The 144,179-nt window shown below is 42.2% G+C and overlaps 7 protein-coding genes across 8 annotated transcripts; 3 read left to right on the top strand and 4 right to left on the bottom strand.

Annotated features, from left to right (window-relative positions):
- Window positions 1–812: 812 nt before the first annotated feature.
- On the bottom strand, window positions 813–17,051 carry unc119a1 (unc-119 lipid binding chaperone a1). 2 transcript variants are annotated; one of them, XM_030108995.1, is made up of 5 exons: window positions 16,886–17,051; window positions 3,249–3,362; window positions 2,941–3,031; window positions 1,312–1,484; window positions 813–1,152 (listed from the first exon to the last, which is right to left on the bottom strand). In XM_030108995.1, the coding sequence occupies exons 1-5, from the start codon at window positions 17,007–17,009 to the stop codon at window positions 1,040–1,042; spliced, it is 615 nt and encodes a 204-aa protein (XP_029964855.1). In that variant the 5' UTR covers window positions 17,010–17,051; the 3' UTR covers window positions 813–1,039. The 2 variants fall into 2 exon arrangements, with proteins under 2 accessions (XP_029964855.1, XP_029964854.1); XM_030108994.1 differs by having other exon boundaries at window positions 2,941–3,034.
- Window positions 17,052–19,889: 2,838 nt separating this feature from the next.
- Window positions 19,890–21,691, bottom strand: crybb1l3 (crystallin, beta B1, like 3). The gene is made up of 5 exons (XM_030108594.1): window positions 21,618–21,691; window positions 21,401–21,519; window positions 21,186–21,318; window positions 20,744–20,886; window positions 19,890–20,112 (listed from the first exon to the last, which is right to left on the bottom strand). The coding sequence occupies exons 1-5, from the start codon at window positions 21,681–21,683 to the stop codon at window positions 19,944–19,946; spliced, it is 630 nt and encodes a 209-aa protein (XP_029964454.1). The 5' UTR covers window positions 21,684–21,691; the 3' UTR covers window positions 19,890–19,943.
- A 3,590-nt stretch (window positions 21,692–25,281) lies between these two features.
- On the top strand, window positions 25,282–27,827 carry cryba1a (crystallin, beta A1a). Its single transcript, XM_030108651.1, has 6 exons — window positions 25,282–25,351; window positions 25,926–25,992; window positions 26,138–26,256; window positions 26,524–26,665; window positions 27,027–27,169; window positions 27,627–27,827. Exons 2-6 carry the CDS (start codon window positions 25,954–25,956, stop codon window positions 27,772–27,774), a joined length of 591 nt encoding a protein of 196 aa, XP_029964511.1. The 5' UTR covers window positions 25,282–25,351; window positions 25,926–25,953; the 3' UTR covers window positions 27,775–27,827.
- A 1,657-nt stretch (window positions 27,828–29,484) lies between these two features.
- cpda (carboxypeptidase D, a) lies at window positions 29,485–51,461 on the top strand. The gene is made up of 21 exons (XM_030108322.1): window positions 29,485–30,243; window positions 32,013–32,254; window positions 38,143–38,285; window positions 38,388–38,557; window positions 38,849–39,234; window positions 39,345–39,536; window positions 40,277–40,444; window positions 40,718–40,827; window positions 41,040–41,142; window positions 41,556–41,698; window positions 41,833–42,002; window positions 42,099–42,401; window positions 42,503–42,698; window positions 43,273–43,408; window positions 43,537–43,683; window positions 45,508–45,615; window positions 45,721–45,785; window positions 45,959–46,090; window positions 46,233–46,418; window positions 48,328–48,430; window positions 48,986–51,461. The coding sequence occupies exons 1-21, from the start codon at window positions 29,621–29,623 to the stop codon at window positions 49,210–49,212; spliced, it is 4,053 nt and encodes a 1,350-aa protein (XP_029964182.1). The 5' UTR covers window positions 29,485–29,620; the 3' UTR covers window positions 49,213–51,461.
- Window positions 51,462–53,448: 1,987 nt separating this feature from the next.
- On the top strand, window positions 53,449–74,563 carry gosr1 (golgi SNAP receptor complex member 1). Its single transcript, XM_030108603.1, has 9 exons — window positions 53,449–53,499; window positions 54,654–54,765; window positions 56,645–56,732; window positions 57,095–57,202; window positions 57,392–57,483; window positions 62,579–62,653; window positions 70,400–70,429; window positions 73,636–73,718; window positions 73,950–74,563. Exons 1-9 carry the CDS (start codon window positions 53,466–53,468, stop codon window positions 74,072–74,074), a joined length of 747 nt encoding a protein of 248 aa, XP_029964463.1. The 5' UTR covers window positions 53,449–53,465; the 3' UTR covers window positions 74,075–74,563.
- Window positions 74,564–78,512: 3,949 nt separating this feature from the next.
- trarg1a (trafficking regulator of GLUT4 (SLC2A4) 1a) lies at window positions 78,513–96,811 on the bottom strand. Its single transcript, XM_030108604.1, has 3 exons — window positions 96,133–96,811; window positions 80,830–80,956; window positions 78,513–79,212 (listed from the first exon to the last, which is right to left on the bottom strand). Exons 1-3 carry the CDS (start codon window positions 96,541–96,543, stop codon window positions 79,199–79,201), a joined length of 552 nt encoding a protein of 183 aa, XP_029964464.1. The 5' UTR covers window positions 96,544–96,811; the 3' UTR covers window positions 78,513–79,198.
- A 2,640-nt stretch (window positions 96,812–99,451) lies between these two features.
- On the bottom strand, window positions 99,452–106,677 carry aipl1 (aryl hydrocarbon receptor interacting protein-like 1). The gene is given in 11 exon segments (XM_030108605.1): window positions 99,452–99,577; window positions 99,580–99,649; window positions 100,107–100,194; window positions 100,197–100,251; window positions 100,452–100,628; window positions 100,944–101,132; window positions 103,302–103,317; window positions 104,949–105,019; window positions 105,021–105,116; window positions 106,580–106,638; window positions 106,641–106,677. Coding segments are annotated over 11 exon segments (981 nt in total). The 5' UTR covers window positions 106,675–106,677.
- Window positions 106,678–144,179: the final 37,502 nt, after the last annotated feature.

Raw genomic sequence — 144,179 nt, forward strand, 5'->3', positions numbered from 1 at the left:
CACAAAATGAGGACTTTATGCAAACTGCATAAAGAGCTCCATGTAAAAAAACTTCCCAAACCTGGAATCAAACCTTCAGTCAAGCTTTTTCACAAAAAAATTATATTTATTGCAGTGATGGAACTTCAGCTGTCAAAACTTTACATACATTTTCATTTTATAGTGAAACCAGCGATCATAATTAAAGTATACACAGTGCTTCATTTCTACAGAGAACATACCGGATATCAAAATTGGTTTCTGACTAATGTATTTTTTTTTTCTTATTTTTGACACTTAGAAATTGCTATTTATTCAAAAAATACTTCCGATGTAGTAGAACTACGAATATGGAAACATTGAACGAATGACACTTTCACGTCGACGGGGTACACACAGCTGTCGATGGACGGGACACTGACAGATCACAGGAGGAGGAGGACCGACTCGTTCATGTGTGCTACTACAAAGTTAAGAAACTGTAAAATGTCATGAAATTCCTATACAAACTATATACTGTAAATATACAATTTCCTCAATTTATGATTTATTTCAGGTTGATTTCTTTCACCGCGCCCTCGGATTTGCGAGGGCAAACGAGAGGCCTGCTTCCCTTCACATTTGTGTGTTTTTTCTTCTTCTTCTCTTTTTCAGGACTAGAAAAACAGTTTTCCTGATGATCAAGTTGAGACTGAATCTGACAGTATGTACAGACTCTGCATGTGCCTCCTTCCCACACGCTCACTCACACAAGCCGATGCGGTCTGTTGATAAATCTGTCAGAATTCAACGTTCCTGAAAAAAAAAAAAAAAAAAAAAAAGGAGGCAAGAGGAGAGATCTGATGGGCCAGGCAGCTGAGTACCTGAGCGGAAACGCGTTGAGCTAACAGGAGTGAGTAAACCAGAGGTTTTAATGCCGGTAATTCGTCCATCAGTTTGTCTCTTTCTGGACCTGAAGTGGCAGCTAGATTATGGAAAATGCCTCTAACGGGGAGGAGGGGTGGTAGGGGCGGGGGGGGGGAGGGGGGGGAGGGGGGGAGCCTGGAGGGTGCCCGTCTTCCTATGGTCCCCCGCTATAGGAATAGTCTGCCTTGTTGTGCATCACCAGCTTGTTGTCCACAAAGTAGAAGCTGTCGGACTGCGTTTCGTACGGGTGCAGGATCATCTCGCGCACTGAGAGGGGAGAAACAGACAACACTCAGGATTCTGCAACATCAAATCCTCTCTGTGTGTGTGTTGGAGCCTTTTGTGTGTGCATGTGCATGTGCATGTGCATGTGCATGTGCATGCGTGTGTGTGTGTGTGTGTGTGCATGTATGCGTGCACACTCACTGATTTCCTCAGACAATGCGGGGAACTCGTAGATGTGCTCGCATGTGTTCTTGCTGCTGGGCATGCAGAAGCCGAACTCGAAATCAAAGCTCTTTAGCAGCTGATCGCGGAAGTAGTGTCTCTCAATCATGCGGAAGTTGTTGATGGGGGTGTCTCCCACTGTGAACTCCACTCTGCACGACCCACGGGGAGAAAATGGAACGCAATCAGAGGAGAGACGGAAACACTCACAGGTCTATTTTATGCAAGGGTGCGATTCGGTTTATTTCACTTCCATTAGCTGTGATTACTCTGTGATAAACCGAAATAACTGCAGTCCGCATTACAGGAACACAACAACAACAACAACAACAACAACAAAGTCCATTTGCCTGAGTAGAACAGTCAGGAGATCAAACTGGTTGTAAACAAGCCCACATTTGATCCAGATTATCTGGAACTCTTAGATAAGTTATTTGTGTGATGCTGACTTTGTATGGAAGGATCTTCGCTTGACGCAAACCTCTTATTTATGTGAAAGGGTTCATATTTTTGGACACACTGATGAAAACTTCAGGTCAACGTGACGGGAACAACTATGAAAAAGCAATGATCCGGCTTGAGCAAAATTTAAAATACACTGATCTTCCAAAGGAAGGTCAGACTCTCAGTCTGTCGGCAGTTGGACATCAGGCGGTCTCAGAATAGGAGCCCGGTGATGAATAGCACTCAGAAACACTGACAGCTAGTTGGTGTCTGAGTCAGCAGGCGGACTGGACTGTTCTGTATGTTCACACTAATCATCGGCAGCCTGTCGCCCCCCCCGCACTGAAACCCACACACCTCCTACATCCGGCTTCTGTCAGAGCAGCAGGCTGGACCAGACATTGCTGCATCATTACATGTTCCTCCGTCCCTCACGGTGCATCGCTGCAGCTGGGAGTCTGTTATGTTTCTATTCTTTATCCATAGGTTCGTTAGAACAACGCTTCGCTAACGTCAAACATCGACTCGCCAGAGAATTCTTTAATCGAGCTTCTCTTCGACATGTCCATACGACCATCTTCTAGACCGTTTTATCCAATCTCAGCTGATTCTTCGTGAACGCAGGACACATCCATAGAATCCCCACATCCACACAGGGAGAACATGCAAACGCCATGCAGAAAGGTCCAACATGAACCAAGAAACTTGAACCCATGGGGAAAAAAAAGCCAACCTACAACTATCTGTAAATGCTATTTCATTGAGGCTTTGATCCAATTCAGCAAACATACTTTGAAGTTACTGTATGACGCCAATTCATTCAAAATATTAAATATAAAAAGACATCAAAACAACAATTATGATGCCGTGCAATTTATTTTGATGCGCTGTAGTTGAGCACATCCCAGTCTGTCCAGTCTAGTAAACACAGAATGCCGTCTGTCTTCTGTCTAGTTAAAATAAAAGGGCTGCAGCTCTTGGTAATTACTGACTGAATAAAACACCAACAAACACAAACACAAGCAGTGACTCACCGCTGACACCTCATGCAAAAAAATGGGCTCTAGTTTTGTTTTTTTTCCCTCTTTTTCAATGGAGCAGTGTTATAATTAACATCCTGACCTCCAGTTTGGAGGAAGAAACACGTGCGACGTGCTGACTTACGTGGCTCCAACCTGCCGCAACTGCAGGAAGGCCGGGGTGAACTGGTATCTGACAAAACGACCGGCGTTGGGGTCACACTGTTTCCTTCCTCCTGCTGCAAGGGTGAGGGAGAAAAAGAGAGAGAGAGAGAGAGAGAGACAAAGGTTTTAATTAAAAACTTCAATTAAAACGTTAGTTGAGTCGAAATTCGTCCAAACACTTACAATAAGTATCTTTATCTGCTCATTCTTTGCAGAGTAATACATGTATAATATGCATTTTACAGGTGTCTTTCGTGACATTTTGAAACCACGTGTTTTATTTCTGACCTGGTGTGGGGGGTTTAGTGATCTCAAACAGGACCGTCCCTGTTTCCATGTCACGGATTTTAAACCTGGTGAAGTCGATCATATGAACGTTTTCTTCTGGTGAACAGAGGTAATCTGAAAAATAAGAACAAACAGAATCAGCATTAAGATGATGGTGTGAGTAAACAAAATGTTCATACTGGATAAATTTTAAAGCAGCGTGACTCAGGGCTGAGGTACAGTGATCGCTGCTGGTTTCGGCAGGTCTAAACTGGTTCATTAAAGTCTCCGCTGAGCCGAATACACTCTTTTGACCTTTTCAGGATGTTTACCTCTGTAACCTCATTTCACTGTCAGAAATCCGCGTTGTATTCAAGACAAAACCAAACCAAACACGCCGCAGCTTTCTAGGCACTGAACGAAAGAGCTGACGACACAATAGAAAACAGCGTGACTACTTCTGCTGCTCCTCTGAGAAACCAGACAGCTGTTCATGTCACACACTGTCGACCGTCAGACCCACTCAGAGGATCACTTACAGAAGAGAAATGAGCAGCAATCTGTGGAGGGGCGGCAGGCCACGCTTATGTGAGTTCTGCCTCTGCACCCTGGATGGAAACAGACTTATGAAGCAGATTTTATCACTCGAGAAACCACATCAGCTGAACGTGCTCGTTCAGCCACAGTCACACCAAAAGTGAGTTTTCCCAACAACAAGAACATCATCAACACCAATAAACGCTTTTGTCATCATACAAAAAGTCTCATTAGCTAATTAATGATTGTTGAGCTCTTTTGATACTTTCTGACGCCTCACACGATTTCTGGATTAAGGCACAAATGAGAAGAAACCTTAAACACAAGATCCACCCACTCATTCATCCATCATCCATCCATCCATCCATCAGGGGCCAACACAGGCAGAAGTACAGTCTACCACCTGGACAGGTCACAGGGGTCACATGGGGCAAACACAAAAACACAATCACCTCCACACACATTCAGACAAACTAAAGCAGGGGTGTTCATGCTTTGCCAACAACAGACAGATCTGTTCATGAGAAATGCTGGAAGGAGACCATCACTTGATTACATTATCTCAAGCAATTAAATAACAAGACTTGGTAACACTTTACTTGAAGCACCCGGTATAACACATTATACTGTTAGTTCTTACCCACATTAATAACAGACATTCAATTCAGATTACCTGTATGAAATGTAACTTCAAAGCACATTTCACAGACATAAATCAAAATGTATAAAAATCACAAGATTGAAAATGTATAGCAAGAAATTCTTGTTTTGTCACTTATGATCTTAAAGAAACAGATTACTTTGTCTAAATTGTACTCAAGCATGCATAATTGTCATTTTTGAGAAAAAAAAAGTTGTATGAAAATCATCTGAGTTTTCCTTTGCATTGTTTTACAGCAGTGCTCACATTACTGTGACGTGTCGATTAAATTAGGTGAGAAGCAGCCAATAGTCATCTTCAGACAAGGTGTCGGCCATTGTGTGCCGCTGCATTTATGAAAAGGTCTATAAATATCTTAGAGCAGGTGGCTAAAGCCTGTGTGGTCCATCTGCTCCTTAACCCTCACAAATAGTACAGCGTGTGTGTGTGTGCGTGTGTGTGCGTGTGTGTGCGTGTGTGTGCGTGTGCATAACTTTGCTCCAGTATTTGTTTGCAGTACAAACGGTGAATCTTCTGGTTCTCTGGTGTTTGACGGAATCAATGAAGAGAAACAGTTTGACCCTTATGCAACTAACACCGCTAATAATACCTGTCCTCAGCATAACCCTAATGAGATAGTAAGTGTGTGTGTGTGTGTGTGTGTGTGTGTGTGTGTGTGTGTGTGTGTGTGTGTGTGTGTGTGTGTGTGCGCGCGCACGCTCACGTGTGTATGCTTGCACAATAAGCCTCTTAGGTTTAATCCCCCGTTGGGAAGGGAGTGTCTCACACATGGCTGCACAGGCATGCTCAAATTCACACACACACGCACGGGTTTAATGTGCACATAGGCAAAGTAAACATGCACACGTCAGGATGTACACAAATACACACACAGCTGATACCGTCAAAGCTGTCATTAAAATAATAAATGTACAAAGGTCTATTGCGTGTGAAACAACTTATAAATGTCAGTGTGGTACAATTCTATGGATATGATGAATGTTTTTTTTTTTCTTTTTCAAATCAACACTTTAAATAACTATGAGATGTAACTTCTTAAAGTGAGCAGTTGTTCCACTGGTTCATTCTGCTGGTTTCAGTTCTAGGTTCAGACTAACGTGTCATTCTGTGCTATCATCTACAAATCTACACTCTAAAGACATGCTTAAAGAACTTGGTCCAGTCACAACTAAGTGCACAAAATAAATGATAACACTTTACTTGAAGCATAACACATAGTATAACACACATAGTATAACACATTCTAAGTAGTTATAAACACTGATAAATGACCACAATGCTTGATAACGCACTCTACAGCATAGGGTGAGGGTTGGGTTAGGGTTAGGTCCTGGCATTGTGATCACTTATGAGTGTTTATAACTACAGCTGCACGTGCTATAATGGCATCATAATGCTTTATAAATACTTTTAATGTGTCATACCGGGTGCTTAAAGTAAAGTGTCACCAAACTAACACTATTTAGTTTTCAGGAAGAATGCAATAATTTGGAAAGCTGTGGCTGAAGTCATGTGGTAGTAGCTTTAATTTTCTGTCCTCCTTCTGCCTCTGGTGACCCAACAACAACAACAACAACAACAACATTTTTTATTTACTAATGAAATCAGTGTGTATCATCTTTCATATTTCTGAGATAAAAATATCTCCAAAACTCACAATGATATAGTTGCAGGTATAATACAATAGATTACAGCATATATGTTGTTTCAGACATTATTTTTACCCATTTTATCCAATTTGAGGTTTGCAGAGGGATGTAGCTGTTTCTGGGAGCAAATAGTGGGATACAGCCAGAAACACACACACACACACACACACACACACACACACACACACACACACACACACACACACACACACACACACACACACACACACACACACAGCAATTTTAATGCTGCAATAAAGGTGGATTTCTTGCAGTGTGTTTGTATTGATTGTGCACAGTTTCCCTCATCAAGTCACCATTAAATCAACCTGCAGACTTCATTAGAATCCTCAGACCTGCGATAGGCATGCATCTGAATATCTCCCCTTCGTCTGGACGTGAAGCTGCCTCGTTCTGCTCATGCACAGTGTGATGATCTTTGCTCATCTGTGCTGGTGATTCATGTTTGCGCACCGTCACCGTGTTTCCATGTTGAGTGTTTCCATGGTGAATGTCACAAGCTCGGCATGAGAGGTTCCCATGCGAAGCTGCTCCCACTCCGAAATGCAAACTCTCTTTATGTTGTGCTTTTTACACTGGTAAGAGGGTTACAGAGCCGCTGCTCGACGGAGTGCCCTCTAGTGTCATTTCAGTTTCTGTGAGGCGCTTATGAGCTCTGAGAACATTACTTTAAGCCCACTGCCGGCCTGGGACTGCTTCTCTTCTCGTGAAGCAGCAAGGTAAAGCATTTTAACGCCGGATTTGTATGAACGTCTCGCTCCCATAAGGGCTGGATGCAATTACTGCGGAGAGTCAGTTTATGGTGACCCCGAGAGGTCAAAGCATCATCTTAACTGGAAGTCAATCAAAAGCAGGATTACATACTTATATTACATAACACTGTGCAAAACTCCCATCAGTTCCCAGAAATCATCACTGCATGCGAGAGCTTCTTCTACTAGAAATACAAGCATTCACAACATGATTTATACACACCAACAGTCCTCACTAATCCTGTTTAATCAGACGGAGTTATGTCCCAGTGACTCGGGGGGGGGGGGGGGGGGGGGGGGGGGGGTGGGGGGGGGGGTGGTTAAGTGCTCCCATCCACTCTGTACCAGAAGCTTAAAGTAGCTGTATGTAATTGCAGCCTCGATGTTATTTTTAATAAAGAGGATGTTTTTGATACGTGACAACACAGCAATCCTGCTCATCCTGTGAAGTGAAGCCTCGAGTCCGTCTGCACGAGAAACACATCGCTACAGCAAACGGAAAATCATTCTCATGTTCTTACAGTACATATCTGTATGGAGCTTTATTGACATGATCAGAGTTTTAGAGGAAAAACATTAGGAAGAAAAGAATAAGTGAACAAGGATGGACAATGGATGGAAAATCTCAGTTCTTACTCAAAAAGGTCCTTTTAAGACTTGATAAAGAGAACAGCAGCTAATTTAATGGAAAGAAATGAAAACTTAGTCTCTAATTTTAATCAGCAGGAGTGCATTTGAAAATTTCTACCTTGAAATGAACTCAGTAATGGTAATTTGAGTGATTTTAACTCATATTTCCATTCAGACCTCGATCCACTTGAGGACCACTGCCAGCTGCTCATGTATGAAGGTACAACTACTAGATTATAACAAAAACCGAAACACATCTGAATGCAAATTCAAGTGTGTTTCTCAGTGAGACGAGGCAAACATGGTTTGATTTCCAAGCAAGAGGAAAACTGATCCGGCCTTGAGACGCTTCATCAATTTGAATATATTTAAAACCTGTATGGACACAAAAATTACCTTCAAATCATGCACCATCATGTTGACTTCCAAAGGTTCCTGTTTAAATGTCATGACAGTATCTAATCAGCGAATACATAAAGGAAATAATAAAATGGGTAAAATTAACAACATGAAGAAAATACAATCCGTAAAACAAAAGTCAAAACTCATTCAATAAAAGATTTAGCCTATGAAGAAGGACAACATATCTGTCATGCAATGAAGCGATCATCGCTGATATATAACAGAAATTACATTTCAGAGGATGAAAAGCACTTTCAATCCATCTTGTGTGGCTGTCAGTCAGCTCCGTCTCTCTGTGGGCAGATGACCGATAGATGTATTTCATTTCATGAATCAGAGATGGCTACTCGCCAAACTCGGTGAAACAAGACAGATGGAGCGCTCCGTCTGATAACACAGCCAATGAAGTCACTTTCACCCGGCGCGGCGCAATTTTCACTCCTCCAGTCACAAGAAGCTCCGGCGATGCTGCGAAATGCACTTTGATTTCACAGCCTCTGCGCACGGAGCAGCTTGACTGAAGACGGTGGACGGCGCTGCCTTTCAGAGGTTTGTAGTAGTAATAAAAATCTGCCCTTTTCACACGATCACTGTTTAGTGACAACAGAGCGAGGCGTTAGAGGAGGAGGAGCCGCGGCACAAACTGAAAACTGAGGCTCGGTTTGGAAGGAATGAACACAAAGGGAATGACAGAGACAGAGGACACAGAAAATGAGCGTAGTGTGTGTGTGTGTGTGTGGCAGAGGAACTGTGAAACATCTTGAATATGTTGATGAAGGCAGCCTGTTTTATTGTGCGCAGTTTGTCACAGTTGTTTTAAAGGCGAGCCAGCGTGCCAGCTTCACAGCAATAGCAGATGCCTTGGCTTCCACTTGGGGATAATTGAGGATTATTACAGGCAGCATTTCCTATTTCGGCCAAAATGTTCTCATTTGTCAAAGTGTGGAAGGATCTCAAACAGATTTCTGGAAACAAACGGCCGGGAAGACCAAGTGATCAGTTTATTTACACACCGGCTCAGTTCAGGTTTATACTGCAGGGTGAGTGTTTCAGGTTGAAGCAGTGTTTACTTAGACTACTTCATCTTTTATATACAGCTTGACGGACAATCCATAATTGAACTTAAATTCAGTAATTCTGTCTATAGTTTGCTTTGTGTGAATTCTCTGATACATTTCTGTCAATGAAAGTAAAAATCGAACTAAAACAAAAGCAATTCAGCTGCAGCAAAAACATCCATCTCTGGGGAAACTGAATCATTTGAAGGTTTAAAGATGATCTTCCATAACTTTGATCATTCCTGAATGAGAACTTTTTGCCTGGTTTTCAACCAGCAGTCTGGGCAAAGGTCAGGTATTAAAAACCAGAGGACAATGTAATTTAATTTTTTTGTGTCATTTATAACATAAAGAATGGTAACCTTCCAGGATCAGGAGTGTTTTCCTCTGATCCATGCATCCATCCAACCTTCTCTACCATTTTACCTGGCTTTAGGGTCCTGCGGGGAAAGTCCTGGTCAGGTTGCCAGAGTCATTGTCCACGTTTTATGTCCCGAGTTATTTCAAAGTCCTCATGCTGTCTTTCATTTTCAGGCTTCTAGACTTCCTCTCCTCATACCTGATTGCTGCTCGCTGTCCTGATGTGTTTCACCTGTGCCTGAGTGTGTGATTCCCTTCATCTGGTGTATATGGAGCTTTGGTTGTGTGTCTTGTTTGCCAGTTGTTCGTATCCATCATCTCCAAAGTTTTGTGTGTTTCAGGTGTCTTGTGTAAGTTGAGATATTTGGAATTTTCTGGTCCAAAGTCTACAGCCCACTCTTAGTGCTTTAAAAAAAAAAGGAAAAGCTAAATCCTATCCAAACAAGACAAGTAATCTTTCACATTTACACCAATGGGCAAGTCAGAGACACCAAACTCAGACGTGTTGAGTAGAAAAAAAAACACACAGGTAGAAGATGCATACTCCACACATGGAGTCCACCCAAACCAGTGACCTCCTTGCAAAGACGCCAACATACAAACCGTTGCGCCACCATACGGCCCTACCTCCGACTGCCTCTGTTAAAATAACTCCCAAGATTGTCGCGGCAATCATTGTCGAGCAATAAACAATTTGTTCAAAGTGACTGTTCTTGCTCGCCGTCTCACAAAACACCATAATACCAGTGTTCTCACACACACACACACACACACACACACACACACACACACACACACACACACACACACACACACACACACACACACGCTCCAAGTGCTCCACTTCACTTCCTTCAACACCGTCACCTAGCAACGCTCCTTCTGATAGCGTGCCAGCTCGATTAACTCGTCTTTTTCCTTCCCCTCATCCACCTGCCTGCTCCACAACAACAAGGTGCAGCAGCAAATCAAAAGAAAGTGTCTCGGGGTTTGGCATCAGTGGTATGCAAATGAAACGCGCCTCGTCTGGGGTCTGCCGACGGTATGCCTCCGCTCATGGAGGGCCGCCTTTTTTTTTTTTTTTTGTTCCCTCTTTAAATCCTGTTTTTACAGCCCTGGAGCACAGGGCAGGACGCTGGTGTGAAACGTGAAGATGTTAAGTGTCATGAATGACTCCAATTACAATGTGACATGATGGGTTACATGACCTTTTCATGTCTCTGTGGAGAAGCATGACATTACCTGTCAACAGAGGTGGTTTTAACACTTTTGCTGCGACTGTACACCGAAACAAATCTAACGCCTGCTTACACCGGTTTTGTTTTTCAGTGAGGCTTCTTTCACCTGCGTCCAGACTTTTCAGTCATCAACCTGTCAGACTTTTGCTCAACATGATTATTTTCACTCGATAGGAATAGACGGTGCAGTCCTGAAAAGCTCCTGCTGGCAGGAGCCCCGTTAAACAGAGTAAAATTAGCAGCGAGTCTTGAGTCATGATGTCTTCCCGTGTTCAGGAGCCAGTCTCACACCAAAGTCGCATTCATGAAGAGCGAGCGGGCTGCCACTTTTAGCTCCGTAATCCCCGAGATTAGCCCGGAGTTACAGACTTTCAGCCACAGGGATTGACTTCACAAGCCTTATTCTTTCCATCTGACTGTGTGCTTGTTCATCAGCGCTGAAACCTCGTGTTGGAATAATGGAAGAACAAGCCTGTTTATTTGTCTGCTCTTTATGATAAACCACAGCTGAAGGCAGACAGTGACATTAATGCTGCTCGTCAACGTTCACACCGTGATGTACAGCGCGGGCTGTTTCATGTCTCTCCGTTAACAGCACCTGTAGGCAAAATGGAAAATGGCGAGGTTCACCGAGAGGTTGCAATCTGCAGCTGAATGCAGATGAGATTCTCCGCTCTTATCTTTTTCCAACCAGCTATCACTGAAGGGGTAAAAAAAAAAAAAAAAAAAAAACATTCTGAGAGTGTGAACATATAATGTGATCTAAACATTTTGACTGAGAATGAAATTAAACCATGAAGCCTTTTGGATCAGCTACTATTTCACTGATTTGGAAAAATGTAGGCTAGAATTGAAGATTTGAAAATTTCTTCTTTCAAGAATTTCCACCATAATAAAGTATTTCTATTCTATTCTATTCTATTCTATTCTATTCTATTCTATTCTATTCTATTCTATATCAGCTTTTAGCATGTGGAGAAAGTGTTGCTCAAAGTTTTCAAAGTGTTTTTGTTTTTTTGTTTTTAAATCAGGACATTTGAAAATGGATAATAGTGTGAAACACGTTCAGGTATCATGCATGACATTGGAAAGTAATTACTATATAAAAACCAACATGGTGATCTATGATAGGAATCACCTGACCAACTGCAGCTCTCTGTAGATTGCCAAGACTGTGAGTTTGAGAAGAAGAGACATATTATCACCAAATTGTGGAGTATGATCTAACTGGCATGCAGATGTTTTGTATTCAACCATTTTCTTGACTAACTTTCTCTAACTTAGGGTAATAGGTGAACACATGTTCACTCTGTAGGGCCGTCCTAACATGCTTCAGCATCAAAGACCCGAATAAGCTCAAAGAAGCACTGATAACAGCGGCTGCATATTTTCTTCCTGTGTGTGTTTCTCCTTCAATTCGACCAAAATGCACCCAGTCCGGACTGACTGCGGCACAAACGCAGCACCAGAGCTGTCAGCAGCAGAGAATCGCCACAGAGTCTGAACTGATCAATCGCCCTGTCCGACTACGGCGCAGGGCTTTGCACCTTCACTGTGACGAAACAGCTTAACATCAACCTGGTTCAAAAATACACAATAAACTGGAGCGAGTGTGACAAAACGTGGAGGTAACACATCGCCTCCCTCGCTGTCAGATCGCGGTGAAAGAATAACCTTGTGACAGCTGTGCTTGAGAGATTAAGAACCGGCTGCACCAATCAATTTTAATTAAAGCTGTATCCATTGTGTTGGCAGACATCAGAGTGGCAATCCCACCCGGCGGAGAAAAAGCAGCGCTCGTTGTCCCTGACTTATTAATGCCATATAATTGATCACCCATTAGCATAAAAGGAACAAGACGGATTTGAGTAAATTATCTAGATGAGAAAAAATTATACACTATTGATCCTTTGACTCAAAAATCCCCCCAGTCCAGCTAGAGAGAATGTCTGAGCATCTTCTTCCAGCACACTGGACAACCATTTCATTCAATGAATGTTTGATATATAAAAAAATAAGATTCTATTTTGTCGTTGTGTTGCTTGTGTTGCAGCAACATGTTGACTCAGGGTGACACTGAGAAACTGATCCATGTGTTTGTTACTTCAACACTAGATCATTTTAAATCCCAATTACCACAGTGTCCCAATAACTGCTGAAGAAGTCTTGCACTGATTCAAAACTCTGCAGCTAGAGTACAGACAATAATGAGCAGGAGAAATCTTGTCACTCCAATATCTACTTCTCCTCATCGGCTTCCTGTTTCAGTCCATCTTGGACCGTCTTCTGGAGAAGGTGCCACAGGTTTACTCTCAGGGTCTTTCCTTTTTCACTCTCTATACACTGATGTTTTGCTACAACATTTCTTAACACTCCCTCTCCTGTAGCCTGAGCTCTCCACTCTCTCTGTTGAGCATGGGTCTGAAAGGGTTTCTTCATGTTAAAACAGAGTTTTTCCTCCATTGCCTGAGTTACCAATCGAATTGAATTGAATTGAATTGAATTGCTAATAACTACTTCTACAGTGGAGGTTGTGAAGACCTCTGACCTTTAGCCAGTACTTAATGCCCTAATGGGATAAAACAAGGTGATATGTTCAACTGAGGAGATGGGCTGTAGCACCAGAGGTGATCAGCATAATCATGACAGACATGCAGCATCAGGACAGAAATGATCACTTTAAAAAGTAAAATAAATAAAATGGGCTTTGTCCATTTGAAGGTGCAGATACGAAACTGAAAATAAAGTCTTTACTTTTAGTAAAGACTCCTCCCATGGGTCCTCCGTTCCACCCCAACTGCCCCCAATGCAAATTATTTTCTACTAAAGCTTCAGTATGTGTTTAAATCATGCCACTGTTGTGCCCTGGGTGACAGCAGTGAGTTTCAGTATGTTTCACAGTTCTCCTCAGAATAGTATTTTGAACCAATCTCCAGCTATTCACAGTGCAGCTGGAATAAAATTTAAAAAGGAACCAATACACTGAGGAATGCATGAAAAAAACTATTTTAGTTACACATACTTGCTTGAGTACGACAATAATAGTTTTGTTGTGACTGAATGAAAACAATGTAAAAGATGCACTAGAGTAGAAATCGGTATGACTCTTTCCTCCTCTGTTGGATGGAGAGGATTTGTGGAGAAAAACTAAAATGGCGATGACTGAAGAAATCTGCTTTGGAATGATGCTTCATTGTGTAAAGTGTAATAATTGAGCAGCATTCAGAAATAATTTCAATGGTCAAAAACAACCTGACCGATCAGCATAGGTTCCCATATCTCATACATTTATGGCTCAGGACTTAAAAATGGAAATTCTATTCAAAAATAGGTTCAATTTATCTATTCATCAAGAGAAAATGTTCACTCTCCGGCCGCTGAGCTCCAATGCACTTACATCCAAAACACAATTAGACATGGTGGCTGATAGAAAAGTGGAAATAAGTGGTTTACAATTTCACACAATCTGGTGTCTGAAATGTACTGCACAGAGAAAATAAATGCACACAGTAGATGTGTTGCACTGTGCTCCTTCCTTTAATGTGTAAATGTCTTTACAACCGTCTAAAATTCGATCCCCACTCCTCTGTTGCTGATCAGTAATTATTGTCAGTCTCGATTTGGGGATGCAAAATGACAGAGCTGTAACACTGAACTGGTATCAGTGGTGTGCTGGTCTGTTTGTCTGGGGGCATGCCGTACATCATCCATCATGCAAACAATAAAGCGATAATCTACCATTTTTCATGCCACGGCAGAGCGTCTCGTCCACCCGGATTATATTTCTTCTCCCGCGCTGCCTGTGTGACAATGAAGCGCCGCGCCTCACTTATCAGCCCCGAACCGCCGTGACAGACTGGAGCCCCAAAATGGTGGCATTTACTTCCCAAAAGCACAAGTGGAGAAGTCATTTTACACTGCGGGATGAGGCATTTTCTGCACCCTTCTTCACCAGATGTGATTTTCTTTCACACAGCGGCGCTTATCTTTGTATTTTGTATGCTCTGTCTCAGACGTCCCTGTGCTTTCATGCCTTTGTGTAAAAAATGGAAATAGATTCAGGAGCAGTTGCATGAATCCAAACACAATCCAGTCATGACTCAAAGGAAAAGAAACAGGTTGGAAAATGTAGGTTTGCTATTTAATCACCATATTGGTGACAGGTTCTACAAAAAAAATCCAAATCCAGTTAATGAGTGAGTATGAATGGTATTTTAATCTCCACTGATTACCTGGCGTGTGTGCCCTTCACTTCAGACTGCTGTGTTACGGCCATCCTGACATAATCCAGATTACAAATCAGTGGAGAGCAGAGATTAATGCAGCATCATGAGTGATGTAAGAATTATCTCGCCGACACAGCCCAAGTATTGCTTTTTCTCTGAGGGAGCACAACATGTGAAGAGACAAATGGAAAATGAAAATATAAACGACATAATTTGAAACTATAATAAAGTTTTGCACTAATTTCATTGCACTCCCTTGCCTGTCTGTTAGATAATCATCAACGGACTTCCACAGAATCCCTTTATTACACATATGTTTATATTTGAATCCATATATTTTATGTAATATCTATTCTTTTCAAGGGTATAAAGGACAATTCCTCCTTTCGTCCTGTTCATTTCAGATGTTTTGAAGTCTTTTTTTTTCACAGCACGTATCCACCAGTGAGTGAAATGAGTTTCAATACTACAAAAAAGTACGTTTAGAAAAAAAACATTTTAAATTTTTTACACGATTTCTTGTGATGAAATCATTGAAGAATTTTGATGACTTATTTTTCACAAATTACAGGATTTAACACAAGTGATTTCACAACAGAAAGTCACCTCTCACCCTTAAACTACACGAGTATTTCATTGTAATATTTTACCCAATTCTATCCAATTTTTCACCCTTGTTTACAACATAAGAGCAGTTGGTCATTGCTGTTTTCAAAGTGTGGAGCTGGCCTTTCCTGAGGGGAACCAGAAAGCGTGATATTAGGAAAAAAAAGCACCATTTCTCCTAATGAGAAACTACCGTTTCCTCATTTTCCTTGCAGGACTTTTAGTTTTTGAGAAGAAATCACGATAAAAACAAAAAACTGGAATAAAATTCAAAGTAACGAGGAGCATAGAGCACAGAAAAGAGTTGTGTTTTGTAAATATCCCATTGAAAATGAACTAACTCTGCTCAGGATTTGTTTCTGTTGTTTTTTAACGAACTGCTTTACTTTTCTGAATCTTAATTGGAAAAAGTTTATAATCAACAAACCTTTGCATCAGCCACAAGGTCAGTACATTGTGTGATACAACACACACTAAAGATAGAGGATGTGTGCTCTTTGTTGAGGTTTTCTGGATAACTCTCTGTCAGCCAAAAAACTAAAAGTATCCTGATACACATACACACCTCATGAAGACTTTCAATGTTCACTACTTGTGAAATAGTGAAGTCTGCCTGTAACCAACCTGTTTAATCATATAACAAGGAAACAGCTTCTATCACTTCTGCTTAAAACACAAGTCCTTACTGAGTTCTCCCACAATGTGGAATATTACTGAAAATACTATATCACATTTTTCTAGCCTACAACTTTATTCACCCACACTTCATAAACTTTTGTTTGTGTTTCAATGAACTGAGATTAATTAAAAGGAACAATACATCAAAAAATACTCTGAGCTGTTTTTCAGGAGTGTGTTTCATTTGTAACAGCAGTACTTTGAATTGTAATTTAAGACATTTGAGCAGACAGTAGATGTAGAAATGTTCAGGGTGCTCTTCTCAGCCTGGCTTACAGCCCTCCTTCCTTGTTTGAGCCCCATGTGACCAGTATCTATAATCAGCAGATGACATCTTTAACCAGCCTCAGAGCCACAGGTAGTGAGGTCAGTCAGTACCAAAAGTATTTTTACTTCCTTTCTTTTTTTTTTTTTTTTTTTGGGGGGGGGGGGGATTTTAATTACACACCAGAAAGTACTCTCACACTCTCAACTTCTCTCTCTCTCTTCCCCCCTCTCTCTCTCTCTACAAGTGACTCAATGAATTTTAACCCAGAACGTAAACAGTTCCACGGATGAACTTCGCAGAGCAACGTGAGGCAGACAGTCACTGACCCTGGTCACGCTTTGCCACCGGCTGGACCAGCGTGGTCTGTCTGACATCAAGTCACCCAGACAGTCGCTGTCCATGGTACCATGTCACGCTCCCGCACGCAGACAATAACAGCAGCATTTCCAATGCATGTGCGCGGACAGAAAGGCACTTTGAAGGAGGAAGCAGCTGCACATGGCCGCAGAAGCTCTAATCTCCTCTTACTGGGAGGCTTGAACTCATCGTGCCAATTACAGCAGGTTACTTACTCTTGGTGATCTTCTGCAGCCCGAGCACGTCCTCGGGCGTTATGACGGTGTTTCTGCGCAGCTCCTCTTCGGTCGTCACCGGGATCCCCATGTCTGATGAGTTGCAGCCCTGCTGCACTTTCATGTCCAACAGCGGAGGGTTGATCGACCTGGTGTGTGTGAGGACCTTCAGATGCTCTCGGCGTCTTCGCAGCAGGAGCCGCTTGACGTGCGTCGGAGCCTTCGGTTAATACACGGCGCTCCTACAAGAATAACTCATTCCCCGTGCCTCCTCCCCTTCTCGATCCGGTAAAAGATAAAAATCAGCTCCCTCCCTCCCTCCCTCCCTCCCGCACCCGAGGCTCATCGGCTCTCTCACAAGCTATTTAATCCAAATCCTGTGGCTTTAAACCGAGCGGTGGTGCGCGGCCGACCGTCTGCCTGAGCGCGCCTCCAGAGACACACCAGCAGCGCGTGCTCGGCTCTCACCTCCAATATGAGCTCTGCTGCCTCCCGCGTGGAGGCTGTTTGGAGCCAGATATCACCTCCCAAACCTAATTGTTGATGCAACCACGTCTGCCTAAAGAGAAAGGCTGCTGGACGATTAAAAACAAAACAAAAACCCAGCATGTTACTTCTATGTTTGTTATCCTGGCTTTTAGGATTCCTTATAAGTCTACATGCATGACATGTGCAGTGTTGGGCAAGTTACTTTTAAAAAGTAATTACTTATAGTTACCTCTTCGAAAAAGTAACCTAGTTGGTAACTGAGTCACAATATTTCAAAGTTAGTAATTACTATTTAAAGTAACCATTGCATTGCTTAAAAAAACGTGTTCAAACATGTCAAAGAATTTGGACTTTAAAATGTATGTTCAATTATTTATCATAAAACTGAATATGTGTTTAATGAAATAAGTGGACCGAATAAATTACAAATATGAAATGCTACATTCATTTAAAATTTTCAAAGATTTCTGTGTGATAACATGAGACAAGACATAAATCAAAACTGATTTGTAGCTGTATAGAATAGATATATGTCAACAGATGCTTGTACTTCTGTTTAAAAGCTGTTTTTGCACGAGGAGGGCTCTATGGCTGTATCTCTGTCATGCCACGTGACACACTTTGCACCAATACAGTAACTTCCTTATGTAAAATGACGTCATTTAGAACTTACCTCACTGAGGAGTTGGCAACAGTGTATTGCTTTTTAAATGACATCATCATCGAATCTGCCCTACAAATGAGCAGCTATGCAAATCAGATGATGATGTCATTTAGAACTTTCCTGACTGAAGAGTTGGCAATGTATCAGTTTTAAAGCAATGAAAGATATCTGTACTTCCATTTAAAAGCTGCTGTTGAATGACCAGAGCTCTCTGGCTGCATCTCAGTCACGTCACCTGACACGTAACGCTCTGTCGACTCAGCTGGACTCCAGCAGAGCAAAAACCAAGCTGAAAGCTGTGAATTATTGTAACGGAACTGCGCCTCATGTTATTGTGAATAAAGGTAATGACATTGAAAGCTGGGAAAATGTATTAGTTACATTGCGCATTTATATTAACGTAGTTATTCAGATCACTGAAAATGACTTATTTCAAAATAAGTGCTAAGTTAATATTAACACAAATAATGACACTAAACAACTCCCTCCTCCTTTCATTTGTTTTTTTCAAGGAATCATAATTTCTTAAAATAGCTCTTCTTAAACTCATTTCTCCGGACTCTCTTTTGAAATCATTTCACCTCACAACACATTTGTTGACATATGGAACACACAGATTTTTCAAGTGGCAGTAGTGTATTCCCATTTTGACAATATAGTATGCTCCATGTTTATATCAAATGTCACTGTAAGACTTTGGAACATTTACAGACATTTTGACGCTAAAAGATATGAATGATGTGCATTTGGTGTTATTATTGCACATGCACAGTAAATGTCGGAGTTCATTTTTATTGACTTGATAAAGTCAAAATTGAAAGTGGAATATAATTGTTTCCAAGTAAATTAACCTCTTTATAAAGATTAAATAGAAGGTTTGACTTGTCAAGTTTTTACTTTACAATATTGCAGTTTGTAATATTTTGTGGTTTTTGTGGATTTTTAGTGAAACATAGAAACAAATCTTGTTTGAGTTGTCAAAAAAAAGGTGGAAGAATACATCTGGTTCATGACTGAAATTTCAAAAACTTGATTAAATTACTTATTTTTACAACCACAATGCAAGTAAGAATGAGATGTTACAGAAAAAGGGATACAAAGATGGATGAGACTGTGTTTCATGTACAAGTTTTATTTGATTTTCCATTGGAAAGTTTTTTTTTTCTTTCAGATGCCAGCTTCCCTGAGAAAGTGTAAAATGCTAATCGTCTGGACAGCCCCGTCAACGAGCTGAAACAGGCCAACTAAAAGATGTTGACATCAGCAGTACAGCCATCCTCTGGTTTAATCGTGGGCTGAGCAACATCCTCCTCGAGTCACTGAGGTTTTTTTTTTGTTTTGCTTTGCAGTGAGGAGATAGCGCCTCCCTCTGCCCAGATAACACACTGCAGGCCATGTGCAGAGCTGAGAGCTGTCCATGGTAGCAAATGATAAGCATCATGGGTTTTACTCTCTAAAAAACGGTGGATCTCAGGAGAAGGAGGGGGCTTTGATGAGCAGGCTTATTAGCATTATTTCAGCTTGGAACACATAAGCAAGTAAATAAAAATAGAGTTGATTGATTGCAGGTATGGTTGCAAATAGCACTGAAACAAACTAATCAACACAAACTATCAAATCTACTAATCCTCCATCATCATCCCGTGATCTCAAGTACAGTATATCTTAGCTTTTTATTGAGGTCTGTAGACAGAGAGCATTGCTACTGTTTTTACTGGCGTGACAGTTACAACAGGAGCTTTCTCATCCCATCTCTAAAATCTAACCAATAAAAACAATAACAATATTCAGAAGCCAATAGCTCGTGAACCGACTTGGCTGTAGAAATACTTCCAAGGGGTGTTTAGCAGCATGACAAGCCTGAACCCTTGCTGTTCCCTCCTGTTGGCGCTCTGCCGGGCTCCTCTATGCAGTCATCTCGAAGCAGCCTCTGCGGTGTGTCTGCATGTCTCTCACTCTGCGGATGGACTGGATCTGGGGGTGCTGGGCTCCCCACTCATTCCAGTGCTTGTAAGGACCCATTTCAAACACATACTGGTAACCACGGTAGCCAGGGTACTGGTAGCCCACCCAGCTGTGAGAAGAATTAGAAAAGAGTACAGATTTATTCATTGTTGCTGTGAAATTGTGCTGTTCTTATTAAGTTTGAGTTACATTGTGAATAGTTTTTTTTTTTTAATTTCATCAAGGTGCACTGTGGACACGACCCTAAAGTAGTAGTGGTGTCAATTTAATTTGAATATCTTAAATGTCTATTTAAATTGTTTAACTGTTTGGCACATTTTCATATCAAACAGTAGGAAGCAAAAACTGTAAACCAGTCTTTCTGCTCTGATGAAATATGTCTCAATATGAATAATTAACAAGGGACTTGAATGAAGTCCAACATATGTATCCATATATTTTGAAAGATCCATTCTATCTTTGTTAGACCTTTTTATTAGTTTTTGGAATTTTTTGGGAAAAACTATAGTTCTCCATATCGATACTGTTTTATGTCTTCAGCAATGTAAGTCTCAGCCCAGATTTCTTTCAATTTCCTTTTTCACATATTTCCAGGTAGATGATTTCACCATTTTACACTATATATTTAGAATAAAACTACCCTTCAATAATACATTTTGCATTTTGTACTACTGTGTGTAAAGATGTTGTTTCGTCACTGGTCAGGAATGATTTTCCATGAAGTAAAAAGAAACACTCACGTTCCGCCGGTGACCTGAATGCTGGCAACACGATCCTGGAAGCCGTAAGACCACAGGCTGGGAATGTCCTCGTCGCACACTTCCATCTTGCGACCCTCAAAGTTTGGGCACTCAAACAAACAAATCTTGTGGTCCTGAGGGTCCTGAAACACAAATACATCACTTTATGAGCTGTAACTTTTCATATGCACACAGTGGAAATCAGTGTTGAAGTTCTGTGATTTACATTTGGTCGATGAAGATAGTCTGGAATATTTGTGATTGTCTCGATTTGACCGTGATACAATTCAACAATTCTCCTTTCACACATTCAAATTTCATTTGTATAATGTGTGTGTGTGTGTTTGTGTGTGAGAGATTTGATGATGGATTTTTCATTTTTAGATGTTTTTTTTTTTGTTTTATTTGATAATTTCCGGGTGAAACCCGAAGCACCACCTACCATTCGGACGGGCCTGACAGACATGATGCGGTCACACCTGTAGCTGTTGGACCAGGTGTCCCAGCGGGGGTACTCTCCCTTCTCCAGCATGAACATCTCACCCGTCAGGTTCTGCTGCTCATATCCCACCCATCTGAGGCAACAGATGCATAAATACTTTAACTTGTGTCATTTTGGGGAGAAGTCAGAGTGCTGTGGGTTGCTGGGTGACTCACGGTCCACACTCCACTCTGATGGAGCCAATCCTCTCAAAACCCTTCTCCATCAGGTTACGGGATTCGGCGGAGAGCTCCATCCTACGGCCCTGGAAGTTCTCGCACTCATAGAGGTATATCTGAAAAAAAACAAGAGTTATTTTTATTTGAATTTCAATAAGCACAGAAGGAAGACCAACTGGTTACCAAGGATAAAAAAAAAAGAAAGTAGAAATACCTTGTGATTGCGCAGCCCGATGGCAGAATGGCTGCCAATGCTGCCCTGAGCACCTGAGTGAGACATGATCAGATCTAGAGAAAAGGAAACAAATGATCAGTCAGCCTCATCCTGAAGGAGGAACGTTCTCAAGCTTTACAGCTGGAATAAAACCTGTATGTCAGAGCGTTTTGTAATATGGCATTTTAGTACAAGGGCTTCTCTTGTTATTAAGAGGATACTTCAGCCTTCATTCATATTAATTCATTCATCTAAATTTCAGAGGCGTCACAGCTGCCCAGAAGCCCTCAGCAAATGTCACGAGCTGCTGCACTGCCCCTTGATATTTGAAAGTAATAAAAGTTGATTAAAAAAATTAGTGTACATTTTTCTTCACAGGTCTATTGTGACATGTCTTTTTAGATGCTACAGATCACTTTAAATTTTAGATGTGTTGAGTGGACAATTAAAATGAATGTAATTTGTCTAGGTCCTGAAAAGGAGTTAACAATCACAGTAAAACGATCACTTGATCTAAAATTATTTTAAATCAGTGGTGAAAGGGCATCACAGAATTCAAATAGCTTTGTACTAATATTGTTGCAAACCATTTTTGAACAACACCGTCCAATAATCTGAATTCAATGTTCTCTGTGAAGAAAGATCACTTTTGAAAATTTCAAACGCTGAAGTCCATATCAGTAACTTTACAGGAACAACTTAAAGTCCTCTTTTTCATTTCCTGCATGTCTCTTTAATGTGCATTATTTCATTGGAAAAAGACATTATGAGCGACGAAAGAAGATCATCATAAGACTGCCTGAATAAATTATCTTTTCTATCTCAGTTATTTCACCACAGGTGAACCAGTCCACACAAAAACATAGAATCATACGCAGCTCAGTCTGATGCTAATTTACCACTTGCTATAACAAACATTAAAGCTTTCTGTCCACATGAGTGAGTGACACTATTCCTAATTTCCTCCCACTTATTGACCCATCAGTCCTGAAATAGTTAGAACGCCTTTAGAGAGAAACTTACAGTTACAACTGAAGGCAGAAACAGGCCGACCCCCGCAGAAAGTGATGGACGGAGGCCTTCTGAGCGGGGATATATATATACATTCACATCCCCAGTTAGTGTACAGAGGCCGAATGCTGACTTCTCATTGGCTGGGGGCTGTTTGGAGCGTGGCGTGGGGTCAGAGGTCACAGAGCTTATCCGCGGACGACTGGTGCTGATTCAGCTGCCTGTTTTGTTGTCCCACTCCATTGTGGGGGATCCAGGGACAGTCACTGTCATCAGCAGAAAGTTTGCTTGCCTCTACAAACACGCACTCAAGCACGTCATTAGTTTTTAGGTGATGCCCACACAATCGGTTCTTCTCTTCTTTCTAATTTCATACCATAACCTTTCATCTTTGACTTTCTTCATTTTCTTGACTTTCACAGAGCTTTGTTTCAGCCTTCATCCCTGTATTCTCTCTCTTTCTTTGATCCTTGGTTCGGGCGGACTCAGCCTTTGAGCCCTGCATGTGTAATGTGCTGACTGCAGGAGCTGTGCAGCTATTGTTTGGAGAAGTGATTATTGGATGTTCTTTGGTGTATTATACTGCCAGATAGGCTGCATGCACATTGTAATGAGGCCCACATGCATATTATAAGCACACTCAGTCACACTCCTTGCCATGCATATCTCAATTATCTTCTTCTTGAGTGATATGAGAAGAGAGAAACTGAATAATCATTAGAAGCAACATTTTCTATGTATCTAAAGCTCCGACAATGTCCTATTTCATGCTTTGTTTCCCTGCTTTCTGGTAAATCTGATGTATAACATCAAGCAAATCTGTTGCTCTGTGTCAGGAATCAGCCACCTTTATTAAGGTAAACAGACAGTTTTAAACTCTCTTGTCAGTATGTTTACCACGATCACACACATAAAATCAGATTATTGACACAAAACGCACAAATTTAAAATCTCCCAGGAATTTTATTCCACACATATTCCTGGTATTGATCATTTTGCAAAGTAAGCGTGCATCCCCTTTCAAAATATGGCTTCTGATTCCTCATTTGAAAAACAGTAAACTATTAAGTCTAGGAATTTTGGACTGAATTAAATAAATCTGCATTTGTGTTGTTTTGTGATTGTCAGTTGTGACCGTATATGAGAAGACAGAAATGATTTTACATTTTACAGCTATAGTGTATTATAGTGCTCACTCACTCAGTCGTTCACTGTACAAACCACTCATGCACACAAACAATGAACATTTTTAGAATTTCAGATGGCAAAAAGCTTTACTATCAGGTAAAGCTTTGATTCCAATAGTTACTATTTCTCTTACCACCACTATTTCACTTATCACCAACATCCAAATAATAGATCCTTCAACTAAGAAAACGGGAGGGATGGGAATGGCAAACTCACACTGCTCAGTGTATTTGATGCATTTGTACACTTTAGGGGGTGGATGTCTTAACTGAAGTGATGCATATTTGGTCTGTATGTTTTCATCACTGTGAAATAATCCCATAAAACTAATAAAACATATTTACAAATAAATAAATAGATAAAGTGATCCCTTTTATAATAATTTCATTTCAGTTTGACTGCAGGCACTTCATTCTTCACACAGAAAATTAGGATTTTATTTAAAATATTTTGCCAAAAATGAATTGATAATTAACATATTAATATAACTTATAATAACTTAAATCCATGTTACTCCTTTGCTTTATATAGTACCAAAACAGCATGGAGATGTTTGATGGTTTGAAAACAGAAACCAGTGAAAGAAGCACTTATGAATATTTTGAAATGATTCCAGCAAAAACCTTAAATCTGAAGTATTTTGGGAACTTTAAGATGTTGGTTTTCGTTATTGTTTAAACAAAGTCAAAGTCAGTTATGAAGAGAGATGTAAAGTTTTACAATACTGAAGAGGAAGTCATTGTACACCATCACGTCAGCTGTCACTGGCCTTTGTGTGTGTGTGTGTGTGTGTGGTGTGTGTATGAGAGAGAGACAGAGAGAGAGAGAGAGAGAGAGAGAGAGAGAGAGAGAGAGAGAGAGAGAGAGAGAGAGAGAGAGAGAATTCCTCTATATGCTCTGAATGTATGTGTGAATGCATGGATGAGCCTGTGGGTGTGTGTCTCATCCATGACTTTGTGACTGCATGAATGAGCGTGTGTGTGTGTGTGTGTGTGCTGTGTGTATAGGAGTGCGTGGAATGCTGAAAGGACCAGAGACATGCGGTCCACGGAGGTGGACAGGATGAAGCTCAGCGAGGAGAGACCACTGTGAGCCAAAGCCAGCCCTGCCGTTCAACATCTTCTGATGTTTAGTTAGAAGTTAAGAGAGAATTAAAGACTTGCCCAACATTTCGATTTCCTTTATTTGCTCTCATTCTGAACTCTGAGATGTTAGCAAGACTGTCATGATCCTGGACTCGGTGATGGCAGACAGGCCCTGGTTTGTCCAGCCCACCGGTCCTGGAGCGTTTTGGGTTTATGGTGTTTATCTGCAGTGGGCACGGTGCCCTCCGTCCAGTCCAGCTCACTAAAACCCAGCAGCTCAGTGCTGAACAATGACTGCAGCAGCAATGTGCTGACTCCTGCCCCGACCCACAGGCCCAGATGCTTTCCAGCACCAGCATGTATAAATAGGTCGGTTTCCTCCGGGGTCAGGACATGGTTTCTGTGGAGTCCCCTGTGAGCACTGAGCAGCTTTTCATTTTGACCGGTCAGGTAAGCCCCCCGCCCCCCTCTCCCTCTCTCCATCCATTCAGCCTGCAGCCTTGTGCATTGTCACTTTACATTTTTGTGTCCTTTTCTTCTGTGTTTATCCTGCCGAGCCACATAAACATATAGACTGAGAGGGGACATGCATGTGTGCACACACACTGACCGTGCACAGGAACGACAGACATGCGTTGTAGCTGTGGCTCGCTCAAGTGTGAGGATGGAGTTCACTTCAAAGCTTTCACACTCAAATATGATGAAGTCATTTGTTTTGCTATGTATTGTGGGTCAAGGTTCAATCTATTGAGACAAATTAAGTTGAGGAAAAAAATAAACAAAACAAAACATACAAAAATATTGAGCAAGATGGACCGGAGAGCTTAATGAACCTTCACATAATGACAAGTAGTTCCCTTAAGATAAGTCCTGTCCTGACACATCCTGCACTGACATTAGCAGCTGAAAAACGCACGTCAACCACATGGAAGTGGAAAGTTGCGACTCTACCATGTGGTTGTCCCTCATGCTTGTCTGTTTTTGTTTGAGCGCTCACGTTAATATGAGTCTGTCTGCTCTGAAGGTAAATCAACACTGATCTGCACAGGAGCATGGCTCTGAATAATCCCAACCCACTGGGGCCATGGAAGGTAAGTCTGAGATCTTGGAATGGGTGATTAACAAAAGCTGATTAAGATTTTTTAATTTCACGCCTGGGCTGATGGTGTCAATACACACATCAGTGTGTGCGTGCCACATGTGCATTCTACATGCATGCGTTCGTGTCCTCTGCAGATCACAGTTTATGACCAGGAGAACTTCCAGGGCAAACGTCTAGAGTTTACCTCAGCCTGCCAAAACATCATGGAGTGCGGCATGGATAACATTCGCTCCCTGAAGGTGGAGTGCGGAGCGTAAGTCAACCAAACGGCGTCAACTGTCATGAAAGGAAGAAACAAACTGTTGCTGTTGATGCAATTGCATTCGTGTGGTAGACATAATTGTTTCAAGCAATGTTTGTCTTCAGGAGAATTTCTAAGGTTTCTGCAGAGATTTCATCTTATGCAGTATGCCTGTTAAAGATATAGAGATATAAGGCTCATATCCCCAACTGTGATTATTTCACTGATGTCCGTGTGTTTGAGGGATGCAGACGACATGTTTGTGCTGCTTGCTGACAGATGGGCAGGATATGAGCACTCCAGCTTCTGTGGACAGCAGTTTGTGTTGGAGAGAGGAGAGTATCCTTACTGGGAGTCGTGGAGCGGCAGCAACGCCTACCACATCGAGAGGATGATGTCCTTCTGCCCCATCTGCTCCGCTGTGCGTTCCCGTCCTGAACTGTCTCTCTCTATCAGATTTATCGTTTGGTTTTAGAAAACAGTCCCAGACAAGCACAGGCACGCAATTTTTTTTTTTTTTTTTTTTTTTATAAAAATGACATTTGACTGATGATTGCACAGTGACTTATGCTGGCTGCTGGCTGCAGTTAAAATTAGACCACACTGCAACATGGTCTTGCTTATTATTTGAATTTAGAAATCCCCACACAGTCTAGGTCAAATGAATAGGCACTCTTTAGGGCATAGTCTTTCCTGACTCACTCCTGTTTCTTTTTCTCTTTCTCTGCAAAGCCAAAAGAGTATGTCTGCCATATGAATGTTGTTTTTTTTCTTGTTCCCAGAATCATAAGGAGTCCAAGATGGTTTTGTTTGAGAAGGAGAACTTCATGGGGCGCCAGTGGGAGATAAATGATGACTACCCCTCTCTGCAGGCCATGGGGTGGGGCAACAATGAGATCGGATCCATGCAGATTCAGAGTGGAGCGTAAGTTTTATCACACAGTCACAGGTTTAATAGCAAATATAACCAACACAGGAAGTCATCATACGGTAACATTTTTTGAAATTAATGAATGAAATGTGAGCCACAGAAGTGAGATAATAAACCAGCTAATAGTGTAAGGCCCTGTCCCATAAACTTCTAATCTGCAGTACTAATTGTTTTGTGCTTTGTAGCACAGATTCTATGGAAGAAGGACAGAATCCTTAATCCAGTTTTATTGACATAACTGAAGGAAAAGAAATGCTTCCACAAAGTGGGCAACAGTTTATTATGGAGTCAAAGTGAGATGTGAAGCAGGAATCTCCTCTGTTAAAAGAATACATCCGTTTCTTACAAAAAAGAGGAATATAAGCTTCAAACATTTTTTTTAAAAATTATTATTCAAATAGGAACTTGCCTTCCACGCATTCATCACTTCATTCCTCTCCTCCTCCTCCAGCTGGGTGTGCTACCAGTTTCCAGGTTACCGTGGTTACCAGTACATCATGGAAAGTGACCGGCATGGTGGCAAATACAAACACTACAGAGAGTGGGGCTCCCATGCACAGTCCTTCCAGGTGCAGTCGCTGCGCCGCATCCAGCAATGAGAGCTGCAGCCTCCTCTCCCGCCCTTTACCTCCTGCACATCCACCTCCTCCTCCTTTCACCCAGTCATTCCAGCACCTCCTCCTGCTTCACCGTGTTTAAAGCACTTTTGTTGTGTTCTGTTCCCAAAAGAAAGCAAAAAGTAGTCATTAGAATAACTGAGGAGTCACAGAAAAGATGCTCTCCCGCTGAAGAAGGGAAGAGTTAGTTAAAGCAAGGCTCAAGGTGCAGCAGTGTGGTGGTGTCTTTCAGAGTTTTCGCTCCTCGTATTCCCGGGTAAATACGATGTTACCAGTAATCTATGAAAACAATGATGAGCAACTGAAAATAAACAGAAATACAAGAGTATGCTGCTTAAAGCTGTGGTGCTCAATGGTGATTTATTGCTATTCAAAAGCTGTTGAATGTTGACTTCAGCTTCATATGTTAACTCTAATACCTCATTCTTGATTGTCAATAGTGTACTGTGAAATAACACAGAGTAGAAACTTTCTGGATGAATCTGCTGTACAGTTTCAAGGCCTAGTAACCTGGAGTCACCCCATAAATGCACCATGCCTATCATGATAGCATAGATGATAGATGATTCTTTATGATAGCCTAGTATACCAGCACTGACAAGAAAGCCGCACGATTGAATAAATAACTTCTTAAAACCTATAATGTTAAATCTGGTTAAACAAAGAGTGGTCGGCTTCTTCACAAACTAAAACTGAATAGACAGTGTAGTTTGAGGCTGTTTGCTCTTTATTTGTACACTAAGTGACAAAAATAACAAGTCAGTTTAGCCTGTGGATATCTGTCGGGTAAGTTCATATCCAATGGATAGGTTTTAAAGTGTAGAAATATAGCATTTTGGACAGTTTAAATCAATTCAAGCTGAGAAGAAATGTTGGAAAGGTTATATTCATGACCACCAAAAAGTTCAATAATTACATTTGGTCGATGCTGTCATCTATCACCATACATTCTTTTGAGAATGTAAATGGCACCAACTCACTTTATGCCAAAGACAACATCTTGAGGATTTCATGATCAATCAATCTGTTTACAATCCATCTGTGTATAATTGGTGATAATAAAAGCTTTCAGGATCAAATTACCTCAAATTGTAAAAGTGAAAAGGAGAATCGCTGCTCATTTGTGCACATAAAGCATTGTTGAATACAAAAATAGAGATAAGGTGCTGTAGCTATTGTATCAAGACATTAATTAAGTGAAATCACAACTTTCATAATAACAAATAAAGACAAAAGTTGTTTCTTCATGAATAGAATCATCATTCACTTCATATCGGGGAACAGCAAATAACTGAATATGATTTGATGTTGGAAATATGTCACACATATTGAAATAGCTCAGATAATTCTTTTAAACATTACATTACAGATGTTTTCTAGGATGGATAGTTTGACATCTTGGATATTTTCTGTGAAAATTTACCACCAACAATTTTAAAAAATTTTTTTAACTTAAAAGTTTTATTAACTTTTACTAAAAATTAAGAGAAAAACTAAACACAAGGAAAGAAATTATTCAATGAATCAGAATAGAAAACAGAAACACAAAGTAAAACAACTGTATACAGTCTAGATTGGAAGTTATGTCTCATGTTGTCTTTCCAAGGCTTTAAATTTAAGGTGGAACTCCACCGACCCGCCTTTAATCGTGACGTCATCACGTAGCCCCGGCCCCCTGAGGTTAGCGGAAGTAGATGGAAACAGTGAGGCAGGCCAGACTGGCCCCGACAGACAAAATACTCGGCTGTCAGAGGCACAAAACAAACCACAGAGCTGTACGTTTTCTACTCAGAAGTCCGGATGCTGTAGCCGTAGACCATAACCAAAAATGGTACGTATTTCGGAAAAGCCGTGTGCGACGCTGTCACTTTTCGCCTTTCTCCTCGTTGTTGTGTCCCGGTGTGACGCCAGGCTTCATCGGACACGCAGCGCCGGACCCTCGGAGGAAAGTTATGACAGATACTACAATTATGTCGATCTGACTGAACGTTTACAGTCCTTAGCCCAGAGATACCCCCACATAGCCAACCTTTCCAGCATCGGGCGGTCTGTGGAGAACCGGGAGCTCTGGGTGATGCGGATCACCAAGGACCCGACCGGAGACACACCGGGGAGACCCAAATTTAAATATGTAGGGAACATGCACGGAGACGAAACCGTGTCCAGGCAGGTGCTGGTTTACCTTGTGGAGTACCTGCTGGCTAAGTATGGGGAGGACCCTCGCATCACCGAGCTGGTGGACCACACAGATATTTACATCATGCCCAGTATGAATCCTGACGGCTTTGAGAAGTCCATCGAGGGGGACTGCGCTGGCACCCCCCTCGGTCGCTCCAACGCCAACAGCTTGGACTTGAACAGGAGTTTTCCTGACCAGTACGACGGGACCACTGTGGATGAGGGCAAAGTACCTGAAGTCGTGGCTGTAATGAAGTGGATCCAGGAGGAAAAGTGAGTTTTAGATTGATCTATCCGAGCACACTTTGCCTATAAAACACATTCAATTCAATTCAGCTTTATTTATAAAGTGCTAGACAGTTTTACAGAGAAAACCTAACAGGTCCACATGAGTGACTGTGGAAAGGAAAAACTTCCTTTTAACAGGAAGAAACCTTTCAGAACCGGGGTCAGAGGTGGTTTCTTTCTGCTATTCCAGTTGGGGTGAGACTACAGAGACTACATAGATTACAAGAGATACAATAGTCAATGACACCTAGTTATGAAACATTACATGAAAGACTTGAGAGAAGTGAAGGAGAACTTGGAGCCGGTTCCACATGGTAGGAGCCCAGGGTTAAGTAAAGTACTTGCAGCCACTGGTTTTGGGCTGTCTCATTCAATCAATGGATCAGCTGTTTTGATTGATGCCCACATTGAGCTGAGTTGATAATGTGTGGGTCATTTCAAGCTCATTGCTTTACAATAATTCATTAATGTAATGTTTTCCTGTCTTATGATAAACTGACAAAACGGTGTGACATATATACAGTCCAACATGAAAAGGGTGGCTGTGGGGTGATGTGTTGGGTATAAAAGAAAAACAAATGATCCCTCGCAAATCTGATCCTGCAGCCTTCTGGTGGAGACACAACATGTGCCTTGTATTATTCAAGAGCCAGGATTGAACGCTGTCTATACTATGACTGACCTGTAACAGGTTTCTACCCTGCTGGTTCATGTTGCGATGGTGATCGTTGTAATTCATTTTGATGTAAGGAGGTCATTTGCTGTCTCCCTCTTTTATTGGGATTTCAGTGGTTAACAGGTATGACTCATTTTACAAGAACAGCATGTGCTGGGACACTATAATTTGGTGATGTGCAAGCCTGAGGATCACTTGCAAGATCAGGCCTAAAATGCACAAATATTCATCAACGCACTTGCAAAGGCAGCTGCAGGACTACTGAGCCAGAAAGAGTCTTTATATCTGCATCATAGCGTTTTCTACAGCATACTCCAGATTGTTGTTGTTGTTTTTTTAATTAAGATTGTAAAAAGGAAAGGTTCCAAGGTTCACAGCATGAGATCACCCGTGTGCTCTAATAGTACTTGCAGTTTACACTTCTCGCTCAACCAAACAAATATTGTTTCTAAAGCACTTCTGATGCAAGTTGATCCACATCTTAACTCTTGGCTCTTTGTCAATGGAAAAGCAGGTGGCTCTTTGTAGGTTACAGATTATCACCAAGCACTGGAACCCGCCCCGGCACCCAGCGATCACCTGGTTGTTCTTGGTGGAAAAGCAGTAAAAGAGACGAGACAAAAACACAAGCGACAACAGAATAAATACCAAATAAACAATAAGGAAAGCAGTTGCAATAAAACATTGTTAATATGAAGTGAAATAAAAGTGAAGATCCAAAAATTGCATTTAAGAGTTCAAATGAAAATATGAAAAGCCAGAAAAACAATTTGAAACTATTTTAATGAAAATCTTGAAAATGATTAAAGTGTAGCAAGAAAAAAAAAATCTAATAAAACTTAAAACCATGGAATAGCCAATCAGATGAATTACTCCTTTATTTCAAAATCGATGGAGTGATAATGTGTGGTATCTGCTGTCAGAATTCAGTAAGTCATAGCTTAATGTCACTGATTTCCTGTTGTTGTTTTTGTACTTCCTGTTATCTATTTGCTTTGTCTGTTTTGCTTGTACAGTCACTCCAGTAAAAACTTAAACATGTCCTTTAAAGCTGCTGCCTGAATCTGCTGTTGCTTAGGTTCGTGCTGTCTGGGAACCTGCACGGCGGCACTGTGGTGGCCAGTTACCCGTTTGACGACTCCGTTTCCCACAAGGACCAATACAGCCAGTCAGCGGACGACGCTCTGTTTCGCCACTTGGCGCTGGTTTACTCCCAGAACCACCCTGTGATGAAGACTGGCCAGCCCTACTGTCCAGATAATGCTGCAGAGAGTTTTAAAGATGGCATTACCAACGGGGCACAGTGGTATGATGTTCCTGGTAAGATCAGCACATTTATTTATTCAAAATGATGAATTTCTGTTTTTGAGTTGACATGCCGCAGTGAAAAACTGCAAGCTGCGTTTATCTGCCCTCTCTCCCTGTGTGTGTGTGTGTGTGTGTGTGTGTGTGTGTGTGTGTGTGTGTGTGTGTGTGTGTGTGTGTGTGTGTGTGTGTGTGTGTGTGTGTGTGTGTGTGTGTGTGTGTGTGTGTGTGTGTGTGTGTGTGTGTGTGTGTGTGTGTGTGTGTGTGTGTGTGTGTGTGTGTGTGTGTGTGTGTGTGTGTGTGTGTGTGTGTGTGTGTGTGTGTGTTCTTGTATTTCTATCCTTGTCGGGGCCAAATGTCCCCACAAGGATAGCAAAACGTGGAACGACGTGCCTTGTGGGGACCTTTTTCCGGTCCTAAGTAGGAGAAACAGTGTTTTCTTGACCATGTTGTTGTTACTGAAAAAAGTAAAAGTGCAAAAACATTTCTTTAGGGTTAGGCTGTGTTGTGGTGTGGGTTAGGGTTAGGGTCAGGGTTAGGGGCTAGACATGAATGGGAGTCAATGGACGGTCCCCACAAGGATAGAAATACAAGACTGAGCGTGTGTGTGTGTGTGTGTGTGTGTTTATCTGAAAAGGAAAACCGAAAAGCAACATAATTTATGTTATTTTACTTCATTTTAATTTGAAAATTGACCGGATTCTCTCGTATTTTCCGTTCCCGACTTCCTGTGTGGTGCGATCTGCTCTGTCCAGCTTTACAACTGGCGGTGCACGGCGCGCACGGCTCGCGAAGAAGATAGAGAGGAGCGGAGCGGCCGCGGTCCACGGCGCGAGCCGCTACGCACGCGGCGCTGTCCCGCACCTCCTGTATGAACAGGGGCGCCGATCTGACAGTCGGTGCGCAGCGCTTCCCACTTCTGCGTCGGAGGCTTGTGTAAACCAGGCGTCTGTCCCCCCCCTGTCGGCAGGCCTGCCCAACCATGTGAAAGACTCCCTATCTGTCAATGATAAAGAATTCTTAGAAAAATTCCTGGATCTAGACAGTGATCCGGATCATCACCAAAATGTAATCAATTCTAAGTTAGCCCAAGACCCACCTTTCCACAAAGTTCCATTGCAATCCGTCAAGTACTTTTTCCGGAGTCTTGCTAACAAACCAACCAACAAACCAACAAACCGACATGATTACATAACCCCCTGGCGGAGGTAATAAGGAGTTCAAAGACTGAGAAGATTCCCCTCTATGGCTCACATTTCATGTGTTTCTAATCAGTCTCTAATCAGTGCGTCGTCTTATCTTTTGTCCCTGAACAAAGACCTAGATTATATGTGTCCATGGTTTTGTATGTTGGTTTGTAGGAAAATCTCATTTTGTGCAAGAGCTTTCGTCCTTGCTCACTAAACATTTTTATTTGTCACAAACGGCAGGCGAGGAAAGTTTCTCTAAACTATCTTTTGGAAGGTTTAACTAACGAATGTACTAAATACCACATTATCTAAAAGTCGATAGTGGTCAGTGTCTTTATCAGATTACTCACAGCAAATCTAGGTTTTGTACAAGTGACGTTACAACCAGTTTAATCAGCTCTTTTTTCTGTACTTGGGGTCACTCCAATAGATCCAATAAATCATTTTAGATATTGTCTGCATTTTGAAAGCAGGTATGGCTGGTTGTGTTCCAGTGTTTCACATACCAAAGCTGCTTAAAGCGAGCCACGCACTTCAGAAGCTAGCTTGAGAAGTTAATTAAAGAACGTTTGACTCGTTGTTCAGCATTGTGGTGCAGTCACCTGGTCTTGGCCAAAGCTGGAAAAAGAGAAAAGTTGTTTCTGAAGTTTAATTTGCTTCACAATTCCCAAATTCCCACAAGAGTCCCTGTGATGAGCAAATCAGTTATGAGCTGCAGGGAAGATACAGAGCTTCATCAATACATTATTTCCTCTGGTTGCAACTCGTTGTATGATGGAGGTTCAATTAAACAGATCTTTTGACTGTCTGAGAACACACACTGACATAAGTGTAGATTTGGTCAATCTTTTACATGATTTTCCATCATTATGAAATATACTTAAAGGGTATTTGATAGAGATCACTGTAGTGTGTATTTTTTTTTTTATCCTGCATCAGCATTATCGGTCTAAAAGTAATTTTAAGACAACATAGTGTGACCTGCTTTTGAGTCTACTCAATGTCAAAATACTGCAAAAGTTTGAGCACATAAGCTTGAATTGCACTCCTCATTGCATGTTTTCACCTAGGTCTGCTCTTACTTAAGTGCGAGAGCAGCAGACAGCTGATTGGGACCATTTCAAATCCCACAGACTGAGTCTTTTGACGACTCTTCCCCAGAGTGCATAAACCCTGTCAGATGACGCCTCTCTCTTTTTTCAGTTTGCAGTAAGACAGCTTGTGGTATTTGTCCGTCTTACTTCGGCTGAAAAACCACTGCTCTCCACCGACAAACCAATTCATGACTTTTACTTTACTTGCTCATCTGACCGGTTGGAGTTTGTGACGTGTCTGTAGTATCTGATTATTTCATGACTTTTCCTGGTGGCTTTTACTGCATTATGGTTGATCTGAAGCTTTCAGCAGTTTGTCTTTAAATTGACAAACCCTCTGTCTACTTACTTTGATCAAATCATAGCTTTAAAGATGTAACACGTCTCTTGTGCTGTAGTTATTTATGTTTGTGAATACTCTATGAATAGGTGGCCTCTTTTCTGATCAAAAATTCAAATATATTGGCAAATAAACCTCAGAATAGTTTTTTGTTCACATAGTAACTCCATTATGATAATTTTTTACTTTTTTTTTTTTTAGGATTAGGAGTTTTCATGTGTGAAATCACAATACTTTAGCTCACGTTGTCTAATGGAATACTTTAAAAACAGGGTCTACTTCTGTTGCGGATCATGTTGACCTTGACTCTACAGTATTACATGTGACACCGTTTGTTTCAAAAGCTGCAGTAACCGGAGCTGTAGATTATTACCTCAGGCCTGAGCACACGGCCGTCACTGGACTTATCAATGTTTCTCTCATGAGGAACTAGAAGCACAAGAAGACTGTAAGAATATTGCACAATTTATTTTTGTGGTTTCTCAACTGAAACAGGTCGACGTTTATGCAGAAGAAGTGAATACGACCTGTTAATGATGCCAGAAAGTCACTAAAAGGCTTGAAAGAGCTGAATAGATAGTACTGGAATCTGTTGACCTGGCTTGTTCCACTGGACCGAATGTGACTGCTGGAAGTGGAGTCATGGCAGACGATGAAAACATTTCGGACTTTGTGTGGCATGATGAGTGATCCGGGCGACGTGCCAGCTCGAGAGGAGTCAGGGACAGTAGATTTTCTTGTTTGACTGCCAGAGCTTGAAATAATGATCAGGTGTAACCTGGAAGTCTGGGTCATGTTTTTTTTTTTTTAACTTTGACCCAAAGCTTTATTTGTGTTACTTGAGCATGCCGCATCTTTTTTTGGGAAATGATATGTTCTTACTTGTGATTGTGTGTGTGTTTTTCAGATCTCCACTTTTGAGTTCACATTTATGATTTCAGATTGTCATCTGCAAAATATACCTATACAAGACTTAGTTCCCACAGAACAGTCTAACAACGCGGGAACAGTTGTCCATTGTTGTGTGAGCACTCACATGCTCAAATGTCTTGAACGACACTGATCCTTGCTAACATTAGCTCAACAACACAACGCTCACGACACGGGTATTTCTGTCTCTGCTTTGGTTACAGATGAATTAGGAACTGATAAATAAAGATACACAATTCAAAGGAGTGACATCTTTGGCAGTGAGTTAGAGCAACAAGGAAACGTGCAGAAAAAATGTTTGCGCTGCGTAGGAACAAAAAGAGAACACATTGTTCTGTGTCAGAATGTGTGCATAGATCTTTATTGGAACGTAGCGTTTGCAAGGCTGTTCATTAAATGTAATAATTTGCTATAGGAAAATAAAGTGTGTTCAAGCAGCAGTGCCTGCAAAGAGATACTTGTGTAAAACGTGTGTGGCATTTCCTAAGAAAGTGTCTGTAGTCAATCCCCTCTGTTCATCCTTAAGTAAATGAAATAGAGATCTGTTGCTGTATTACCTGACGGCTGATGAGGTCTGTTGGTGTGTTTAAGAGCAAACGTCATGGTGTTTCTTCACTGCATGACTGAAGAGCTGACGGTCACATGAGGCTTACACTGTGTCAACTCATTAGTTATAATTTGAAGGTTTTGGCCGCCAGAAGAGTACATCTCTGCTATTGAATCACCCCCGAAGCCCTCCAGCGCTGTAAACACCACTGTGTGGTGCAGCACACACTCATTTACCAGCTGTGACTTCTGCTGTGCTGCCTCACCAGTGGTTTCCTGCTAACTTAGGGTGTGCCACTGGATCCGGCACTTAAACAGGATATTTAAGTTTGAGGTTCCTGTCGTCTGCCTGTTTGTTTGGCAACCCTCTTTGTACATGACGGATGTTCATTTTAAGAAGGTTGCTTCAAAGACAATGGCACTTGATTTCATTTAAACTTATTAAAGCCACTCAAGGCTCAAAGCTAAGCTTGGCACCTTTGAAACTGGATGTAAATTTCCACACACTTTGCACAGTTCAATGTAAATCTCATACTGTTTGCTCGTGGTGAACAGGTGAGTTATTTCAAATGTAATGTTTGGGTTGGCATGGCAGCCAGCTGTCTCTGTTGTCACCTCAGAGGTTAATTACCCCGACTCGGCTGTGTGTTTACTCATCCAGCTGTGAAAGGCTTAGAGTCTCCAATCCTCTTGCTCAGGAGCACAACCACGAGTTTAGGATTGATGCATGTTGGAAATTGTTATAAGAAAAGGCGGAAAAACTTTAGTTTGCTTTCGAGACAGAATGAGGAAGAAAAATATTATCTTGTTAAATCGGCATATAAACTGAGAAGTTTATAGCTCGTCTGACGGTTACAAAAAAGTTAATCAGTTCTGCCGTCGTGGCCGTTTCCTGCTCCGACCCAGTGACCAACCAGCCAGTCACTGGCCGAGCTTCAGGCTGCCAGGCAGCTGCTGCTTGACCGGGACTGACTTAGAACTGCTGTCTGTGGTGTGTATTTCAGTATGTCTGCTCTCCAAGTTGAAGCCTTTGCCAAAAACCCCGTTTGCAGTGTTTTTTTTTTTTTTAAGCTTTAGTGAGATGGATTGTAAAGTTTTCTAGCTGTCCTCGAGCTGAGAAATAACTCGGTGCCATGACCTTCTGGTTAATGCATTTATCAGTTTTTATCAGTCGGTTCACTGCTGTGTGGAGTTGTCATGTCTGACATGGTGTGCAAGCTGAAGATGTGTGTGTGTGTGTGTGTGTACGTGCTAAGATGATGTTTTCTGTTGTATTGTGGTTTCTGCCTTCCTCATTGAGGGTGATGTGAGATGGTTGCTCTGCTGAAGCTATTTTCAGCGTTGTTTGAACTCTTTTACATGCTTTGGGAAAAAAAAGCGCAGCAAGCGGTTCCAGCGGGCGCTCAGCAGGCAGTCATGGCAACCCTCCATCCAGGGAGCCTGTGGCTGCCTGCTGCTGTTCAGCGGGGACGGCCAGCCGAGCGGCCTGCCTCCCCCCTGTGTGCCGCTGTTTGCCTTGCTGGTGGGTTCGGCGGCTGGCAAACTGCAGATGTCATGGCTTATTGCCACACCAAACACTCTGTTTAAACTACGGCCCTGAGAGGACAAAGACAGGCTCAAGTCTTTACACATAGTTTGTTTCTCTGCTAATAAACTGGTCAGGCACCGCAAGGGTCTAAGTGAAACGCTTACTTATCGAATATATTACTTATTAAACCAAATCAAGAGGAAGTTTGTAACTTGAAAATCCAAATGTTTTGGCAGTTCTGTCCTGTGTTTCTCACACTGTTGGACTGTGTCCAGGTGGGATGCAGGACTATAACTACCTCCATGGAAACTGCCTGGAAATCACCATGGAGCTGAGCTGCTGCAAGTATCCTCTGGCTTCTGAGCTCCATCAGGAATGGGATCTGAACAGGGAGTCCCTGCTGGCCTACATGGAGCAGGTAGGCAACTGAAATGATGTTGGACATCTTGCCGTGATTAAAACCCGCCCCAGAACTCTGTGGTGAGACGATCTTCAGGCTTACATTTCTACACTCCTTCAGGTGCACATAGGTGTTTGGGGCTTTGTGAAAGATGGAGCCAGCGGCGCCGCCCTCAGTGACGCCAGTATTGAGGTGGAGGGGATTCAGCACAACCTGACCACAGGAAAATATGGTGACTACTACCGCCTTCTGCTCCCAGGAACCTACAACATCACAGCTGTGGCCCCAGGGTGAGAAATATGATTAACCATACTTCAAATATCTGGTTTTAACTGCTGGAGGGTATTCATTAAAGGATAACTCATAAGTCAACAAATAGACCTCGAATTCCACTGCAGTGACCCATGATGAATGGCTGCTGCATTTGTTGCTGTTGGTTGTGGTGGAAAGTTATGAGGTGCGACTCAAAATTTTAGACTATGGCAAAATTTTAAATCAATTTTCCAGACTAATATATAAAGTTTACTGTTTGTGTTTAATTCAGAGTAGCATGTTGGAGCGTGTTTCCTTTGTGTCTGCAGGTACGCTCCGGTGACGGCCTACAGCGTGCAGGTCACGGACGGCAAAGCCAGTAAACTCAACTTCACTCTGTCGCCTGCTGTTGGAGGGACTGCAGGCGGCACCACTGTTACAACCACAACTTCAGAAAGTCCCACCAGCGTCACGCAGACTCCGTCGCCTCTCACCGAGGAGAGCGGCGGCAGCCCCTCGGTGCCGCCAACCGTCCGTCCACCCATCCAGCCACAGGAATTCCGTCACCACAACTTCGCGGACATGGAGTTATTCCTGCGCAAGTACAACAGCGAATTCCCGGCTATTACCCATCTGTACCAGATCGGCCGCTCCGTGAAAGACCATGATCTCTATGTGATGGTCATCTCCGACAACCCCGAGGTTCATGAGCACGGTATGTTTTAGTGGGCAGCGTCATGAATGGCATGCGCCCAGCTCCCGCTCTTTATTCTGGGTTTGTTGCCGTCATATTAATGTCTTGTAATTTCTCTCTCTCCCTGCCAGGTGAGCCTGAGTTCAAGTATGTGGCCAACATGCACGGCAACGAAGTGGTGGGCCGAGAGCTGCTGCTCAACCTCATAGAGTACCTGTGCCGTAACTACGGCACCGATCCGGAGGTCACTCATCTCGTCAACAACACCCGCATCCACATCATGCCCTCCATGAACCCTGACGGTTACGAGGTCGCCGCGGAAGGTGAGATCAACAAACACAAGCAGTGAGGTAAAAACAGATGGTTGACACACGGGACCAGGATTAGACACTCCCATTCTAGGATGTCGAACAAGTGTCACGTTTATGAGTTTAAGCAGAATTTTATCTTTCCAGGGAGTGTTTAAATACACACTGCTATGAAATTTGCTGCCATTGTGAATAAAAGCAGGCTGGAAGCCAGTTCGACTGCATTCCTGTGTTGGAGGAAACTTGAAAGATTGTAAAAAAAAAAAAAAACATTCAAGTTGACAAAGTATGCTTTCAAATGCAGCAGCTCAATTCGAAGTTTTTTCTTTTGTGAAACAGTTTTAGTGTGTAATATAATCTGTTCAGAGACATTAGATATAATGTTGAGTATTATATTTTCGTTGGTGTAACTTTCACAATTCAGAAAATATTCTTCATGGTGAACTTTAAAATGTTGGATTGACAAGTCAAGTTTAAGTCACTGACGGAGAATTTTAAGTTGATGTATTGGGAGATACATTTTATGTAAGGTAAATGTCATTTCATGTTAAAAAAAAAAAAGCTTGTGTCCTCTTTTTTGTTCTGTGTGATGGTCTTCATGCACTGTCATTAACATGCAGCTGGTAATTATCATATGATATTCAATTCGCTGAAAGACACTTGGAAACGTATTGTTCTGTCGTGTGGGAGAGGTGCAGCTGATTCTCCAGTATGTTCACATGAGTGTAAACTCACAATCTTATCTCTCTCCACAGGTGACATAAGTAGCTATGTCGGACGCAACAACAGCAACAACTTTGACCTGAACCGTAACTTCCCAGACCAGTTTGTCACCATCACGGACCCCAGACAGCCGGAGACTCTCGCCGTCATGAACTGGCTGAAAAGCATTCCCTTTGTCCTGTCAGCCAATCTGCATGGAGGCATGCCTTTCTACTTTTACTCAATCTCAGTTGTCTAATGTTTGCTACAGTTTCCAATGTTATATGGTTTTAGACTAAAGTTGAATTTTCCTCTTGAGAGAAAAAGAAAAAGCATATTTGAATATAGCAGTCAGCTCACACAAGCATGAGAAATGATTTTAAATTCTGGCTTCATATTCAGGCTTAATCAGCAGTGTAATATTAATAAAATGTGACAAATACAGGAATTTTATAGACTTTGTTTCGTCTTATCTGTGTGTTTTTGTTATTCAGGTTCCATGGTGGTCAACTACCCCTATGATGACGACAAAGACGGTATAAGTCAGTATAGTGAGTGTCCTGATGACATGGTGTTTCAGCAGCTGGCCAGAGCCTACTCAGAGGTAAGAAGACACTGTGACATCCATTTCAGGTAGAAATGATGTCTGCTTGTTGAATTTTGTATTTTCCTTCAAATGAAAAAGTGCTTATGGAATGTACAGGCTTTTTTTTTTCGTGTGTGTAAATTTGATTTCCGACTTCTGAAAAATCACTAATACAACAGCACTCGTTTGATTCTACCTTGTGTGCGGTGTGTATCTGTTTGTGTGTGCAGGAGAACAGTATGATGCATGAAGGACACCCCTGTGCAGATTTGTACCCTAGAGAATATTTTAAGGATGGCATCACCAATGGAGCCGAGTGGTACACTGTTCCTGGTATGCTTTACCACTCATTTTTACTTCATCCAGAACATCCTGTTCTGTTGAGATTTTCGCCTCACATCCACATCATCATTTTCTGTATCCATATTATGTATTACTCACACCTCTTTTGTCCATCCATGTTTAAACGGTTTTGCCCAATTCAGGCTTGCTGGAGCAGTTATCTTAATGTTTAAAAAAATGAGCAGATAATTCTTTGTAGAATTTCAGCCAGTGGTCACAATGCTGTGGAGTGGCCACATTTCCAAACATAATGCATCACTATTCCTGTTAGTGTTACCACAGCCCCGGCTACTGAACAGTCGTGGTTTGACAGCCATATTTTACAGTCATCAAGTCTCTATGCTCAGTGGCTTTCGTTGCATTCCTTCAGCTCTCTGATGTCTAAAGGAGGCATTTTTCTCCAGGTGGCATGCAGGACTGGAACTACTTGAACACCAACTGCTTTGAAGTGACCATTGAGTTGGGCTGTGTCAAGTTCCCCAGAGCTGCTGAACTGCCGCAGTACTGGGAGCAAAACCGCCGGTCGTTGCTTCGGTTCATACGCCAGGTAATAAACACAAGTCTAAGCGTCATTCACTTCCCATTTGATCAGTTTTGCATGTTTTTTTGAAGGCACTTCACAAAAATATATCATCCGTGCAACGCTCTGTTTCTTCTTTACGGTGTTGTTTTGCTCTTTAGGTTCACACGGGAGTAAAAGGCACCGTGTCCGACATCAGGGATGGTAAAGGAATTCCCAATGCCACCATCAGTGTGGCTGGAATCGATCACAACGTCACCACGGCTTCTAGTGGAGACTATTGGAGACTGTTGGTTAACGGGACTTACTCCATCACTGCCTCAGCCGACGGGTAACAGTTTTGCTTCAGAAGAGCTGAGAAGGGTCTTGACGTGTCTTTGTATTTGTGTCCCGCCAGTGCTCATCATTTCCTCGCGCTGTCTTCCAGGTACATCCCGGTGACGATCTACGCCACAGTTTCCAACGATCGAGCCGAGGTGGTGGACTTCAGACTGACTCGTTTACACTCGGACAGTAGTCACCAGTCTCCCAGCGGACCTCAAGCCACGCAGAATCCATCCGAGAGAGAGTTTGAAAGCTTGATCAAGGAGCTGTCGCTGGGTCAGGGTTTGGAGGAGTTGGCCAGGAGCACAGCCACAGAGGGCAGCTTCCATTACAGACGCTCCAATGACCTCTCTGCTTTTCTTCGAGGCCTCACACTCAACTTCCCGAAAATTACATTTTTACACATGTAGGTAACTTTAGGACATATTGTCCTTTGAAGAACACGTTGAAATATTCCCTGTTGCAAAAATTACAGAACTTTATTTTGTTTTCTTTTTCTTTTTTTAGTTTAGGCCAAAGTGTGGAGTTCCGAAACATTTGGGCTTTGGAAATCTCCAACAACCCAGGAGAGGTTGAACCATCGAAGCCAAAGATCCGTTTTGTAGCTGGGGTCCATGGGAACGCCCCGGTGGGAACGGCGCTGCTGCTGGAGTTTGCAGCCTTGTTGTGTATCAACTATGGCAAGAACCCAGCGATCACCAGGGTGAGCTTCAAAGCTCTTGTTGTATGTTCTACTGCAAAAATCTAGGTTCGATTGTATCACACAATCTCCCAACTGACAGAAACACTGGGTATGAGCACCCAAGTATAAACACAATCTTATTCTTATTGTCCTTTATTATTATCTCTTTAAAGTGCAGTAAGCATTTGTGAAACAAACGTCACAAAAGAAGGATTAAAATACAGACGGATCAGTATTTCCTCCTTGTCATCCAAACAGCAGAATTGTATTTTAAATTTGCTGGATCTCAGGTTTCTGTTGAAACTGTTTGGAGGTGGTTCCTAACACTTTGGAGAATGGACTCAGACCTCCTGTGGATATAGGCTTAATGAAGTCCTGTTGTTTCATGGAAACACAAACAGACTCCACTTTGTTGGGATAATTCTCTTTAGGGGAGCACACAATCCAGGATCCTCTGTTTACTCTGATGATAGTTAAAGATGATAAGCATTTGAGCCAACGGGCCTTTCCAGCCACCCGTAACTGTTAAGATTTTTGTACTTCGCCCTGGCCTATAATTAGCATTTCCTTCACTGTCTAATTCCCTCTTCTGTAGCTGGTCAACGAGACGCAGATCTTCATCGTGCCTTCTGTCAACCCCGATGGGCTCGAGCAGGCTATTGAGAAGCAGTGCACATCCACCCAGGGCCTGACCAATTTTAATGCCAGAGATCTGGACAGAGACTTCTTTGGTTTGTACTGTGATTTCGGTTAAAAAGAAATAAAATGAAACAGATAGACTAGAGATTCGTTTGGAATGTGAAGTATGTGTGTGTATGTGCACCTCTGCTTTCCGTCTCACTGCTTCCTGCTTTTGTAGGTAATGCATCACAGCGTAAGGAGGAACCGCAGCCGGAGACCAGAGCAATGATGAACTTCATCCTGAACAGGCCTTTCACCCTGTCTGTTGCCCTCGATGGAGGCTCACTTGTTGCCACCTATCCTTACGACAAGCCTGTCCAGACTGGTAATGCCACTATGCAGAAAACATACAACCATTTTCTGACCTGATTTTTTTTTTGTTTTTAGATCACTAATCATAGTACTCAATGAAATTTTAAATTGGTTCATGGAAACCGTCGCAGTGCATGCTGTAGGTCCAGACTCAATGAAGCCAACAGAACAACATCATCTGCAAAAAGCAGAGACGAGATCCTGTAGTCCCTGAACTAGACCCCCTCCAGCCCCGTTTCTGCACCTAGAAATTCTGTCCATAAAAATCCTGAACAAAACCGTTGACAAAGGGCAGCTCTGCCAGAGTCCAACATGCACCAGGAACAGGTCCGACTTCCTCGACCACCAGTGATATTGCAGAGACGTGACAACCTTGAGGAGTCCCTGAACATCTAGAGACCGAAGGTACTCTGAGCCTTGCTACCGAGGAGCCTACCAACCACCTTGGTGACTCCAGCTTGGGTGATGGTTAAGTTGGCGTTCCCAGCAAACCCTCACAACATGTTTGGGTCCGCCAAGTCCTTTTCCTCCTCGGATCCAACTCATCACCAGGTGGTGATTGGTCGACAGCTCTGACAATCTCTTCACCCGAGTGTCCTAGACATGCAACTGGAAGTCAGATGACAACAAAATCGATCATTGACCTCTGACCTAGTGTGTCCTGCTGCCATGTGCACTTATGGACACCCCTGTGCCCGAACATGGTGTTTGTTATGGGCTAGCACAGAAGTCTAACAGCAGAGCACCACTTGGGTTCAGATTGGGGAGACCGTCCCAATCACCCCTCACCAGGTCTCTCTGTCGCTGCCTATGTGGATGTTGAAGTCCCCCAGTAGAACAATGGACTCCTCAGTTGGAGCACTGTCCAGCACCCCTCCCAGGGACGCCAAGAAGGCCGGGTACTTGCACTGTTGTCCAGCCTGTAGGACGAGACGACAGTGAGGCACCTGTCCCCGACCTGAAGGTGCAGCGACAAGACCCCCTCACTCACTGGGGTGCAGTGTGAGGGGGAGTGGTTGGCGGTGGTCAGAAGGGCCGATAAGCAGCAGATTGGCGGCCTCGCTTCTGTCACTCTACCCCTGGGTATCTTGCTACAGATGGAGCGTACCACCATCAAGTATGGAATGACTGAATATTGTCATTAGAAGTGACCTTGAGTTCACTGAAAAAAGCCACTATGCATATATTTATTAAAAAAAGGTCCGACACATGACGGCTGAGCTGTGGGACCATAAGCAAACCCGCCGCCTCTCTCCGCGGTCAATGCCAGAGAAATGGAGTGTCCGGCCCTTCTTGAGGGATCGGGCAAACACTTTGTGTGGTGGTGAGCACGGCTATATCTTCCCGGTACCTCTCAACCTCCTCACAAGTCAGGCTCCTTCTGATTCCTCGTTCCAAGAGCCAGCCTCTGTGTCTGGGGATCTGGTAGCCGGGCACCCTGCCACCCAGTCCACGCTGCACCCGGCCCCCTGCTGGGGCTGTTGACCTGCTTTTAGTCTGACTTGATCACTCAGGACCTGTTTGCCATGGGAGACCCTACCAGGGGCATAAAGCCCCCGACAACATCTTCTGAGATCACTCGGGCACTCAAACTCCCCCACCATGTTAAGGGACAGTTTGGGGGGAGGTTTAGGTTTATTTTTTTTAATCTGTAGTTTTTTTGTTGGCATGCTGGTAATTTCATTTTGCCATAACATTATGTCACTAATGCCAATACACGTGATCTTGAAAGCAAAAGAAAAGTAGAATACATGACTGCGTGTTTGCCTGTTAACACATTGAGGCTTCTTTCTTTTTGACGCAGCCTTGTATTCACAGTTGTTTTTCTTTTTTCCAGTTGGTAACGAACGGACATTGAAATACTTAGCGACTGTGTATGCTAACAACCACCCAAAGATGCACCTCGGGAACACTGGCTGTTCCAGCAATGGAAATGGCGGACAGAGTATGTTAATTCAGGATTTGGCTTTTCCACATTCAGTATTACTCATTAAAGCTATTACAGTAGTTAATGGATAGCTGATTTTGGTTTTTTTTTTTTGGAACACAGTTGGGAATGTCCCGGATGGAGTTATGAGGGCAGCAGAGAGACAAAGTCATATGGGCAGCATGAAGGTGAGTCTTTGCCTGTAAACACTCACGCTGCCTTTTATTCTTTCACTTTTGTGGTATCTGTGTTTTCAATGAAACCCTTCTCATGTTACGTAAATGTTTTGACCGTGAGTTGTGCTCTGTTGTTATTTGAGATTTTCCGTTGATTAAAGGACTATTGTTCTGTATCCTACCAGGACTTCAGCATGGATTTTGGCCACTGTCCAGAAATCACAGTGTACACCGGCTGCTGTCTGTTTCCCCCTGCTGAACAGCTGCCTGCTCTCTGGGCTGAGAACAAGAAGGCTCTCCTCAGCATGCTGGTGGAGGTAAGGCACAACGTTTCATCAGGAAATATTCAAATGACCTTGTTAGAGAAAATGGCATGCAGAGATATTGCTGTTGATGGACTCTTCCGGAGTTATCTTATCATACAGGCTTTATTTTCCCCTCTTTCAAAACTCCGCCCAGGTCCACAAAGGGGTGCGAGGTGTGGTGAGAGACAAGAGTGGAAAACCAATCGCCGGGGCGATCATTGTACTCGGTGAGGGAGTGGAAGTTTTAACAACAGAAGGCGGCCATTTCCACGCACTCCTGGCTCCAGGCAACCACAACATTCGAGCTTTAGCCGATGGTTACCAGCAGCAACATCAAAAGGTACAGTTGTATGCAATTTGTTAAAGAGCCTACGGCTCTGCTCGCCCTCTAAGGATGAGCATGGAGGGTTTTGTTTCTCATAGAGTGACACAGACTGCATTTTCTCGAGGGTTCTTCCTTGAATCAGGGGGTTCAGAAGAGAAAAAGACATTTTGCAATCATGTCAAATTTCAGCAGATATCACAAAATACAGTTTAGACAATAATGCTTGATTTGTTTAAATATTTATTTTTTTAAAGCATGTATCTATCATGCACAAGATTGTTTTTTTTACAGTGATCAACATCCAATTCAACAGTTCAATTACATGAAGAACCTGCAAAATATAATAAAAACTTCAGGTTAATGTTAATGTTGAAACTGCACTGTGGAGCTTCACATTTCGGTTTTGTTGGAGTATTCAGTGTCACAAGAGTCGTGCTGAGTCTGGATTTTGAGATTTGAAATATAACGTAGAGAAACCCTGGCCTGGTTGTCCAAGAAGCCTGCTGTTGTACACACAGCAATCCTTCTGTAGGCGATTAAAAACTAGAAAATTAAATAGATTGATAGAATGGTCCCCACTTTAAAATTCACTCTGTAGCTTGTTTTTTCTTACAGATTCTTAATTTTGCAGCAAAAGAGAAACATTTTCAGATTAACATCGAACACGTTACCTTTTATCTAAAATATGGTCAAACACCCACATCAGGAACGCAGATTAAAAAATAAGATACATATGTAAAGAAGAATGCGAGTGTCATCAGTCGACGTCTATGTGAGGTGCAGGACGAAGCACGCAAAACCTCTCCGTCACTTCCACCTTCCCATCTGATTGCTCGAGAACCTGAAACAGAGGGTAGGCCACCTCTTGAAACAGATGTTCTTTGACGACTCGGCCCAGCTCCAGGCTGCAGGCTGTGGGCTTCCCACGGGGACGAGAGAGCAGAGGATTCACCACGGAGCGGTACGTCTGCTGGTACTCTGGCATAGTGAAGCCGTGGATCAGTAGAGGAGGGCTGGACGTCGACCCTGCAGCGGTGTCGCCGCTGATGCTGCTGCTGTGACTCGGGAGAGGAGGGCTGGACGTCGACCCTGCGGCGGTGGCGCATGGCGGACTGAGATCTGGGATCACAGCAGCATTTCTAATATATCTCTCATCCAGAATCTTCTGAGAGTCGGTTTCTGCCTGTTCACAACCACGATCCAAATCCCAACTTGAAGACGGCGTGGATCTCCTCTCCCTGGTTGACTCTCCATACTTCTTAGAACAGCGAACTCTCTGCCTGAGCTCATAAGGATGCATCTCATTCCTCTGGAAATAACACCTACAGTACACTTAGTATGTTCAGAAAACACTTTAACCTGTGTTCACGCTGGAAGACAGAATGAGGAGGTTCACTTACTCTGTGTCTCTAAAGCTTGAGGTGTATTTTCAGTCCACATCACTTAATAGGGTTGGGAATCCTTATTTCATGACCTGTGAGTGTCGTGCTCCTGTTTTTAAGTCATCTCAGCAGTTTGGCCATTTTTTGAGTTAGCACTGTTTCAGACAAGCAGGACATCCGAAGCAGATCGTGATTAGCAGTCCCACCTGCGCCAGGGGAGGTTTGCTAATAAGGTAATTAACCACTCCACTTATCTGAGGAGCTTCAGCAGACAGGGAAACCAGGAGGGATTCAGAGATCTGGTACTTCTTTACTTTTTGTTTTATTTTGTTCATTAAGCAAGTTTTGGGGGGGACAAAAAACCAAAAAAAAAATTGAAACATGTTTTTGGGAACTTTAACTTCAGCTTCAGCTGTCTATTCCTGTCTTGCACCAGAGAAGTGGATCGCAGCTCATATGTTTGACACGCAGATTCACGTTGAGAGATTGAGGAAGCTGAATTGTACTCGTGGGAGTTAAAAGTGTTTTGTGTTGACGTTCAGGTCGCGGTATCCTCCTATGAAGCTGCCAGCTCAATCGTCATCGAGTTTGACATGGACAACAGCATCCTGGGCCTCCCCAGAGAGTTTGTGGTGGCCAGTGCAGGTGAGCATATCAACGAGGTGCTGTACTGACTGTACATGCAAAACTTGCTCATGATTAATGAAAACCACTTTTAAATGTTGCTACTGTTGCAGCTTTTATTTGTTAGTGTTGGTAAGACTCTGCTGGGGTTTTCAGGTTAATCTTTAGTTGTTGCATTTAGTGCACAGGTTTTCAAATGGTGTCGTTACATTATAGACAAACATTTTGTGCCAGTTAGATGCTTTCAATTTAAAATGTATTTACATGTAATCTGTAACTCTTATAGTTTGAAGCCATCATAATTGTAGTTTGCCTCAACTGCACTAAAAATAGATTCAGCTGTGAAATTCTATCATGACTTCTGAGGACTTGAAAGAACAAATCATGCTGGGAAAACATCATCTCGTCACCCCCAGACTGTTTCCTGCTTCTGTAACTCCCTGAAACTCTGACGCGCTTGTGTCCAAGAGATTGCAGCCATCAAACGAATTTGAGTTTTTTCTTCCTTGCCTCAGTCTGTGTCTAGTGCATGATAGCAGAGAGTCTGAGCTCTGTGTTTCTTTGTTTTCCCGGCAGCTGCCTCTATGACGGCATTGGTGGTGACGGCGTGCATTATCTGGTGCGTGTGCGCGGCCAAGTCTAATCACCAGAAAGACGGCTTCCACCGCCTGCGACAGCACCGCGACGATTACGAAGACGAGATCCGGCTCACCTCCATGGGCTCCAAGAAATCGCTGCTCGCCCACGAGTTTCAGGATGAAAGTGAAAGTGATGAAGAGACCCTGTACGCCAACAAAATCTGAGACCTGAAGAGCCACCTGGCTGTTGGCTCAGTATTTTAGTTCAAAAATCCTTATTTCAAACATCTGGCTAAGAAGGAGCAGGTTGAGCATCTGAGCAGCTTTTACTATTTAAGACCAACAGAAAAGTGACAAAGACACTTTTTGGAACTCAGAATAACCTGCCGCTTTCTGGACTGAAGGGCTTCTTCTTCTGTGTCTGCTTGGCTGGTTTAGCAGACTGGAAAAAAAATGCAATAAAAAGCACGAGGAAAGGGGTTCTTCAGTCCAATTTTATAGCTGTTGTTTTTTTTCTTGTTTTTCCGAGCCATTTACAGAAACTTCTTTAGACCACTATCTGTCCAGTGCTGCCGTCCCGTCCCTCCAGTCCATCCAAATGAACTCCTCTTCGACGGAATTGAACTCGACACAGAAGTGTTTTTCTCCCGTAGTCCCTTGTTTGATAAATCATCACCATGCTTTTCTTTCAGTGCTGCTTTTGAGCTTACAGTTTACAAATGATTTCCGTTTTTTGATCCAACATAGTTTAATTACACTGAAGTGTTTGAGCGTTGAGGAGAGGGAATCCAGTGCCTTGGCTACGATAAACGTTACAGGCCCCGCGCTTTAACTTGCAACAGAGAACAACATAGTAGGTTAGGTAGTACTTGGCCCAGAGCGGAGTGTGATCCATCCAATACTCAGGTGCTATGAAAGGAGAGAAACAGATGGTTCTCATCTGGACTCGGTAGTCCATGGTGAGATTTTGCAGATGCTCAGTTGTGGGACGAACTTAGTAAAAGCTTATGAGAGAATCTGTTACTGAGATGGAAGGTGAACTCTTCCTAGTCAGTGGAAAGTGCTCTGATGTGTGCATGGAAGTCCGCTGCACTGACTGCAGTGCAGGGATTGACCCATATCATTGGCTATGAGGGGGGAAAACCCCCCCCCCCCGAATCTCAAAATGCTTAATAATGAAAAGAATGTAGTTTCGTTGTGAATTTTTTAAATTTTTTTGTGGGAAATTACTGCCGACTTTCATGGATGTCACATTAAACCTGTAGTCTGGTTTGGATTTACAAATGTGATTTTCACCATATGTGTGATCTCCCCCTTTGTAGGGTGTTTTGTTTTCAACTAGCTAAATATTTTAGTTGTTTTGCAAACTATATTTTAAAGTACAAGCGTGACGGGTCAGTCAGTCTATGGTCAAAGTCAAGCAGACGTTGGAGCCATTTATTTGTACATGTTGTAAATGCCCGGGGAAAATAAATCCAGATTTCCCGTCTTTCTTGGCAGGGAAGAACCCATGCAGTGAAGGATGTGTTCTGCTTGACTGAGTGTTGAATATTGCTTGTGTAAAGTGACAGTGCAGTAAGCTTCATACGAGTGCATTAAAATAAATTAGAATAAAATGTTGAGGTTTCTTTTCTCAATCAGTTTCACGATGAAATCTTTCAAGACTTTTTTGTTTGATTCTTTATCATTTTAGCTTCTAAGCTATGAAATCAAATGTGCAGTTTTTCAAATTTTTAGAATATTTCATGAGATCCGGTTTTTCTTTTTATAAACCATGCATCATAATGACTACAGTTAAAACTTAAAAATGTATACGGTTCAAACGTAGTTTTTGTCAGTATAGAAACGACTGATAAAACTATTACCTTGTTTGTAAGATTCTAATTTATTGAGATGCACCTGTGATTTCATTCACACGAAATGTCTTTAAAATGTTTGGTCCCTATTTGAAGAGTTACTACAATTGTGCAAGCAATCACGATTCACGCACCACGTGCCCCAAAACCAAAACAACACCTGAATTACATTTTCTTTCCTGTAGAGAAACCATGCTGTGCTTTTTCCTGACTGTTTTCACGTCGCTGCACTGGATCTTTCAGCAGTCATGCGTTCACTCTGCATGGTTTTCACTACTGAAGCAATACACTCTGGCCCTCATTTTTCTGCAGCTTTCATCAGAGATTTGTCTTCTCGTGTGTGTCGGGAGGCAGTTTTGTACATTGTTTTTCTTATGTTTGTGAACATGTGTGTGTATGAATTTTGAAAGTTGTGTGCGTCGCACACAGTGTTGGTGTGAAGCTTTTATATGAACTGGAATCGGCTGTAAATAATGTTTTCCGATTGTAAAGTTGGAGATGGAAAGAATTCATGGGTTACATCAATCACAGATAAATAAATCGGAACCTCGGCGCTGTCTCAAAGTGCTGCCCTGCACCAAAAAACCCAACAAAACGCAAATAAAGAATCTCACAACATCTCTTGCTTTTGTGTTGCTTTGTATGGATCTGACCTGCTGGCTTTTTCATGGGGCTTTCTCACTAAATGTTTTATGAATTCCATGATCAGACTCCTCGGGTGCGAATCAGAATATTCGTTAGAAATTCAGTGCTCATTTGGAGAAACGTTCGTAAAATAAATGTGTATTTCAATGCCTGCAAACTGTGAATTGGATGCTCATTCAGATCAGTGCTTGGGAATAAGTTTACTGGCTGCACATGCTATAATTTGTGACACTGTCGCATGCTACATACATGCCACGTGTTCAAATATATAATGAACAAAGTGTAAATATAAATTCCAGCGAAAGCTTGTGTACCAGGTCCAGTGTTTGATGTGAATCAAAGATTTCTTGCCTGTTATTAATGAACGCATGTTTGCATGAAACAAGAAATAATCCCCGCAAGTTTGTTTTCTCCAATTTTGAGTCTTTTCTTCTAGTATTCTTATTAAGATAAATAATGACAAGCCAGCCATTTTTTAAAGTGAGATATTACAGATACTTTAAGAAAAATACATTCACAAAATCTGAATAAACCATTGCTGAGAGGGATAGATTTAGAAGATACAGGTCAAATGACATTTAGCCTGATTATTCCATTTCTTTATTTAGTTTTATTCATTCGCACATCCATCCATCCATCTTCTACTTTGCTTTGTCCTGTTCTTGGTCGTGGTGCGTTGGAGCCAATTGAAGCAAACTGTGTGTGAGGGCAAGATACACTCTGGACACGTCAACAGTCCATCACAGGGCAAAGACACTCACATTCACAGTTAGGGGCAATTTAGAGATTAGCCCCACATACATGTTTCTGGACTGTACGAGAGTAAACTGAAGCACCCAGAAGAAATCCACCAACACAAGCGGAGAACATGCAAACTCCACACAGAAAGGCCCTGGCTGGTTTTACGAACCCCAACCTGAACCCTAACCCTGTTCCACTAAAGTTTCACGCAAAGGTGGAACAATATTTACCAAGCTTAGAAACAAGAAAAGATTAAAATGCATTTTCTATTTTAGGTTTATCCTTCAAGGTTCCACAGAGCTAAAGGTCAAACTGTATGTTTCAAGTCAGTACCAGGTGGACCGAGAGGGGAATCATCTTTAGTTAGTGATGTTTTGAAGGTGATGGTGAATGATTTACATTACTTCCATGCTCATTTAGTCCTTCGGTCAGATGTTGTGTCATTTAGAGAAGTGTATCACGACAGGAATGACTCAGATCCAACTTTGTATTGATTTGCATTCACCCTTCTCTGTAGGAGGTCAAGCGGAGCCAAACTTTGCCAGCAAAATGCCTCCAACAGCACAGCAGGGTCACAGGACGGCCTCAAACAGTCTATATATAACACCTCTTCGTTGTAACACACTCCTGTGAACATTACCGTTTCTTTCAAGATAGAGAATTTATCTCTTTGAATTAATTAATCTTATTTTTCTTCATCACTATAAACCCCCTTTTTTCCAGGGGCATAAGTAACCACATATCGGAAACACAAAAACAAGTCCTTAAGACTTATGAAACAAAACACAGCAGGGCTGTGGCAATAAAACAGATTTGCTACAAAAATGCATAAGATTTGCAATTCACATTGACACATATTCAACTGTGTGAGTAATGTAAAAGTATCAAAGCCCACATTGAACCACATAATTAGTAAAGCTAAATTCTAATAAAAAATACTAATTATACTAATGAAGTATAATTTTCATCAAACCACAACTGAAATCCTACCTGCATCCTTTATTTTTTTACAAACACTTTTGAGCAGTTTTGACGGCTGCCCTGATACAGCCTGTGGAGGGCGCTGTTGGCTGCATCGTCTGGCGGAACCGATAAGCGTTTCCTCTGCCTGACAGACCAGACTGAGGGAAATAGTGCCGGGCGCGTCCTGTGCCCATCAGAAATAACCGAGGGAGTTAAATACCCATTTAACAATACGTCCTGCGTGGACGCCCGTGACGTCACAGAACAACAAAGATGGCTGGGATAGGAAGCAGCAACTACTGGGAAGGTACGGAGGCAACATTACACTGTATTGACACTAAACAATACATGCAGCGACGCCCTGTGCTCCCTTCATATCGTTATGCGTTCAGAAGCTGTTGTCATAGCGTTGTACTCCTTTTCAGACAGTTTAAGCGTACGTGCCAGTGGCAGCGAGGCAGCTAGCGGCGAGCTAACTAGCATGTCGCTGTGTAACTTCAGATATTCTGCGAGCTGTTAAATCCTTTAAGCGATTTAACACTTCACCAGGTGTGACAGTTGCCACATATATTAGACAGCGATGCGTTTCCTACATCATTTTCCTATTAGCTCGTCCTGTTTGAACGTTAGCATTGTCGTGGCTTTGCATTGAATCATTGTCTAGCAGTGTTGCAGACATTTACTCATTGAATTATAAAACCCTCGAAATCTGATAAAAGTGACTTCCAGCCCATTAAATGTAGAAACGAAAAACAATCGTTCCAGTTATTCTATTGTATTGAAGTAACAAACATTCATTTGTGTAGTGTACACATACTAACAGCAGCGATTGTCTGCTTCAGTCAGTATTTGCCTATAGTTTAGTTCAGCCCATTGTTACAGAGGTAAATAACAGCCCCACATTAACACAGAGGCATTGATACAGTAAAACAACAAACCGAAGACTATAGCAATGTGGTATTTCCAAACAGTAAAATAAACAAAATAAACAGTAGTTTAAAACACACGCAGGGATCAAAATGACAAAGAATTCAAGTTAACATTGGAAACTGAATATTTCAAATAGATGTGTGTGTCTCCGTCTGTCTGTGTCTGAGATATGTTCACAGACTCATTCATCAACATTACACTTTTTAGGGCTGTCTCTGGAAACTAGTAATGATACACTGAACTTAAAGGAATTTTTACATATTAACAAGTGTATTTTATTTTACTAAGCTGTGAATATGCATGCTTTCAAAAGCAACATACCTTCATAATAAACAAACATGACATGTAAGGTAACATAAGAACTACTTTATGTGAAAACAGGAGCTCGTGGCTTTTTGAAATGCTCAGAGTTTTGAAGGAAGCTTCTCTGAATTACGCAGTTAACACATGTGCTAACTAACTGAAAATATTTGCTCTGTTCATCAGTTCTTGTATCTCATCTTAGTTTGCATGACTCCTGCATTGTTTCAGATCTGCGAAAGCAGGCCCGACAGTTGGAGAATGAACTTGACCTGAAACTGGTCTCATTCAGTAAATTGTGCACCAGCTACAGCGGCTCCAGGGACGGGCGTCGAGGAGAAACGTAAGACCTTCTCAAATGAAGTGTACTCTTTGCATGAGGCAGCAGTCTTTTTAAGCTTTATCCAACAGAGAAAACTGTTTCAGAGGAGTAAAGTTTGCTGCTCTCAGTAGCTGGACTTGCAGAAGCTTTTTTTGTTTTGTTTTAAAACTGCAATATATAACATCTAAGCAATGGCACTATTGTGAAAGGTATCAGCTGTGCCTCAGGTTGTCATCAGTCCAGCTCTTCTGAATCAGTGTCAGAGTTTTGGAAGTTTGTATTTTGGTCAGTATTGTCTGGATAAGATATTTAACTCCAATATTCACTTTATCGTACTCTGTCTTCATTTATTTGTTTGTTTTTTTTTTAACTTCCGTTGCTCATTGGCTTCGAATGCTCACACAGACAGGACGTCAAGCATTACTGATTAGGGACTGGCTACATGCTGCACCTCAGCCAATAAGAGCGTACCTTCAACGGGACACAGATGCGCTCTTGACAGTGGAACTGTGTTGAACATCTCATGATTTCTGGTGACAGGAACCCAACACACAAACACCTGCTCAGATCCATATAGATAACATCTGAGAGTAAAGATATGCAGCAGCTCAAGAAAATCCCTGCAGAATGATGTTAGAGACACCAGGCTCTACGTATTTCAGATAGGGTTCCACAAACTTTATAAAATTGGTTTGTTTTTTAAATGTAATTTACATGTAAGGTACTCTAAAGGCACTAAATCCAACACCACTTTTTTGCCATCCTGAAACAGTTGGTAGTCTTTCACTTATCCACTGCAATAAAATGTTCTTTCCTTGCTGCATACGTCTGTATACACAATACAGTCTCATATTATGTTGTGATGTTAAGTGTCTGCTTGGGAGCCTCGATATAACAGGCTATTTCTGACAATGCATTTGACTAATACATTAGTAGTTTTCAACATGACCAGAAACAGTAAGTTGAGGTTGTATTTTCTGTCTTGGCACATTGCTTGAGCACGATTGCAGATTGAAGTCGTTTTAGCATCTCTCCGGACAACCTGTTCCAGTCTTCTTCATCCATTGTGATATTTTGATCCTTTTCCCGCGTGTCTTTTAGCCTCTGCAAACTCACTGGGGGTGTGGAATACATTACTTTACAAAGGAGACTTAAAGATATCTCTCTGTCTTTTGAAAGTAGTAATTTCTCAACAGGAGAGCTTTTGTGGTTCTCAGCCAACGTGGTGTTATGCAAAATATAATGCCTGGTCTGAAAATAACGAAAGAAGTCATGTCTGGGGATTGAATATTTCTCTATCGTTTGTGTAAACATCATGTCAGAGTAGGTCCCTCACTTTGTGAATGCTGTAATCCCTCCCACTGCTGGAAGCTAATATCAGGAATGTTACTGTTAAAAAAATGAATATATTTGTTGTCATTGTTGTTGATATAAGAAATGACTTTGTTTTGTATAGCACAATTTTTTCATAATTAGACAATGCACTACTTATGAATTTACCATTGAATATTATATGAAAAAAATGCTATTATTAAAAATGATAAATGTAATTTTTTTTGCTCAGTGGAAAAATAGGAGGTTTCAGTGGTAATAATGCAAATAAATGGGATCAGTTTTAAACAAAATAATTCTCCATTGCACAGAGTACACTTTATATGTTTTTGCATTGTTTTTTCTGTAATCCACTATTTGAACAGATTTTTTTTTTTTATAATGATAAATAATAAGTCTTGTGAGATCACGTTGACTCAGTTTTAGTTTCAAATTCATTAAGTGCAGGCAGCTTATTTATATAGAACACATAAATATGAGAGTGTTTCTTGTATGCTTCAAACCATATTACATTTAGTTTGATCGTTGTTTTCTAGCTGTTCTCCATTCTTGGTTTTCCTTCTCCAAGGTCGGACACTACGCCACTGCTGAACAACTCTACGCAGGACAGGATGTTTGACACCATGTCAGTGGAGATCGAGCAGCTGCTGGCCAAAGTAAGTAAATTCTCTTTGGCTTGCTGCCTGTGAAAAGTCTGAAAAATCCTGTAATATGAACAACACTGGATTTCTGCCAAGGCACTTGTCTTTTATCAGACACGAGTTAAGTCCAAATATGTTTTCATATAGTTTTTTGTGCGTATTAGAAAGAGTGCACAGAAATATGATTCGGTGTGGCTGTGAAAACCATATGCAGAACCAAACAGGGGTTATTCTGAGACCCAGCATGTGTGTGTGTGTGTCTTTATTCAGCTGTGTGTTAATGTAAACTAAGCGTGTACCTTTGAAGAGCTGCTTGTTATTGAATTTTGTGTTTTGCATCATTTGTTGCATATTTTTTCCTCTCTTGTTTTCTTCAGCTTACTGCAGTTAATGACAAGATGGCGGAGTACACCAACACCCCGGGCACAGCGTCTCACAATGCCGCTCTCATGCACACACTTCAGAGACACAGAGACATCCTACAGGTACAGCATGCCCAGCCTTTGCCCTTTGACCTTTCATTTGATGTTTTCCTTCATCGCAGTCTGTCAGCAACTTATATGTTAATTCATCATGTAACTCATGCAGGGCTCAATGTTTTCAGCTGCTTAGTTTGATGAATTTTATTTTTGCTGCAGTTTGAAATGATAATTCTTTATTATTTTTGCTGTCAGGATTACACGCATGAATTCCACAAAACCAAAGGCAACTTCCTGGCCATTCGGGAAAGGGAAGATCTGCTCGGATCTGTCAGAAAAGACATTGAGTGAGTCTCCTCCCACCGCACCTCACAACTCATGTTTTTATGATCAGGCCATCTGCATATGGCCTCTGTATTTTATTGTTATTTACACGCTCAGTTTCACTTATATTTTCCACAAATGCCTCAAATTTTTTCCACAGTAGTTTACATGAGAAGATACATCTACAAAGTGCTGTTATCATATTCAAAAGAGATAATACTGATTTGATGCATTGCTTGTGTTCTCTTTCTATTGGTTGTTGGGTAATAAAAGCTGCCAAGCGTTATTCATGATTCTCACTTATTCCGCAGGGAGATAGTTGAACCTTGACTTCCTCTTGGCACGCTGATGAAAAATGTTTGCTATTAAACCCGAGACGATTCATGGCCGCCGCGGCCTTGCATTGAGAAAGTGTGTCCTCTCCTCAGATTGGCTCAGCTGTGAGTGAGTGTATTGAAATGAGATGGAGGCTCCCCCAGACCATGACTCTTGTGGGGTTTTTTTTTGTAATGGCTTATTGATCCGCGGGACGCTGTAGTGAGCATACAGTGAGCACTGCAGGATTCATATTGATCCCACTCAGTCCAGCTCGTCTGCAGAGGCCTCATACCTGCTCCTCAGGCCGGGGCTCATTTACTTTATGTATAAGATATATCATTAACTATCAACTATAAGGTGAAAAATATGTGAAATATTTCAGTTTGTGGGAAATAGATTGAAAAAAAAACAGAGCTTTCACAGTTTGGAATGAAGTTCTGTTAGAATGAATATTTCTTAAAAATAGGGAGAGTTTATTTAATTTATAAGTGATTGGCTTGACAATTACATACAGACAATCACAGATGGCACTAAAGCAGCTTGACTTTTTACTCATCTGGGCTGCATTACCTGCTTGTTCGCTCTGTTGCTGCTGACATTATTTCTAGGATTTTTATAGCAACAGAGACAAAAGTGACATTACAGGCAAGATGTGTTTGAACTGATCGGGCTTCTTGTGTCTTCACAAAAAGTTTGTCAGTATCAAAATAAAACAGACATCTGAACTGTGAAATTCAGTGAATGAACATTTATAACATTTATGTGTGAATGCAATATTATCGCATGTCTAGAGGGCTTTTATCACGTTTGGCATATCTTTCTTCCACCATCGTATTTTAATGTATGCAAGTAAAGTAAGTGTTGCAGTATTTAAAATGGCAGCGGTCAGCATATTCCTCCTATTAAAATGTCTCATTATCCGTGTGGAAGCTGTAGCAAGCCTCTCTGGTAAGGTTAGATCTGAACAGATAGCACCTCCTCGCGAAGCCGGCACGACGTGGAACAGTTCACTCAGTCTTCTCATTAAATCACATTATGAAGGCGTGCCACCGACCTGACATCGGCTCACTTCTAATGAATTTAATGCATAAAAATGAACCTGTGCTGTTGACCCAACGCTCAGCCTAACCATGACTAATGTGGCCATGAGCTGCTAATGAGGAACCATCAAGGCTCACAGACAGGGAGGTGAAGCTGCTCCTAATCCTGCACAGTGCAATAAGCCAGGCTTTACTTGGGATCATTTCCCTTGAAAAACCAATTTCACTTAACCCCTGCCACTGATCTCTGCCAGTATGTCTTCGGGTCTTGGAAAAGAAATGAGGCAGGACATGAAAATATATGAAAAGAGGCGAATTTAGAACCGCTGTAGGGCTTGCTTATCGGGAACCAACAGAACTGTGTGAACTTCACATCTGTCGCTCAAATATTTGTTCACGTTTGTAAGAGTGGAAAGAAATCAGAGCGAGATTTTATGAAAGTCACATAAAAGTGTGAAAAATACAATAGTTGAGTAGAAAAAACATCACTTACCAAAAGACACACAGACATGAAAGGATGGGAAGAGACGACAGAGGAAGTGGAGATACGTGTACTAAAAACCCCAAGCTAAGTGAAATAAATACGGTTTATCGATTCTTGATCCAGCTTCTGATTCCAGAAACTGGGTGGACCTTATGGACAGATCACAAGCCCAGCATACATCGAATATGTAAACTCTGCACGGAAAGGTCAGAATCAAACCAGAAATAAGCCTGCTTTCAGTCAGAAAGTGAAGCCACCACTCCACCATGCAGACTTGCTAATTCAACTTTTTCAGGTATAAAATGTTGATATTCTGAAAGTGAATTCATATTTTGAACATAATTTTCTCTACATCTTCCTGAGGTGATTGCTCTTTTGTTTAGAACTCTTCTCCTTCAGCCATCTTCTTGAATTGTCTTTATGTGGCTGTTCAGACGGTCCATGACCACGAGTTTTAAAATCTTTAAACTACACCTGCATCTTGTTCACACCACAAGTGAATTTTGTCATGGATAGCAATAAGAATTGTGATGAATAAACACAAGGATTTTTTTGTGCTTTGGAAATTCTTCCAGATGACAGTACTCTTTCTCCTGTTAGATTAAACACACCCAACAATTCTGTTTGTTTTCGTTTTTCTTGAATGACCACATGTATTTCTGTAGTTCCAAAAAATGTAACAACAAACACAAAAAGAAGTTTTATTAATGTTGTCTGTTGTTTTGTTTACCAGAAGCTTTAGAGCGTCTTTGACACTTTTATTGATGAAATAAGTAATATCTATTTATCCAAAAGACTGTGCAAGTCGTAATGTTTTATTCTTTTCACGGCTATGTGAGTGAAAGCAGAAGGTTCAAAACTCTCGCTGCATTGCATCATGTGTTTTTGTGCTTGGAGTGAAGTGCTGAGGTTGGCAGGTAGAGGGCAGTAGAGGTCTTGGCCATTGTGTAAACTTGTTTCTGATTGATATCATATCTAAGCATGCACACATTCCATGCTAATGAAAAGAAATAGGAAACATTTTATATACTTTATCAGTATCCAACAGAGTGACTCTGGACCGGGGCGTCTCGGTCCTGGTCCTCGATGTCCGGTGTCATGGACGTTTCAGGGCTCTCCCGGCTGCAGCGGGTCTCAGTGGCTCATTAGTGGGCTTTCTGCAAGCACGATGAAGACATCAACATCAGATAGGGAGAGGGCTAAAACATGCAGCACACCGAACATCGAAGTCCTGCTCCAGACTTCGTCAGCAACACATACAACATCACACACACACACACACACACAGGCACGCGCGCACGCACACGCTCCGTGTGTGCTGCTGTGCCATTCATAATAGCAGCAGGAGGCTGAGCTCAGCTCAGCTCCGACGCTCGCTCCACTCCTGCTTTGATTCTAAATGTCAGCAACAAAGATGACAGCCAGGCTGTGATTTACATCGGTGCCCTTTTAAAAAGCCTGACTGGAGTGATGAAGCTGGCTGTCACTACAGGCAATTCTACCCTCCGGAGGCATCGGCCCCACCGCCGGGGCGGCGGGCTCGGGTTCAAGGCAGCCGCTGATTGGCCCTGCGCTGTGCGCGCGCGCTACGTGTGTTATTTATTTTCCATTCATTGGCTGTGAACGTTAGGGTGAAATGGCCACATTTATTTGTGGGCTGCCTTCTGCCAGCTGGGTGGAATTTGACGCTCGTGTTATATGCGTGGTGTGTGTGTACGTGCATTCACTGCTCTTCCTCCTCCATTGCTCTCTCTCTTGTTACCATTTGCTTTGAGGGATACAGGGATACATTTCCATTCAGGATTTCATATCCCCGCTTCTGACAATTTTCTGTTTTGTTTTACTGACATCGGGAATTAAATTTATCTTCCCTTCTTAGCCATTTAATCGGCTTCCCCCACAAAAATAAAAGAATGAGGGAAAACAAGAAAAAAGTGAGCTGTCAAACATCAACAGTCAAACTCACCCAGTTCACTCTGCTTTCAGATGCTGGACGTGCTTGGATTTTTTTGGGGGGATGAATGAAAAACTTGAGAATGAAAAGGATTAAAGTTACAGTTAGAGACTCCCGCCCATCTTCTGTGCATCCTGTTAAAGTGCCGTCCACTGTTTCCAGTCGTTTGAGCTTTTGGAGCATTTTTAGAGCATGGATCATTTCAGTGGACATATTCATAATTAAAGCCTTCTGCTCTGCATATTTATTTACTGCTGCTGCAGTTATCGGATGTGCTTGGCAGATGGTGGGATGCAGGACTGAAGAGCTCAGGGAGAGAGAGAATAGAGATTTAGTGCCCACGCCCTGCAGACTGTCAATGATCCGGCCCTGTATGTTCCAGCTCAAGTCAGCCGTTGCACCTTTCGATGAGATTGAACGCAGGCTGGATGTTCTTAACAGAAATTCATTTAAAGCAAAAAGGCCTGAACGTGTGTGTATGTGTGTGTGTGTGTGTGTGTGTGTGTGTGTGTGTGTGTGTGTGTATGTCAAAGCAGAGAGAATCATCCTGTTGTGGCACTTGACCCTCTTGGATCGTAGAAATAATCACCTGCTCTTCACTGATGTTATAGTAAACAAAGAAATATGTTGTGTGAGCCACAACTGTGAAACTGGTGCTGCTGGTTCTGTGTTACTTTATTGCTGATTCAAAGTGAACGTTTCCTGCTGCCACTGCCTCGCCGGCGAGCCACAAGAAGGCTTTTACTGAGAAACGCGTGCAGGAGTGTTGGCAGGGACGGCTGTTTGCAAAAGAACGGTCCACACAGCAGCTCCGGGAGTGCTTTTTGTCACTGGATCAGATTAATCATTGCTCTACAAGCCGCACGTGTTCGCAGTTTGTGCGAACCAGCAGACCTCAACAACACCATTAAGTTGATCAACACCTTTAACCATGCCAGCACGAGGCACGTCCAGGAAAATGTGGAGTGTGGAGGGTTGTAACTCTTGATAGATGAGTTATAGAGCTGTTTCACCTCACTTTTAACAAAGTAACTCTCTAATAATATTCAGTGTGTAGCCCTCCGTCCGTGTAGCAAGACAGAAAAAATCCTAACCGAAATGTTCATATATCATCAGTGTGTTTCTCATGAACTCAAATAAAATTTTACGTTTTCATCGTTTCGTCAAATAGTTTTTATCTCTTAGTGTGAGTCTAAAGTTATGTTGTTTACTTAAACAATTATTTTACCTTTCTTTCATGAACTTAAAAATGCAATTTTGCATCTTTTTTTTTTTTGTTCTCTAATTGAAGCAAAATTAATGGTTGTTTCTTTTTTTTCCAGGACGTATAAGAGTGGCTCCGGGGTCAACAACAGAAGAACAGAGCTGTTTCTCAAAGAGCACGAACATCTGAGAAAGTGAGTTCACATCACACACTAAATTTCATCACTTGATTCAAGGAACGAGTTGTAATTCAGATTCTCAAACATTTTTGATTTTGTATTTTCACACAGTGTTGGTATTTGAGCCTCAGCTGCTTGAAGCAGACTTTAAGTGTATTTAATGGCATGAAGACTTTCAGAGAAATCTAAGCAGCTCAGGCAGAATAAAACTGCAAATCAGCGCTGTGGCTCATGTGTGCTTGTTGAGCTCAGGTACACTGTAAACATTTTATTTCTTCATAACTTTGCTTTTTGCATTCATTTAAGAGTTTGCTTCTTAAGTGCATTTTAGTGGATTTCTAGTTTGTTTAAATCTAAATAATTGCTCTCAGAAGCTTTATGTAGAAAAAACAGCAATGCTGGAGGCAGGTTAGTGTTGTATTTTAATGTCAGATATGAATAAATGTCCAAATTCACAATTACTGTATAGTTTTCAGATGTTAGGCATTGTCTGTCTGCGACATGTTCGGTCAAACTTTGATCTCCAACAACCTCATTAGTGTCCCACTATTACTTGGCTCAGGCTCGTCCTCCACAGAACAGCGTGTGACAGTAAGTCTGTGAGAGCTGGAAGTGTGTGTCTGTGAGTGAGAGGTGCGAGATGCACCCTGTGTGGAAGGTAAAATTGAATGTCAGCAGGGCGCATGCACCTGCCGTCAAACGCACACGCCCAAGCACAAATAAAGCACAGAAGCCTTTTATGCTTCCCAGGGTCCCACCTGACAATGTGGACATCACCGACAAAAACAAGAAATAACACCCCTGTTATTCCCCTTGAAAGACGACTTGGTTCATTTCAGAACGAGCCGAAGCTGCTCCCAGTCAGCACGGCTAACATTTGTCTGTGAATCCATACAATGTCAAGGGTTTTATGAAGTGACTCTTGTGCAGGAGGGAGATACACTCCCATAATAATTCACTGAAATTCTGTTTGATTTAGTGAAAAATGAAGGAAATGTTTAGCGCATGCTGAAGTGACCAGCCGTCTTTGCAGCCTTTTTTTTATTGATTCGTTCTATACATGTACAGTATTATACAGTGAGTTTTACATATGAGTGCAGTTTTTCTTGTGTTTGTTGTTCATATGCTTCAGTTTTTTTTAAAGTTTTAGACTGGTGTGGTAAAAAGTGAGTTATCCGTTGTGTAATACCAGTAGAAATGTGATTGATTGTCTCAAACCAAGTCCAGATTTATTTTTATCCAACTCCAGGTTCCTTCAAAATCGTCTGAAAACAACTGAAGCTGCTTTGAAGGCAAATGTTGGTCACACTAAAGCAGCGATTTCCCTCCTGCTAATGTAATTTCCAATTCAAATCATAAAAATACTAATTGGGGAAAAAAAAGAAAATACAGAAAACAGTGCAGGGTTTTTGACCTAGATGAGCAGGTATTGATGAAGAGCTGTGAAATGAGACGAACAGCTCGTGACACACTGAGATGTACTTACTCTGGCTTGTTGCACTCAGCTGTAGAACTATCAAAATCCTGTGCCAGTCCAGCTCAATTGATTATGATATCGATAATGAAATTATCTCATTAAAGCACAGCCCCTCTTATAAAGCTTCCCCTGACCATTGGCAAACATGGCGAGGGGAAAGAGGAGACTGGAGATGAGGATCAGGTTACGCTTGATTGATCCTATTAGAGCGCTAAAACAGGAAAGAGAGCCGAAGTAGAAATGGGAAATGTGTTGGCGACCAGAGCAATGATCTGAAGTGTAAGAGGAACACAGACACTCGGCTATCGAGATGAAACATCCCAGTTAAAATGTTGGTTTGTCTGTTTTCTGTTTCCTCTCACAGTTTGTAATGACCTTAATTGAAAATCCTCTTCTTCTCTACATCAACCACATCCCTGGGACCATTTATGATGGCTAGGAAATTTCAATAACTAGGCAGCAGAGAAATAATCAAGCTTCTCTCTCATAGCACCAGGATTTCTGCAGCAGCACACAAACAAGCATCATCTTATTAGGGACTTGTTGGGGAGTGTCTTTATGCAGTTTGAAGCATTTTACCTTACTATGGTTTTCCTACTGATAATTAAATTAAGTGGCCTTGCTGCTGTTCCGAAGTAGGAAAGTAATATATGATGGATGAGGAACCTTCACAATGTGTGAGGTATTGATTAATGTTTGTGTGAAGAGTATACATCATGAAGGGAAGTGACACTATTATCAGAAACGCCATTAGCTTTAATTAATGAGTTTCCAGTTGAAAACCGGACCTGAGTGACTCGTTTTGGCATTTTTCTTTGTGATCGGTGGTGATAGAGCTGCGTATTGTTCCACACCGCTCGGCCGCTCCGGCACATCGGCTGGTGATGGTATCTTTACAGGTCTGTCACTCACAGTGTTCCTCAAGTGTAACTTTTAGTCATGAGAGCTGCTTCAAATGCTCATCGTTCTTTCGATCTGCGATGTTGCTCCCTATCGCTGCCTTGCTCTCTTTCTTTCTTTCTTTCTTTCTTTCTTCATGACTGGATATCCGTTTTTCCATCTCTCTGCCATAAAGGTTAGTGTTCATGAATAAACTAGAAGAAGGGAAGGGCCGCTCCATTAAAAGTTCATGCTGGAAAGCAGTAATGGCAGCGGTCAGTCTGATAAGAACTTCCTGTCTCACAGCGGTGGTGTGAGTGTGAAACTAAATTACATTTGCTTTTATTTGTCTGAATGTGGTTTCTCTCTAGGTTCATACACCAAGCTTAGCTTCTTAAGAAAGTATTTTTTTTCAGTAATTGTTTCTATTCACAGAGTGGAGTCCTTGATGTTTTGGATGCTAGAAGCACATCTTTAATCTGACTTTTCTCAAGTTTGAGCTTTAAGTGCAATCCTGATTTATTTAAAGGTTCCACAAGAACTCTAATGTATGTATAAATCACATCCATCTTATCAAAAATGCTAAAATGATTGTATTATTTATATGATAGAATAATGACCTTAATGCAGACGCTGTACTGGCCTGGTGAAGGAGGAGCTCAGTCATGGAGGAGAGCTCTCTGTTCACTGGCTGATCTGGATCTTTAGGAATTTCTTACATGATTGCGTGGAAGTGTTCCTCACTCTTCATGACACACTGAGATGCTCGACCCTCCAGGAGCCACTTCAGGTGGTTCAGTGCCCACTGGCTGAGATCTGGGCTTGATCAATACATACTGAAGAGTTCATATCTCTCACTTTGATCATCTATAGAAAGATGCTGAGGACAGGGACTCTGTGTTGACTTAGCAGGAAAGCATATGGATGCATTTTTCTCTGTATTTTATATGAGATATATTCTTGAAAGGAAGAAGATTATGTATGATTAAGTATTTATTCAGTAGGATGCAGGATTGTCTCCCAAAATTTAGGGTGCAACAGATTAGACGTGTGAAAATGTTGCAGGTTGTCGGCTGCAGCAGCAGATTCCTGCATGTTGTAAATATTCCTGGATCGCGATTGTAAAGAACATCATGGCTGCTTGAATTGGTTTAAATTGGAAAAAGCAAAACTGAGCATAAATGAATAATCAACATTTGTGAGGTTTTGTATAACTTCACTGCTCAGACGTTTCTGTTGACTCATCTGCACCAATCCTTGTCTATACGATAATTGCTCCAGGTCATTTTATCACCCATTAAAATGACTGAGATTTATGGGAAGAGTAACCCCACCAGTAAAACAGCTCCATTCTTCAGCCTAACTTTCTGCAAGGTTTTAATTGCAACACACCACGTACTGCTGAAGCTGTATGGCAGAGTGTGGAGCTCATAAAATGAATCTGGAGATGCAGAAAGCTGAGTAATTCAGTTTCCTCCTCAGCATTCACCTACAGAGGCTACACTCTTTTTCTCACTTATTCTCTCTCTTGCTTTGTCAAGATCCCAGTTTTTTCAGTCCAGCTGGCCCGTTGCCATCTTGTGAAGTCTGATCCAAAGTATCATTTCCTCTGTATGCTAATATAATCTGTCGGGAGGGAACTCTGAGGATTTATGGTAAAGTGCTCCTCTTCTGTCTGTGGCTCACCAAAGCTTAAGAGAGTGTGGTCCAGACTCAAAGGGCAGCGATTCATCCAACAAGCCTTTCAAAGTGAGTGTCGATCATCTTTAGTCGTGATGAATAAATAATATGGCACATTAATCACATTCATGGGCAGCAGATGAATGACGGTTTGCAGTAAAGCCATTAACGAGATAAAAATATTGCGCCGTTGGGTGAAAAACTACTTTTTCCTCAGTGTTCATTTGTGTGCTGAGTGGACAAACGCCCACCTCAGCCTCTCTTCTTCCTCTAAAATGTTTCCACTCTTTTCTTGATTCCATATTTGGTAATTACCCCAGTCCCAGGTTTGCTGAGCTGTTTTGGGATAAATTAGACGCGTTTTCCAAATATTCTTTTTTGTGCATTTCGACAAAGAGCAGTTCTGTGCTAGTGTTGCATTCTGGGATGTCTACAGAGTATTTAGCAGCAGGTTTTGAATCAGCTCTTGGCTTTGATTTGCGACCACTTTCCCACTTTGCTGATGCAGTTTGTGCTCTGTAACTGGTGCCAAGATTTGAAAGACTATTTCCCAGGCACAGTAATTAATGTTCCAGTTTACTGAGCTGATTCTATTAGTTGTCTCATATTGTTCTGAAAGCCGTTGCGAAGGAGCATTTACTCACGAGGAGCATCAGTGAAGCATTTTTCCTTCAGGGTGACACCTAAATTGTCACACAGCTGCTGAATTGATGAAAACAGAGCAGTGTGTAAGCGTGAAGTCGTCTGCCACGTCATGGATTCATGTGATTGCGAGGAAAACTTGCGGACAGTGTTGGTGTATTCATCACACAGGGAAAAGCAATTAGCTTGAAGCTAATGAGCAATTTAATGACTGCAGCAAAACAGGACGGAGCAGGGGAAACAGAAAGAAACCACTCAAAGCTCAAACCACAGAAGACCCTTTAATGCGTGAACGTGATAGCACTATCAGCCTCACCACTTCAGCTGCAGACTGGCGATGGAGGGAGAAAGTGTTAATGTTATGCTCCATCTCATCTCAGCATGGGGAAAAAAAAACTTCATGATCCGAGACTCCTGTCCGCTGCAGTTTGATCTCATGTCATAAGGAGAATATGTATGAACTCATGTCATGTCTTTAGTCAAATGAAGGTCTGGTTGTATTAGTTTTGAAATGCGAGAAGTCTTTGCAGGGTGCACTTTTTCTCACCATTCATCACGGCTGCCTTAAAGCAAAACCGTCTGCAGCTCCGCTCCGTCTTTCCTTCAAATGCCCTCGTCCTCCAGGACCCACTTTTCAAATGGATGTGCACCAAAATGAAATAGAATTCATGGGAAAAACCCTGGACGTTTAGGTGATATGCTTTGGGACATATTACTGGTCCTCGTTCATCCCGAGTGGCAGACAATCCCATGTGTACTACAATCAAATTAATTTAGACCCTTTTCATTATTCATCTACATTTGTGATGATCAAGCAGGTCAGACTATGTTATATTCTTGCAGAGATAAACGAGGGTTCTTGTCCTTTTTTTTTTTTTCCCTTTTTTCTTGTAGTTGTAGTGTGATTTCTATTTGAAATAATTCAGCTGGATGGTGTAATTGTAATGTTGATCACTTGGTCTGTGGCAGATTTCAGGGCTGTCCTCACTCTCGTGGTCGTGGCCAAAACTGTTTGATCAGCAGAGCTACTCGCCAGCAGTGCTCGCGCATATGCAGAGCCTGGAGGTACTTTTTTTCCCTGCTCACTTAAAAAGTGAAAATCTGTGGGGCCCAGATGGGGCAGCCCATTAAATGTAAGATTTGCTTACTCCTCATCAATCTTTCCTTGTAAGTTACCATGTGATTGAAATAAAAGTATGTTCTTTTGCATCTTATTTCTCCAATAAAATATGTAATAAAAACCAGCATGAGTTTCTGCCCACCCCACATTAAATACAAGTCTGTTAAGAGCAAAGTCTACGCGATCAGATAAAGACCATGAATCTCTGGCTTAAAGCACTAATATTAATGAGCTGTATCAAATTGTTGGAGTAGTCTTGAAAATATCTGTCAGAGATATGAGCCTCGAGAGTTCCCTTTCGTGAGTTGCTGGGATGTCCCAAAACAATTTTAAAAAACATTTCATTGGATGTTACAAACTCATCTTGACTCCCTCCAAATTCAACTTTTATGAAAGTGATTGTGCAGCATGTTATTTTGCATCACATCTGGAAACTAATAGTAAGAGGGAATAGAGTAGTTAATAGCTATTTGCATATGTTTGGCTAAGTTATTCTAAAAGCATAAAGTGGGCATGTCAGCCTGGAAGCCTTTTATTTCACGTATATAAAGTTTCCTTTGAATCTAATGTAAGAATCTTAATGGACCTCACACATTAGAGATGGAGATCGGACCCGGTGAATGGATGTTCAACGATGAAATCCAATCCCTGCAGGGTTGTTTGGTTTAGTTCAGATCTCTGGGACATTATTCAAACTGATTCCAATTACAACATAAACCGCTGAGAGCTTTATTGTTCATGAGCAACTTGAGACACCGAACTAGCGTTACAGCATAGCAGGCTTGTGTGAGCGTTTGCCTTCCAGTATTCTCTGCAGGACAACAGCCAGCAGCTGATGCACTGGCAATGATGCAACTTTTCAGAAAATGAAGCTCCAGCCTGTGTAGGATGGAAAACTCTCTGGGTTTACGCTGTCCTCTCTGACACAGAACAAGGAAATGGACTGAAGCGTTCACTAGACTCTTATTTCATTCTGTTCCGAGGATTAAAAGAAGTACACCAGAAGTACTTGATATTATTTGTCAAATGATTGCAGGGGAAATTGATCATTAGTAGACCCAACTGTGACATCTGTCACCATCGTAACATTGAGCGTTCTTACTCAGTGTCGTGACATGTATTGTTTTTTAATTTCATGATTGTAATTGAAGGAGGGCTCTGTGATCGAGTGTTTGTTTGGGATGTGATGGATTTCACTTGGGAGAAAACACAGCCATCCGTGTAGTGTTCATTTATTTTGGGTGGAATCTCGGGTGTAAAACTCAAGTAGTCTGGAAATGAGCTTTGGGAGAGGTGGACCTGGTATGTAAACATTGACCTCACAAGTGTTAGAGTTCGAGAAGCATCTCTGCTTTTAATTCAGCCCAGTAGAAACAATCTAGTAGCCATGATCGAGTGCTTGAATGATTGAATTTACCTTGTTCGCTCAAAACGCCTGAAAAGCTGTTTGGAGGATCGTCCACAGTTTCCCCAGTCTTTAAATGGCCTCTCGGTCTGGTTCAGCCGGCTACTCAATCATGAACTGCTGACTTGACAGAAGCTCAGAAGATCCCCGTTCACACCCTCCACAAGCAGGGAAAACCACAGGAGAAGCTGGTTGTTCACAGCCTGCGTATCCAAGCATCTTATTGGAAACTTAAATTGGGAGAAAAACGGAGGATCAAGAGTGGATTTTGGGTTTTCATCAGCTGTAAGCAATAATCATAGATAGAGGTTTGATTGCTGAAATAAATCACATCCCTTATGTATGTGTAATGCAGGGGAGTTTCCACTTTATGATTTTGTGGGTGTTGTTCAGGCATTAGTGTGATTTTTGTTCATTGTTTTGGTTCTTTTCCATCATACTTCTTTGTGACCTTTAATTGTCATCTGTTTTAATTACCACATCCTGTCAAGGCTGCTTCACTTCACCGCTAACGCGCACCTTCCTCTTGTTCTCTCCTCCCCCTCTCTCTGCACGCAGCTCGGACCGACTGATGGATGACACAATAAGGTAAGACCTGATTTCTGCCTTGCACGTATGAGAAAACATGAATTTACATATGTGACACCCGCCCCTCGCCAATTCTACATGAAGTCGTTTACCCGCCGTATGCAAACGAAATCAAAGTGCGTCTGTGCCGGCGATTTATTTCCCTTTGAGGTTCCCTGGGAACCTGTGAAGCATTGGTAGATTGTCCATGGTATCAGTGGTGAGAAATTAAGACAACGTGCAATAGAGAAGGAATACCGTTCTAGTCAGCCATTGATTAATTTTCCAATTAGAGTTCACCACGAGGGTATTTTAGCAAACACCTTCCTGTAGTTGTTTAGATATAATATAAAATCAATACAGAAAATGGAACTGCGCCCATTAATTCAGCAGTAGTGTCAGTTCATGGTTTATAATTGTAGGATTTATTATTTTGGACCTTGACTTTAATGAATCTTTCAGCATCGGTGCTTTTCGGGCTCGCTGATCATTCAGTTGGGAGAGAGCGTCTCCAACACAACCCAGTGTTTACTGTGACTCCTCCCACTCCACAGATTTATTGGTATCATCCATCTCTCTCTGCTCCTCTTCTGTCCTTTCCTTCTTACTCAGTTTTTTCAGATATGTTGCTCATTAATAAACCTCCCTCCCGTGTTGCCTCTGCACTGCCGGCCACACGGAAAACCTCCAGGACTCCAGAGGTTTTGCCACTTTCTCTACTGTTTTTCTTTCTTCCACTTGTGCAGCTCTTTAGTTTTTCACAGTCCTTACAGTGAAAAAGAGAAGTCAGGAGATCAGTTTAGACCTTTATGAGGTAGTTCTTGTCTGAGTATTTCGTCTTTCAGTGGGATGGCTGCAAGTGTGATTCCCTGTCTGTCTACATCTCGAAGTGTCCTTGAAAAAGACACTGAACTCCAAACTGATCCATATGGATGATGATCGCCTTGCATGGCAGCGTATCCAGTGGTGTGAATGTGATTTATAGTTTTCCGTTCACTTTTCAACTGACAGCTTTACAGACAAGTCAAATCGCTCTTCGATCAGTCACTGACCCATAATTTCAAACAAAGCAGGTCTTCATGCTGCAGCTCTGATTCTCCTGAGCTGGTTCGCATTGAGATGAAGGCTGGTTGAAGCTGCTGGAGTCAGCAGAGTGTTTCCTCCTGACTGAGGAGAACATGATCCCCAAAGCGCTGCTCCACGCCAAGACTGCGGACTGTCCCCTCAGCAGTCTCCAACCACAGGAGGTGCCCTGACCTCGCCTACCCAAGTGCACACTTGCACGCAAGCGCCCCTAGCCGATGAGCCCTGCTGCCCAGGAGGAACTCACAGCAGTGTCTCTCTAACAGCTCCTTAAATACACCTCGACACAATTCTCAGGAACTAAGGGCACAACATGAGGTTTTCTGTGTGCAGATGGAAACGCAAGCAGAATCACGGCTTACGATGTACGTGAGCTGATGTGATCGTGCAAGAATAAACCGTCAAAGGGTGTGCCATCCATTCACGAAAAAGAAACTAGCAAAGCATGAACCAAACCCATCGGCCTCGTGGCATTTCTGTGTTTGGAGAGAAATCCCAAAAAGAGGAGAAGGAGAATATGGAATGTTATGGTTGCTCAGAGAGAGAGACCAACTTGGGACGGCAGTTTTGCGAAGGGAGCTTGAAGTCGGTACCAGTGTGGCGCTGATCAGTAAATCATTTCGTCCAGCTCGCTCATGCATTCAGATGAAAGCCTTGCTCATCAGCTTCAGCAGCCAAACGAGAAAACAACTGTGGTAATCCCCTTGCTTTGTTTTGACTTTGCGTCCTGTGGGGCTCTGCCGCGCCGGGATTTCATCCCTCATGGATCCTTCTGACTGTTGGGAACGCTGCGGTTCAACTCCAGCATAGTGATGCTCGCAGTGAGAAAAACAAACATGCCCCACAGTTCTCCTCTTATTTTGAGTGATATTCTAAATATTTTTTCAGAATATTTGTGAATTGAGAGAATGTGTCTCAGACTTCGCAGCCAGTTAGTTTCATTAATGAAAGGCCTCAGAATACTTTGGAGTATTTGCAGATGTCTTCTGGAGCTGTGCAGAGATATGTGAGAGCCGAGTTTTCCCCCCTCGGATGAGGCGCTGGGCTCAGAGGTGGGCTCAGTAGCTTCTATCGATTATTGCGTGTAACAGATGCCACAGGAGGCCAGCAGAGCTGCAAACTTTCACTGCCAAGCGCCCAGCTGCACTTTGCTGCCCTGAAAGTTGCTGAGGCCCACGTTCGAGGACAAGAGCTGCACAATAGCCCAGCAATTCTACACCTCCCTTCTACAAGCCACACACACACACACCGAGGGAGAAGACGTCGATAAGCTGAGAGGATGTTACACTCCACCACCAGCCTTCTCATGGAGCATGACTACGCTGAAGATGGTCAAGAGGTTATCAGAATATGCAAACTGGGTTTAAATCCAATCATTTTCTTTTTATTTCTAGAATTGATCAGCGATTTATCTAATCAATGATTTTAAAGTACTTGTGTGTGTTCACCCTGTGGTGCACTGGCTGCTTCTCCAGGGAGTGTTTTACCGTCGCTCAGTCAGCTGGGATCAACTCTGAGTTAGATGAAGCGTCTAGAATATGGATGGATTGTGAAAAAAGAGCGTCTTCAGCAGATGAAGGGAGTCATGAGACACTGGAAGAGTTCAGCTGCAGGATTTTACCTGTTCTCAAAAAGTTGATCCAAATGACTAGAAAAGCGATTATTGTATGATGATGATGATGAGGATGATTCCAAGCTATGTCTGGATCTACAGGCTTCCAGTGCATTTTGTTTGGCCTACCTTGTCATTGTAATCCCTTCATGCATTTTGTTGCATTTGTGCCTCTTTGATAGAAGCAGATTTCTTTTGCATTCAGTGTGTCGTGCATCAAAACTTGGTATTGAGCAAGTGTTGTTGCTAAATTGCTTTTCTCTTGTTTGTTATTATCGGCCATGTGCTGCCGGAGATGCAGAGGTTTACGCTTCACTGCAGTATTAGTCACTTGCTCTTTTTCTGTACTTTCCCTGTGGAATCGCTGTGACTTCGTCTTAAAGAAGATCTGAAGTCCTGCAGCCCCTGATGGACATGCACGCTAGTTTGATTGGAGACTGGACGGGAAAACCCTCCTGTGGAATGAAAAGTGTGACTCGTTTACGGTATTAAAGCAGAAGACCTCTGATGTCTGCTCTCTTTCTTCTTCTAGCATTGCTATGGCGACCAAGGAGAACATGACCTCCCAAAGGGGCATGCTGAAATCCATCCAGAGCAGGGTCAACACACTGGCCAGTATCCTTTCTTGTGCTCGTGCTGGACTGCGAGTGGACAGCCAACAGGAAAGCTGTCATCCACATTTACAGTGAAGAGATTATTAATTTAGGAATTGCTTATGCTCTTTTGATAATTAATCCACTTTTTTTTTTTTTTTTTTTAACGGAAAGAGGGTATTTGGAACCAAACCAAATGGTAAATAGATATCAGTCGGAGTATTTATGGTTCCTTGACTTTTCACTCTTGCAGACCGTTTCCCAACCATCAACAATCTGATCCAGCGGATCAACCTGCGGAAGCGACGGGACTCTCTCATCCTCGGCACTGTGATCGGTGTCTGCACCATCCTTCTGCTGCTCTACGCCTTTCACTGAACCCCGCGGCTGGTCGCATCAGTCCAGAAGAATTGACGGGCTCTTTGTAGCAAGGGGACTCCCTCCCCCGCCCCCCTGCCCCCCCCCGGAGACCGAGCTCTCAGTGGTTAAAGGACAGAAGGACATTCAGTTGGTCCAGTTCTGGGACAGGAACGCATTCGGCCTGTATTTAGGAGGACAGATTGAGAGCTGGATGTTCTTCTGCCAGCAAGAGAATGAAGACCAAAATGACTAGATTAAAAAAAGAAGCTTTGTCAGGTTAAATGATCGAAGAGGCTGAGACTGTGATTCATTTTTTTTCCTCTTTTTTTTCTACAGGTGAAAGAAGTTTTAGTTCATTGGTTGTTTTTAATTAATGGAGTGGGACCGATCTTTCATTGTGGGCTGTATAATGTGAATTAATAAATTATTCATATCAGTATGTACAAAAGAGGTGTGTGATACTAAATATGACTTTTATCTCTAATAAAAATTGAAACAAGGCAGTGATTAATATTGATTAATGTCATCGGGAAACTGAATTCCTCTGGGTGTGTTTGACAGAAGACTTTTTGACCGTGGAGACTGTCGAGAAGAGAAATTCAAACGGCCGAACATAGTTCAGGTTCAGCACCGCCGAGCTTTATTTGCACCAATAAACTAACTGAGAAAATCAGCGTTTAGTGTTTGAGCAGCTTTAAATATTCCGTGCACGCCACCTTACAGGGAGGTTGTTGGAAACCTTGAGCAGGTCGAGCGGCCGTCTTGTGTCGTTGCTCTTGATGATGTTGCTCGCATTTTACTGATCACGAACCTCTGCAGCAGTTTAAAGGCAGTCTTGATGTCTCTTTCCACACAGCTCTGCAAATCCCACGTTTGATTTCTCTTTGTGAAGCAGCTCTCTTGACGGCGTAGAGTTACTGTGAGTATCGGTGACAGAAGGGGACGGTGTTGCTGCGTGCGATTGTTCACTGTCCGGCCTTTTACAATGAAGGAGACCCGGAGCGGATTCATTTAAACCTGTGGGCCTCATTTCAAGAACAGATTATCAAGAGTCACCGGTGCCTGATGGGACGGGGTTTCCCAGTAAAGGTGCTACAAGTTGAGTGTTATATTACAACACACACAGACTTATAGTTTTAGACTGTACTATATGTCGGCTAATTATTTTTGGATATATTTACAATCCTGAGAGAATCAGAATGGGTCGAGCTCTTCAAAATGTGTTGAAAACCTCAAACTATACAAGTAACATGACCTGTAAATGACTGGAATTCATACACACACCTTGAGAAGTATTTTAGTGTCAGTTTTTTAATGCTGTTTAGAACAAAAGCTGAGAATCTCTTTAAATGTTTAACATTAAATGATCAGTTACTGAACGTTTTGCACGTCATTATTCAGGCCTGTGAGGGGAATTGGATTTCTATCCACATGAAGCACGTATTTCAAAGTGGGAATTGTGATCCAGGTTGTACCTAAATGTGAAAACAAGGCAGCAGTGTGAAAAGTGGCCTTTTTTTTCTTATAGTTTCGAAGTGACTGCGATTAAAAAAAATTAACCCCTCTTTAGTGGATCAAGCTGGATGAATTCGTTTTCTTGCTCTCAGCCCTCTTTTGATGCCATCTTCACAAAGAATGAAGAATTTTTCCTTTGGTGACGTCGAACGTCTCACTTCAACTGAATGAAAAAGAAAGAAAATGACGGTCAAACTGAACCCAGACTCTAAACTTTTTAAACTGACTACAGGCACGTACATTTTACTACTATCATCAAGGATGAGTTTAGATTAGTGTTGAATGGCATCGAAACCAAAAGATCCACTACTGTCTCACTAACAGCAGGAAATTAATCGTGTCTTATACTGAGAATTAATCAGTGATTGGCTGAAAATGAATGATTTCGACTAATGAGAAGGACCGTTTTATTTCACTCTCAGCCATATTTCATGTGGATGGTTGGATTCAAGGCTGGTTGGATTTTCTGCAGAAGTGTGAAGCTTTTAACATGATTTTCTCAACAACCAAATGTCACATTTGAGTTAAATTTGGGAAAATTCTAAATGAGATTAGTGAGACACTTGGACACTTTTGTAAGAAATGTGATGAGTCTGGGAAAGCATTTTGTTTTTACTGTAACCGAACCGAACCCTGAACCTTTCATCCCTGCAAACACAGTCAAGTGCAATGGCTCTAATTTACCCAAATTTTCTCCTGTGTGAAAACATCCAAAGACTTGAACTGAAAACATTTATACTGTGAGTTAAATTAATACACAGCAAACTGCTGTTGCTCCATTCTCTCAGCTATTGACAAGTGTGAAAGTGCACAGATTTCAAGGAGAGCTGCTTTAATGAGGCATTATATTGTGACGTGTCTGCGTATCAGTACTCTGCAGTGTGTGTGTGTGTGTGTGTGTGTGTGTAAAGCTGGAAACCCCGCTGTTAATTCTTCACTGTTTTCCCCCTCCCTCTGCGCTCCACGGTCCGTGGCTGCGGCGGCCATGATGAATGGTGTTTGTGCTCCCCGAGGCCGAGCGGCGAGCCGCTGATGGCGTCCTGCTGTATGAACGGCGGGTTTGGATGTAATGAAAGCAACAGCTGTACGATGAGGGTCATCCAGTGTGAGAGACTGCAGGCTGAGGCCTGAAGCTGGAGCTCAGTCAGTGTGGATGGAGGCTGGACACGTTTTCACATTTTCCACTCTCAAAACGTAACATGACGTGATCTCCTCTGTGTTCCTCTAACTCTTCCTCAAGTTAATGAAAATCTTTAGTATCGTTTAGTTTCTGTAAAGCTCCTAGCTCACTTCTCTCTGTCTCACGTTAGATGTTTTAGATTCACACAGAATTTAAAATAAAATAATGAATTTTGGTGATATTGACAGATCTTTCAATGGAGTCAAGTATGTTGGTGTGTGAATGGGTCAATTTGACTGATCTATTCAATCTCATTTCCACGACTGAAGCAGTAGTAAGTTGATGTTTTCAGGCTGACTGTTACACGCTTGCAGAGAACCTCTCTTTGTTTTTCCAGGAAGTTTCCATCAGGAGGCAGAACTTGGACCATGCATGGTAACATTTATTCCTGACATGCAAAATGTACACCACAGAGATGAGAACGGGCACATACAGTACACTGGAACATAAAGGGATAAAAGAAAACATCAAGACATCGAAATGAAAGAAGGTTTGAACTGTTTTACTGACAGAGCAGCGCTTAGGTCGGCTCCCGACCACCGTTTTCAGAAATGAGAAATCTGAATGTTGGAATAGCACGAGAGCAGAGGCCTGCTCTCAGTAAAAAATGGGAAATCTTTGGATTTTGCTGCTTTAAAATGTAAGAATGTCTGGATGACACAAGTGACTTGTATGTACAGCTATGGAGTCAAATGAAAGCGATAAAGAGTTCGGATTGAGAGGCTTGAAAAGTGGAAAATCTGACCACGCTTCGTTGGGGTCTGGGTAAAATCACTTGGCCGTGTGGTTGAGCTGGTGTTCCTCCACTTTTACGTGAGTGAGCTTTTATACAATCGTTGGAAATCAAACAGGACTTAAGTTTACATCAGTTTTCTTTTCCCCCAAATGCTTCCTGATTCAGTTTTGCATAAGGCAAACTTGGGATAAATGCCAAAAAGAAAAGAAAAGCTGAGGATGAGAGCGGTTTTATTCTGTGCTTGGAGCATAAAGCCTGTTATAAGTCAATACCACAGTCCCGCGTTTCCACGTGAGGACTTCATACAGTGCGTTCTCTCAGATAAAGTTATGAATACAGACCGTCTGTCGTGCTTGAATTTTTTTTTTTTTTTTTTAAAGGAAAGTTGTTTTTAAATGCTTTTTTTTGGGGGGGTCACACATTCAAACTACTTGACATTTTCATTTACAAATGAATGAAAAGTCAGTGTGTGTGAGCCTGGTTGGCCCGTAGCATGCGTACATATTGCATATATAGATACATTTTCCCATATAAATATATTTCATATCAATACAAGGAGAGGAAAAAACATTCGGTGAAACAGCGCCTTAACAGTCGATGGTCAGAATGAGAATGAGGAGCTGCTGTGTGGGACGGAGTTCAGGGTGAGGGTGCAGAGTCGGGTGTGAGAGGAAATGGACCAAAAAACACAAAGTCATTGAAAGAGAGCGGTGGATTTGGCGTGCCTTGAAGTCCCTGTCAGAGGAAGGCCATGTTCAGAGTGGGGGGGGAGGAGAGGGGGGAGACATTACAGTCCTCATAGTCTTCCAGTGGCCACACTAATGTACACAGATCACTCCTCCATGTGCAAACCTCTGACTCCTCAGTTCATCAGGAAATAACCAATAACAGTCAGAGAGAAGGCTTTCGGTTATCTACATTCAAGCATGCACTTGGTCTTTCTGTGTGTGTGCGTGCGTGTGTGAGGACAAAAAACTAAAATCAATCCCAAAACTCAAAAATTGTGTTCCCTTTGTTTTTTTTACGAACCCTTGAATTTCCACGGATCGAATGCCGTCCAGGCAGCCATTATTGTGACAGTCTTAACAAACCCAGCACCACTTGGCATACAAACGTCTTAGAAAATGTTACATATACAGTGTGTAGATTTCTATAGATTCATACATCATGATGTCAAATATATTTGCAGCTGTATATACTTTGAATGCAGAGGTTCGGTGAAGAATACATGAGGATTACATGAAGCCGTCCAAAGTTTAAAGGACAAAACCTTGAAGCTGTTTTGCGTTTTTTTTCATTTGTCCAATGGAATCCCGTAAAAAGGAACGGCTGGCTCTCCTGTCCTCTTCTTTCTCAGAAGTCCAGACAGAATCGTCACTGAGTCCTTCTGGCGACACGCAGACGGACATTTTCTTCGTCCTCTGTCCACGCCTGAGTGACTTACATTTGGATTTCTGTGATTCTTGTCAAGCAAATGTTACTGGATTCTACTGCATGCATCTCTGAAGGGTTTTTCACTGGTTTGCTCGCTGCACGACGGTCTCTTCATGAGTCGCCTTCTTATTTTGCTTTTTGTGGGCAGACATAATGGAATTACAGCATGACGTAAAGTTATGAAGAGCATCGTTTTTTTTTTTTTTTGGAATGGAGTTTCTTCCTTGTCTTATTGGTGGATTCTGCTTCATTTTTTTCTTCCTTTCGGGCGTCCATGTCAGTGCTGAGTTACTGTGTTGAAAACAGAGAGAAGGAGGGAGTTATAAAACAGGTCAAACAGATCAGAGTGCTTCATCTCATTATTTCCACTGTTTACTGTCACGTCCAAAGGTTTTGTGCGGTGTGATATCAATCAAGCAATCAAACTGCTTGTACTGCTCTTTTAATGCAGGTTAATGCAAAATTAACATTTTTCCTTCATTTCTTGCGGATTGAGCTATTTTTTTCCCCATTCTACTTGTACCTTTTATAACAATCTCCTTTTAGCCAAGAGTTAAGAGTCTTGATGAACATTTCTCTGGTGTTTGAATATTATGAAAATGAGTGAAATATTCATTTATATAATGTGAAAGCTGAGTGGGGCCACTGCAGAGATGGTGAAGAGCCACATGTTTCAGACTCCTGGTCTAAAATCATCGAATTAGTTTTACAAAAATAACTCAAAAATTAGGTGAAATTAAATAAGTTTAGCTTCTGCTGCTGGGATCCGTGGTTCTTGTGTTGGACCGTCCAACGGACTGTACTCAACATAGTCCTAGGCTTTACTTCTTATTGTCTCATGCTAGCTGTTGCCAAAGCTGTCCGTCCCTGGGAGAGGGATCCCTCCATACTGTGGTTCTCCCCAAGATTTCTTCTTTTCCCACTGGGTTTTTGGAGTTTTTTCTTGCCGGATGTGAGGGTCTAAGGTGGTGGTTGCTTCGTTTTGTCTCGTTACTGTAAATATTGACATATTAACATTATGCTTATTCACTGTTTTTATTTTTACCGACCAATGTAACATCTTGAAGCCCTCTGAGGCAACTGTTGTTGTGATACTGGGCTATACAAAAATAAATTGATTGATTGATTGATTGATTAAATAATGATAGAAAAAAATCTTTTCTGCGTAGAAAACCTTATTACAACAACAAAAACAGAACCCTGAAAGGATACATTACTTATGAAATAATGTCATGAATATTCTTCTGTTTTAAAAAGTCCAGCGATATCTCCTGTTCTTTTAATGCAGCAATGTGAAAAATAAAACTAAACCCTCTCAAACTTATTGGTGAATCAAACCAGACTGATCTACACTTAAGACGGCAGATTGTTTCTTTTCAGTTCCTATAAAAGTTAGCAAAGAGCAGCTTACACGTAATGGGGACTATATTTTAGACACATCCAACAAATGACTGCAGTAATCTTTCCAAAGAGGCAGTTTAGCATTAAATTATAAATAAAAAGAAGAGGTGTGGTCTCCTCAGCAGAGACTGTTTCTGCATAGTTAGCCTACTACAATCGCTGCAGTGCCAATCAATCCACCCTCTCTCTCACACACACACACACACACACACCGCTTAGAAATGTGTTACACCTGGACACAGAAAACACAGCGTGGTCGTGTCATATATCACCATGTAATCGTAACGCAGAGGCTTTCTTTGTTGTTGAACATTTGCTGTTAAGGCCTTTGTGTGTTTGTGTGTGCATGCGTTTGTGGGTGTGAGTGTGATGAGTTGTGCATACACCAAATTCTAATGCGATCGTCTTACACAGGTCGAAGCTGCACAGTGAGTGTGAATCTTTTCCTCATTTGAGTCCTGAGGCCCGCTGTAACGTCGCCGTGTTTTGACGCAGCTTTCGTTTTACCTGAAATTGAGATGTAGACGACGATGATGACCACGCCCAGGACGATGGAGACGATGCTGAGCAGACGGGCCAGACGGCCCAGCCTCCGGGCTCCATCGATGTCCCCGGCCTGGAGGCTGTTTCTAGACTGAAGACACAGGAAAACACAAGGTACCGAGAAAATTAGAGACGCCATGGACCACGGAACAACACGGTTTGAGTAGATTAAATGTTGCAAAACGGAAATAAAACAAATATTTAACACCAGGCAAACACTACTAAACATACTAAAATAGTATGATTACAATAGAAATATGAAACTTTATTGTGAATTGCGTTCAGGACCTCCAGCTGGATACAAGTGTGTGAAAAAGTGTAATTATCAAGTTAGCGGTTTATCATTAAAAGGAAATTTGACTGAAAACAGGTGAAGCAGAGCCGAGCAGGAAGTTTCCCTCATTCCATGACGTGACAGTAAAGTTATTTTAAACTGAAAACGACCCACATTCACCGCTGTGATGTTGATCTGCTGTGGTCCCGTGAGGTGAAGCCCCCGACGATAATTTATTTTCAGCTGTCAATGGTGAAATTGTCTATTTCAGACAGACAGAGTGGGATTGATGGAAGGATGTGACTTGCAGAGCCAATTGGATGGAGTAGGTGAGCGCAGCAGTGTGAAGGCGCTGTATATCATTTTAATGCTGTATGTATATTGCTTTATGTATACTGCAGATATGGAGACAGGCTGATTTATGTGTGTGTGTGAGAGTGTGAGGGAGGGATGTGATGGATGTCCGTCCTCCTTCCCTGTGCGTGGCTTTACGCGGGAGTCCTGAAACAACAAATCTCATATAAACGCGGTGTCACCGTCACTCCGCTGAATCTGCTTTGTTCTCAACTTGATCCTTGGTTTTTATTTGCTTTAAATTCATACGACTTTAACTGTTAGATGTTGCACTCTCTCAATGTGTTGCACAGAAGCCAACATAAATAAAACAGATCCTCAAAAGCCATTCAGCTCCGCCAGTTGAAAAAAGGTTTTGACAATATAATGTTTCTGCAAAACTGTGTTTCCATTGTAAATAGCTATAAATAATAATGAACACCTGAAGCAGAGCTCATTCCAGACGATGGCAGGCCCAACTCTATAACCATTCATTGAAAATGACTGAATGAATGAAAGTTTTATTTTTTTGGACATGTGGAAACTTCCTCAGATTTGAATGATCCTTATTGCTCTTTTTGCTATATTGGTAGTGACTGTAGTGAACATTTATATGAACTGCTCCAAACCTCTGCACACTAATTTAAATATGGTAAAACTAATGAACAGTACAGATTGTGAAGGGTTTTGTGATGCAGAATGAGCTTTACTTTATTGATTACCGAAATGCTGCTTGATATTTTTTCTTTTGAACGTTTTTTATGAGGCGATTTGCACTTTACTTTCATGAATTTTTTCAGTTTCCAGGACGTCTACCTCCATCTGTGCATATGTATACCCTTTACCATACTTACAAAAGCCTGAATTTAGTTTGACTTATATTTGTGATAATTTATTAATGTTAAACCACTTTTTTCAGTTTGCACATTTCACAACTGATAACTCCCAGCAGCTTCTGTAAAACACACTTGAACAAAAAATATTTGTGTCATCTGCAAATACACTGAATTTCCTATCAGTTTTAATATTTTGCAAATATCATTTATATAAATCAAAACCAGTTTTAGACTCAATACTGACTCCCGTAATGTAAAACATTCTTTGGTGTTCAACCACAACGCAACTGTTGGGACAGCTGCAGCTACAACCTGTAACAGTATTATAAACTCAGCCAAGAATCACCACTTGGAGGAAAAGCATGTGTTATGTGAGAGTTGAAGAAGCAGTCTGGTTCAGGCTGCAACATGCTTGCACATCATTATAAACGCTTAATATGAAAAACACTCCAAAGTCAAACTAACAGAGCAGCGAGCTGCTTGTGCTCCGGAGGACCGATGAAAAACGGAGGAGCTGTCCGTGGTGCTGATGGCATCTTCTAAAACCAGCGGCTGTGCAGCGCAGCAGGAAATGGACCTCTCCCCTCCCTCATCTATATTGAATTACACAGCTACATTTCTGGGAGGCACTTTCCCCCCATTAAGATAGTGTGGTATTAAAAGGAAAAAATACTGACTTTCAAATTAAATTACACCGAGGTAATACATTTTGAGGGCAAAATACAGTCCATCTAAACCAATATAACATTACATTGCACTTTGATTGATCTCTTCCCTGAACTGATGTGTGTTTAAATGAACCGCTGTGACCATTATCGTGCCAACGATGACAGAAAAGGCAGAGACGCTCTGACAGGAGGGCAAAAGGAGGTGAAGCATTATTTGTGTCACAGAGATTTATGAGCAAAACACACAGAGGAAGGATTTTCTTTCGAAAAACTCATTTTTGTGTCACGCTTTGCTTTAGCTTTGCATTTTGTTATTATACTTACCATTTTGCATCATTTTTACATTGCTGTCTGCGATGGCTATCTGATATGAGTCTGAATTGTTTTACTAACATGTGTCTGCTGATCAGTGATTAAAGAAACAGCTGCAAAGAACCAGGTGTGTTTTTATGTCTTCAGGTATCTGTGGACTTTTTTTTTTTTGCTATCTATTCACCGTCTGGTTGAAACTTCTGTTCCCTTTCTTTTTCTCATTTTCTTTAATCTTTTCAGTTTCCTTTGTGTTCCTGAAGTAATTACTCAGTAAAGCTATTTTTTCTTTTAAGTTACTTTTTCACTTTCTGAAGACATTAAAACATTTACTATAATACAATGAATTTTTAAATTATCTTAACGTCACAGACACTACTTCATGATAACCTAATTTTTTGTTTACATATTATATATTTTAAGAAAAAAACTACGGTGTTACTCTTATCTGTTGACTTGTTTTTCCTCATGCAGCCTTTTTCTTTTTAGTTATTGTTTTGTCTCCTCTCGACTTTAAGACATTACTTGGCCATTGTTTCATACAGAGAATCAATAGAAAAAAAGCAGCAACAGTTATCCATACCACAGAGTTGCAATGTCAGTCATCACAGCTACTTCATGAATATTTACAGCAAGGATACAAAGAAAAGACAGGAACTTTAACCATATTAGAACAGTTGTTCTTTTAGCACACAAGCTGCCACCATTCAGACCTTCTGTCGCTGCACAAACTGTTAATTTCTCCCACGATAAACCACAGTTTGTAGCGTCTTGCCTGTCTGGCTGAGAGCTGAGGGTACAGAGTCGGGGTAGCCTCGCTATCAGATAAGATTACACTGCAGTGGGAGAGAGAGAGAGAGGGAGAGGGAGAGAGAGAGAGGCAGAGACAGCGCTCCGTCCATCCTCCCTGATCTCCGAGTAGTCACTTTGCCCTCTCACTCCCATGAGCCTCTCTGTCTCCAGGCTGTCTCTGGTAGTAAATCCCACCTTGGTGCAGGAGGGGGGGGAGAGGGGGGAGGGGGGGGGGGGGGGGGGGGGGGGGGGGACAGTGCAACCCCGGGGTTTTCCTCTGAAGGCAGCTCTACCCTTAAAGCAGTAATGAAAACAGTCATACGACAGTGTGGGTTTCATGTGTTCACATGCAAAAAAATAAATAAATAAATAATAAAACTTATTTATGAGCTAAATTCACTGTAATTCAGTGGTTTTCAAACTTTCAGTTGGTTTTGATGGTGGAGCTCCAGAGAGTCTCAGGCCTTTGCTGGTTTTCATTGTCGCTCTACACTTTAAAAACCTCCTGAATCAAAAACATTTTGCATTTTTCTTTCATTCATTCATTCATTCATTCATTCATTCATTCATTCATTCATTCATTCATTCATTCATTGTTTATTACAAAATTACAAATTGCAAAATGACAGAAATGTCACATAGACACATACTGTACATTTGAGAACAATACATTTTGTAACTAGGGACACCCTTGGAAGCAGACCAGTGCTTATTGACGGGGCCCTTATAGCATTAAGAAAAGAGAATTTTACATTAAAAACAGAAAATCACATTCAACCTACAGTTACCTAAGCTATTACCTACCCTGCACTAATCCTACCTGTACATGGCGACAATGTTTGCTTCAATCATTAGCCAGATAAACACACATCAACATATTATTACACACAGATTACTCATGGGCTTCAGAGGACATAAATAAGCCGTCAGCTCGTCGGGGTTCCATTATATTTTTCAAGGAGATTAAGTTTAAGTTTCTTTTTGAAAATGGGCAAAGACCTAGACATTTTAAGGGCTTCGCTCAGCTCATTCCAAATCTGTGGACCCTTACATGTTACACTAAAACTACTACATTTCAACTTCCTATTTTTACCCTTTACCAGGGATTTTCCCCTTGTGCTGTAATCATGAGAGGGGGTAGAAATAGGAATTAACTGGCAGAGTCTATCATTGAGTCTATACATCAGGCATTGTGAAATAAGTTGCACTCAGTGAGTTTCAGAAGCCGATGTTTATAGAAGAGAGGGTCCGACGGACAGTTATACTTAGCCCAAGAAATGGCTCTTATAGCCTTCTTTTGTAAAACTTGCAATTTTAGGAGGTAACTGGGGTAAATATTACACCATGTGATGTTACAATAATTTAGATGAGGTTCAAATAGGGACCTATATAAAGTCAGAAGGGCCTCAAGGGGAAGGAAATGTCTCACCTTGAAAAAAAGGCCAACATATTTAGATAGTTTCATTGTTAGATAATCAAGATGTTTGCTGAAATTTAAATGTTCATCAATTTGGATACCAAGAAATTTAACAGATTCAACTCGTTCAAGTACGCAATTGCTTATTTTAATTTGTACATTTTCCAGGCTTTTCCGACATCTGCTTGAGCGGAATATGCTTCACTGCAGTGTTTTTATAAATATCACTAGATTGTGATTAAGATTGTAATACCATCACTATTAATGTTAGCATTATCACGGCTCCTTTTAGGTTGTAGAAGTCTTTACAAAGGCACTTTAGATAGTCAGTGCATCATTTCATAAAATCATTTTATCAAGGTTATTGTATTGAACTCACTTTAATTGAGTAGCTTCAAATACTTTTTTATTTGTCAATATTTTGCAAGACAAGAACAAGAACTCTGATTGTCAAAAGTTATTTATTTGGATCGTTAACAGTAAAAGTCTGATGTATCACAGTTCCACTACGCCTGGTGCCACACCAGTCCTGCAGATCCTGACTATCAGAGGTAAATAAGAGGTCTTTTCCTCTGACTTACGGGGACGCTGTGCAGCTTCTCCCTTGCAGCACTGCAATGTGAAGCTGTGGGACCGAATCCCAGCAGAGTCTGAATCGATCTGGACTCGCATCACAGAGAAAAAGCAACATCAGCACCGTAAATCAATGGCGGTCTCTCTCAGAAAGCGCTGCCTATTTACAGTGATTAGAAAGAAACACCAATGAAAAAAAGGTGCATTTGACGAAGATGATAAGACTGACCATCCGTCACGTAAAGCACAGGAAAGAGAAATATGAGAAAGCCTCTGTGTCAGCATTTTTGTTTCATACGATCCAGGTTGGCTTCTGTGAGCTGTAAGAAAATACACAACAGTTTATGAACGTCTAAATCTCAAAAAGGCTCCATGAATTAAATGTTTCTCCTTTTATGACATGTGAGTTTCATGTAGCCCAACACGTGCCTCATGCCAAGTAGTAATCGTCGGTTGACTTTTTGGATTTTGTGATTCTTTTTGAATTTTTAGGTGTTGTTCATTTTTCAGACCCATTATAATTGAGCAATAATAACTGTTGTCTTCTAACTTCTAATTGGAAACATCGAGTAAGTTTTTTATCTGGTATACCAGTGTTGCAGTCAAGACCACCGAACCTGAGACCGAATCCAGACCAAGACCCTGAAAATGTGACCGATCTCACCCAAACTGAGGTAACAGCAAGTCAGGATTGGGAACGTCATCAGTCCTCATCCTGAACTCAGAAGCGCCATCGCTGTGTGGTTCAGCTGAGCAGAAGGACCTGAAGCAGCTGATCCAGTCCCAGAGACTGAACTCCCTGATCTGGACTCAGCTCACCAACTGTCCAAGAACATCTGGCTCGCTTAGGACTTAATCGTCTTCCTGCCGCTGCCATCCGGCAAACAGTTTGGTGCTGTCGAAGCCAGCACTCCCAGACTCAGGAACAGCTTTTTCCCCATAGCTGCATCCTCCATCTGTTCGCCGAACAACCCGAACACCAAATAGGACTACACCTCTGTTTTTCACAGGTTTGAACAGCGATCACATCCTCATGGCACCACATGTGAAGTGTAGTAAAATGGAATCTGGTTACTCTCTGGCGCCTCCTAGAGGAGGCCTGCATCATACCACTCGAGCTCAGCGACATCCTGGATATCTGCGCTAAAGCAAAGCTGATCCTGAAAAAAATTCAGAAATTCTACTCCTGAAAATTAGAGATTTCGATCATTTGACGTCAGGCAGACGATCACTTTTCATCTACGGCACAAAGAAAGCGCTGGTCTCATTTGTTGATGGCCTCTGGACACGAAGAGTTTTGTGTGTGTGTGTGTGTGTGTGTGTGTGTGTACAGATGGTCAACAGGATAGAATTTCCCATTCAGAAAACAAATATGGGCATACGTTCTCTTGTTGTGAATCAATACGAGCATTAATCAGTCAACCGAATGGAGCCTCCCACTAACCACACACACACACACACACACACACACACACCCCCTGCTCACTCGCTCATGTGTCTGTACGTTCGGCACAGGCAGGTAGGGACCAGTAAGTGCTCCTGTTTTCTGTTGTCATTAATAATAAAGGGCCAGCAGCAGCCTGGTGCAGATGCAGCGTGAAGCCATTTTAGCCACTTTCAGGAAAATAATCATTTGAATTTACATCCACAGTTGTTTACTGTTCCTGAGTACTCACACACACGGATTGTAATAAATCACTCAACAAATGAAACCTTCCTTCTAAGACCAGCTTCATAAAAAGGTTAAGTGAAGTTCATAATTTGTTGCTGTAATTTCTTCGTCGCTGCGGTTGACCAAACTGCTCTCTGACTGTCTGGTTTGGTGTGAGGAGTATCACGGTCTCTGGAGGCCACTAGCTGTGCTTTTAGGCTTTTTTTTTAAACACTAAAATTCCCATTAAAATTGCAAACCACTCAATGCGGTCAGATGATCAAATCTGTCAGAGTCACGATGCCACAGTTCTCATTCTTACAGCTTTAAAATGCATTTTCCTGTCGCTCATGAATTTTAATTGTGTGTCTCTCTCAGCTCGTGAACTGAAAACACAGAACTGCCATGACGGCATTCCAGGACAGCGCATGACGTCACAGTTTAGTTCACAGCGGCAGTGCACTGACAAAGCTGTTTGTAATGTTTTTATCAATGCAAGATTAAAATAAGAAATAAGAAATTATATAATACACAAAGAGAGAAACAAATAAACACTGAATGGAATCATATCGATACCTGTGAAAGGAACATAGACTACAAAATAAAACAAACTATGCCCACATCAAGCTGTGGATGTGGAGAATGTAAGATTTTTGTGTCCAAACATAAAAAACCCTCAAATAATCAACCGAATGGGCTCTAACTAAAGACATGGCTGCCAGTGTTGTAATACCAAACTCTTTCACTAGATGGTATCAAGAGTTGCTCCTGAACATTGAACAACACAAGAAGAAGAAACATATCTTGACCATTAGAACTTGTGTCCACAATGAATTCTTTACTTTATCTACACTGCTTTTCTATCCGTGTTAAGATGTGAGCCCTGCTTCATACTGCTGCTCGACTGAAGGGGTTTCTCACCCCACATCCATTGATCCAGCATCCATTCAGCTAACTGGTCATTCTTCTTTTTCTGTACAGCGGGACTTTTATTCAGCCACCTCGTGCTGTAATTTAATCTCTCAGTCTGTGCCAGGCATTTCTAATTAGTTTTTGTAGATCTTTTAATTCTTTTTTTCCTCATTTATTCTTTCCTGTGTTTGTTATTTTCCTACTTGATTTATTTTGTTCTTACGCTGTCAATAGTCTGAGAAGCACTTTGAGTTGTATTAACCGACAGTAGAGCTGCAGTATAAATAACGCTGGAGTGATTTAGGCAGCCCCTCCCGCCGCGGTCCGACAGAAACTCTCCTTCACATGAAAGCACCACTCCCTCATGCATCGTGAGAGCTGCTTATTTGTATTCGCACGACGGCTTTCCAGTCGTATCCGGCTTTATTCTCAGCGGTACAATGACATTATCACCAGCATCAATTGAAAATAATGAATAAATCTCGCTTCGTGACTTCGCTCTGTAGGACTGATGAGATTCATATAATTGGCGACAACAGTATGAAATGCTCTCCCACGATGTCTGCAGGATTTGACTGCTAATAAGCAGTCATTTGCCGACATACACACAAACACACACACACACACACGCGCGCCACAGTCCTCCTGCCAGTGCAGCACTGCAAGTCCATATTTTACAGGCAAATCTGCAGAGCGTGCAATAATGCTCCTGCAGTTTGGGGCATTCCCATTACTGGGATAGGCTAGTTCAGGCTGTAAAAACCTATTACCCCAGCCTCTCCAATCCCCATAATTGACTGCACATCTTCCGTGTTTGCCAGCCGCAAGCCTCCAACACCAGAGCATCTGTCAGAGATCTACGGCGGCAGCCAGCTGGAAGTTGGCTTTTAGGTGGTTGTGCTGCTGGAAGTGGTGGCAGACGATGATGGATGTAAGTTTTCCCCCCGTTCTTAGCAATGCGCCACATCGCAGCGCAGTAAAAGGCTCGACTCTTTCACAGGGAGGACTGATGCTTTATCAGATTACAGTCCGTTTTAGTTGCTTCGATGATTAAAACATTGGGAAATGAAGTTCTTACATGATGATTGCAGAATCACGATGATGTTAATGCCCCTTTTCTTTCACCTTTTTCTTTCTTCCATGAGATGATGAAGATTTAAAATATTTTTGCTATCCTTAGTGTGAACGTCCCAACACAGATCGCGAAGAAAACACTTGTTCCTTGTGTTCACACTGGTGACAGAAAATCCTGCACAGATAGCATTTGGATAAATTATCTTAATCACACTTTTATCTCTGTATAATCCTGTGGAGTCTGGCAGCCTGGAGGTTAAAATAAGCTTTGAAGCATGTGCCAAGTCAGGCATGCGGCTCATGATCCGCTGCGGCCGCACCGGAAACGAGAAGCCGAAAGGCGATCGTCTCCATTGATCAGCTGAAACTAAGACTCGTGGTGTGTGATTTCTCAGAATGAAATGAACCCTGGCGGCGTAGCGGTTTGCACTCTTGCCACTGAATGATATTCCAGTAGCATCTCTGAGTGGAGTTTGCATATTTTCCCTTGGCCTATTTGTGTTTTCTGCAGATTGCCTTTGCATGACTGCATGCGGTCGATGAGGCTCATTTCTGACTCTGAATTGGTGTGAATTTGTTCGCCCGTCTCTCTGTGTTTGCTCTGTGATGGACTGGCCACCTGTCCAAGGCAGAACCTGCCGTTTGTAGGTTTCCTACACAATAAAAGCTCGGGGCAGAGAGAGCAGCTCATTGGTTGTGACCAGTCTGCACTTCATGACTCAGTGCCACTTGGTTTTGCAGACTAACCATTGCATGACTATACTATTTAAAGATTTATATTGATTTCATGGCTGTAAAATCACCAAAAATGTGTAATAATTTTCTTCCTCCAAGATTCATGCAACTTTCCAAATCTGGCAGTCATTCAGTGCTCCTGTGTGTTTTTTAAGTCCTGAGAAGTTTGCATGTGTGTCTCAGTGGGGAGTCTTGTGTGTCGTTTGGAGCCCTGGGCGTCGCTGCAGTCGCTAGTCTGTGCGCACGCAAAGCTTTATTTTTATGCTTTGTAGTAGTTTCTGAATTTTAATTACAGCATAAATAGACTGGGAGTTATGGTATCGGAACAATGGATGCCAAATCCTATCAGCAGCGGCCAGAAGCCAAACAAAATCCCAAGCACACAAAACCCTGGCGTTTCATCAGCCCACAGAGTCATGATGAATGTGACCACGCCTGTATTTGCACAACCATGAGAGACGAGCAATTTCCTCAGTGCAGAAAAAAAAAAAACCCGAAAGAGCAGCAGTCATATTACTTTTATTCAGTCCTGGTAGAAATAATTGGATCAGTTACAGCTAAATGCTCCAGCGTGTTCACTCGTTAGTCAACATTGTCTGCCGCTTTGTGCTGAGCAGGCTCGCCCACAGTGGATTTATTGGGTTTTGTCTCTCTTTTTTCCTACTTAGATCGACTGCCAACTGCTGCTGAAAACAGGATTAATAGAAGTTGCGTTCGAGGCCTACACACTGATCCAAAATAGACCAAAACCTTGCTTGAGTTTCTGTTGGTTTTTCCATTCTGATTTTTTACTCTGCAGTTTGAGTCTTGGAGTAGGTTAAGTTTTAGAGCAGGGTCTCAAGTAATATGTCATCCATAGTACAGAAAATGTTACATAAATGTATGTGACTATTAGAAGGAGGTAAAAGGCTTGAATCCAGGTCACTGGACGCGCTCATCAATCATGCAGCTGCTCTGACTGGCTGCGCTACGCATCAAGCTGCAGCCGAAGATCCTTCCACACGATCATAAAGCTCCTGATAGTTGATGTAGTTTTATCAGGTAGTGAGTTTTTAATCCTTCCCGTTTTAACTGTGGTCCGTGTCTGAAGAGCTGAAGACTGCACTGAGTGTTTTGAAGGCAAACTGAAGATCTACAAGTCTAACCTGACATTTAACTGACTGTCTGTTCAGTATTTCTATTGAGGACTTAACCATATTTTTATTTATGTTCCTCGGATTCATAAAATCTTCTACTATGCTCCTATTTCAATTTATTTATTTAACAATGTATTAAATGGCCGTAAATTATTTTTAACTCCTATTTTCCTGCTTCTGGTGTTCCCCAGCAGCTTAATGATAGCATTTTGCCAGTTCCTGCTGTGTATGGAGAGGCGGTGTATTTTTCAGTGTGTAGAGCTCATTGTTTTTCATGCATGTTCTGCATGTTCTCTCTATGCATGAGTGGGTCGTCTGGTTTCCTCCCAAAACATCCATGTTTTTACCAGGTAGAGGCTGGATGAATGGATGGATGGATTTCTGAAGCCATATTCTGCTCCTCTCTCTGCTTTACTTCGCTGATATCACATCGGTTTTATCTGTCCGAAATGATTTAATGACCATTTGACCAGGATTCTTTTTTTTTTTTGTCTATTAACTTTCCTGCAGTTTCCATTTCACGTGGGCGAAGAGGATATTGGCACTTAGCGAAGCTTGCACTTGAGAGCTGCATCATGGGGTATCAACCACATCGCTCTTGATTCATTTGCTGGCGGCTCGTTGTGAACCTCTGTTTCCCCTGTCCTGACTCACTCGCACTTATCTGGCATCCCCGATTCAGTTCCTTTCTAATCAAGTGACAGGAACGACTCCGTGGCCATTTGCTGCCTCGCTCACACCCATCTGCCCTTGTAGCGAACGACGCTTTGCTCATCTCTGGGAGGCCCGTATCCCCTTTCTTTACCCCCAAGGAAAGAGAGAGAGGATGTTAAATGCTGCCACAGAGCTGGGTAACTGCTGCAATCTGCCCTCTGCAGAGAAACTAAATTGACTTCTCTCGCCTTCTATTGAGTTAGTGGCCAGCTCCAGTTTCTCCCTCCTTCACTTTACTTTCTTCTGCCCTCTGTCAAACCTCCCTCTCTCTCTCTCTCTCTCTCTCTCTCTCTCTCTCTCTCTCTCAGTGCCATTAGCGAGCAGCTGAGTTGTGAATGTCAGTGGGTTCATGATGATGGCTCAGGGAAGTACAGGCTGTCTTGTGGATACTGCCTGATATTCCCCTTGGTGGGAAGCGCCCACAGGAGTGATATTACAGAACTAATGGGCTTGCTGCATTGCCTCTGCCTTGTTTCTCTGTAGATCCCAAACTTGACTGCCGTAACAGTGTCAGAAGTAAAGTGCGCTGAAAAACACAAATACCATCCGGAGTAAAAATCCCGACACAATAGAGTTACAAGTGACGGCACTAAAAGACTCCCGGTAAAACAGATCCAGACATTTATGGCAGGGATCTGTCAAAGGCTTTATTTATCTGTGCTGCTCACTTTCGGTGACTGCCTCTTTCAGGGCCGTTTCCAGGCTTATATCATATGACAGCAGAGGCAGACGGCACGTTCCTCGGTTTTATTGAAGGTGTTACACATCTTGATGATCCATTACTGTGTCGGTCTGCAACCTTTAATGACTAAAGGAGAACAGTTTGCCCTGAACTCCACCAAAATAAAACATAACCAGAGCTTCAAAATATATCGAACCTTCAGAATAAAGGCAATATTGTTTCCACATGTCAAAGTGAAATGTGAAACATTTTGGATTTAGCCACAGGAAATCCATATGATTTTTTTAATGCTGTTCAGAAAGCTGCCTGACTTAACAAGCCCAAAAGTAAATGTGTTTGGCTCTCAGGAGAATCCTGAGATGTGGATCATCTTTATTCCAGTCTTAAACTGAGTATGGGACTGTTTCTCTGACCTTAGTCGGTACAGTTCAGGACACGCATCGGTCCAGATGCAGTGACCACAGATGTAACTGCGAGCATTTTATTGTCATTTTGCTAATTTCTAAATTGACTTTACAATGCTACAAAAATGCCTCTGGTCTGGCGAACAATTGGCATTATGTTTTTTTTTGGGTTTTTTTTTTCCAGTGTTTGACATCCTAATCTACCAGGATTGACTTTCAGGATGAGGTGTAGAAAGAGGGAAACAGGATAGTGAAACTATGCCAGGGCCGATCAGGGAGGCGCTCTGCCTTTTGTCCTCTGCTGGCAGGGATAGCCTCAGTTTCAGCCTTGACCTCAGTCGGACAGGAGATGGATGAATAAAAGGAATCCTGCCAGGCATCAAATACTTTTTATAGCCTCTGAAGGAGGAGCTTTTTTATTGTGCAAACTTTTATCAGTATCCAGTGAGAACTAAAACCGAATAAGTATTTCAAGTATTCAGATGATATTGACGATGTTGCCCTCAAAGACAATAATTGTTAGTTTACACCATAGTTACTTTACTGCATAACAAGTCTCTCAGAAGTGCTTAAAGTGGTTGTCTCCTGTGTGTATTTAGTCAATCTAAAGACTTCTTCATGTGTCTGTTCAGGTTTAAGTCAATGTCACCCAACTCCTGAATCTGGTTTTGTTTGTTTTGAGGTGGAGAGACGCCACGGTTGAGGTATAGTGTGCTTTACCTGCTCATATTTGATGAGGATAAATCGAACCGTCCATCTATTCATCTTTTATTTGCCGCTTATTAACATATGGCCTTGGGGACCACCAACGTTAATGCCTACGGGCGGTTTACAGGCCCCGATTGGACTGTGGGAGGAAACCAGAGTACCCACAGCAGTGAAATGTGCAAGCTGTCACAGCCCTCGACCACAACTGCCCTGTCTTTTGGCAAGGCATCTCACCTCTGCAGAAGGTGACAACAGGTTCAGTCTGAACGTGGAGCATGTGCTGAGTCCACACGGTCTGCTACAACTGAGGTTTCTGCCCCTTACGCAGCGTTTTATTGAAGGCAGAGCCATCGACAGAGGCAGCGCACCAGGCATCTGCATCCTCCATCAGCATTTCCAGCGTCCGGAGACTCGTGAGAGGATTCATCAGGCAGCGGCTGACTGAGATCCCTGAAGTCCTCGGCTTTAAGGAGGCTGATGAGACAGTCGGTGTCTCACAGATTACCAGACGGGAGGATTTACAGATTTTTCTGTCTCTGTTGTTGTCAAGTAACCCATTCACACTCTGAACTGTTGACACCTACATGTCACTTTGTGGAATTATGATATTTTATCATCAACTTTAACATTTTATTTTGGAATATGTGACATTTTCAAATAACTCTTTTTTTCACCTGCAATCAAATATATCATTGCTTGCATGTAAAAAATGGCAAGCAATGTTTACTAGAACATCTTATTGAGATAATTAAACAAACATCTGAAATAAACAGTCGACATGGAAAAACAAATATCAGAAAGACAATAAGATGGAAAACCATCAGCAGTGACAAGATGACTGAAAGCTTGGACAGGGCACATTATATCCTGCTCCGCTGCACCTAAAAATACTATTAAATTAAAAAAACACAATCAGGCAAACAATAAAGTATATTAAATATTACACCATGTAACAAAACTAGATAAAACAGAAATTTACTCAAAAGAATAAAATTAATTGCTAAAAATTGCAGAATGAAAAGTTTTATTACTAATGAAATTTGTGAGCTTACACAGCAATGACTTCAAATTTTAAGAGCAGACAAAGTAGATAACTAGTAAATTAGGAGTGAAAGTTACACTTTACAAATAACAACAACTAAATGGTGTTTTTAGATGCTTGTACTTTTATCAAGAATGTAATGTTACTCACGCTGCAGTAGAATTCAAACCATGAAATGTGAAAACGGCTCAGTGAGTCACAGCAAACACACTATTTGAATTACTGGAATATTCAAAGCCTCTGCTGGTAGCCAATATCCTGACTAACTGAGAAATGTCCTGCTTTGCAGTCACTTTTGGTTTGTCTGATAAATGTGCTGAAAGTAAATAGCAAATACAGATGCACTAAAAGCCTGATCTGGTTCTACAGGAGTCCTGTTCTTTCACTTCTAATTTGGTGCAATTTCCCATGTTTGATAACTTTGTTTTCTTCTAAATGAATGGTAATGAACTGAAATATGAGAATTGATCATTTATTCTGTCAGGATAGAAAAGCCAAAACCTCATTGTGTTTGCCCCTCTGGCTTTAAGCATTCATTCTCTGTTAGTACTCCTGCATTTAGCTCAAATAAACAAAAACATGTGGGAAAACCTTTGATAGAACATCATAACTCTAAATTACTGCAGGTGACTGTACATAAATATAAATCTACTAACGTTTATATTTACTGTGCTTTTAAGTATGTGATTTTTAAAGCACATTATGCTGCATATAAAACTGTGGCGACATTTAAGGGGGTTTAAAGCCTATTACAATTTTAGGACTGATGAAATATGTGTTATTTCACTTCATGCCATTTTGCCAATTTATGAGACAATAAAAGATGAATTTTAACAGACTTCAAAGTCTTCGGGTGTGGAAAAACCCTTCACCATCATTTTAAATGTTAAAAAAAAGTAAATTCACATAAACTCCAAAATAATTTTCTTTCTCTTCCTTCCTTCTATTTCTTTTTCTTCCTCCATCCTCCCCTCTCCTCCCTCCCCTCATCCCCTCCGTCCACTCACCATGATGGAGTAGACCAGAGCCACGATGCTGACGGGCCACACGGGGCAGAAGCAGGAGAAGATGACCAGGATGAGGTAGTCCCGGGGCTTGGGGCTCTCCTGCACGGTGGCGTTCCCGGTGGAGGAGCGGCTCAGGCTGGCCTTGGAGGGGGAGAGGGGGGCGGCGGCGGCCAGCTGCCCGGCGGAGCCCGAGCGCACCGCCACGCCGTGGCCGTTCAGGTCGGCCTCCGGGCCCTTGTCCCCGGCCGCGCTGGCGGTGAAGGAGGTGGACAGCTTCATCCCGGTGCCCCCCGGCTCGGTGGTCACCGCCAGCAGCTTCTCCGTCTCGTGGAAGTCCGCGGACTGCGCGCCGCCGCCGCCTCCCTCTCCCAAGCTGGACTTGAGGAAGTCGGTGTCCGTGTTGATGGCCATGTTCAGGTCTCGGGTCAGAGAGGGGAAATAAAGTCTGAATCGGTGGTTTACAGCGGAGCAGGAAACGCAGCGTTCTCACATTCCGCAACTCTCCCAGGTCCAAGTTTACTCCCAATCCTTCAGGCTGGAGGAGAAAGTTAGAGGATAACCCGGAGAGGATGAGGAGGAGGAGGAGGAGAGGCGGACGGCTCCCCGGTAAGAGATGAGTGAAAGCAGCGCGACTCCTCCAGATCTCATTCCTCCTCTCGGATCACTTTCCTTCTCCTCCCTTCGGTCATGTCTGAAAAAAGCTCCAGTCTGACAGATCCAGACCCCCGCAGCCCGACCTCCCCCACACTGCAGCTCAGAGGACTTTCTTTATTCCTCTTCCAAAAGCAGGATGGAGCACAAGTGTGCGTGTGTCCACTATGCGCTCCTCTCTCTCTCTCTCTCTCTCTCTCTCTCTCTCTCTCTCTCTCTCTCTCTCTCTCTCTCTCTCTCTCTCTCTCTCTCTCTCTCCCTCTCTCAACTCAACTTGGGACCATCGTCAAGCGCGCAAATCTGATCTGAGCATCTCCTGAATCCGCTCACAAAACAAAAGCGCCACCTTATCCACCGGGGTATGGACGGATACAAACACATAAAAGAAAGAAAGCAAAGAAAGAATGACAGAATGATAATGAAAAATAGTATATAATTAGATTTTATCTATTTGCCATGAACTAATAACCTCATGGATTAATGTTGTGTGTCAGTCAGTGTCACTCCAGACATTTTTTTTAAAACATTCTGTTTGTAAAGTTGTTGCAGCTAATGTGATTATATTAAATTATGGTCCGTGTGCAAAGCTTTAAAACTAAAATGATCAAGATTGCAGTTTTAATGGCCGACTCTACAATGTTTATCTTTATTGTCCCTCACAACAATCTCACAGATTTTACTCCACTGTTTACCTGTGTCTGAAATAAGGGGAAATGCTATTTAGAATAGACATTGAAGCTAAATAAATACATGAATAAATAAACAAATAAATAAATAAATGAAAACGATTATCTTTATGTGATGATCAAAATTCAGGAAATGAGAATTATTCAAATTATTAAAAGACATACAAATAAATAAAATAAAAAATACTCGTATTTTGTGAATGACTGAATATTGTGACTGAAGTAAAACGTTCAGATGAAAGTGAAATGTTTTTCACTTGGAGGCGAAAACAAATTTTTCTTGTCATTGTTATTTCACAAAGAAATGTTTTTGTGCTACTTCATTGTCTGAATGACTATGGTAGAAGTCATTTTTACACATAAAACCACTGAATGGAGCATATAGCTACACCTCCACAGCTTTTCAGGAAATCAGTGTGTGTCAGGGTTTTTTTTAATATTGAAACTTTATTTATTTCAGCCTAAAATCTGAGGTTTCTAGATTTTTATTTTGTCAACAGGATCTTCGCACTTCTGTGCTGATTTATGCTTCTGTGGGCAGCTTGACGCATCTCGTGCTGGAGCAGGATGAAGCTGCGCCTCCTCCTCCTCCTCCTCCTCCTCCTCCTCCTCCTCCTCCTCCTCCTCCTCCTCCTTCCAACATCAGCACCAGAGGTTTATGGGAGGGAGCCAGCGGCAGAATGTGCTGCTGCTATGCAGAATTCACAGCAGTCTCCATGTTTAGGCGACGTGTCCAAAGACACAGCCCCGCATCATAAATCAACTCTGTGAAAGTCAATTCTCCAACTAGTGCGGAAGAAACCTAGACGTGTAATAATGTGCGACTTTTTTGTGCTGGGTGTGAAAAGCAGAGTCTCTGGAGATAAGCTACATTTGGTGCCTAATGAGTGCTGGAGTACAGCAGCAGTGTTACAGTCTGCTGGTTCTCTTTGCTTCAGAGTGTAGGAGAAGTGCAGAGAGGCGGTGGTGATGGGCTGGCTGGATGTTTGATCGTGATCCTCCCTGGCTTTTCCCTTTTTTATTTGATCTGCTGATATCGATCCCCCTCATCATCAGATGGCGCATTAAGCCTCAGCCTTATTTCCCAGGGTGGCTGCTGCGCTCCGCTGTGACCTGTGGTGATGGAGGCGGTGGAAGAGGGGTGGAGGGCAGCGCTCACAGTGATGAATGGGGATTCCCTGAATGAAGCCCAGCTCTCGCTGTGATGTCATTCTGGTTTTCATTTTTATACTCTGATAAAAGTCTTCAATCGCGCTGTGCATTGTGATTTCTGTTTATGAGCCACATCAGTCACGAATCTTCTCTTTCCTGGTGGTTTAAGCTTCTCCACCCCACACCCTCAAGTGACTTGTTGGCGTGGTTCCTACTGATGTGCAGAGAGAGAGAGAGAGGAGAGAGGAGAGAGAGAGAGAGAGAGAGAGAGAGAGAGAGAGAGAGAGAGAGAGAGAGAGAGAGAGAGAGGAGAGAGGAGAGAGAGAGGTTTATGAGTCCCTGATGAAGAGACAAACACTGCTGAGGCTTGCAGGCAGCGGTTGGCTTGATTCAGATGGATAACTGTGGCCAAAGCGCCACCGTGTGGAGGGGTGACGGACCTGCAGTGCACCGGTTGCAGGACCTATTCTGGACGTTGGTGTGTGTGTATCTGCTGACGTTGTGATTTTGGACAAGCTGTGGCTAAACAATAAATACAAAAATATATCAAGAGTGCAAAAAAAAACAAGGTATTCGACCCAGGTGAAATAAATTACATTTATGAAAGAAAAGTTCTCAATTCAACTTTAGTTCAGTGTCACCTCAAAGAAAGAAAAGGACGTAAGAAAGGAAAGGGGTTTAATTCAATTCCCTGATTTATTAGACAGCTTGCTTTTATTGAATCGTTCTCACACCCAGGAGACTCTCACGGTCTGTGTGGAGGTCGGTAATGAGGCGGTGACCGTGAGTTGACTCTTCCTCACAGAGGTGTGTGCTTCCCTCTCGCTGTATTAAAACATGCCCTTGTACTTGCTCCTGTCCTCTTGGTCTTCTCCTCATGCGCATGTTGAGCACAGCAGTTCCTTCTTGACGGCTTTCTTCATGCCGGGGTCCAGGTCCAGCACCCTGTCTGAAGTACCTGCCTGGCCTCCGCCTCGTTCCACACTTCCATGTGGGCTTTTCCTCGCAGGTAGAAGGCCTTCACCACACTGGAGGACAAAACCGGCAGAGATCTGCTTAGTTCTGCCAAGTTCTGCATGATTGCGGACCTTAGTACTGCATTTCATGGCTTTTATTGGATCTGGTTTTATTAGGTCCATGAAATGTACATTTACAGCTACAGTAAAAGCTGCACACACAGTCACTCTCTGAAAAATATGTCCAACACACGGAACACAGAATAAACTATAATGCTCACACGGCATGACAGACGTTCTCTGTCATAAATCAACCGGCTGGGATGAGATTATTTTGTCCAGAATTGAAACTCTGCCTCTTCCACTCATTATTATCTGCCCTATCCACCAGAGGGCCATCCAGCTGACACAGGTTGAAAAACAGGGTCCAGCAGGACCAACAATGAAAAGTCATTCAGTTTTAAGGTGTCAGTGTTACTTCTCCATCCATCACGGCAGAGTCACACACACATTCGTCTCTGTCGGTGACAGACCTGGGTGGTGATTGATGATATCGCTGGTGTGCTCGATGACCTCGTAGTACTCCTCCATGCGGAGCAAACACTGGCAGTAATTAAGGTTAACGTGGTGGCCATCTTCTCCAGCTTCATCCACGGGACGTCCCACGATTTCTCCTGCAGAGGGAACACAGAACAGGAAGAGTTCAGTGAAACGCGACACCTTTTCATGAGCCATCATGAATAAAGTCTGAGGTCAGACGAGGGTTTTTTCTAAGAAGAATAACAGAAATGTTCAACCCAGCTTCACATTGCTCGGCTCCCCCTGACCTCCCCTCTCCCCTGACAGTGCTCCACCTCTCAGCAGACGCTGTCACCTTCGTCTGGACATTCTTGAGGCAGATGATGGCCTCCTTGTACTTGAGAGTAGCCTCTCTGTAACGTCCCTGTTTGTAGAATTTGTTCCCCTGGCCGTGCAGCACTGGGACGGCCTTCAGCCGCTCCTCATCACTCAGGGCCCACGTCTCCCTGTTGTACTCGCTGGGTTGCTGCACCTGACAGTCAACACAGACGAACTTCGACTTAGTTTCAGGTTCCATTCATTAAATATACAGAGTTAAACGTGTCTGACATAAAATACTTGTAGATCTTGCTTTAACAACAGAACATGAATTCCACTCCATTCACCTGCCCAGTATCGTAAACGCACGTCCTCAATCAATAAGAGAAATGACAGATTGATTTATTTCCTTACACTGAATTGTCTTGACATGTAAAAGTCATCCCACTCTAAAACAGATGTGCTTGCTAAACTTGGCTCAAGTCTGGAATTTTCTTGCCAGCAGAGTTTTTGAATCCCTCTCTCTCACCTTGAGCAGCTCCAGGACAAAGTAGAGAGGCTTGGGTTCCTTCATCAGCTCGTCCAGGTCGTCATAGCCCAGGCTGTGGTAGGCAAACATGTTGGCCATGCCGCATGTATGGATCTGCCATTCAACCGGGTCTTTGCCCTCTGCGATGCGACGCATGCTCTTGGATACAAGTGGATAAACACCGGTGTGCTGGAGAGAAGGGAGAGAAATCCAAGAGTCGCGTCAGGACACACTGAGGCTGACTTAGAGTTTCTGATTATTCAGAAGCATGCAGTGGATGCAGAACAAAATAATGATTTTACACAACCTAATGTGTGTTTTCCAAGAAGTTCAGCACCTGAAAATCACTGTTGTTCCAAGTTTATGTTGTGAGCTATAAAACCCAACAAACCGTGCAAAGTGCAATGTACTTAATGTGAATTTAAAAAAGATAAAGTCTCTCAGCTCTCTGTTATTTCTGTGACATTTCTCGGTGTTTGCTTTTGTCCATTCTGATTTTGTTAGCAATATATATATTTTTTTTTATTGTAAAGATGGTGTACATACCTTTGAAATGTACTTTATTATTTATTTATTTATTTATTTATTTTTGTACAGGGACAAATGCAACACTGCCATTTCTAGGCATTTTTACAGAGGAAAAAAACTAACAGTTCCACATGAGCAACCCATTTGTCAAGTTTTCCTCTTTTTAACATCCCGTTTTTTATTGGAGATATTCAACAGGAAGCACCTTCAGTAATGCCAAACAACACTATTTTGCTATTTAATATTGTCAGTTTTTATATATTGTAACATTTATTTAATTCCTTAAACATGAAAAACACAGAAATACCTCTAAAATTTAGTTTAAAAAGTAATTACTGAAAGTTACGAGTTATTTCTTCAAAAATTAGCAAATTTTTTTTAAAAGAAACTAATTTCTAGGTAAAGCAACTATTGCATAACTTAAAAAAATATCAAATAAGTTTGATCGCTCATGGAAGTTGGGAGTTACATGGTCAATTATTTAATAGGAAACAGAATATGTGATTAATGAAACAAATGGACACTTGACAGAATAATTTGCAAACAGGAAACACTGCATTAATATAAATTATTCAAATGTTGCTGTGTGATAATATGAGACAAGACACCAAATTTGATGGAATTTTTACACTTATATGAGAATAATAAAACACAATAGATGTATGTCAATAGATGTCTGTACTTCCGTGTCACGTGACTCACTTTGCACCAATATGGTTCCTTCTTACTGTAAAATGGCGCCATTTAGAAACTTCCCTGACTCAGGAGTTGCAACAATGTATCAATTTTAAATGTCATCATCATCTAATTTAATTTAGATATGCAAATGAGTAGCTATACAAATTAGATATGACATCATTAGAACTTTCTGACTGAGACAACAAAGTATCGGTTTAAAAGCAACATTTTTTTTTTTTTTACAAAACATTCATCATATTTAATTTCATTGTTAAGCATTTAATGTAAATATGATAATCATTTCACAGTATGCGCTTTCATTTGAATTATGACACTGTATATATATATACACAACTTACCATTCTATTCATTTCAGATTGATCTATATAGCACCAAGTACATCACAGTCATTTCTAGAAACCTTTACAGTTCCACATGAACAAGCATAAGTGAGTGTGGAAAAAAAAACTCCCTTTAAAATGGAAGAAACTTTCTTTTTAAAGGAAAGAGGTGAGGACAATGTTTTTGTGTTTTCTGACAAATGTGAGAGAGAGACAGTAGAGAGAGAGAAGAGAGACAGAGAGAGAGAGAGAGAGAGGGAGAGAGAGGTTAAATCACACATAGATGAGGAAATAGTTATGGCCAACCAGCAGGAAATAGGTTCTAAACAGTGTAATATTGATTAACTTGTGAAATAAAGTATCATATTGAGAATCAATTAAAATTGATTCCATGTTTACTGGAAGTATTGATTTTCATAATACATATTCCTGCCGTGGCTCCATGATATTTTCAGAATATGTAAGGTAAATATCGTTTCATTTTGATTTTTATTTCATTGGATTCCAACTCATTTCTAAAAATGGTCCAATATTGAGGCTAAAAACAACAAAATAAGCTAAATATTTAAAACAGGAAGAATAGTGGGATTTGTTAAAACTTGAAAAATAGATAAAGTGCAGTAATAAATTAAATAAATAAATACTGAAAAAATATGAATTCAATTTATTTCTTTGGAAAAAAAGGAGAAAAGACATTAAAAAAATTACATGATAAAACAAAAATTGCTTGCATTGCTTAAACTTGCTCTGTTGGGAAACTGACAGCAGGTAAATAACTAAGAGGACAAAATGGCCAAGCTTCATAAAAGACTATAGTGGAACAATCCCTGAAAAGAAAAACAAAATCTTTAAAAAATGGCCACAAACGTTACATCTAATAAAACACTGCAATGCAATCTCAATTTGACGGTGCGGATCCTCGAACCAGCGTTTTGTGTACGTTCAGATGAAATATATTTATATTAAAAAAAAGTGATCTAAATTTTAGGGAGTAACAGTGACAGTGACAGTGCAGGGCATATCCAGTAGAGAGAGTACTGGTGCCTTGTTGTTCAGGGTGAAATAAATGCTCTAAGCCCATCAAATCTAATCAGAGTGCAGGAGAGTCCGTAGTGCTGACTCAGCGGTCGTCAGAGCCGATTAGGGAAAAGTGAGGCTGCTGCAGATTAATGACAGTATGCCTCAACCCATCTGTCTCTGACAGTGTGCCATGCCCACACACACACACACACACACACACACACACACACACACACACACACACACACACACACACACACACACACACACACACTCCATGTTGGCTATTATGTTTTTAGTGAGAGGTGTTTTTAATGTTATGGTGCACTTTATTTGAATGATGTTTTCGGATGTTTGTTCATCTCTTGTCTGGTGAAAATAATAAAAAGAAATCATCTTTTAAGAAGCAGCATCGCCAGCTCAATATCACTGCAATATCAAAAATAAAAATGGAGTGTAACTGTTCCCTTTTGGATAAAATTGAATATTACTATAATTTCCCAGGCATTTATAGCAGGGATTTGAAAGTGTGTGATGCGTGTCACTTATTTAAATCACTTATTTTAAGAAAATTGTCAGTTTAAATTTGCAACAACATATTACATACATAAATCTTAATTTATCACAATAAATTCTGCTTGAGGCGACAGAACCTGCTCAGGCCAGTGAACATGCCATTTGACAGGTTTCTTCCATAGGGGTGCACTGCTGTAGCAGTCGACTGAATTGTTTTAAAAAAATGAGTTAACCTAATTAATGACTGGTTTCCAAATTAGTTTAAAGGTTGTGCACTGTACAATATGCCAGATATGTTTCGTATAACATGCATCAAGTTATTAATACTGGCATTAAATAATTTCTATTTCTCAGAGCTCGAGAATCAACCGTTCATTTCCGTTATTCTGGGCTGGTCACTGAATTTGACTTAATAGGCAACAGAACTCATAAAGCACAGCCCACCTTGATTATTTTTCCACCAGCTGCCGCTGCTGTTTATAGCTTGAAACATGAGGGAAGTTGATATTTGGTGTGAGACAAAGCATGTGTGGTTTTAGGCCCTGTGAGGCTTCCACTTTTTAAAAAACCCCTTTTATTATATCGATCAGGATATATACAGTCTGTTGAAGCTGGTTGTGATCTGGTGAAACAGTCAAACAATCCTGTCATCTGCGTGTGCTTTAAGTTCAGGTTTTAATTCATAACTGGATCACATCAGCATGTCCTCGTCATGTTGTTTTGTTCATTTCTAATTGGAGCAGTGTTTCTGACTCTCACATGTGCGCCGTGAAGTCATTCTGTCTGAAGCGCATAGTCACACTTTCCACAATGAACTGTTTGTCCAATTTTCTTTAAAAACAAGCAGAAAACCAAGGGAGTCAAACATGCGGAGAGCTGTGGGTGTTCTGTGGTCTTGTGGCACTCACAGTGGTGTCACAACCAGAACTCGGCCACCTCGCCGATCCTCATGGAGGCCAGCAGCGTCTCCCAGATGTCCAGCTTGAACATGTTTGCCGATCACGATCTCCATCGGCGTGCCCACCGCCTTGCTGTCGTCTATGACGGTGCGTTCGTCGTCACACAGCTGGGTGCGGAAGTGAAAGGTCACCTGAAACCACAGGAAAATAACGATGAAGACCACTTGGGTGTGAGCGTGACGACTGTGACCCCAGCGAACTGCGTTGTCTTCCAATCGCAAAACTTTGAAGTTTGACACTGTTATCCAGAAACTCAATCAGATAACCAAAAGATCTGATAGAAATAATTAGAAATATGAGAATGGAATGCAACAAGAGTGAAGACTTATCCAACCAAACCGGCCTTAAACTCAGATCTTATGTCAGGAGAGTCACATGTGCTCCATGTTATTCAACATGGCAGACAGGCAGGGGAGAAGACACACGCCAGCACTGCTTGGTTTTATTATATCCAGGGAAAGTGAAACTGAGAAGAAACATGTGCATCCCGCTGGGCAAAAAACATTTTTGCAAGCTTTCATGCATTTTATCTCAAACAGAACCAAACTGAATGATTTTATTGAAGTCAAGATGCCACAACGCTGAGCAATGACCGAATAATAATACACTTTATTCATATAGGAGAGTTGAAAAGTGTTTATAGATTAAAAATAAAAAAAAGTACAAATAAAAAGGAGATAATATCTATTTCAGTATATTACAAATAATGCACATTTGGGAAAGAATTATGATAACAAGACATAAGTGTAAAAACTGATAGAGAATTAATTCACAAAACTGTTGCAAAATATTATTCCAGCTATATAAAAAATATTGATTTCACATCTGTAATTATACAGTAACGGTGAAATTATTATTTAACTTACATCAGTTTGAGATTTTTAATTTCCAGAGTGGGAAAAATATTATAATTCAGTTTCAAAATGTTTAACAGCATCTTTAAACCTGGTTTATGGAGTAGGACTGCTGATTGATCCACAGAATATTTGTTCTCTAGACACTAGGTGATAAACTGCACGTCTTCTATCTCCCTCTGCTGGCAGCCACGCGGAACTGCAACCAACTTTTCCACGTGCGTCTGGTTGAGTCACACAAGTTTTAAATTAGCACGGACACAGTACCAATTGATGGATCTGGAAAGTTTGTTTTCATTCACCCTGAAGTCCCATCAGAAAACACTGCAATACTCAGGAAAACGCACAGTGTCTTGCTCAAGGGAACTTCATCAGGTGGGGGGAGTCAACAAACAACTGAACCACGACTGGCCCATATTAGCCTATACGACTTTACTCTAATAGATTGTTTATATAAAAATGTGTTGATTCACTTGATTTGATCCAACGTGTGCAGCGGACCTGCAGTGTATCTGGAATTAAATTTATTTTTACACACTGACACTTAATAGATTTAATTTAAAAAAGCTGAATTATTCTGAACATTTTTGCATTATTCCCTATAATTCTGCCAGTAAGTCCTAAAATCAAAAGACTTTTGCAGCGGTTGTTTTATCTCCTGCACACTGCATGACACCAGGATTTCTCATTTGCAGTGACCACACTGTCCTTATGTTGTGAACGATGACGGTGTGCAGTACCTTTGCCCCGGTGATGAACTTGGGGATTTCCCCGGTGCCTCCATGGAGAATGGTTTTCTGACTCCCTCCGTTCCCAGCAGCATGGCGTCCTGCATATCTGACACGTTTTATTCTTCCCACCCTGATCACAGTGTATTGCAGTGCATGTATCTCTGTGATGCATGAGGCTGCACACATTTAAAAAAGTGTGTGGATGATTGAGGAGGATTATGGAAGGCAGAGATAATGAGATTAGAAACTTCTCCTCCTATCCCTCATGTCTCCGAAGCTTCTTATGTGATGTTACATCAGCTGATACCACTCACCATCAACACTTTTACTGGACACTACAGAAACTTCCAGAAAGCAGCGGATACCAGAGTCAGGGGAGAAAAAAAACACATTTGGAATCATGCAAAAACACAATATCATCACTCTTTTATAAGAGTTTTTCTTTCTTTCTTTATTTATATGTGACTACGTCAGTCTGAGAGTGGGTCTACGATCAAGACGTATTTTAGTTAGTTGCTCAACTAAAGTCCTGATTTATTCTAAACTGTATGAGATCGTCAAAAAGTCCAGGAAATATCAAAAGTTATTGCTTTTTATTACACAAAATCTGTTGAGAGATAAAGTCTCGATCTGAATTTTTACATCTTAACGTTGCCACTGCACGCCCCTCCAGGTGTGTGCTACGTCTCTTCACAGGACACACTATTTCTGCAGGTTTGATCATTGTTTCACAAACCCAACAAAGTTGTACGAATTTGACAAAATACTGCTGTTACTGCTCTTTAATTCTCACTGCTGCCGACATTGTGATTTCTCAGTTTCACCCTTTTCCTCAACATAGTTCTCCAGCAGCCCTCAGTGAACAGATCAGGTACTTTCATCTTGTCCGATCTTCCTCTTTGATTGATTGCAATTTCTTGCATGTTTGATACAACCGTTCAAGAAGACACCACAAAAACTGAGGAGCTGTGTGTGCGCGCGGGGTGTGTGTTTATGTGTGCATGTGTGGAAAAGTGAAATGAAAGCAAGAAAAGAAACAGAAATAGTTCCGCGAGCGTAGGAAGTGGTTTCCATTCCAGAGGAAATTTCCTGGATTTGTGTTCATGTGGCGATCTGAGAAACACAGAGAATACTAAGAAATGGTGCAGCAGACAATTACTGTATGGACTCCTTGACCTTGTCTATTAAACATCTGTCTCCCATCTGGGCAGTGTGTTTGTGTGCGCATGAGTGTGTGTTTGTGTGTAATCCAAGGCCCCTGTTGAGTTTGCTAACAAAGTCTGCAAGTACTTTGAGGAGGGTAATTATTCCCAAACATTATCCAGTGTTAATGCCTTATTCCTTACTAATTGCACAAATAGAAAACCCCATAACTGCGTGTTGCCATTACTCATGATTATATAACTTTACGGCTTTGTCTTCACTCAGTGGAACAACATGCAATGGTCAGAATTTCAACTGCTTGATTTTTCAATCAAGTCATACAAACTAAAATTTGATTTTTTTTTTTTTTGCATGAATGTACTGGTTTGTTTTTTCTTCCTGTTTTTTTTTCTCCCCCAAATGAATGTAACAAACAGGATTGGGCAACAGTTCAGTGTGTTTGGCAGCCCTCCAAGGGAAAGGCAGGTTTCCTACCCTCTTGTGGAAGAGTTCGACATAGCAGGGAGATCAGATCCTGTTCTGGATTATACCAGGTTTTAAGTGCACTCAGGTGAAAACAGAACTCTCACAAACTTCATTTTTTTAAAGGGAAAACCACTTTGCAAAAGGATTGACTTCAAAAAGATAAAAATAATCTATCTTCAGTCTTTGAACAGGCTGCTTCAGGAAGAGGAGAGACACTTGGAGGTCAGAAAGAAAGAAACATCGACTGGATTTCTGATTAAACATCACCCAGTACGGCTTTTTAAAGGGAAATGATGTAAATATGTCATTCGAAGGATAAATCTATTATTCGCCATTATGAACATATCTGCTGTTTTACAACTGTTTTAAGTAAAACGTATAATAATTATTTGAGGACATATCAATGCTCAGCTGCCAAGTCAGTTTGGAAACACTGAAAATCCAACATGGGCATATGGTGGGTGGTGGTGGGGTGCCGGGGGGGGGGGGGGGGGGGGGGGTCTTGGATGACAGGTTTTTGTTGCTATAGTTACAGCATTTTACATCATCATATCTGCGGGTTTAAAATAAGGAGAAAATTGGGTTATTCATCTTCATTTGCGAGTCTGCGTCTTTAATTTTGAGCCGGGGCGTAAATCTCAGTGTGGTTGAGAGTGACGGGAGGTGATTGAGCGTGTTCAGCGTTATCACCTCTGGTTCCTCTCGCTCCCTCCAGTCAGGACAGGCGGGGCAGCAATTCATCCGATCTGCTGGAGAGGACAATGCAGTGACGGTGCTGTGCTTTGTGACGCTTTTATGTAAGAGTGAGTCATTTTTTTTTTTTTGCGTCACGCCGCCTACACCTTTCTGTGGTGATCTGCCTGTGCGTGCCCAGGTGCGCTTATGTGTGTGTGAACGTGTGTGTGTGAATATGCATTCACATCTCAATTTTCTGCATGTACATTGTACCGTGGGAAATTGAATGAACCCGTCTGCTGAAACTGAACGCGCGCCACATCGCAACGTGTTCAACAAACTCGAAGTCCTGCCAACCAGGGCGCAGGACCCTGAGTCTCAATCGTGTTAAGTCGGTCTGGAAAGCTACCGCTGATGCTGTAGTTCCACTTTAAGCAAGTAATACTCTATTTCTGGAAAGTTCAGTCATGGATTTCCTGGGGAGGAGCCATACCCTGTGTAAAAGCCTTTCATTCATATACATAACACACAGGGGAGGGATCCTTCCATGACGCACAGCATATACGCACATAGCATAATGTTTATGGATGTGTAAACCTTTTGTGCCTCTGCTGTGGGAATGAGGCACAAAGAAGGTAAGCAAGGAGCAGAGAAAGAGAGCTGGAGCGAGAGAGAGAGAGAGAGAGGGACAGGAGAGTGAGAGAGTGTCTTTTACCTCCATGACTGACACTCAGAGCTGACCAAGCAGATGCAAAAGGAAGATGAACAGCTCGGAGGAGCGGCTTGCAGTCAGTCAGCAGGTTTAGAAGACAACACACTCAGTTTCACTGTGTTTGCGACATGGAAATACTTCACACATGATAATCTGGTAGACAGCAGTGTCTTTCAGAGTGTCCTGCCTGGGAGGGAGCCGGAGAGCTTCGGGACAGGAAGATATGGAGGTCAGGGGGAGGCCTTTTTAGTATTATAAAACATATTTTTAGAACTGAGGTAACTGAATGTAATGGATAGATATTAAGATCATATTTAAGACGATTGCAGACGACATGTCAGGATTTAGTAGTTATTTCACATCCACAAACTCCAAATAATGGAAAATAAAAAGTTTTGATTGTTTTTGATTCCTGTTTGCAATAATATTTTATGTTGTGAAAAACATGAAATCTTCCATTCAGGCACAAATGACAGCTTGGAATAAGGCCAAACCAGATGACAGCTGATGTGGTGCCAGCTCTGTGAAGTGAGGCTCATCCTCCCACACACTGACAATCAGAAACAGAGCCACATTACCACCATATTACAGGGAACAGACAACTTAACAATATAACTACAACTTTTCTGACCATCACTGTATTTAAAGAGCAGCTTTTATAGCCAAGGTCACTTTGCTCATACAGTTTTCTCTACTTTCAAACTCTGAAGTTCATCTGTCTACACAGACGTGATATTCCTTCATGAATGCTTCTAAAGGCTTTCTTTAATTGAGACTCTTCACTGATCGATTATCATCTGAGGAAAGTTGTTATCGCAGCAGATGTGAAGCTTTGACTTTCAGACCATGTTTTGAGCCTTTGAGGAAACTGTGACTTTCTTTCAACATGCTGTTTCTGAACTATACGGAGTCTCACGTTATGTTAACTCATTTTCACGCTAGCATTTTATAAATACCCTGCACATATACACATATTCATCATAATGAATCTCCAGTATGAACTGAACCACGCATGAAAAGATGAAAACATCCAAACAGCAACGGATCTCTCCTGTTAGCTTCAATAACTCCAGGTGCACCAGGTGGCATTACTGAGTCAATTGGTACATTCTGTCAAGAGTTTTGGCACCTTCAAGTTCTGAACTATCACCTCCCCTTTGTTTTCTGCTATTTTATAATGATTCTTATTGCACTCAGGTTAGATGAGAGGCTGGATATGCGTGACTGGACAGAACGCCGCGGCTACTTTCACACTGCAGGACACACATTTAATCACATCATAATAGCTGTTTTCTTCTGTAAGCCTATTATTAAGTTTGAAAATAAAGAATGTTAAATGGCGTACATTTGAGATGGTGACGGGATCATTTAGTCCTGGCAGCTTGCAGAAGAAGAACCACAACCACAAAGACACATGCTGCATTAGAGAGTCCTCCATAGTGACAAATAATCCACTTTGTTGTTTAGAGAGTGTTTATCCTCCAGCAGGTTGGACCACACAGCCAGTCTTAGGGCTGGATTTGAGCTTTTTTTTGACAGGAGGGCTGTCTTTGTTGCTGCTTCTCTGGTCTGAATTCCTCTGACCACAAAATACCTTTCATTTGAAGGTGTCCAACTTATTATTCCTAATTTATTTAGCTAGTATAACTATGAATATGATGGGTTACATGGAGAAAAATTACGCAATTTTCCAGACGGGCCTCAATAAACTAAGATTTAAAAAAAAGAAGAAAGTTGTGACGAAAACATGGAAATCTCCTGCGCTGGGATCAAAGAAGGAGATCGCTGTTAGTCGACGGGCATGGTGAGAAATTAGAGACGGATGCAAAATGTGGACCAGTAGCTCATTAATCCCTGCAGAAAGATGATTTTTTTAAGAGGTATATTTATATCGGTTCTAACAGGGGTCAGCTAATGGCTCCATCCCCCACTCGGGTCTGAGCTTTTTATGGGGCCCCTTTAGGAAATTTGCTGCGACCCCTGACCTACAGGGTCATTCTCATTATTAGAACATGCGATCTTTCCATAAATAGACAAGCTGGTAGCCACTTTCACATCCACCGGATTTTACGAGTACATCCAAGAAGCTACAAATATTCATTACATGTGTTTCCAAGTCCGTCAAACAGAGAAGGCCCGTGCGCTGCTGTTGCTTTATCTCACATTGCGGCGCCGGATCTGTGAGAAGCTGATGAACACGACGCGGGGTCGGGGGGGTCAAGGTAACGTGTCACATGAATGTCCATCCATCGTGTTCGTGTGTGGAGAAGTGACAGGATGGAAGGCCGCTGAGTGAATCACAGCCACTCCAATAGAGACGCTCGCTCACCTGCACGCATGCACGCACACGTGCACGCTCACATGCACGCACATATGCAGTTACCAGGGACACAGTCAGAGGGAAGAACTGCTATCTAAAGAGTACAGGCGTGCACACTGTCCAGCAGCTCAGCGCTCCTGGCCATGACTGCGATGGAGAAGAACGAGCACAACACGAGTAACACGTTCACTAATATCCTCATCGCCAGAGGCTCGATCTGTGCTGACTGGAAGCAGAACATGAGAAGCATCCAACCTACATTCAGACACACCAAACACTAAAAGTGACTCATATTTCTCAGAAAAAAAAAAAAAACAAACATTTTTTCTTTTATGTGATCAGTTAGAATTTCTGTGGTTTTGTTTGAAATTCTATTTATCTCTGTGATGCGTTTCTTGGTGGTCCAGGAGATGAGGGACATTGCTAAAAGTGCCGAGTTCTCATCTTTAAAAGAATGATTTATTTTTCTAACAAACAAGTTTAACACAGATGCAACAAAGCAGCGTTATGAAGTAGGGTCTGCTTTACAAAAAGAAAAAGAAAAAAGAGGAAAACTGGAACACGACCAATAAATGATCAGCTTCACTCAGTTCACTGGCTGAACTCTGTGAGTTTCTAGATCTCGATTTAGTTCCAGAGGATGAGAGGAGTCGAAACCTGCTGTCAGGAAGTGTGTGTTTCAGCAGGAGAGAAGCAGATCTGACATCTCTCAACATGGCAGCGGTTTTGGTGACGGCTGAGATATGTTCTGGCTCCTCGTACTAACAGGCTATTTTCATTCTCATACTGCATGAATTACAACACTCCCTCCAACCACCAGAGAAACACAGTTGCATTTTTTTTGTATTATTAGTACTACAAACCCTTTTACCAACCGTCAGCAGCTGTCAGACGTGTCCGGAGCAGAAAACAGGGAAGCTGTAATGCAGTGTGTCTAAATGTGAAATGAAATGAACTCATGGTCGCCTTTCGTCTTGTAGAAGACACATTTATGCTCACTTTGTACTTGTTTGTGTCGTGCTTCAGCGCACACATTTTCTTCTCACCTCACTGGCATCTCAATTTCACTGATGAACTAAAATCTGAAGAGTGAAAGAAGAGCGCTGCTGCTTACAAGTTGACTGCCATTTAATTTAGTGTTCACTGGCGTGAATGTGTCTATGAAAACACAGAGAAGAGATGTTTATTGTGGCGTCTGCTTCTCAAGATTTTCCAAATGGCTCATTTGTATTTTAGATTAGTTTCTTCTAGACTCTCCCTAAGATGTTTGAAATTTAAAATGTTTCATTACCTCTCAAATCATAAGTGACTAAACAGAGAAGCTTCTAATAAAAGTTGAAAGTGCATCTAAAATAACTGAATTATGTCTACATGTTTGTTTGAGAGAGAGAGAAAAGTGGGTGAATGGACAGATGAATGAATTAATTGAATGAAGAGGCTACAGGCCATTCTTTATTTTCAACCCATGATGGACAGGATGTTCATGAAGTTCAGGATTTTGAGGAGGCAGGAAGTCACACTGCCACTCAACAGTTCACTGACTGGTGTGGTATGTATGAGAGTGAACTTCAGAATTCCCACATGGAAATTTAGAAAGAAATTTAAATGTGTTTCTAACCAGGGTTGCGTGTGTGGTTTTCTGCATAAAAAATATTAGTTATTTGGGTAAATGTGTCCAAATACTCCACGCTTGATATTATATGTACCTATAAATATGCAAATACCGGCAATGTTCCTTAATTGAACTCAATATCTCAAGTTTCACTGCTTGAATTTGAACTTGTTATTTACTAACAGAATTATTAGTGACTAGTCCTTGACAACTAGTCTAGTAATGATTATGATCAGAAGCACCAACTGTAGTTTTAGAATGTAAAATTCTCAATCATAGAAAAAAAATGGATTTCGTTGTGTGACACAGTGAGGTTTAGTTTATTGAAAGTGATTCAAAATTACTTTTTTTCAAACAACTATTGCAGTCGTGAGTGCTGCGAACTGAAACACTAACCTCACTCCTCAGGTCCTCTTTGAGTTCACTCGGATGTTTGCACGTCTTCTTGAACGCTCTTCCTCTACTGGTAGTGTTGGTGTACCGTTCCCATGGCAACCAGCATGTTTCTGTCAGGAAATATGGATCAGGATGACAAACAAAGATGGAGTCCAACATGTTTGACCCAGAATGAGACCCAGACGCAGACCTGGAAGAAGCTGTAACACATAAACATGCAGATCAGTGAAGATCTGTTCATCAATTATGAGACACCAGAGTGAACATTTTAATAGCATGCATTTTTTTTTAGTAAGAAGAAATAGACGTAAGAATATGACGCCTTAAAGATCGTGAACGTCACAACTCTGTGAAACAGACCCACAGAAGCACAGAGGACTTTTGACCCTGCAATGCTTCCTCTGGCCAACAGGAGGACAACTGCATCGCTCACTCTGCTCTCTCTCTCTCTCTCTGTGTGTGTGTGTGTGTGTGTGTGTGTGTGTGTGTGTGTGTGTGTGTGTGTGTGTGTGTGTGTGTGTGTGTGTGTGTGTGTGTGTGCGCACACTCTGTATCTGTCCTGGCTTGCAGAATTCAGAGGAACAGCCTGCTGCACGGACTCTTTTGAAGTAATGCAGAGGGTAACGACAGGCGAGAAGCTTCTAGAATGACTCATTAGCTCGGACTGGTGAGGTGTGCAGATCACTTAAATTACTCTCACGATATATTTAAGTGCAGCATCTGAATCAAACATGCACTCACTTGCTGATTAGTTCCTTATGCACCTTATGCATCCATACTCTGCAGTCTTATTTACTGTTTTGCTGTGATGTTGTGGCAGCTCTAATCTCCTCAGCTCTCGTCAGAGCGGCCGGACTTTGGCTCTGCAGCCCTTCGCAGCGTCAGCTCCCCCTGATCGGGCCCCTGCAGTCCTGCTCACCGCCTGGCCCCGACCTTTAGCTACATACCAGAAAACATAGCGTCAAGGACAAAGGGCAAACGCACATGGCACACAAACATACTCATACAGGACATACAGGCCGCGGTGCACATGCAGACAGTTATGCACAGAAGTCCGATTTGCACAAGAACTATTGGTTCACTGTGACGAGCAACACACAGCACAAACACTGACCCATTATGTAACAGCAAAAACCTGTATTCAAGTCAAGGTCAGGAAGTTTTCTCAGGAATACGAGTCTGAAATGATCCTTTACCTTAGTACTTCAATTTTCTCAGTTAAATACTTAGATTTTGTCTAATTCCCGACTAACTTCTCTGAAAAACACATAAAACAGGATGCTAAAAGGCGCTTGAGGTTTGTGAGAAACAAGAAAAAAAAAAGATGCAATGATGAAGGAGGCTCTGATAATGTCCAACTGGCAGCATATCAAATTAACATTGGATTTGTTTTGTTTTAATCAGGTCTGAAACAACAAATGTTGTTGAAAACACTATTAATGTCCTGAAGTTCTCAAACTGTTATAGAGAACGTGACTAGTCATCCGTCCTCTCATCTTCCACAAGTCATCAACTCAGGTCTGCGGGGAGCGGATCCCAACTCTCAGTGGGCGAGAGGAAAGATGCAGTCTGGACAGACGCTCCCGTTAACACGCTCTGCAGAAGCACTCGTTCGTCTCCTTCACTGGAAATTACTGACGCACAGTGATGCTTTAGGGTCATTTATGTTTACTGATAGTTGATAGTCAGCCAATAATTTAGCATTTGTGTGTTTCTAAAACATTTCTTTCCGGAATGTTAAGAGGAATTAAGACTTTCATTATACTGAAGTGGTGAAATTGTGGAATGGGAACGTAGCTGTTCCAAATGTGACGTTACCTGGGTTAATCCATTGTCTTTGGTTTCCATGACAACGATTCACTGAAAAAGGCTCGTGCGTTGTTGTTTCAGAAAATATTGCAATCGCTGTACTTAATGGATTACTATAAAAATAGGAAAGGACGTCATATTCTCGTAATGCCGCTATGAGGCGGTGTAGTTTCGTAATACAACCACCCATCCATGCACACAGAGAGCAATACGATGTATTCAGAGACGTTCCGTTAAGATGACTTTCTTCATCGAACAGGCAAATGTACACCTTAGTGCAAAAGCATCATTAAATTCAAGGCTGAACAACACAACCTCTATTCATATGTACAGAACTATTTACCTGGACGTCTCAGTGTTACAGGAAATTTTTCAGTGTAAAATCATCAGTTCACAAATGTCAATTCTGATTTAAATTCTGACTATTTCTTTTCATCAGCGATGTGAACTGAATCTGAATTGATTCAAAATTCTTTGCTGCCAAACAAACTTCACACAGCGCAATTATCAGAGGAGGGAAAAAATTCAGCTGTATTCCTCCAGTGAAAATCAGTTGAGGTCATTACAACATCTTATGAAAGGAAATATGCTTCATTTCTGCTCAATAAAATACGATATGCACCATGTTTTAGTTAAAATAGTCTTTCAATTGCTTTAACGTTTTAGTTTCATGGCACATTTGTAGATTCAGTTGCTCATGTAGAGTTCTAACTGTACCTGCTCTAATAATGACGGTACAGTTGGTTGACACTGATAAAGAAGACAAATCCCTCTGTGCCAAGCTGTGAGCTAACCACTGTTAATTGGCCCAACAGGCCGAACATGATTATACGGACAAAATCCCACTGTTTACTTTCAACAAGAGCTCATGTCACTCAGAGGACGTTCGCCGCCGCGGTCGTTCTCCACAACTCGCATGACAAACAAATGCGTGTTTACGGAGAGAAATCAGTGATGTCAGGATACTCTCATGAAATAATTTGTGCTGAATTTTAAAACAAAGAACAGAAACGACATCTCAAAACATTCATAATTCAACTCAGGGCACGTTGTGTGATGTGCATCCGAGTACAGTTTGCCCTAAATCCTGCAGTATAGCCGCACGGCAGCGTTGCTGCAGAAGCACGTCAACAAATGTTAATTTTTCTGGCTGGTTTTCATTCCGGAGCACGCAACGACGGGAACATTCGAGGCAATAAAACCTGCTTAATTCACACGTGATTCTCTGAAGAAAACACAGTCGTCCCTGAACGAATTCCGCATGCATGACACATTTTTTTTTTCCACTCGAAAAGCATCAATTTACAATTACTTGTGACAAACAAATGACTGTTGAGGTCTGATGGAAAGCAGCATAATGTATAAATGACCGAACAGGAAACTCTGCTATAACGTAACATGTCAGCAGCTTCAGTTTGAGAGCTGGTAAATTTCTCCACATGCCACTCCTGTCAAAGATTGAAATTAACAAAACAAAATGAGGCTTTTTCAGCTAATATTCAGCTTAAGTCTCATTTTCTTTTCAGTGTCATTTCAAATGGAAGCTCTGGTTCGAGGTTGTTTTTTCTTCTTCTGTTGGTGATTATTGCTTGTCCTTCCCTGGTTTTACGTTAAGTCAACCTCTTATGAAATCCTGCCTGCTCCACTGTCATCGCTCATTGTTTAAAGTAGTCCACCGCAGTGATCAAGCTATGTGTTGATGCTTTATTGACCTCTTCTGCTCAGCCAGTCGGGATATGAGCGGAGGAAGTGGGATATTGAATGCGGCTGAAGTGAAGCGGAGAGCGACAGGATCAACCTGCGCATTTCCCCCAACAAGCTGGTCTAATCTGTTGGTTAGACCAGGTCAAGGGATTAAAGTAGGGCTGCTCCACAGCCATCCTATCTGACCTCAATGCACCTAACCGGGACCTGTTCTTAAGACAAATCATCTGCCTGTTTGGGAATCAGGTTGCTGTCACAAATTTTTCACGACACTTAAATTTGCATAGAGAGTGTTAAATTCATCTAGAGAAGAATAATAATAATGAAGTGCATTTTACTGCTTGTTTTCAATGTATCTTTATTTGTTAAATTTCTCAGCAGCACCCCAAATTACAAATAAATGGGACACAAAAAGAATTAAAGTAAAGTTTATGCACAGTTGCGTTTGATTTCATCCACCTGAAGGTGCACTGCACATCTTTGGAAAGGGGACAAGACGATATTGCTGGTGGAGCTCTGGAGCTAATCTGAGTTATGTGAATAATGCATCGATCTCAGCCTTACTGTATCACGGCCCGCTGGTACAGTCTGCTCGGCTGAACACAAACCCAGTGAACTTGGAAGTCTCTGCAAACACTCCCGGGAGAGATTATCCACTCAGAAGTCCTGTTTCAAACCCAATGTCATTTCCTGGCCAAGGAAGCCCACTGGAACAGCCAGACGTTAGACTGATGGGGAGCACGCCCTTGTGGGGTAGACTGCAGCGTACGACCGACTTTAATGTGGACCATGTGCGTTCTGGGCACAGGACGGGGCTCAGCCCATCTTGTTCTTTCATGAGCAATATTGACATTTTCCTCCAAGTATGCGTGTGATGCACAGAGAAAGGGCCACACTTCCCAGGCTCTCTCTTCTCTCCTCTCACACACACACCACCACAACGTTGTTCCCATTCAACTGAAGCTCGTTGCATGCAGCTCAATCAAAACTCAGCTGCACTAATGTGCTGCTGCATGTGGTGAGCCAGACATGCAGCTACATCTATATCGAGCTGATGCTCTCTCTCCCACTCTCTAGATGTTCTCGCTCGCTGAACCTTTCCACTTCAAACGCTTCAGAAGCTGCATCTGTTAGTGGGCATGCGTCCAAGGGACGACACTGGAGGATGGATCAGCCTCCGCTGTTTTTACTTGAGTAAAATGAGAGGAAACGTTGATGCATTGATGGCCTACTTTCACGTCTTACAGAGAGAAAAAACTGATGATACATTTATAGATTGTTACTTGTGTCTTCGCAGGTAAAACAGTGGAGACTTTCAGGCATCAGAGATGGAAAAACAAATCAAGCTTCTAGTACATCTTTTCACGAGCAAGGTTGCGATATGGCGTTTTATTTCCAAATCCTGAACCCCAAAAAATGTATTTGTTCGTTATGGGATTCGTATGCTTGAGCTTTACTGTGGAGAGTTTTGAGCTTTTATACTGATTAACGATTTTAGGCGTGGTGCACATGCGTTTCAAAAAAGTCCTGTTTTCCCCCCTGTTCCATGGAGATGGAGTTGGGACCTATTAAAAATGAGGATTTTCTGAGACTCTGGGCGGCGATGTCATGTAAACGGACACCCAAAATCCAACACAGGTTTCTGTTTTCACTTGAAACATTATGTAAATGGGACCGAAGTTTCTTTAACAGCGAGTTGGACAATGTATGTCAGATAAAATGGAAGAACAGCCGAGCTGCCAACATTCAGGGATGAAAACCACGGAGAAAAACACGTGGGATGTTAGCAGGTCTGTTACCATCATACCTGTTACACTTATGGCTGATTCATTATGAAGTCATTATGAATCCTAATGACTCAATCAGTAAATTTACTTTTAAAAAAAACTTATTCTATATACCTCTATTTACAAAAATCATGATTTCTCACAAAAAGCTTCCGTCCATATTTTCAAAAGTTGAGGATAATCCCAATCATACGCTGAGAGAGCAGTCACGTGACTAGAAGTCACGTCAGTCGGTTGGTCCATCTATATCAGTCTTCAACAATGTGCTCATGGTATGCACATCCATATCCAAAAAAGAACCAGTGTTTGCTTTAATAATCCAAGTGCTAATTAGCAACAGTAGCTCGGAAATCCAAGACGACCCCACGTTCACCGATCTCCCTCCTGTCTCTCTCTCTCTATCTCTCTCTCTCTTACAAGGGATTAAGTTGTCAGGTTACATTGAACTCTGAGCACCCTCCACCCAGACAAAACCGTCTTAAGGTGCAGGCCGTCCAGTTATTTATAACTCTGCAGGGTAAGCCTCTGCTCTTTACGGCCCACTTCAGCGCAGCGACATGTATGGACGTCTGCGCTCTGCCTCATTACGAGGCTCCGGGGGGAAACGCGTCCCTCTGCTCCTCTGAGCCAAGGTGTTTTCATCTGTGCAGTACTGACAAACTGTGATTGAACATTTGCATGTTTCCAGGTGGTGTGTGTGTGTGTGTGTGTGTGTGTGTGTGTGTGTGTGTGTGTGTGTGTGTGTGTGTGTGTGTGTGTGTGAGTGTCTCCTCAGTCATTTAACAAGATTGTCTGGTCACTGCTGGTCAGAACTTCCGAAGTGTTACATAATGAGCCGTCACTGACCAGTGCCAGACTGACAAAAGCACCGGTCGTGCCGTCGCCCCGTGAACACTTCCTGACAGATGCACACACGCACGTAAGCATTCCCACGTGCATGCACGCACACACACACACGTATGCACATGTGCATAAATGCACGCACGCACAAATGCATGCATGCATGCATGCACACAAAATCAGCTCACGTCTCTCACAAAAGGACACATGAACCAACATAACACCTAATACCTAATACACACACACACACACACACACACACACACGCACACACACCCTCTTGCTTTAGTCTTGAGGAGTCTGATGTATTATCCTGCATCCCACTCTGACTTCCTTTACCTCTTTCTTTCCCTTTCTCCTCACAGCCCACCTATCTGGAACTGCCATCTATTTTGGGAGCCTGGTGCCGGCCAAGTAGCCGAGTATCAACTGCAATGTGCAGAACACATCACGAGTCGAGGCCCTCTGAGACAGGATGCATTTCTGGCTTAAGCGCGGCGGTGAGTGGGTGAAGGCTACTTTGTATAATCTCTCAATCCTGAACCGTACCATTGGTTGGAATCAGACTTTGACCTTTCTCGTCACATTAGATTATATTTTTCTGTTGTTGATTTACTGTAACTACTATATGAAGGTGTGAAAATCTAATTTTGATGTCTTCCGTTGAACTTCTTTTTGGTTGTAATTGGATTTACACCTTTTTTTTTCCGCACAATCAAAGCATTCATGAAACTATTGTGATGAGTTTGACTTTATCTGAAAGCTGAGAAACACTAGGAGTGACACAAGTGGTTTTCCCTCTAATACTAATGGGTTTCAGTGGATGAATGACTGGTGTGATTATGTAGTCAAATATAACAGACTGCTTTAAAGACAGTTTTAATGAGTAACTCCCAATAAAAGAGTTGAATGAGGCAGAACAGAGGGGCCATCATGATACATTTCTTTCATTCAAAACAACGATTAAAAAAAGACAACATGAGGGAAACCAGACTTCACCGCAGTACGGCTGCTGCCATTTCCCACATTACACTTAAGTTTTCAAGACCATTTTAGTGGACATCTCAATTTTCGCAAATCAGGCCAGTGTGGTCATTGGTCAAAACAATGAACTTGGACAGAATGACATTCCTGAAGATACAGTCACTGGGATATGGTGGTCAACTCCAATATCTTATCTGTAGATCAAAGAACTGTGATTAGTTTGAGAAACCATGATTGATGGTAATAATATGTCAGGACTGTCAATCAAAAAGAGCTTCAGAAGGCATTTAATTTGTGCCTTTTTGTTTAAATTCTATTTTAGCCAAGAGTTAAGAGTCCTTCTGAAAATGGCACACCGCCGTGATGCAGGAGCGGAGGACGCTCTCCACGCCACACCTGTCCAAACTGCTCAGGACTGAGCCCGAGTCCGGCACCGATCACCTTCCTGAGGAAGTCCAGGGACTGAAGGGCCTTCCTGACTAGGGAGGAAATGTTGCAGCTCCGACAAGCCTGGAAACATGGGTGCCAGTGTGGATCCAGTTTCCTGGCTTGATTTCATCCATATATCCATTTAATTTAGTGCTTTATCCCATTTACGGTCAGAGCGGGCTGGAACAGATCCCATCTGACTATGAAAGGCAGAGTGAGCGCTGGACAGGGACCCAGTCCGTCACAGAGCAGACGCAAGCTGCAACCCCCCCACCACACACTCACACACACACACACCACACACACACACACACACCCACACACACACACACACACACACACACACACACACACACACGTCAAATTAACCTGGACAGAATGTATCATACAGCTACACATTTTCCTTAACTTGCCCCCTTCTTAAACTTTATGTGGTTCTCTACATTTTTTTTTTTTTTTGGTTGTATTCTCAAATCAAAGGCTGCAGCTGTTGTCTAGACAGTGTGTTGATACATTTAGCTTGTGGTTGTGTAATACAGCCTATAACTGTAGTTTTTCAGGAAAAAAAAAAGTATTTGAAGAAGTGCCTTCATTTACCTGCGTGTTTCTCATCTGCTCTGTTCCTGGTTTCTTTAAACTATGTTCAGACATGGATTTTACTGTAGACTGTAGATCTTTTTCTCACAATTTGGCTCTACTTCTTATATCTTGGAAGATATTTTGCACCTTATCCAAGATGCCATGTAAAACACCTGCAACTGCATCCACACTGACAAATTGCACTTTCTCCTTTGCATGCATTTACAATGCAGACTGGGCTTTATAGCACTGACAACATATGCAAGCAAGAACATTTACATTTGGGTGTCGTCAATTAGAAACAGAGAATACATCTGTAAATAAAACTTGCTTTACTGTTACTTTCTCAAAGGAAGTGTGTTTGATCCATGTCCCTCTTAACCAGGTTCAACAGCGGCTGCAGAATTGTATTTTCCTGCCTTTGTCACTCGTGTGTGGTCATTTGTGTGTGGCTGTTGCTTTCATCAACAAGAATATCCTTTCGGGAATTACAGTGAAGTGATAGTTGTGCTGATCCTGCCTGGACGCCTCCACTTTGTTTGCATCAACATCAAAAACCAACAATAAACTGAGAGTTGAAGTTGAAGTGGGGGCTGAAAGCCGGCCCTCTCAGGTCCCAGACAGTCATCTTCACTTGTTCATAGGAGACTTTGGGGTATTGAGTTTAACTGCTGGGTTTGCGTTCCTATGTTCATTGCTGTTGGGTGGCTGTGTTATGATTGGTGCTAAATATTACTGGAGACGAAAGTAGAGAATGTTTTTATGCTGATTTAATCAGACAGAATCACACTTTCACCAACACTGAGTATTAATTACTTTCCATCAAATCACTTTTCCATCACTAAACAATAACTCCTTTGAGTGTTGCTTCACTGAGTTTTTTTTTAAAATAATTCTGCATGTGGTCATTAATACCTGATTTTTGATTGATTTTTTTTTAAGGCTGGATTACATAAATAAAAGTGATACTGATAGAAATATAATCTCACATGTATCTTGTCTTGTCATTAAACCAAAACCAAAACCAAATGCTAAGTCATGATTTTCAAAAAAGGGTAAAATCTATTTGTGACTGCTCACAATTGTTTACTATTCAAATTGACTTATTTTTTTTATGATTGCAATCTCAACTGTCTTAAACACATTCTCTAACAAATCCAATTACCTGATTGCCATGCGTAATTTGTTCCAGATTAAACATGTCTGAGGTTTGTGTAATCAGATCTCCTGTATGTTGATTAGCACTTTAGTTTCCAGTTCAGCTCCTGCATGTGTTTAACCACAAGCTGCATGTCTCTCTCTGGGGCTAAAGGTCACTGCGGATTGTGGGAGCACGCTGCGCCACAGGCTGCGGTTGCGTCACCGCGAGTATTGAGTCAGGTGCACTCCCAAGGATCTCGCTGCCAGCTGCCGTCGAGGCAGGGATAATCTGGCTAAGCAGCTTTCACATGATTTCACCCACAGGGAAGAATTTAGGAGAGGTTTGTAAACCTCTTCAGACCTGGCCTTGGATCTTCTTCCTGCTTTGACTTAAGATTTGGACGAGCGCTGAGCCACAGACACTACAATGGAGAACAACGTCTGTCTCGGGAAAAAAATAATGTTAAGCTCATTTTGGTCTATTTTAAACCACACAATCACAGTCCATTAACTCCCTTACATTCGCACATTGTTCTGTGTTTGTATGGAACACGCTGCGCGTCTCTCCTTCAGCCACGACACTGAAAGCGCCGCTCTCAGACGAGAGGCGAGATCAGATCTTATATAGATGTCCCGAGGGACAACATCTCTGCGGGAGATAGAGAGCAGAGGACTTCTACCGCTAGAATAGACCACAGGAAATTTCTGTGACCTTCAGTGGAGAGGGGCAGATGATCTGAAGTTAATCTACTAACAGCCAGGGGTCAAAGTCAGCGGCCTGCAGTCTCACATGCTGCGCAGAGATGTGACTCGTACTGCGTGTTCTGAAGTACAGCGGCAGCCCTGAGCCTGGGGCCGAAGCCTGCCTGACGGAGGCGGAGCGCTCACCTTCGGCTTTTCACAAACCCTGCGAGCCCACGGTTTAGATCAGTTCTGACAGTAAAGGTAAATCCAGATTCTTGGAGTGCAGCATGATAGAAGAGCCCTATAATCACTTGATGAACCTTGAAGCCTAGATTTTGGAATTCAAACTGAGTTTTCAAGAAAACAGTAATTGACAATGTGTTAAATATCAGTCAGATTTAAATAAGCATCTGGAAATCATTTATTATTATTATTATTCTCACATAATGTATAAAATAAAAGGTGTCAAGAATTTAAACAAGGTGATCACAAATAATTTTATATTTTAATGACTTCCTGGATAAAATGTAAAGAATCAAGTAAAAGGATTGAAGTAATTCAGTTTATTTATAACAAATGTAAAATATTTGTATGTAACTTTCACTTCTTTGAAATAGGTAATTATTTTTTAAAAATTGTCTAATTTTTTAACCTGTAAACTGTTGTAGAGGTGATTCTTTTTTAGAAACCAGGGACTAAATGCGCCACTATAAATCTATTTTTATTGTCCATTTGTAGCTTTGAGCTTGTGTAAAAGAAAAGCATTTGCAGTTTTTGGATTTCTCGTCTCTCGCAGAGTGCAGGCAGCACCTCAACAGCTCAGACAGATTAACGCCTGACGAGTTGTTTGGTTCTAACTGACCCTCGGCAGATACTTGGCTGATGTTGATTAGGACCGCAACAGGGAGACATTTCCTGTTAGTGGAAAATTGACAAATCGGAGCCCGGGAGTCATTTCATAGCACGAGAAACGCGGATTTAATCAATGGTGTTCATTAGAGGTGCATCATCATGGGGCTGTCCCTGGCTCGTGAGCACAGTGGCGCTCTGTGAGGCCTTAAATGAGCCACTGTTTATGTTATTAGTTAATCTTTGCTCTTTGATATTCAGTCAAAGTGCGCTCTGTGGAGCTGCTTTTAGGGAGTGTAGCGGCTGCACTGCGCTGTGCAAATTCAGAGAGAAAAAAAAATAACGTCTTCATCAAAACCTAATCATGATAATTTCAGCGAGTGACTGAGCAGAAAAGTGCACTACAGCTTTAGAGCACGGCGTCGCACTCGTGACGATCACATCTTCGCATACAGTGAATTGCTTGAGTAAGGGCTTGCTATTACTGCTCACGGAACAGCTCACACTGTAAGCAGATTATTATTTATGTTCCCTCTGGCAGTATAATGTATGTCTCCAGCAGGAAGTGTGTTTGCTAAGTCCATAAGCCTGGAGACTGGATCGCTAATGCTGCAGTTCAGCATCACACACACACGTAACTCCAAACCCACCGTTACACACAAGATGTCGGCTTTCCTAATTGAAGAACACAGTCTTGCTTATTGCTGGAAATTCATGAAAAAAAACACAATTTCTTTTGAACTTAATGCTGTGTTGAGTCTCCTTGAAATCAGGTCTTGTTAATCAATTAAACTTTTATTAGGTTTACAGACTGAAACAAACATTTTTGCACTTGTCAATTCTTTAGCAACTTCCACTTTCACTCACACTGTTAATTGAATGGGCCTATATTATAATTGCTGTTGGCTGACAGAGGAAAGGGATCCTTTCCCCAAAACATGCTGCATTTAAGTAATTTGATTTCTTAAGGAGTCATTTTAAAAATGTGGAGTTTAAAACTAATATATAATAATTAAAATACTTTTATAAATTAATGTAATGTAAATCCAATGAGAATAAGATACAGGCCAGTAAATAAGGAGCTAAATTGAAAATATTTCATGTGAAATTTCTTACAAAGTCCAACATCAACTGAAATGTAGCACTTATCAGATTATACAGATCTTTTGAGAGAACGTATGATATTTGGAAGCTGTGCTTTATTTGGATTATAAAACCCATTGACTTCATCCTCATGTTTAGTGGATCATTGCGGGAGGCTGACAGGTTTCCTTATCCCTGACGACCTGAGAAGATGTAGGTTCTTCCTGTTGCTGAATCACTTCCATGCTGACACAGTTCAGAGTTTGACGAAGTTCATTCGTATTTCTATTTGCAGCAGCTGTCTGTTCACTCCTTCCTGTTCCACTTTCTCACCATCCACAGCTGGAGAGACAGTTGGCACAGGTACAGGCCACCCAGACTGAGTGGCACAGTCAGGATTTGTCTGACTTGGAAGGGGGCGGGTCGATGGATGCGTGCACACAAACAAGCATTACTCCAAGCCGGGCGCAAAACCCGTCCGGTCCCGTCGCGTCAGGTGAACACATCCTCACCCATCCCCCATTACTGCAATCTTTTAATGCAGCCGTCGTCCAGATCCCTCAGAGCAGCTCGGGAGTCCGAGTCGTCGACACAGTGCAAACACACACACACACACGACACACAAGGTCAAGGCGTGACCCTCCTGTGCAACGTCACGACGCATTAAAGCAGGGTACTGGCAGTGCTACCTGCAGAGGATGTACAGGAGGGAGACGGGAATAATCCCGTGTTTCCCGTGTTTGTCTGTCACCTGAGAGGAGGAGGATTGTGGGGGTGGAGGGGGGAAGAGGAAGGTCTGCCAAGCATGAGGGCGTAAAGGTAACGAGGAGCAGACAAGAAGATAAGGAGATTGGGGCACAGACAAGCAGCCAGGAGCCAGACTGGCGTTTAAAGCAGTCGGCGAGGAAGACGATGTTCTTCAGACAAGCTGAAGGAGTCTGCCCAGCGCTCGCTTCCATCTGTGGTGTTAAGTAAGAGCTGGAGGAGCGGGAGGAGGCAGCACGGAGCATGTGTGCGAGGGAGAGTAAGCCGGGGCATCTGGTTTTGTTAAGGCCCCAGAACATTCCTTCCCTCTGTTCCACTCTGGCTGGCAGCTTTTAAAGGGACACGTTTGCGCTCCACATCCTGCTTTGGGCATTGCCCTCTCCCTTGAAGTCTGATTTATGGCGGCTGAAGGTCACAGGCAAGATGTCGGTCTGCCTGTTCATGTATGCGCCCTTCTGCAGGACGCTCACGGCCACGACGGGGGAAAGACGACAGCAGAGATCAACTGTCCGTCCTTCAGCTTCCTGTGCTGGTGTTAGCGGTCAGGCTTTTCCAATTAACACAGAACGCAAACAGACTACCAACACGGCGTTTTCTGAAAGTATTAACATATTACATAAGTCGTGGTATTCCAGTTATTCTGAGCCTGAAGTCAAAAGGTGGAACATGCACATTTCAGTCTGGTTAAGTCAATCGGTCATTATTAAAGTCTGATATTTTACAGCTGCACACACACACACACACCTGCAAGGGGAATGCAACCGTCACCAACCATGCAGAGTTTTGCATAACACCTTTTCAAGAACAAAAATTGATTAATCAACATATGGACAATGAGAAGAGAACATCTGAGATGAATTACCGACGTGCAGAGCAGCAGAGAGTTAATTTTTATTCAGGGGCAGTGATGCAGGCTAATGATTGGCTCGAGCTAAAGCCAACAGCTTCAGCAGCGGGACAGCAGCTCCACAGCCGTTTTCATTGACGTCAAAAGAAATGAGCAACAAGCTCACACAGCACAAACTTCAGCAACTGTAACTTCATTCAACAACAGTAATCAGTTGCTAGCGCCGTAGCACTAAAGGTGGCGGCGTTACAGGTATTTACTGTCCACACACTTCGTCATTTGTCCAGGTAAGAGGCATTTTAAAGCAATTTCATTATAACATTGCACTACTTATCCTCTCATTGGCCTTATTGGTTCATGCTGTTCCCCAGACAAGGCCGGCTAGTATGACTATTAAATAATAATGCTATTCTCCACACTGCTCTAAAGTGTGCCTGGAAGTTTTGAGTCACTAACAGCCCGTTGCAGATGATAAATCTTTCATGGGAAATCGTTTTTCTTGTGTGAAATGAGGTGGAAAAGCACCTGAAATGATTGCTTGACGCTTGAGTTAAATGAGAGTTTTGGAGTGATGCAAGCCAAGTGAAACCTAAAATACACAACAACAAGACAACATATCATTAAAAACATTAGCGCAGAGCCAGCATGAAGAAGAAGAAGAAAAAAAAAAATGGACGCAGAATGACGGGCGACTTGCGTGATGCAATGCTTTTTGTTACATGATACAGCAGGTGTCATGGTGTAAATCTCAACACATGAACATGCTGCATAAGTAACTACAGATTCCCGTGATGGTCGGAGAGGAGCGACTTTCGTCTGCATATCACTCCTGGGGATGGACAACTCTTCGGTGCAGGAAATAGCCGACCACAACAGTTCTTCAGCTGGCAGCTTTAGTACATGAGGACATAAAGCTTGCCAGTGAAGAACTGCTGTAGGTCAGCCAACGAGCACGCATTACCCAGCATGCAGTTATACATACCGTGACCTGAGGAGAAACAAGCACAGAAACCGTCAGTTGAGTCAGCCATGGTTACGTTCCACGAGAAAGACATTTCAGAGCTTCCATTTTAATTTACTGCTTGTTGCCATCTGTGACTGTAAGTGAGGCTAATGCGATGAAATACCCGTCAATCAGGAAAAAGCCTTCTGGAATACTGTTCCGTTTAAAACCTCAAGTCTTTTAACCAGGCGCTCGTTTTCAAACTCGCTGACAGGATACAGATTAGCACTCTGAATATGTAGCTGAGGAAAAAAATACATCCGTCTGAATGTAAAGACAAAAATCTGGAGCTTTTTCATTTGAATTCTATACAGCTGGAGGCTTTTTTTTTTTTGGAGCCAGCATGTAGCAACCATTACTTGCACTCAATCTTAAGGCGCTTCCATGTTGGCTTCAGCTTTTGGCCGTGACGGCTGTTGCTTGGCGCACACACGCACACTGCTTCTTTCCGTGCTGGCTTCGACGGAGATCTTGTGGGAGAAAGGTGAGGAGGAAAAGGAAAAGATACAACTCAGAAAAACTTCATGACATTCTTTCATCCTGATCTGTGAACAATGTGGTTTACGCTCACCTTAAATGTGCAAGTACACACAAACAAATGAGCTGCATGTGCAAAACTGCATGAGACCAGCCTGCACCAGGAATGCCAGCCTACTGTTTGAGCATTCTCTTTGCCTTTGCAATAATTGAATACAGAAGTTTTTTTTTTTTTTTTTTTTTTTTGCTAGCTCGATAGCTCGGCCTCTGGTTTCAGCCTGGAACTCCTGATAGAAAACAGCTCTTGTCCTGTGGGGCAGTTCAGTTTACAGCCGCCATACAGGGCTGAATGAAGGAATTTTTCCTCACAGTTTAGACACTTCCACTCCCTTGGGTGTGTGACGGCTTCACCAGCATGTCAAGAATTTAGTTATTTCACCCTCAGAAAACCCCCACGAATTTGCCTTTCAGTTTAGAAAATTCTGGTTGAGGGATGAAGTCCTTCAAATTAGCACCATCAGGGTCAATTTGAGCTCTCATCTTGCACGCTATGAAGTAATTCTGAAGTATACGCATGACCTGGAGTTGTCATCAGAGTGACAAGAAAACCCTTTTAGTGCCACTCCGGCGTTCCCTTTTCGCCGGCCACTGTGTAATACTTACGAGTAGCCCAGGATTTGTCTTGCCTGGCTTTCATTCAGCTGGCCTGACTTCAACTATTGCAGTCAGTCAGTCTGAAAAGCCTTTCCCTTGCAGCATATTCTTTCACAGTTCAAGGACAGGACTTTAGGCAAACTAGCTCTCAGCAGCACTGCGAACCCAGCAACCCCTAGAAACTCAGCGAACCCCACGCTGCTCTGAGCAACGTTGGAAAGCTCTGGACTGCACACATACACTGCTCTCCCTCTCACACACACACACACACACACACTCAATGTGACCAAATGGTCCTTCTCCACTGAGACTAGTTTGGGAAAGAATTCTGAATGGGATGTGGGCCTTGAGCTTGTACCGAGTCCAGAGGGATCCATTGTCAGTGTGTAATATTGCAGATGAGATCCAGGGCAAAGGCTTCGCCTTTGTACTCGTTGGGTAAATTTACAAAGAGGCACCTGATAGCACTGTCGGCTTTTGTTAATAGTGAAAAGATTAGTTTCCCCTGGTGTCCCACAGATAGTATTTAAACTGGCAAGTAGATGACTTTATCATGCAAGAATGGAGAGAAAGGTAAACAGCTAAATCAAAGAGGAAGAAGAAAAAAAAAAAAAGTCAAAGATCAGCACCGCTACAAGAAAACAAACTGGTGACAATGCAGTAGCCCTAACGTGACACAGAAGGAAACGAGTCCCCTTCTGGCAATACGCCGCAATCCCGCCACTTGTCAGTTCGGATCGGAGTATAATGTGCATTTGATATGCATAATCAAATTGCTTTCTGGGTTTAGTGAGCAAGCAGAAATATCAACTGTACACTAAAGAATCCGAGTTGCTTCACCTTCACCATAAATGTGACACTTTGAAGGTCATGACAGACACCATCAACCAGCGTTCTCTCCTCTATGGAAACAGATTGAGAGAAAAATTGAAAAGAATTCACATTAAAAAAAAAAAAAGGCATAAAACAGGGGAATGTAAGAAATTAATTTACTTGATACACAGCTTGCATGCATTTCATTTTTGTGACAGAGGTCCGCTGTTCTTTTCCCCTCCCGAATATGATTTTCAGCACAGATTATTCCTTAGCTATGTTTCTTTTCTGCTCACGATATGCTAAGCATGCACACGCTACACGCATACAGAGGCCATCCCAGAGTCGAGAACACAGTGTACCAGAGGACTGATTTATTACACCGAGCTGACGATTCCCAGGACAATTACAGCCAGCCCAAGCAACAGGCTGAAAATGGCTCCTCGGAGCGTGTGTGTGAACAAACACGCAAGCAGCGCACGGGTCATGTTTGATTGAATGATTCAAACACAGTCGGCAGTGCAAAATGACGACTTAAGTAATGCAGAACAAGGTCCCCTGTCCCCAAAGTGAGTAATTACTTTAAAGGTCAACATGCACAGTGACGCATCAAAAAAATATGTTGTTTTCAAATACAATTTAAATTGGGATTAAATCCTCGTTCATCTTGGATAGAAACCCTGTCAAACACTAACAAGCCACAAAGGGAGAATCGGGATGTATACAGAATTAGTCCTAGGAATGAAATGACTGCTAGCTTGAGTTTAGAATGAAGCCACACTGGAAAAAATTAATTACTGCAAATTTGGCAGAAGAAATAAATTATAATCCGCAGAACGACCAACTACCGGAATGTCTTGAAGAAAGTGATCTGCAATTATAAAGTGTGCGCGTTCGGTGGAAAAGGAAAGAATCTGGTCCGTTGTAATGAATGGGTGAGCGTTAGCGGGTGTGGGGGCCTGCGAAGTTTAATCATCTCTGACGCTAAAATTGACCAATATCTAATTGCCGAAGTAAAAACCACGCAAAGGATGGAGAAAGGATTAAATCTCTGAATGCTTGCCAACAACAACACATCCCAAAGGGATGCCGGGAAATGACTTGGCCAACACAAAAAAATGGGAAGCCCCATGAATCACTCCAAGAATGCGATTCCTCATCCAAGATCAATTGCGAAGAATGCAGCCAGTCCACACTGACATATGCGCCGTTCCTGTGTCATGGGAAGTGGCGCCCGCGTTTCTCCCGTTACATGAAACAGCCATAGACGCAACACAAGGACAGAGGAGCCTACCAAACAAAGGATAAAGCCAGATTGGCTTCTGTTTGTAGACAAACTGATGCCGGTGTTGAGTACAACAGAGTTGTTTCCTATATGGGAGGCTGGATATAATCTTACGTATGAGCTTGTCGTGTTGTGGGGATGAGAACAGCTTTACAACAGATCCTGGCAAACCTCTTATCTTCCTCTTCAAATGCATCAACACTATCCATTTCACATGCACCATCAAGCCCTCATCCATCCCGGTATCGCAGAAATCTAAAATATTTTTCCCTTGAAAGCCGCAGGCTTGGCAGAACAGCTAATGCTAGCTTTATTACAGCAAACTTGTGGCACACCCAAGATTAATTATTCCAGCAGCGGCAGAAAAACTGCTAACATTTTATGCTCACTTCGTCAGATTTCAAACTTATTTTCAGCAGGATAAATATCCACCAAAAAAAAAATAGGTGCTCTTGTGGGGGCATACTCAAGTGTTGACAGCTTTTGCAGGTTAATTGTTGTAAATTTAGAGAGAAAAGCCACCATCTGTTGACAAAATGATCGCGGTGGATTACAAAAATGATGCCAAATGAGTGTTCACTGGCATTTCGTTTAGAATTAGCTTGTCAAAATATTAACATTGTCAGTACCGTAAGTCAAAATGTCTAATAACATTTAGCCCTAATGGATTTTATCAATCCACCACCCACATGCAATATGCTAAACAGAGGGGCTCATATTAAAAAATAGTTTAAATTTCCCTCCTCTGAAGTCAGCTAAACTAACAACCAGAACAAAAGTGCTCATGGTCTCCATTATCCACGCCAATATTGCATATGTGCACTCATATAGGTACATAGAGGGTGCAGATTGATATCATTGTTGGCCATTGTTTCAGTTTGACTAGTGTGCACTCGATCATACCAGCATGTGCACACCCAGCTTCCTTAATCCTTCTCCCAAGGCCACGACAAATTGCTTTCAAGTGAACAGTGGATCAATATATTAGCCACTGCTCCCCTCCTACCGCTTTGAATGGGATTACTTAGAAGAAAGGGAATGAATTTCAAAAAGATAAACACACACACACACACAATAGCATAAGTGCCATCCTTGAGAAAATGCGAGCTAACCCTTGCATGCTTTCAGACTGGGTTGCTCATTGGTGCTGCTGCGTCTCAAAATGAGCAGTGAAGATGGTTCAAACAGGAAGCGACTGGAAGCCATTACTGTGATTATGTGTGAGGGATAATGCGTACGCAGGAAGCATGCGAGTGAGCAAATGCATGCATGCCTACATGCATCGGGATACGCGAGGGGGTGGGGCAGAGGGGTGGGGTTGGGGGTTGGGACATCCTTTTCAGTTTGGAGAATCATGGCCACCATGTTCCTTCACATCATGCATACACGCAAATTATAAAATGAGAGTGCAATACGTGTGTGTGTGTGTGTGTGTGTGTGTGTGTGTGTGTGCCCATGAGCCCCACGCCTGTATTTTGCATAGCCTCCGAGCGTGCTCACAGCTGCTGTGTATCAGGATATGGGGTTAAAGTAAAAGCAGCTCCAACTGGAATTTAAAGAACAACTTCCAGGCATTCATTAAACACGATCTGAAGCCCTGCAACGGGCTGATGTGGCCGTCTTCAGAGGTTCTGTCTTGTTCGGCCATTGCTCTGCGAGAAAGCATTCATTTAGGTCCTACAGTGCAATGACGAGAGGTTTTTCCTCCAAATTCTGGGAATCAAACTGGAAATTGAAGGAACAGGTGCAGTGACTCAGCGACGCACACGCCCATCAGCAATGTTTCAACAGGTCATTTTAGCAATGAAAGGAACCTGCACCAGCTCCAACAATCTGACAGCAATTACACCGCCGTCATGTTCGGCGCTGGCGTTCAGAGCTCGCTGAACGCAGCGATTTCCTTGAGGTAAATTGAGGTATTTACTTAAGGAAGAGATGATGTCAACTGACAGGAAGTCAGCAGGTGGGAAGGAGGAAAGGGAAGCAGCCTCTCGAGTGACGTCCTGCAGAGGATCTATTGGAATTGAATGCAGAGCAGCTGGAGGTGGGAATGTATGGGAACAGCCTGATGTCACAATATGAGAAGAGAACAACCTGTTCCTCTGAACAACAAAAAAAAAAAAAAGGAAAAACAACCTGTTCCTGATGTTCCAACATACACAGGTCTTTGTACGAGCATGCAAGTCTCTCTGAAGGACACACGTGTCAAACACACACACAGACCTGAGCTTGCCGTGGGTAAAACTGGTCGTGTGCCGAGATAGCGAGATGCAGAAACAGAGGGGTGGAAGTCGGGGTGTGAACAGTGGATAAAGGGGGCCAACATAAAGGAAAGATTTGTGTGCTTCCTCCGGCCGTCATTTCCCTTCCTACCACTGCGGAGAAGCGTGTCAAAGAGTACATTGTTCCCCCCCACATGTATCTGTTTGTGCCCATCCCTTGCTCTAGGTTAAATGCCCCTGAGTCCCCATGATTTCATCTCTCGCTCACTCCTTTTCTCCCTCTGTATATATGTACACACGCCGTCACCCTCTCCCTCAAACGAGGAGTTTAGTTCGCGTGCTGAAAGACAGGAAATGCCTGTAGGGCAAATGAATAAGAAGTGGCAGCTGCCCATGCATGGTACGAATCCAGAGAATGTCCTCAGTATCATCCCTCCACCCTCAGCATCCTCCCTCCAGAGGAGCACAGAAACACGCCAGGTGCCGCCTCTCCAATAATCACTGTTGTTTTATTTATGCTACGTTTGCTTTCTAAAACTGCACGTCGCCGTTTGCTGCCCAGTAAGGCTACATGTTGAATGCTTACACCTCCTCGACTAAAGTTTTTAGAACAAAACAACGGTTGTCCCACAAGGTTGCTATAAAAAAAAAAACAACTTTTTTTTTATGATGCATAAAAGACAAACTATTTTATGCCTTTTAAAAAAAATTTCATTAGTTTATGCTTGTGATAAAACCCCTTTTCTCTGTGTTAGTGAGCGAAGCAGACAGTCCTTGCTAGATTTGTGGAGAATATTAAGCGTTCTGATTTAACATACTGCATTTTAAATGTGAGTGTGTGATTGTCCGTCTGTGTGTGATGGACAGGAGCCCCGTCAGGGATGTGACCTGCCTTCCAGTCAGCTGGGAGCGGCTCCAGCGCCCCGTGACCCCAACTGGGATGAAGGATGGATTGGTGGGAGGTCAACTTCAAATTTCAGCTCTTCAAAGCGGTCCTAATTCTTTATCTGCTCCTTCCTGATAATGTAATTGCTCGCCGCCGTTCCCACCTGCTTAATCCTTCGCTTAACCTTCAAAGTGAAAGCGGCATTTGTCATTAGAAGACATTAATTTATGCATATCTCTCTCTACTGCAGCTATTTACAAACAAGAGAGAGAAATGCCATCTTATGATCCTACATAAAATGTAAAAGACGGGATGAGAATTAATCAACCAATGAACGGAAGAAAATTGAGGAGTCGCCTTACAAATTTTTTTTTTTTTTTTTTTTAACTTCATATGTATTAAGCTTTCAAGTGTTAACCAAAACTGAGAAACTTGATTAGTGGTCGCTCATGTTTCATTTGAAAATGCAAACATTTGTTCCATTTTGAACTTTTTATTAGATCCCTCTTTTTACTATTTTAGATTATCGGTGACTTATCCAAATGAAAGCTGATGTAACCTTTGACCTCTGCTACTACAAAACAGGCGACCCTCTGTAAACTGACAGACGCAGATCTCAGAGTTACCATAAGATCAGCGGTGTTGCAGATTTCCTAACTTCATTAACTGATGTTATGGATGAATCTTATTAGACTGGACATAATGTTGAGCCAAAGACAGAAATGGAGAAATGGAGGTCAGCTGCTATTGAATCACGGGCTCATCACGCCGTCGCGTCCGTGGTTCGTACGTGCATCGGGGACATAGCCGGGGTACGTTCAACTCGGAAAAATGAGAATGTTTGTATAAGTGTGTGTGTTTCTGCGTGCGAGTGTGTTTCCTGCCGTTCTGGCCCCAGCTGTACCCAGATGGCCTGAGAGCACAGTGTGCTAAGCTAACAGAGACCAGAGAGAGAGAGACATTCACCCTGAGTTAGTGAGCTGGAAGAACACTGTGGCCTCACACCCCACAAAGAATGAACCCAGCTTGGCTCCCTGCGCAAGCACACACACACACACACACCCACACACACGTTCCACGAACAGGAGTCACCTTTCCCCTATTACAGCGCACAGGTGTTTACTGAATGCATTAAATATGGCATGGCATTAGCATTCTGTAGCTTTAAGTCTTTAAATAAAGCCTGCGCTGAAGGAGGCGGCTCACTGCTACCACAGGCCCGTGTCTTTGAGCAAAAATCAACAAATCTGCATCAAAACAATCTTTGCAGGTATTTGCATTCTGATATTAAAAAAATCTTAAGTTTTAAATGTTTATACTTTCTTGGGAATCTACTAAACTACCTATTATTATTAAATCAAGTTTAATTCATGAAATGACACAAAAGCTACAGAGTAGTTTAGTATTACCTGATAAAATACAGCAGTTAATGTTTAGAAATTCAAATAAAAGTGCCAACTGCAAAAATTCTTGCTTTTACTTTTTTTTTGGTCAGTTGACTTGATATTTCAGCCTCAGTTCCACCGTTAAGAGGCCATCTTACACACACAGCAAGGCTTTCTGCTTGTCGTCAGGTAAAATTTAGCCTGATGAATAATTTGTGCTTTTTAGAGTGTGCATCTACCTGTGTTGGGTATCCTTTCAGCCTGCCTGTCTCTACCCCCTCGTGCACTTCCTTAAGCCCACATCTTCAGGCCTTCATTTTGTTCCATCCTCCTCTTCTTCCTCTCCATGATCCATTTGGGCCCTTTAATCTCTGCCTTCATATTCTTCGCCTGATCCCGCTCGGCTCTGACTGTGTCTTTAGGTTGGTCAGTTCAGTGAGGCCAAGTTACATTCCAGGAATGCCTGCTACATATGGTCCACATTCCAGTCGGTCTGCCGAGAGGCCCACCACTTCTTGCTGCCGGCCGAGTTGATACCAGCCCAAAACTGAACGCGCTGCTGCATTGCTCCAGCCCGAAATAATCTGAACGCGACTCGAGTTCAGCGCAGCACGGGGCTAGGCCGTATTCAGCGTCATCGATCAACTCTCGGATAAAAAGAGCCAGACCAACTAGTCCACGCTGACGTTTCGCCGTGCGCTCTTTCCATTGTGTGAAGGCCGGTTCTGTCTCACTATATCCGTTCCCTCAGGCGTAACGCTGAACCTCCATGTATGTACAAACAAAAGCACCATAGGCTCCATTCTTTAACTAGGTCACCTAAAGAAAAGTGTGAAAAACTAAACCTTCTTGCAGGATATCACTGTGTGAAAACACACACCTCAAGTAGGTATTCAAATAATTTTTTTTAACAGTTTCTCCAATTTAATTGGAACAATAAACCCCCAAATATGAAGATGTGATGAATACATAAAAAAAGACAAGATTAATTGGACAGACTGACGCACGTTACTTCTCTGTATTCATCAAATAGTTGGTAAATTAGCATTTTATTTCCCTAAAGAAGAACCTTCCTAGCGAACAGGCACACAATCAGCAACATGTGTTGCGCATATGTGTGCAGAGCCGGTCCAATAAAAAAAAACCCACAATGAAGAGAAGGGGAAGATTTCGCTCCATATGAGGCAGCAGCAATATAGCCTTAGACGGGGTTGGAATACGTTAGCGCTGAATCACCAAGTACTACATGTCAGACTTCACCATGCTGCACACGCCCACACATCCTCATCTTGTGCATGTATGCACATGCGAGCACAGACAGAGCATGCATCTGTCCCTCCATCAGGCCATGCAGACACACACCTACGCAGCACCACAACACCTGCTACGGAGATTTGGCTTCCTCAATCGTACCCTGATTTTTTTTTTTTTTTTTTTTTTTGCCCCACTTACAATTAATGCACTTGTTAAAATGTATCCCGAGTCACGTTGGAGGATTAGCCTGAACTTGTTAAAGTTAGCATTCTGTTTCTGTCTGGGTGTGGTCATAAAAATGTGCAACCTCACTGCAGCTACTGCATGTCCACCGCAGATCCTGCCCCTCTCTTAATGGCCTTCAGCGACAGTCGGTGTTCGGTCGGGCTCAGTTTTATCGACTCACCTGATCAAACAGTCACTGAGACGGTTAAACAGTAGATGATGAGGGGTGACTAATTAAATGAAGCATTATTATTACTGTTCTCTATGCCGCTGATTTATGTCAGTGACACTGATGGACCGAAACTGTTCCAGATCAGTCTGTACGTATTTTAGTAAAGAAAAATCTGATTTATTAGACAGATCCGTCCAATCTGCTGAACCATTTTGGTAAAATATATCATATATTCATTGAATTAAAAAAAAAAAAAAAAATCAGATGAAGGCACATGTCCTAAAATGAAGGATATCAGGTTGAAAAGGCATTTGATTCTAAATTACAGGGCGTAGAATTGCTTGCACAAACATCAGAGCCGACCTTTCTCGCCTTTTACATGTCCTTTCCGTGTGTCTGTCTCGGGAGTGGCGCAATGGACGTCACTGTGCCGGACGGCTGTATTAATCAAATCCAGCCACATAGATAACAGTGCCGGCTATCCGCTAACACACACATGCATAGGTCAAACCAATGTGGCGAAACAATTGGAGCCCAGACAAAGCAAACATCGATGGCAAAGGGGAGAAGCAGAGAAAGGAGGAGGAATAGAATTGATATGGAAACTCTTTCCAATTTCACAGAGGTACACAGATTACGTTTGTGAAGTCAATTACGCCAATTGCAAATAAATCTAATAATCATTCAATGAAGTGACTGTAGAATAACTTTTTTTTCCCCTCTAACTAGAAATCCATGACATGAATGTGCACTTTTAACCTCGACCACACGCCATTAATATCCCTGTGAATTCAATGTGGCACTTCAGACAATTCCACATCCTTTTCCCTCACCAACCTTTTAAACGCACACAATGCATGATTGTAACTTCAGTTGCCGAGCTCTCGTAAATACATTATCCCTCTCCTGGATGTGAAACTGCTCCCAAAACAGCACTTCCTGCACAGTGTGTGGGTGGGACATATGCTGGGCCTATTACTACCAAGAGCTATTTCTCTCAGGGTGTGTACAAAAAAAACCCGGAGGCATCTTGACAATCCAGTTGTGTCCAGTGGTTCTGGACTCCGACCCAGTCTGCAGCTTCATATATAATTCAGTATTCTGAGGCACAAAAAAAGGGGGATGGTAATAATTAACAGCAGACTTGGGCGGAAAAAAAGTAAGATTATAGGAGGAGCTACTGTTAGTTATAAGCAAATAACGAGAATTTCCAGTGCAGACTCCACCCCGAGAAGTTATAACTGTAGAGCAGCGAGTAAAATGAGAGAAATGCTGAAGGTAGTTTGACTGTGTGAGACTGTTGGTATGGGGGAGGCAACAAAAAAAAGAAAAAAATCCCAGCAGAGGGTTCCTGTAATGACTCCTTCAGAGCTACAGTCCAGCAAAGGAAAATCACGCCATCAGCCCAAAGAAGGCCCATGATTTGAACAAGGTCAAACGATCCATCAGGAGCTGAAAAGCTTTGTAAAGGAGGCAGAAGAGGAGGTCTGGGCTGTCATTTGGCTCAAGCAGGGGCAGGTGGAAACCAGCAGATAAATAAATGGGTCAACCATTCGTTACTGAACAGGATGCGTCAAAATTCCAGCTCTGGATACTACGCTTTTATGAGTTACCATATTTCGACTTCATGAAGAGATCTTTAAACTGAGATTGCATAAACTACTGTCGGAGGCCCATGAACACTGCCTTCAAGATTGCATAATCTCTGCCAATAGAATTTTAAGGAAATGGGGGGCAGAGTACATAGACTGTCCTAACTTGCAACAGGTTGACGGACACGGCGAAATAACCAGGAGTACCAGAACAGACAATACAAGCATTAACACATAAAAGGCAGAGATTTAACAATACATATACGCCCTGACGTGTCACATCAGTCATCTGTCAATCACGCCGTGAAACCCAGAACTCCAAGAATCCCGCATATTGAGTGAAATACAACCCCACCTTACCTCCAGCGATGAAGACCTCTGCGATCCCTGGATGAGGAAGAAGAGTCGGATGGCGTGATCTTAACTTGAAAAAAGGACGGGAGTGTCGGCACCTGGAGATACTGAGGGGGGAAAACAGCAGAAGACAAGCTTGAAGGGGGGAATGAATGACGGCTAAGGAGCAAAGGAGAGAGGGAGTGAGAGAGGAGGGGGGGGGGGGGGGAGGAGGAGGAGGAGGAGGAGGAGGTGGGGGCAACTCTCCACATCCATGTTGCGCTGCAAAGGGTGGGGCCTTGAGAAATTCACTCTATCTGCTTTCCTCTCGACTTAAAGCTTATCTTAATTAGACTACACGGGGTCAGACTGCCCGTGCACTCAATTATGATCGAGTTATTGTGGCATTAAACGCACGATGAGAGTGAAGAATGACTCCCTCCATATTCAAGTCAAGTCAAGCGCACTATACAGAGATAACTCATATCCTCCTTCATTTCCAGCTGGATCTAGAATAATTCAATGGCCACACGCTTGCCTCGGGGAGGACACACCCGCTCCATCCCGGTGTGGATAAGATCCTCGAAAATACAGATTTTCTACAGGCCTCGGTCGGACCGAGAGAGCGCCATCAGTGCAAAGCGCAAATGATAAAACATGTAAAAACGCTCCACCGCTGATCGCCCTCTTCTGTAAGCCTTTAAATGTCACTTCCGCTAAAAAAAAAAAAAAGAAAAGAAAAAAGTTTGCAAAAATGTATTTGACGGTCGCACTTACTTTGGTTTGGGTAAATCCGCCAGCTCCACTCAGGCACTTGTCATTATCACTGTGCTATGACAAATGCGCAATTTGTGCCGAGCTTTGGAGAGATTTGAGGACTATCAGACTGTGTTCGGACTGGTCCCCCCCCCCACACCACCACCTCAACACACACACGCCCAGTTTGCCTGTGGCATTCAGCGGGGCAGGCTACCGTAAAGTTGCCACGTCCGTCACATTTCATACACTTATGAAACCAAAACGACCTGCAAAAAGCTGAGAGAAGAAGAAGAAAAAAAAAAGACAGGACTGACTCCCCGTCTGCGCAATAGTTGGGCTAATCTAGGGTACTGCGGGGGATTTGACCAGAAAAAAGGTGCGCACGTCAAGATGGCAATACATTTGTTATGTAATATGTTCCTTAATGAAAATGACTGAACGCAGGCGTTTAAGCTCGGGCGGGTGGAGGAGTCCCGGTCCCCTCGGTTCGGTTCGGTAACATGTTTCAGGGCAGGAGCCACTCGGAAACCCTCAGCCACACCTTAACTCTCAATCAATTTCTCCCCCCTCACACTTCCAAAGCTTTCCACGAGACGCGCAGAAACGCAAGTTCATCGTGACAAGACCCTGGCTATTTGACCGCGTGCGCTCCGGCGTTAACGTCTCGAGGCGGAGGAGGGGGGAAAACCCCGAGATATGAAGGAAAAGCGGGTCCATTCGTGTGTATCCGGTTGTCCGGTCCCACCCCGTGTCTCCTCGCTGCTCCTCTCGGTTCCTCCCCGGTCCCTCTCTCCGGTCCAACTCCTCTCTTCAAACCGGCTTCTCACTCCGATCAGCTGGCAGGGCCGTGACGTCACGACCCGGCAGCGGCCAATCACAGGCCGGCCGGAAAAGTCCCCGCGATGACGGGCACCCGCGGCAGCCAATCAGAGCGGAGAGCTCTGTGAGAAAGAAGGCGGGTCTAAGACGCCGGCAGCCAATGGCGCTGCATCCGCCCATGGGAGGCGTTCCGCCATCCAGCCTATGAGCTGGCGGAAGGCATTATGTGTGAAGTGATGGCAACTTTTCGACACCGGTGGAGATGAAATTCAAATTATAGACGATTGCATGACATGAAACGTATTAACCTACTTTTTAACTTCAGCTGATGACAGGTTACCGGTCGACACTCCATAAAGACAAGAGGTAATCACAGTGTGTGTCACACCACAGGTCAAATACAACCATCTGAAATGACTTTTTTTTTGTTCACCCTCCGGGAAGCTGTCTAATCTGTGCTGCATAAAATATCAACCAACTTTAGACATTATAATCTGAGAAAAACTCTTCTCCTCTTTTCTATTTTACTCTGACTCCTGTGGTCTGCAGATCTGGATCTGATGAGGGTGTGTTTAAGCTGTCAGGTTTGGTCAAATTAAAACAGACCCTGGTGTTATTGTTGTGTAACAACAACGTGAACGCTGCCATCTGAAGCTTGGTGTACACCAAACAAGTGGAGTTATTTTGAAAAGCAGGTTTCAGTTTCATTACAAATCAGTTCCTAACACTTTATCCTACACTAACTGGTTCTGAGGGTATTTTAAGAGCTAAAATCACACATTTCCACAATTCCCTAGTTGATAAATACTGTCAACTTGTAGCAATTTTTCAGGACTGAGCACCATCATTTGAGCTTTGCTGACATATAAATGTGGTTTGGGACACAACAAAGAGATCAACGGCTATTTACATCTGAAGTAAACCTTTGTTCTGCATTTATTTAGACTGATGCAACATGTCAGTCCAACTGCAGTCAATGTAAGTCACTGTCACGTCACCTTTTCTTCTTTAAACATCCTGGTATGAAAGGGTGCCTTTATACAAGGCTGTAATGGTCATGCAGTCAATCTGTTACACTTATGGTTGTTAAACTAATATTGTGTTATATATCTGTATAGTTTCTCCATTACGTTTGCTTTATGCTCAGTTATGAGAGTTTGTATGCCGATATCTAAGATAATAAAGTATATACGACTTTTCATCACACCTTTCATTTTTGTGTCATCACTATAAGAGTCACTCTTACTGATGATATATAACTAATCTCTTGAGGCACCACAAATTATTTTTTCCTCAAAACAAGAAAACTTTCCTTGAAGTTTAACTTGTGCCATGCCACCACCCATTCCATTCACAGACTAGCAAGTCTTCATGTCCAACCCAAAATGTCCAGTTCTGACATCTGACCGACGAAAATTATTTAAGCTTTTTTTTTTTCAGTTGTTTTCCAGTTTTTCAGCTTACTTTTGTCAAAGCAAACACGGCATACTTGTGGTCTGCAGCAGAGCAGGAATTGAGTCCCACTACCAAAAAAGTGATTGCGCTTCTCGTGGACGGAAACCTCAATTGGAGGCTTGCTTGTTGAAGTCACAGTTCCACTGTTGGAAAAGAGAATGGAATGTGCTGCATTTTCCCTTCAAATGGAAGAAAAGAAAAAGCGAGAGAGAAAGAGAGAGAGAGAGAGAGAGAGAGAGAGAGAGAGAGAGAGAGAGAGAGAGAGAAACATTTGTGTGCCAGCTGTGGAATACGCCTCTCTTGAGGACTGAAGGTGAAATGAAAATGCACATGATGTCATTTACATAATAAGATCTTGGTGGTTGAGACTGAGCTGCCGCTGTCCTGGTAGCATAGCGGCTGTGGGTTGATTCAGTGTGGCATGAAGGCAACAACCCGAGCAGCAGATTCATTTCTTAACTACAGCGGAGTGTAGAAAGTCTTTGATACTGACATGCAGTGCGCAGTACTGCATAATTGAAGATACCTGAAGTCTTCTCAAGCCACCGCAGTGCATGCATGAGAAGCGCCACATCTTGAGTGAGTTTCCTCCTGACTTTTTAATGCGGTGGGTCGGTGTGTGCACGCTGTCCCTGCATGCAGTCCCACACGCTGCTGAAGTTTGGAAATGGGAATCAGTCGATGGTTCGCTCGTAGCATGGAGACAGTGGCATGTTTAACTGTTGCGCTTGGGGAATTCGCAGAGGCACAGCCGTGAATGTATGTGTTCACAGAAGAATCTGACGGAGGAATGCAGTGATTGTGTGGTTATCTCAGGCCATCCTCGGGCAAAGCATCACTGCAATGAGGTTTTACAGATCAAAAGCAGAAAACCTGCCAACTCTTTGTTTGTAACACATTTTAAACCAGCAGTAACACCGTGCTGCCACAGCACAGTGACACAGCTTTTATTCCCGGCCCCAAATTTATGTTGATGCATTCACAATGCTGGGCAAAAAAAAAAATGCTCCAGAGGCAGAAATCATTCTCAAAAACAAACCTCTCTGCCCTCAGCCCTCTCACACGGTCTCCATCCACATCCCAAAGGAACAGATAAAATCAGTTTTTACACTCGTTTCTTTGTTTCCGTCAGAGCAGAGTGTGTCCTTCATTTCATATCTTCAAGAAGGCATGTTTTACATGAATGACTATAAAAAAAACTGGTGGGGTTTCCCGGGTTCATATACTGGAAGTGCTGCAGTTATTTTTAGAAGTTAACTTAGTTTTAAAGTCACAACTTGTTTATGTTTAACGTGACTGAATTGCAGCCCAATTTGATCCTTTTTTTCTGATTTTCAACATAAAACCTTCTCAGATGAAAGTCTTAACATTTAAAGGAACAATAAAAATCTTCAAAACATTTTTTTGAGCAGCGTCCGGCTGTTTTAGGAC

The sequence above is a fragment of the Salarias fasciatus genome, chromosome 14 (genome assembly GCF_902148845.1).
Source record: "Salarias fasciatus chromosome 14, fSalaFa1.1, whole genome shotgun sequence".
Taxonomy (NCBI): Eukaryota; Metazoa; Chordata; class Actinopteri; order Blenniiformes; family Blenniidae; genus Salarias; species Salarias fasciatus.

Coding starts and splice junctions, on each gene's coding strand:
- unc119a1 (XM_030108994.1), bottom strand. CDS start 17,009: ATGAAAGTGCAGCAGGGCTGCAACTCATCAGACATGGGGATCCCGGTG. Junction 3,363..16,885: donor GCTGCAGAAGATCACCAAGA/GTAAGTAACCTG, acceptor CTTATTTTTCAG/ATTACCTCTGTTCACCAGAA. Junction 3,035..3,248: donor CACTAAACCCCCCACACCAG/GTCAGAAATAAA, acceptor TCACCCTTGCAG/CAGGAGGAAGGAAACAGTGT.
- crybb1l3 (XM_030108594.1), bottom strand. CDS start 21,683: ATGTCTCACTCAGGTGCTCAGGGCAGCATTGGCAGCCATTCTGCCATC. Junction 21,319..21,400: donor ATCAGAGTGGAGTGTGGACC/GTGAGTCACCCA, acceptor CTGTTGCCTCAG/ATGGGTGGGATATGAGCAGC. Junction 20,113..20,743: donor ATTCAGGTCACCGGCGGAAC/GTGAGTGTTTCT, acceptor TTCTTCTCACAG/CTGGGTGGGCTACCAGTACC.
- cryba1a (XM_030108651.1), top strand. CDS start 25,954: ATGGCTCTGAATAATCCCAACCCACTGGGGCCATGGAAG. Junction 25,993..26,137: donor ACCCACTGGGGCCATGGAAG/GTAAGTCTGAGA, acceptor TGTCCTCTGCAG/ATCACAGTTTATGACCAGGA. Junction 27,170..27,626: donor ATGCAGATTCAGAGTGGAGC/GTAAGTTTTATC, acceptor CTCCTCCTCCAG/CTGGGTGTGCTACCAGTTTC.
- cpda (XM_030108322.1), top strand. CDS start 29,621: ATGGTACGTATTTCGGAAAAGCCGTGTGCGACGCTGTCACTTTTCGCC. Junction 41,699..41,832: donor TGCTTCGGTTCATACGCCAG/GTAATAAACACA, acceptor TTTGCTCTTTAG/GTTCACACGGGAGTAAAAGG. Junction 42,402..42,502: donor AAAATTACATTTTTACACAT/GTAGGTAACTTT, acceptor TTCTTTTTTTAG/TTTAGGCCAAAGTGTGGAGT.
- gosr1 (XM_030108603.1), top strand. CDS start 53,466: ATGGCTGGGATAGGAAGCAGCAACTACTGGGAAG. Junction 57,484..62,578: donor TCTGTCAGAAAAGACATTGA/GTGAGTCTCCTC, acceptor TTTTTTTTCCAG/GACGTATAAGAGTGGCTCCG. Junction 62,654..70,399: donor GAGCACGAACATCTGAGAAA/GTGAGTTCACAT, acceptor CTCTGCACGCAG/CTCGGACCGACTGATGGATG.
- trarg1a (XM_030108604.1), bottom strand. CDS start 96,543: ATGGCCATCAACACGGACACCGACTTCCTCAAGTCCAGCTTGGGAGAG. Junction 80,957..96,132: donor CTCTGGTCTACTCCATCATG/GTGAGTGGACGG, acceptor CTGTGTCTTCAG/TCTAGAAACAGCCTCCAGGC.